General features: G+C 37.3%; 5 protein-coding genes across 7 annotated transcripts; 3 read left to right on the top strand and 2 right to left on the bottom strand.

Moving 5' to 3' along the window:
- Positions 1-3,616: 3,616 nt before the first annotated feature.
- LOC100893416 (filaggrin) lies at positions 3,617-42,127 on the top strand. Its single transcript, XM_030986138.1, has 18 exons — positions 3,617-3,822; positions 10,742-13,141; positions 14,203-15,337; positions 16,406-16,457; positions 26,803-26,916; positions 28,524-28,670; positions 30,047-30,124; positions 31,335-31,434; positions 32,117-32,212; positions 32,802-32,945; positions 33,419-33,485; positions 34,244-34,405; positions 35,067-35,144; positions 35,705-35,783; positions 37,277-37,395; positions 37,949-38,021; positions 38,668-38,949; positions 39,753-42,127. Exons 2-18 carry the CDS (start codon positions 10,810-10,812, stop codon positions 39,957-39,959), a joined length of 5,265 nt encoding a protein of 1,754 aa, XP_030841998.1. The 5' UTR covers positions 3,617-3,822; positions 10,742-10,809; the 3' UTR covers positions 39,960-42,127.
- A 9,791-nt stretch (positions 42,128-51,918) lies between these two features.
- On the bottom strand, positions 51,919-71,506 carry LOC115918656 (PWWP domain-containing protein 2A-like). Of its 3 annotated transcripts, none has more exons than XM_030986141.1 (4): positions 71,259-71,506; positions 67,364-68,876; positions 62,343-62,380; positions 51,919-52,555 (listed from the first exon to the last, which is right to left on the bottom strand). In XM_030986141.1, the coding sequence occupies exons 1-3, from the start codon at positions 71,429-71,431 to the stop codon at positions 62,351-62,353; spliced, it is 1,716 nt and encodes a 571-aa protein (XP_030842001.1). In that variant the 5' UTR covers positions 71,432-71,506; the 3' UTR covers positions 51,919-52,555; positions 62,343-62,350. The 3 variants fall into 3 exon arrangements, with proteins under 3 accessions (XP_030842001.1, XP_030841999.1, XP_030842000.1); XM_030986139.1 differs by having other exon boundaries at positions 67,310-68,876; positions 71,259-71,505; XM_030986140.1 differs by lacking the exons at positions 51,919-52,555; positions 62,343-62,380 and adding an exon at positions 62,390-62,562 and having other exon boundaries at positions 67,310-68,876; positions 71,259-71,505.
- Positions 71,507-76,395: 4,889 nt separating this feature from the next.
- On the top strand, positions 76,396-82,107 carry LOC115924219 (mannosyl-oligosaccharide glucosidase-like). The gene is made up of 2 exons (XM_030986142.1): positions 76,396-76,994; positions 77,932-82,107. The coding sequence occupies exons 1-2, from the start codon at positions 76,398-76,400 to the stop codon at positions 79,822-79,824; spliced, it is 2,490 nt and encodes an 829-aa protein (XP_030842002.1). The 5' UTR covers positions 76,396-76,397; the 3' UTR covers positions 79,825-82,107.
- Positions 82,108-83,293: 1,186 nt separating this feature from the next.
- Positions 83,294-98,257, bottom strand: LOC591819 (alpha-centractin). The gene is made up of 10 exons (XM_791369.5): positions 98,126-98,257; positions 93,295-93,359; positions 92,578-92,692; positions 91,838-91,924; positions 91,251-91,375; positions 90,246-90,462; positions 89,557-89,649; positions 88,620-88,856; positions 88,196-88,236; positions 83,294-87,336 (listed from the first exon to the last, which is right to left on the bottom strand). The coding sequence occupies exons 1-10, from the start codon at positions 98,168-98,170 to the stop codon at positions 87,234-87,236; spliced, it is 1,128 nt and encodes a 375-aa protein (XP_796462.2). The 5' UTR covers positions 98,171-98,257; the 3' UTR covers positions 83,294-87,233.
- Positions 98,258-98,765: 508 nt separating this feature from the next.
- Positions 98,766-107,747, top strand: LOC591802 (suppressor of fused homolog). The gene is made up of 10 exons (XM_791353.5): positions 98,766-99,114; positions 99,863-99,997; positions 100,828-100,967; positions 101,597-101,739; positions 102,380-102,465; positions 102,974-103,170; positions 104,000-104,240; positions 105,021-105,159; positions 105,855-105,923; positions 106,634-107,747. The coding sequence occupies exons 1-10, from the start codon at positions 98,969-98,971 to the stop codon at positions 106,703-106,705; spliced, it is 1,368 nt and encodes a 455-aa protein (XP_796446.2). The 5' UTR covers positions 98,766-98,968; the 3' UTR covers positions 106,706-107,747.
- The last annotated feature ends 29,504 nt before the right edge of the window (positions 107,748-137,251 follow it).

Below are 137,251 nucleotides of genomic sequence, written 5' to 3' on the forward strand. Positions count from 1 at the left end.
GAAAACAAAATATTTATACATCATGATAGTAAGACAATATATATATCTTTTATGATTACCAAATTTAGATCATCCCGACAGCTCGACCCTACTCCAAACTCGTGGGAGACGGTGAGCATGGGAATAAATAATGCCTTTTACAAAACATAAAATGCATTGCGATTAATGATAATGGTAAAAAAAAACAATCAATGATCTATATGCACAATTTTACTCTTGAAATGTGTTATTATCCTGAGCGCGGGATCGCAAGCGATAGCTCACATGTATATTGCTCCTTGGGTGAGATTACAGAGATGGGTTACTCAGTTCCACTAACAACGCTTGCATTGAGTGGTAGCTCATGTAGTAGAGTTGGAAACCATATTACTGTATAAATTACGTAGCGTTACGTCAGACTCAGGAGCTTCTTGTTTTCTCGCAACCAGGGGCGAAGATATATCTTATCATGGCGTGGGAGGGGGGGGGGGGGAGGATCTTTGATTATTTATCAATCAACGCATACATGAGAAAATAATGCATTAGCAGTATAATATGTATGCATCGCTGCATATTGTGTGTATTGTTTTTTTCATATTCTAGGGGACGTCGATTACTTCAAGCTTTTCTGTATACATTATTATGTTCTTATCATAAATCCAGGGGCGGCGATCCCGGGAGGGTGGGGGGGGGGGGCGGGCGGAGCGGGGGACATGTACCCCCCCCTGGAAATTTGAAAAGGTGCAAACAATAATTTTTAGCAAATAGGCCTAGGCCTACTGCATGACTAAAGACTGCAACACTATTCTTGTGAATTTGGATGAATAAAAAGAATTGAATTGAATTCAATAAAAATGCAAAAATCTTCTCGCTCAGTCGCTATACGCTCCAATCCATGCCCAAGCTCCCTACTTACTAAAACTTATCTACAAAATATTTACAACCCTTCGGAATGCACACTAGTTACCTGCAATGTAAAAGTGAAATGTGAAAAAAGAAAGAGCACCGCCCCCCCCCCCCCCCCGAACTTTCTGATCCAGCGATATGTGCTATTGGGAGTTTAGTGTATAAAACTTGTAAAACATAAGCGAATCTCTGGCTATGTAATACATTGTACGTACATTACGGTTAGGAAATCTATTTTGTATTTGTAGTTTTATCATAAGCATATAGTTAAGCATCTGAGTATGTTAGGGAGTGTGGCGACCGAGGCAAAACAAAATTGTTCCCTTCTCATATGAGTCAGGGTGTTGCAACCAGTTTACTCATATGATCGGGAGTGGGGGGGGGGGTGTGTGTTTGCCCCTGGCTTTCCTTCTACAAGTTCCCATTTTCCTTCAGGCAATAAGTGTCCATTTTCCATTCTCATAAGTACCCTTTTTAATCTCTAGTAAGTGCCCCTTTTCAGGTTCGAGAAGTGACCCTTTCATTTTGATAAAGGCCCCCTTCATCTCTGATAATTACCCTATTAAAAACTAGAGGTACCCCTTTTCATTCACATACGTGCCCCTTTTCATCTCTGGTAAATGACTCTTTTCAGGTACGAGAAGTTACTTATTTACATTTCAGATAAGTGCCTCTTTCATTTCCGATTATTGCCCCTTTTCAAATCGGAGAGATTCTCGTTTTAATTTAACCAGTGCCCCTTCCCCTTCTGATAAGTGTTCTTTTCATCTCTAATAACTGCCCCCCTTGATTTTTTTATACACGTTCCCCATCCCTTTCTAATCAATGATCTTTTTCCTTCTTATAAATGCCCCGTCCCTATCTCATCATTACCCCGGTTGAAGAAAAAAAATGCCCCTGTTATTTTAATATGTGCCCCTTTTACTTTCTAATAATTGGACCTATCCCCTTCTCATAAAAGTTCCCTTTCACTTCCGATAATTGCCCCAATTGAAATCTGATCGGCCACCCGCTTTTTTTTTTTTTTACAGCAAATGCACATTTTTCTTTATTGGTGCCTCTTTTTCATTCTCATAAGTGCCCTTTTCATAGCATGGTCAGTGCCCTTTTTCATCTCTGATGATTCCCTTTTTGGCGATGATGCGTGCCCCTTTTCCGTCGGCAAATGACAATTTCCAATTGTCATAATTTCACCCCGTTGAATGCCTGTTTTCAGGTGTAAGAAGTATCATTATCACATCTGACGATCATCCTTTGTATACTTTGACACGTGCTCCATTTCTCTCTAATGAGTATCTTATCCCTTCCGATTAGTGTCCCCTTTTCCTCTCATCATTAAACGTGCCCCTAATTTAAAGCGACTTATATAGGGCAATTTACCCGAAGCTCGCTTCCTACGCTCGATCGCATGTTACTTATCAAAGGTTTTTCAGTCTTCCGTTATGAGAATGTACTTAACCCCCATCAGGATTGGGTATTTTCCTCTTTGAGAAAAATTATTTTATGAGTATGATAAGTATGAGTTAAGCAATATCTTGTATAATAGTTTATGATGTATAAAGAAAAAACAAATGTTGAAATCAACCCTGATAATGAAGGGGTATAAACCAATGTCTAAAAAATTGTATATTTTCGCCTTGAGATTTCCCTTTGTAGGTGCTCCCCCCCCCCAGAAAGGTGCCCTTTTGTATTGATGCCCCTCCCCCACACTTTGGCACTCACTCTACCGCCCCTGGCCTTGCGTATTCAAGGTTATCATTATTTTATCTTGCGTTGCCGGGAAAATGTACTTTTGTTACTTTAAAAAAAAAATTTACATATATTTCTTAGTTTATTTGTTGCACTGCAACTTTTTGGATGAACAAATTCTCCACTCAAAATCATTATAAAAACGTTAAGCCCCCTGGGCCATGCCCCCTCCTTTTGTGAGCAGTATAAATTTCATTTGATTTGCAATAAAACTAATGAGCATACAGTTTTTTTGGAAGGTGTTTCTTGGGGGGGGGGGGGATTACAAATATTTTCAAACTATCCGTACTATAACAGAATATTATAATAAAAACATAAGAATTTCTACTTGCATGTCTCTTTGTAATTTTCAAATCATGCTTTACATATTTGGTTATGAGGGTACTTGACCCAATAGCCTAGGTGTTAATTTGTATATCATTCCTAGGGCTATTATAGAGTCGTGGCTAGTATAGATTTCGAGTCTACTCTTTCTTCTTATAGTGTAGTACGGTATGTCACTGAAACAGCTCCCGTAGGATTTTTGTGCCAAAGTTGATTTTTTTTTTTTGGTTGCATTTTTTTATTCATTGGGGTCCAAGCTATGAGAAATTGATGGGGTTCAAATTTTCCGAAGACACCAAATTTCCCTATATATTGCGCGCTATAAATTAAGGGTCTATGCCTATTTGGCGCCCAATATGGACCCCCCCCCCCCAGGAAATGAAGGAGGGGTCTGAAAATTTGAACCCCATCATTTTTGGCCAATTGGCACCCTTTTAAAGCCAAAACAGCGAGAAAAAAAAATCAACGTTGGAGAAAAAAATCCTACGGAATTACATACCATACCGCACTATTATGTTTTCTTCACTTTGGTCAAATCCACACGTACTACGCTTACTACGAAAGTACGTAGAATCCCTTTGCTCTAAATATAAGCTCTTTGGCGCTGAGCTGTATGTGCAATGCAAAATACGCGTAGAACCTAGCAAGGGCCACTGGCACTGCACTGTGTACGCTAGCTGTATACAAATTATTTGCATGTAAAGCTGAATCAAATCCGAATCGACCACGTCTAAAGCTACAAAAAATAGAGAGGTCGTCTTCCAAGGTCCCTAAAACGGAGTGAGACTTGGGAGGTCTAAATTCTCGAGAGAATAAACGTTCTAATCATAGGCACAGGGAACGAGGGATCTATCTCGTAATTTCGTAAGTAATTCATGTTGACGCGTAACGTTAGATCTAGTCTAGATCTACTTAATTAGGCTCGCACCACCAGCAACACATAAGTAGACATAGTAATTCGTGTAGTGGCCAATGCATGCTAATTAATAATACATAGGCCTAGGCCTAATAAGACTCGACGACAATGTGAATGTATGAACTTCATGTAGACTAGGTCTAGGCCTATAAAGTTGTTAATCATGTTAGTCAGTAGGTCTAGTATGCAAACTTATGATCAAAAGTTAGATAGAATGTTCTTTGAAAGGAAATGAAAATCTATAATCTAGTTCTGTTTAATTCATGTTATTGTTAAGAATAATTGAAGAGACTTAGTCTAGGTCTAGAATCTATGATGTGTTTCTGTTTGGGTGCCACTGCCAGATCATGCTGAATTGAAGCCAGACTCTAGAGCTAGTATTTAGTTGTGATGACAATGTTATTGTTATGTTTCGCTTGAGCTGAAGATGAGCTCGGCCTGGCTAGACGGAAATAAATATTATTATTAGAGTCTAAATGTCTGGTGTGGCCTGTGGGGAACTTTTGAAAGCCAAGGCCAAGATCAAGAAGGGAAAGTCGACCATGATAATTAGTTTGTTGTAAAAATAAAATAGGGTCTAATATCAATAACTAAAACATAAAAGCAGAAAAATGAGAGAAACGATTTGAACGAATGAGTGATAGACTAGTTTGACTTTGAGCAAAAAATGATTAAAAATGAGAAAGTTTAATATGAATTGTTGAAGGTGCTATATAGTATCGGGCAACTCTGTGACGTATCTTGCTCCCCTCCCATTTGCCCTGTATTACCCAGACGTTGCTTGTGTATCCAGACTGTTTAAAACAGCAATTTTATAAGCAATATTTCCTAAATCTTCTAATACAAAGTTACGTTTACCAATATGAAAGGACAAATATTCACGATGTTTCATGCTCTTTGATGAATTTTTTTGTTAAATCTGAAGGAAAAGAGAAGGCTGTTTGTGAGGGTCCGGACACCCAATGACCAATCATACTGAAAAATTAAATTGTAAAAATGACAAAATTGTTAACCATACCGCATACATTCATTTTTTTGGCAAATATGTTTTATTCCATCATCAATAACCGAGGAAATGAAAGTTGATGAATTTGTATGTACCGAACAAATTCAGTAAATGGAGAGAAGCTCGCAAGATACATCAGTGTTGCAAAAGTGGCCCTTAAATATACAGGTTTCATTGTAGTAATCTTAAATGGGATGGAGTTCAAGTAATCTCCTGAAACTGAGTTTTTGCTGTGTGTAGATTGGATTAAATGACATGTGAAGCTTTGGACATAATTCTAGAAAGATTGTAATTGATCACTAGAACATGAATCTTTAAAAAAAGTTTTATCCAAAAAAGGAAATTCAATCCTAAAGGTATTTGATATGTACAGTTGCACACATTGCTCCACATGTTTGAGCACTTAAACAATTTCATATCATATCATTTTAAAAAAGACCAGGGGAGCAGTGTTTCACTAAGACTAAGATCGAATTTAAGTTGCACTTAACTATGGCAGGCCGTTCATGCCACTGTTTTCTCTCACCATTTACTGGCATTGGTCTCTCAAGGGACGTACAAATCGTCTCAAATCTACAGAATGTACATTTATCTGATAATTTATTTTACATGTAGATTGTAGAAGGAAAAAATATTATCTAAAGATCATAATGGTGAGATCAAACAAGTGGCATGAAGTTAAGTCTAACTTAAAGTCGATCTTAGTCTTTGTGAAACACTCCCCAGGCCCAGGTGAGTAACTCATCACGTTAAAGATAAAGGTGAGTTCTGGTCATGGGATTGCATTGTGAAAGAAACGGTGTGGAACCGATCAGAAAAGGTTGATCATCTAGCTTATGAGTATTCGTGTGTATTGCAAGGTTCTGGAATCATCAAAATGATGAAATTTGGCCAAGTCTTGGTAAAGTTACTAACACTGTACACAGAAAGATGTTTATGGGACTACACAAACACGTGGAGTAAAAATCCGTCCCAATTTTTACGATGTTATATGAAGGCATTTGAAGAGCCATGCTTTTCAGGAACATGTTTTATCTGATCTTCTTCCACACTTGCATAATAACAATGATAATGCGTACAAGTTAGTTTTCACCTCTTCCCTGAACTCAACCTTCTTTTTAAAGGTAATGCAAAGTTTTGGTAAATTTTGAAAATTGGATGGATAGTAATTAGGAATAGTAATTCTTAATTTTTTTGATTTGGATGCCCCTGTGGATTGGTTATAAGCACTAGAAAACGTAGCCCCTAAAACACTTCTACTTTCGAGAAATTGAATAATCGAAATTTACTGATGCTCCCGGTAAATTTCAAATATTTCTAATAGTGCCTAAGGCCATTCCATGGTACATGTACATGTACATTGTAGCTGCGACCATGGAAATCTCACAATATGCAGTTCTGATATATAATTTCCAAACGGGAATAGCAAATCGGTCGATTGTAGTCAACAAACAATTTTTTAAAGCTAAAGTACTATATATCAGTCTTGAGAGGGAGCTATACCACAAACCGGGAAAGAGTTTATTATTTACAATTTCATCACTTCAGACTCGGTTTTAACCACGACAACGATCATTGAATATTGTAAAATCATATGGTTCCAATATGTTCATTTGAACCAAATTCATGACCCAATACCAAAACTTTGTATTACCTTTAAAATTAAAATAAGTAATTATGGTTTTGGACTAAAATAGTTGTACTGTACATGTAATATCTCAGTGTAAAACTCCAAATTAAGAGGCCTTGAGGGGTAAAAAACTAAATATTTCTTGGAAAATTGCAGTTTTCAGTTTCAGAGTCTTGATATGAAATTCATAGTGTGCAGTTATTAAAAAAAGAGTTGTCCTAACAAAATTTATTTTGATCACATTTTCATCCAATTTTCCACAACCCATCAGTTTGTATACAGTATCTTATCTACAATTTCAGTAAATGAATTATTATAGATTCTCTAATTATTTTGATATCTTATTTGTGACTCTGGCAGGTCACTAATTGGTGGGCAAGGGGGCTGAGCCCCCCCACCATTACCGCCCCCCTCCCCCCCCCCCCCCCCCTCGGAAGCTCTCAGGGGTTTTAGGCATTTAATTACGGTCAGATGAGCATATTTTGATACCTTATTTGTGACACTGGCAGGGGGCTGAGCCCCATGAAGCTCAGGAGTTTTAGGCATTTGATTACGGTCAGATGAGCAGGGGCCCACCTTACGCGGGGTCCAGAGGGCAGAGGCCCCGTATTGTGACACTGGTATGTCATTTTTCTCTCTTTCTCTTTTTAAACATACCTCAGAAAAAAATTGTGGAAAATCAATTGGAAATGAACCATGTTTGAATTTTATTTAGGGGGACTGCCCCCCAAGCCCCCCCCCCCCCCCATTATTACACCAGTATTTAGGGGCTCATGTCTTTTCACCCCTATGATAAAAAACACACCCTTTCCCATCCTCCCACAATATTTCCACGATATGTGCGTATCGCTATTATCAAATCCTCCATTGATAAATATGGGGGCATGCATAATGTTTAGGAAATTTAATTCCTGTTTACACTCCTTTTCTTTGAATATAATATTATTTTTGTTGTGATTCAATTCAGGTTTTATTATCTTTTTATTTTACTTCTGATTTTTTGTTCTGCCCCCCCCCCCCCACTTCCCTCATTTTGAAGCGCATTTGATTTAGGGCTTCAATATTACACCATATATCACAGACACTGATAACACATCGGGTCATGCATCTCAGATTTGTAAAACTGGAAACATTGTTTACCGATGCCTTTAATGAGTTAAAAAAGAAAGATTGCAAAAAATCCAATCCAATATCTTAATGACAAGAAGTCAAATGCTCACGTCATGCCTGTTTAGTACGTCACGGCTAAGGTGGATCTTACAATATATCTTATCATTTTCTTTCTTTTGTTGATTTATTGTATAAATTTGCAATCGTGTTTGCCTTTTCTACATAGTGAAATGTTCAATAAGGCAATACCTTTGTGAACCATCACACATGCAATAAAAAACCGACATGATAGATGGCCCTCATTTCTTCTTGACTCTTGTGAAACTGGTGATATTCAAGCCTTTCATACAAGCCGTGTTTACATGTCTACAAGAGTGAGCTAGTAACTATGGTAACAGGTTGTTCAGAATGGATGCCTGAGGAGGCTGCGTTGAGGTTGTGTTGCATGATTATGAAAGCATCTTACAAGTAGGCATGAAGCCGACTTGCTAATACAATTTTGTAGTTTGTACATGTACACCAGAAAATGTGTTTACGAGGTAATTCGTTTTTCAAAGACATTTTGCATAATTGTACAAAGTAGTACGAGTACTAGTACAAACACTTTTTTTCACCTTATTTTACACTTTAATATAGTCTTGTGTCATCCCTGTCAAAGTGGGGTAAGCTTTTCCAGTGGAAAAATGTAAAAAATATAAAAATGTATTTTAACAATTTGTGAAAGTCTCTTGCTATAAAAAATCACTCTTGTTTACAATGATATCAATTACAAAACTTTCACCAGATGGCAAAGTATCAGGTTTTACAGTGCATGCAGATTCTCAAAGGAAAATTCACATGAATCTGGATGTATTGTATACTTAGCGAGTATTGAATAACACATACACCTGTAGCAGTTCAGAGTTTGCTAAACGTCAAAATGAATCGGCTTTACTTCTCAAATTGGCAACAATTATTTGTATTTTCCAATGTTTCATATTATGAAAAAAAATGAAAATGTATATAAAAAAAAGAAACAGTATAAATTATGCAAAGTACAAAAGAATCAACAAGTAATTGCAAATTTGCAAATGGAAATAATAATAATAATGAGGTGATAATTTGTGATTAAATCACTTAGTGTACTGCCACTGAAATGGACTTTAAATTTTTCATTGATTTTGGCACTATGTGCTCATGTGCAATTCTTAATTCAGAGCCTCCTGAATCAAAAGATGCAAATAGAATGTCACTAAAAGGTGACACAAAACTGTTTTTGGCTAACTGGATGTACACCTACTGCATTGTGAAAAATTACACTACCGGTATTTGTTATAAATTGTAATATTACACTAATACTTCCCTGTAAAATGTGGTTATTCACCACACTTCCCAATTATTGATTATTCTTTGGAAGAATGGAAAATTCAACAACAAAAGAATGCTCACATGTCAGTTACTTCCTGTACGAGTAAATACCTGATATTACCTGTGTGAAGCAAAATTTATCAAATACATTTTCCAATGTACGTGAACCTGAATATGTCACTTGTGTTTGAGGAAGTGATAGCGATCTTTGTATGGTGTACACTTGCAAAGGGTTCAAGTGTCTGGCGTCGAGTACTTGTATGCATGTAGTTAACATTAACGTGAATTACAGCGAGTTGACAATCAATGGGTTACAGATAAAAAAAAAACATTGTAGAGGACCTGTCTGAAAACAATTTACACAAAGAACCATTTTGTAACGTAATCAAATGTAATACATAACTCTTTGTTACGTGCCACGTTACAAATTATTTCATTCACCTGTGGCAAACAATTGTATTTCAATAGTCAGAATGCATTACCGGTATGTATAAATTCTGTGTTGTAAGGTAGGACAAGCCTTAATGTTTGTGAATGGAATAATTTGTTTTGAGGCACTTCACTGAGACCTATGCACTGAAATTGGTTACATTAGGACAGGTTGAATTGAATATTGAATCGAATAATTGAGTTCAATTGAGAAGATGTGGTCTTGTGTATATGTCACCGGACTGTGGTTCACATGGTTCACATGGTTCATTAATGTCCTTTTGCAAGTCATATTGCCACTCTCTACCTGGGTACCTGGGAGGAAGAAATTCCTTGGAATGCTTTAGGATGCGTTCAAGCGATATTTTGAAGCTAGAATCACAAACATGAATTACAAATCAAAACGCCGTTAAAAAACATGGTTACCGCGGGAGAGCCCAGCCACTGCTCATCACACTGTGCAGTCTGACCCTGGAAGTATAGGTCAACTTTTTTACGACCGACACAAAATCGCTTGAAATTGCTTGAACGCAACCGTGTTTTAAACTAGGGCGAAAAAATGTCGCTTGAACACACCCTTAGTGCTGTGTTATGGCGTCTCAGCGTCATCAAAAAAACTAATTTTAGAGTTTCCAAATTTGAACTTCATTTTCCGAAAGAGCATCAAAAATTATGTCCAAATTTTTAAAACCAATTTAATATGTTAAGTATTGGCTGAGATATGCCCATTCGAATGAATTTATTTCGATAGGTAATAGAGTGGTGAAGTGTGACGTCATCAAAAATCTAATTTTAGAATTTCTCAATTTTTTCTTCATTTTCCGAAAGAGCATCAAAAATAATGTCCAAATGTCGAAAACCAATTGAATATGTTAAGTATTGGCTGAGATATGACCATCTGAATAAATATTTGTCCTATGGGAACTCAGTGTTATATGCTCTGGCTCCTTATGGTTAGGAGCCAGAGCATATAACACTGAGTTCCTATGGGGAGAATATTAATTCAGATAGTCATATCTCAACCAATAGTATTTTAACCACTGTGACATCTAAAATATTGATGACTTTGCACTTCAAACAAAATATATTTCAATCTTTTTAACTGAAAAAAAAATGTGAATGAAAAGCAATTGTTTTTATAAATGTAATGCTTCCTGGGAGAAATTTCAATTGTTTAAACATATTTGTGGCTTACACCCAGTAAATTAGATCGATCTTATTTACTGGGTGTAAGCCACAAATATGTTTAAACAAATCAATCATTTTTATGAATAATAAACCCTGGTCAGCAATAGTAATTATTCTTCTTCTTCTCTTTTTCTCTTCTTATGATTTTTGCTGGTAGGTTAAATCATATAGGATTCAACAGTACCACGTTCATGATGTAGGAAGCTACAGCGCTGGCGACACTCGATGAGCATGGACTCGTCAGGGAGGCAGCCTCCTACAGAGAGGGTTGGAGAGAAGATTCTTCAAGAAACCCACCAGAACAACCGGCTACCCCATGCCTCAAGCAACCCCAAGAGACCATCATCTGCTAGTGGAAGTGATGGCAAGGGAACTCATTTGCCTTACTCTCATGGAGAGCAAAGACAACCTCACCAGAGTTCCATGAGCAAGTCCTCTTTTGGGGCGTGTCTGAATTCTGTTCATGATCGTAGTGCCAGGGGGGTCCAAGGGAGTCCCGTTCAAGGGTTTTCCTTGAAGAGAGCGGTGATGAAGTCGACCACATCACAGGCATGCAGCAGCTCGTCGCCTGTGAAACCATCTATCCCGAGGCTTAAAGGTCAGCCATTAACTAGTCCAGGAAAGCATTATCATTCATCTCCAGCAGAACATGAGACGACGGGTAGGCGAAAGATTGTGAATACTACCCACACGTACAAGCGAGGAGAGATGTCATTAAAAACTCCTCCTAGAGGACAAAATCGAGAATCAAGCAGTACTCCAAAATCTAAAGATCGCAGTTCATCTCAGCCGATTTTATCTAGTGAAAGAGGAAAGAGTATGCACCTAAATTACAGGTCACCTGCGTCAATACATGCAAAGTCTGTGACAGAACAAGGGGAACATTCAAGGTCTCATTCTCAGTCTAGGCATCGTACTGAACCTGGTTCAAGTGTGGATACTGTCAGAGATGGATTTAAATCACGCCACTCGTCCAATCCCAAAGGGAGACATCACAGTGAATCGAGCAGCATCTTCCATAAGGGAGATACTGGCAAAGATAGAGAACAATCACACGTATCTCAGGAAAGATCAAGACATCAAAGTGAATGTAGCGCAAAGCACCATCATGGGCATCCTGTCAAAGACAGAGAGAAGTCACAGGAGCGATCAAGACATCGAAGTGGCACTTCTTCAAAGACCAATGAGGTAGATACTGTGAAAGGAAACAGGAAATCACAATCGGTACCACAACCCAGGTCAAGACATCAAAGCGAATCCAATGTCAGACACGGTAAGGTGGATGCTGTTTCAGACAGGAAGAAAACCCATGAGGCAAAGAGACAAAGATCTCATAGTGAATCTAGTAGAATCATGGATGGCGTGACTCATGAAGAAAAGATCCTGGCCAGCAAAAAGAAACACACCATGCTGTGGGTGTTGAACTCGACTCCTTCAGAAGAAGATGAGCAGTTAACTTCTTCAAAACCTGTGAAGCAAAAGACACATGACCAAACTCTTTCACCAAATACAGATCACGCAAGAGCAAGCTTCATTATTGTCCAAGATAAGGCAGGTTGGGCTAAACGAATCTATAGCGATGGCAGCAGTGGTGTAACATCTGGAATGGAGCCTGTAGGGAGATCGTCCTACAGCTCTGTGGACAGTAGTGGCTGCCAGAAAAGACACGGTGGGGGCAGCAGAGACTTGCACTTGAAGAAAAGAAAAAAGTTGCAAAGGAAAAACAGTAGTCCATCTTCATCACACCAGGGTGTTCCTAGCTACGGGGCACTCTTGAACATGGCACAGCGAAACTTGAGCAATGGACAGCATACCCCAGACGGTAAAATAACTGATAGGGTGCCGGAAAGAATCAGAAGAAATTCTCATCAGAGTGGCAGTGATTCAGAGCAGCATCTTTCACGTCGCAACCTGCAACAAGGATCATTTGAATGTGACTATGATGAAGAAAAAGTAAAACGCTTGTTCAAAGCTTCACTGTCGGCAACACCAAAGAAACAGAAACAGAAACTGAGCAAGCAGTCTTCAGTTGATTCCCATGCAAGTTTGGAATCCTGTGGGAATCCTTCATCTTCAAACAGCATGGATGAGATCTCGCTAGAAAAGGTAGAAAGACTTTTCAATGCTTCTTTAAACACAAAGTCAAAGACTACTGAATCACCCAAAGTGGAGTCCAAAGCGGAGCCCAAAGCAGCAAAGTGCCCCTTAGAGGAAGCACAGTCACCGGAACGACCCCAGTACACATGCACTTTTAAAGGCAGGGAGAGCAGCTCAGAACAGAGTGACAAGCACATAACCTTGTCATTCCGCAAAGTGCACCATTTGTCCAAGAAGTCTCTTGGCAGTCACCATCTCCACAAGTTTCGCGAGAAGTCCGTCAAAGGTCTCCGCCTTGAAGCATCTTCCAGAGCAGTTCATATTCCTCTCAAAAGGCTAAAGTTGAAGTCCGAAAGCATATTTCTCACAGAGGATGTTCTTCGGAGGTTAGGAAGGTCCTCAAGTTTCATCGTCAACACGGCCAGGAAGCACAATTTTCTCCAAGGAAAGAAACAGAAAGGTCAGTAAAGCCATGACATATTTTAAAGGTTATCTTCATTTCTAGTAATGTTGGAAATATATGAAATTTTCACAATACCCATTTAACATTTTGATAACTTAAAATATCTGCCTGGCAACTTTGACAGAAATGTATGATGGCTGGGTAAAAATACAGAGAAGATAAGACCTCCTAAACTAACAAGAGTAATTTATATTTGCTTGTCCAATGTGCATAGTGCATAAGTTCATGTTGATTATTCACCATGCATTCAGTTTATCAGCATTTTTTCATAATACATGGTACATTTTGTTGATTCCAACAACTTCATGAATAATAGTATATCCTTTTCATTACGTAATGTAGTACATGTATGTAGGCAGTTTCCCTTTAACTACAGTACCTCATAACATTAAAGGGATCGTTTAACAATGTTAAATCTGAGATACATGTACACGGCCCTACGTGTTATCAGTGTCTGTCATATGGTGTAATATTGAAGCCCTAAAAAAATTGCGCTTCAAAATGATCAAGAAGTGCCTCAAAAAAGTAAAAATCTTTGAGTGACCGGTTTTACCATACATGTACTCGTTTTCCCCAATAGACTGTAGTGTTATGAAAACCGTCAGGCGAACGGTTTTCAAAATTTGTAATACCAATCATAAATATCTTGATAATCACACAGGCGATCGGCTTGTAAAAGTCATGGGGTTCCTGACTGACCTAAATGTTTATAATTATCATTATTAGCTAAATCCAGAATTTTGTTTCAGAATCTGAGACAAAGTTACCGGATCCCTTTTACCAACACTAGAAGAAATATCTTTGTGATATTATAATGAATCAAGGAGAATTATTTGTCTACAACATCAAGTCACCAAACCTTACATTATAATGCCTTCATGTGTATAAATTATAAAATATTGAGAGCTGATTGTGTGTGCCACTGTGCCCCTATATTTCTTTCATTATTTAAATTGATAGGATGGTTTAATATTTTACCATTACAGATTGTGTTAATTGCACCATCTGTCATATTATGTTTAATTTGAGCTTGGCTTGTTTTTTTTAATTGCCTGCAGCTCATAAGCATAAACCAAGGAGAAGGGCGTTTCCATTGTGCAGCTCATCGGATCCAGAAACAACATCTGTTTCGAACAGTCATGCAGCGCCACTGCAGTATGACATACCCCTCAGGCATGCTATGTCTGACTCTGCTGCTCTAAGTGAATCCAGTGTCTCGTCCGGTGTAGCTTCCGGTGTGGCCAATCTCTTTCAGGAGCTGAGCTCTGATCCCTCAAGAACTGACCAGCCAGGAGATTCCTCTTCACCTCTGGGCCTTCATGGAAGGTCAAAGGTCACAGCATCACCCAAGTTCTCTGGCAGTATTTCCAAGCTGAAGCGGAGGATCGGGAAGAGGCTGCAGGCGGCGGTTCAAGGAGACAGACCAGGATGCTCTAACAACGGGAATGAGAGTGACTCAACACTTTTTGGATCCTCTGCAGGAGAGGGGTATCCATTTGGAGATACAAATTACATTCCTGGAGTGGAGGATGTGATTTTTGAAGAGACAGTGGCCACAGAGGAGTATCCACAAATGGATACCTTAGCTGAATGCATGGTCAGTGAATCATCGGAGGGCTGTCCCTCTCCAGCAAATGCCAAGCACACAGTACTTCTATCCCAACCAGATCCTTGTGACTTGATGCCGGGTCATTCGGAGAACAGTCCTGCTGAAGATGGGTGTGATGGATCAAAGGCAACGGAGACATCGGGAGGTGATGGAAATGTAGCTTCAAATGAAGAGCAATTGTTGGAGAGAGATCTTCCTACAATAAGCGTCATGGGTAACGACCAACCAGGACGTGTCCCCCAAACATGTTTGAAGTCCAACAAGTCAGAGAATACATGTCCTCAGCCAAAAGGTGAGGCACCTGTACTGCGAGATTCAGAACACCCACCATCCTCTCCGTTGCATGAAACCAAAGCGAGGGAGGACCAGCAAAATGGAGAAGTGCTTGAAGACACTCTTGACCCTGCAGGAGAGCCAGAGGAAGGGAGCTCTGATGAAGACCTTGATGACAGTGAGAGTCTGCCTGATGCCTGCATGAATGCAGGGGACTTTAAGGATACCCAGGAGAGCAGCTCAGACAGCACGGATGGTAGTCAGCCTGCAAACACACCAACCACTCTCATGAAGGAAGTCTGTCGGATTGGGTGAGCACTTCTAATACCTTTCAGATATAAACATGATTTGAACGGAGATGTGAAAGAGGATTTTTTTTCTTCATAATAATCACAGTTTTATACTCATATCTTAACCTGGCCCTGTACTTTGATAAATAGAACCGCTTTTTATATTTTAAATTCATTGAAAATACGTTACTACTGTATACTAAGTTTAGACTACTTTTGGTCTCCTTTTCCCCTTTCAAGTACCATAATTATCAAAAATCAAAATTAAAATTCACACATTATTTGGCAAAAGATAAAAAACATCAAAATGAAATCATTACAAATGAAATCATTATAAATACCGGGATTGCTAAAATAAGTTAAAAACTTGTAAACGAGCAACCCCAAACATAAAAACATACAGATACTATACAATACAATACGATCAAATACGATACAATACAATACATTAATAATAATGTTACATGCTAACAAAATATATGAATCAATTATGTATTTCAATATATCAATAAGTGGCAAGTATTGTTCTTTTCAGTTTAAGTTTAAATGCGTTGTGGTTCTTAATACCCTTTAAATAACTTGACATGGAGTCCCATTTGTGAGGACCTTGATATCTAATTGATTTATTTTGCAAAAATGAGTTAGTGAATTTTGTTTCTATGGAAGTCTTTTTTTTTTTCTTGTATTAAAGGAGTGGACATCCGAGTTCAAATGAAAACTGTCATAAAACGTTACTGGTAGCAAATAATTTTGGAGTTTGTACATAAATAATAAAGTCCGTTGAGAAAGAATATCTGGAAGTTTGAGTAAATTTAAGGATTTAAATAATGAAGAGGTATGCGCTCTGAAGGAAGCGTTGCAGCACAACCGAACAGCCTGCTTTTGAAGTATGATAAGGGGCTTTAATAAATTATTAGACGTTCTCGCCCACACTAAATTACAGTACGTTAGGTAATTATATTTACACTGAAGTAATATGTATTGGCACATTTACTACCCATCACCTACCTTTCAGGTTAATCTCCACCTTTAGATTGAATATATTTTCACCATTGTTTTTATTTTTATCTTCTTTTTTTTCTTCTACAGCAACGTACCAGTACCAGGGACACCTTCCAAGCCGTACCCATTTCCATTGAATGTAAGTACTATTTTATTTAGCCTGACTTTTTCCATCTGTGCTGCTACATGTACTTGAAATCTGTAATAAATTGCTATGCATAAGTGTTTTTCAATAGATTTGCATACTTGAGACATGAGTTTCCTATTACAGAATAGCTACATGTATTAACAAATTACTCAACACATCTTCCTTACCATGTGTGTGAATGGATTCGGCAGCATGCCAACCTCCCAGAATGCCCCATGTGTCTGATGATGTTAATTGCAAAATCAAATTGATGAGGTTTTATTAACATCCTACATGTAGAAAAAGATATTGACAATTTCTTTGTGACAAAGATGTAAGCACTTGTTCTGGACTACTTATGTTCATGCAAATTGACCTACATCCTGTGTTCAATGAGAAGAGTCAATCTAGTGAATGTTTTTGCTTTTGACAGTTCTCAAACCAGTTTGTAAATCTTAATATATATATAGAAGGGCAGGGCCCACTCTTACAAAAAGTTGATATCAATCGCAACTCTGTACATAAGAGATAGGAGACTGCAAACTTGCGATTGATTGGAGGACTTACGATTGATTTAGATCAATCGCAAATCATTGTAAGACGGGGCCCAGATCTAAGATATAGTTGGTCTATGTGTGGTCCATATGTACGCGTATCCTTTTGATTGATGTTTGGTTTGGTTCGAGCTACATGTACAGTGAAGGTGAAAACTGTAATTGTACCAATCTCCTGAAGAAAAAAGAAAGAAAATGTATCTAGCTAGAATGTACAAAATCAACCTAAATCCTTTTTTTACCTGGCATCTTATAAATCAGTTCAGGGGTACAAGTACATGTATAACGAAAATACAGGATAACATTAAAACCTTGCGCATATCAGTCCAACACCTGCGTCAACTAATCTACTCGAAAAGAACTCAACAAGTCGTTTTCATTTTTTTTACTGAGATTTTTTTTAAACTGTGATAAAGGACATCTCTAAATAGCAGTAATATTTGAAGTTGAAGCTTGTATTTGAATACAGTACATGTATGTTATTGTTTTTTGTTGTTGGTGTTATCAGCGTTGTAGTATTGGTGTTATTGCAGTATGGTTGCATGGAACCCCTGATATCAAGAGCACAACCTGTTTTGGCAATTGGTGCACTTAGATGCAACCATCAGGTACACTAAAATGTTTATTTGTTTGTGGGATTTTTTTTCTCTCTCGTCTGGGAAAAAAAAATCATAGTAACTGTATATGCCCTCGCAGAGTAGAAGTTTAAGGTCAGGGCAAAAGCTCACAGAGAAGGAGAATACTTTTCATTGGAAGTTACATCTTTGCTCCTTGACTTGACACATCTCTTCATTATTTCTGCTGGGATATCGCATGTCTTTTCCAACAATTCCCGCCCCTCTTCTATCAAGTAATTCTTCTCTTCCGGTGCCTTCACTACTTCCTGCAGAGAATCAACCTTTTTCTTTAGTCTCTGTGATTTGTCGGAAATGTCTTGAGTCGTCTCTTCATGGTGGACAGCTGATCATACGCCTTTTCTGGTTTCCGCTTCCCGCTCTTTGGGCTTTCTTGGATGGAGTTGTACATGTACATTCATGCTGTGCAGGAAATCTCTTTTGAGGAGTTTGGAGAAGTGTTTTCAGCATGGACACACTGATGTCTTCAAGTGGTTTGGCTCTGACCAGTGTTGTGCATTCTTTTCCATTGACACATTATGCTGGCTCCTTACTTGAACACTCTTCAGAGCACAAGATGGAGTCGTCTTCCTGTTGAGGTTCAGTTTGTAGCTGACCAGTGTGAATGGAGCCATTTGACAGTCTACGCTGAGGAGAGAAAGAGAGGGATAGAAAAACAAATCAAATGTTAAATGATAGCAGCTTTAAATGTGAACTGTGTTTTGATAAATTTTGGGGAGCCTCTAATTCATGCCAATTTTCAAATGTTGTGCGTTGTGATCTCAATGCATGTTAAAGCATGTTAAAACTTTTAGAGTAGTTGTCTATTTGGGCTGGATTTCTCTTTGAACTAATCGCACACTACTCGATCTGAATACAATCCGACTTTGAAAGAATTTGCAATTAGCATCCATGATCCTGATGATCAAGGATCTGAATACCGTATTTGCCGGCGTAAAGGCCACAGTATTTTTGGAAGAGAAAATATCAAAAAGTCGGGGTGCGGTCTATGCGGCGAAAGAGTAAAAAAAAAAAAAACTTGCAAGTCAAAACCATGAAACACAGCACGAATTTGTACATATGGGACAACAATGAAAGGTGATGGACATTTCTAGAATAATTGTCTAGAATAACACATGTCTTACCGACCATTACGTGTTATATTTATTAAATGAAGGGCAAAGTTTTGCCAATCTCGTAAATAAAATTCATAACTTACCAACCAAACGCAACTGGTAGATCTAGATTTAGGTTTTTGCCGTAGCTAAAGCCTATCGATTGCGTGAGCAAACCTATGGCGCAATGCATAAGAGAGAGGCTCAATGTATACATGAGAAAAAACTGCAAGCTGTAGTATCAGTGCGGGATGGCCGAGCGGTCTAAGGCGGTGATTTTGGTCACATCAACATTTGTAGGGAAGGGTTGAAATACAACTACGGTACCGACATTTTTTTTTTTTTAATGTCAAAATTGGGGTGCGGCCTATGCGGCGATGCGGCCTTATTGCCGGCAAATACGGTAGTCATAAGATTAAAAATATCGAAATTTCAAGGGATTTCAAGCTTCTTTGAAGTTAGAAGAGCTAAACCTGCTCAGAATCGTAGCGACATCAGACCAATAGTCTGATTGACTACGATTTGAAGCAGATTCAACTTTTATTCTAACATCCAGGTTGTTGGTATTCTAATCATCATTTAGAACCTAAATAGGGAAGATGATGTTTGTCAGATTTTCCATATCTAACGTAATCACCATTTCTTCGAAAATTGGATCGCAGGAGGATTGTGTTGTGTGTACTGGGTATTACAAGCCCTACAGTGTATGATAATAAAGTTTGTGAGTTCATATTTTTTGAATTGTTCAGCAACCGTAAACTGTTTGTCTGAACTCTGAACCACACCTATTGTGCTACATGCACGCACACCGTAAAACTCCGGGGAGACTGTGAGGCTGTTCACACCAGCAGAGATAGCGCGCGCTAGACCGCGCTATCTCTGCGGTTTGGAAGGTACAACGTCGTTTCGGTCCGCCCAACAGCGAGCCACGGCGAGCCAAAACGGCGCGCCACTGGAGCACCTCTTGGGGGTGGTCCACGAGAGATAGCGCGGTCTAGCGCACGCTAAAAAAAAGGGGGTGCTACGATAGACCGCACATCTCATGGCGGTGTGAACAGCCTCTGTATAGACCTATTATAAGTATCATCTCAAAGTCCTTTGTGGTGATGTTGATTTAATACCTAGGACTTCCCAGAAATGGTATCCTCAATTAGGGCAACAATTTATTAGCTTATCCATTTATATATTTTTAACTACTCTTTGGGTTTATCATTTGTCTAGGTATCTAGGCCAAATATCAATTCTATCAACATGTATTTTATAGATATGTTTGCAGTGAAGAAGAAAACCCACTCTGCTTCTTGGTACATCCCTGGTATATTGTGATAAGCAGCACAGTATCATGATACATACATGATTAGGGAAATGAGGACTTTGTATTATTATTATATTTGCTCTCATCTTAAGAATTGCATAGCAGACTATGTATGTCAACAGACTCTCAGGATATTAAATTTGTTTTCAAATATTCCAGCTTAAAATATGACCTTTACACATACAGACTTAATACCATAAAAGAGCTTTCTCAACGATCAGTGTGAACATTGTATTGGTTCTTGAAAATTGAATTTAGTTTCATTTTTAAGCAACATCAACCAATATTTACCACCTCACTCTGAGATATCTTGGAATACATGTGTAGTCAAACCTGCTTGAGTGACCACCTGTCTACAAAGACCACTTTTTGTGCGTTTACCTTGGGCAGTTGCTATGGACGTATTTGATTGTCACTGTACTATAGTTTTTTGGCTGCATTTTATTATTTGCTCTCCTGCCTCGAAAAGTGAAGAGGGGCGGGTGCTCATATAGCATTGAATACTGAATAATATGGTGATTAATGATCCGTACTGCTGTTGAGAAATTTGCATTGTGTGAACGGAATCTGGGGAAGTTGACATCCATGTGTCTGTGAGTTTTGGCATCAATTGGTCCATGAACAAATGAAAATGAATAAGAGTACCAAAGTGTGACGTCGTATTTGCCAAGGTGGCAAGGTTGCTGGTTTAAAAAAATGTTATGCTAAAGAGTGGTGTGGTGACTGATCACACCCAGCGCCAAACATTGAATTTGCCCTGCTGATTGATGCATCTGTTGCAGTGTCGGATTCAACCGCAACTGGTTTTGTGCTAAACAATAGTGTGGTGATCACACGAGGGCCAAACATTGAATTTGCTCTGCTCCAGCCCGTTGCTTGAATGATGTCGCGGTGAACCTCATGTGAGGACTCTGTTGTTTGGAACCAGTAACCTGACGACGAGGGAATATGAGGTTAGCACTTCGGTATTCTATAGGATATGGTATATTCGTATACATGTAAGGTATGATATGAACTATATTTACTTACTATTACTCTTTTCACACTGGTTTTGCTTAACCCCGTACTTTCCTTAGCCCTGTACTATCCTTAACCCCGGACTAACTTTTTTGGCTTTTCACACATGCTGTTTTTTTAGTCCCGTACTAGCGACTATTCCGGAATAAGAAAATTCACGCTGTTCTCACTGCAATTCGTTAGCTCCGGACTAGTGGATTGGACAGTGGGCTCCTAACTTTGCATCTGGCCAGCTGCGATATTTTTTGTTTCTGTTCTCATTCATTTGCTTGGCACTGCAATTGCGGTGTTAGCAGGAGTTTGCACCACAATTGCGGGGTTAGCCCTGCTAATTTGCAGGGCCAGCTAACCCCGTACTATAGGGGGGCTAGCCCACTTTGGTAAAAACGGGTCTGAAAGTGGAATAAGCTTAACCCCGGACTATACAGTGTAGGTGGGGCTAGGACCCCCTCCCCCCCTTAACCCCACCTATAGTACAGGGTTAAGCAAAATTTTGCTAGTGTGAAAACAGTATATAGGTATCTGTATGACTCTGAACCTTGGGGCAATTGAGACTTTGAAAGCATCAATGGAACATGTGTCATGCACAAACTACCTGACAGTATAAGCTGAGCGTCTTTTGACCAAAGAACAGATTATTACATGTACATTCGGAAAAGTGAGAATTCTTCAGGGCATTTTTTTTATATACAATGCTTCTTTCATTGCAGGGGTACATGGGCCCCATGTTTTGAAGAGTTGCAAATGAATGGCTTGCATTGATTGTAATTGATGGAGGAAAGAGAAATAGAGGACTTTTGATTAACCCTTTCAGGACAGCAATAATTAAGTTAAGTTAAAGGTAATACAAAGTTTTGGGAAATTTTGAAAATTTGGTGGATAGTGATTCTTTACAATTTTGATATATTTGGATGCCCCTGTGGATGTATTATAAGCATGAGAACATTTAGCCCCTAAAACACTTCTGCTTTCGAGAAAAATTGAATATGAAAATTTACCGGTGTTCCCAGTAAACTTTGATAAATTTCAAATAGCGCCTACGGCCATACAATGGTAGCTGCTAACATGAAAATCTCAGAATATGTAGTTGTAATATATAATTTCCAAATGGGAATAACTAATCGGTCGATTTCAACGGCGACAACGATCACTGAATGTTGTAGGATAGCACATGCTTCCAATATGTTAATTTGAACCAAATTCATGACCCCATACCAAAACTTTGTATTACCTTTAAGATAAAATTTAATGTCTCTGGAAACTATATACATAGGCAAGAATGTAGTCAAAATTGCCAATTTTGATTGAGAAAAAAAAAAACTATAAATTTGAATTTGTCCACTTGTTGCAAATTTAAGGATTTAGAGCTTATTTTCCTGGCATCAAATTTGATTTGATTTGATTTATTTATTTCTGTTTGATTTTCTTTTCTTTTGCATTTTTACAAATACAGTGCGTCCCAAAAAAAACTATACACTTTTGAAATGGCTGCCAAATAAAAAAATATATGATTCTTGGGGGAAAGTTGTATACGTATGGAAAGCTCATAAACCCAACGTTCATATGACACCAAAAGGTCCGAAAATAATTCATGCTTGGGTGAGCACTGCTCACTTTTGTACAGGGTATGGAAATTAGGTTGCGCAGGAATTAGCCTTCCAATTTGTGAGAGGTAAATCCTTTGGAGCTTACAAAATTGAGGGTGATATGATACATTCATGATTTGCTGAGTGAATTTCATGGTCTATTAAACCAAACTTTTTTGCATGAGTGAACAGGAATTGCATTTTTTATTGTAGCATTGTAAATTTCCCTGGTAGACTCAGTGGTGTGTTCATGGGAGTCAGGATGGAGTGATGGTACATGTTGTAATTTCCATGTTACAAACTGTTATTTCTTTTTTTACATCTGTGACTGTGAATAAAAACCTTCACCAAGATTGTGCATCGAAAGAGGAGGTGGACATATGGGCCATTGTTTCCATTTTCAGATATTTTCTCCCCTTTTTTCTCGTACAAGATGGACGAAACAGTTGTAAAATTGAAAACTGACATGTTCATTTTACAAACTTGTGAATTTGTGTTTAACTGTACCGTATTACTTGTGCGAAACTCAAGTGCTAAAATGACTGGTTGGTTGGTTGATAGATTGAGTGATTGACTGAATGATTAAATTGATTGAAATACTGAATGGTGATTGAATGCTTGATTGATTAATTGATTGACCGATTGACTGATACATTGTTGATTAAGTGATTGATAGCTGAATGTTGATTGTCTAATGAATTGTCAAGATGTGCACAAGCATACCCGGGCAGAGAGAGAGAGAGAGAGAGAAAGAGAGAAGGTGGAGGGGCATACACGTCCTCTTGACCCTTATCCAATCTACCCAACAAAGTCCTACCCTACATTTCACCTCCCCTGTACCATGTACCATCACCCCGTCGTGACTCCCATGAAAACACCACTGAGTCTACCATAGAAAGTTACATTGCTATACGGTAATAACAAATGCAATTCCTGTTCACTCATGCATACAATTTTAATCCCATGAACCACAAATTTCACGTAGCAAACCCAAACTCATCACAATTGATCATAAATTGGTCATATTATTCTCAATTTCATAAGCTCCAAAGGATTTACCTGTCACAAATTGGAAGGCTAATTCCTGCGCAAACTAATTTTCATACCCTTTACAAAAGTGAGCAGTGCTCACCCAAGCATGAATTATTTTCGAACTTTTTGGTGTCATATGAAAGTTGGGTTTATGAGCTTTCCATACATATACAACTTTTCCCCAAAGAATATTATATTTTTTATACGGCAGCCATTTCAAAAGTGTATAGTTTTTTTTGGGACGCACTGTACATAACAAACAAAGATTGCAAATTTACACATGACAAAACAATATACCGGTATGTAGAATAAAGTAAGGCTGGCTGGGACTAATCAAAAACATCAAACAGGAGGGTTGTCAAAGTAAGCAAAGCATGATAGCATGACTACCCTCAAAGGATACATAATAATACAAATGCAATATATCATGGATGCAGTATGTGCAGAAACTTTTGATCTTTTCCCTCACCTATCTGGCATATTTTTTAGGGCTCTTAATCTTAATCTAAAGTTTACTGAGCCAAAACACAAATTGTGGAATAATAATTTAAAAGGTTAATCCAGATCAGTCACAACTCTGTGGCCTGAAATGGTTTTTTAATCTCTCGTTATGAAACTGACTAATTATCTGAGTGAACATTGTCAGTGCCATCATGTCAGTCTATCCCAAAATATGTCATTTTGAGGTAAGTGCTCTTTACAGACTTTACATTACAAAAAAGTTGGAGTATACAATCTGCCAATTGTCACATTTTTTGTTTGAATCTGGATATTACATTTTCACAGATTTTTGGGCAGTTGGTAAGGATTTACTGTATAATTATTAATAATAATAATAATAATAATAATATTGGATTCTTATACAGCGCACGTATCGACCTTGCAAGGTCCTCAAGGCGCTCCAACATTACCCGGCTATGCTAGGCTGCCGATTCGACGCTCACAGCATTTTAAGGAATTTCTTCCTACCAGTACCCATTTAACACCTGGGTGGAGAGTGGCAAATGTAGATCAATATCTTGCCAAAGGACATTACAGTCACTATTATGGTAGTTAGCCTATAGTTAGCGCTTTGAGAGGGCCTCCGGTCCTGAAAAGCGCTATATACATGTAAGAACGAGCTATTATTATTATTATTATTATTATTATATTGCACAGACTTATTTTACTTTAAATAAGCTGTGTTCAAGATTTTTTCTTCTGTTGCTTTTTTTTCTGCTACGCTGCTTGAGTAACATTGTAGTTGTTCTGTTTAATCTGCCCCTCTCTGTCTTTTCTGTATGTGGACGTGTGAAGGTGTTATGGTAAAGTGGTTCACTCACTTGACTCTCAATCCAAGGTTTGGGGGTTCAAACCTCGGTCGGGCACTAACGTCCTTGGTGAGACATTGATCCACATATGCCACTCTCCATCCAGGTGTACATGGGTACCTGGCAATCGCCGTGGTAACAATAATTACAGCCCTGCCCTCGGAAGAACAGCGTTGAAGCTGATGAAGCTTCCCTTGGTAAACAAAATTTCAACAAAATGTTTTGTTACTGTTCCATACTGAGATTTGAGAATATAATAGAAGCTGTCATTCAAAATGCTGATATTTAAGTGGCAATTTCTATGATATTGATTTGGGAATTTCCTAAAAAAATTCTTGTATCCAGATAGTGTTCTTGAAAAATATGGCAGCTGTGGTCTTAAACTGTGGTCTTAAAGTGTACCAATCACCAAAACATTTTTTGCTGTTGATGAAAAAGATCCCATGTGGCTATAGTGTTCATATTCATAATATGAGCTTCAAATATTATTTCTACAGAGATATAATTTGAATACATTCTCTGTAAACAGTCAAACCTCTGGTTGAGTCGACTATTTAGCGCACTCATACTCATCATGTAGAATAAGGCTCGTACGAAACCAAAGTCGGACTCTGGTTCCGTGTGAGCCCTATGCGTGGGGTTTAATGTTATCCTTTATTTTCTTCACAATCCTTAACCGTTTATCCATAGAATGCCAGGTAAAGTTATTTTGAGGTTGATGGTAAATATTCTAGCTATACATGAATTAATTTTTCATGTGATTGGTACGCTTTAATGCTATTGATCACACTATACAATATAGATACTATATCTCATGACAAGAACCTGGGCAATCGATTGGTCCATTGTGCATCATGAAATGAATCTATTATCATCAGGGTTAACAGGTGGTATCACAATCCGTATATAGAAGTACTATACATGACCAGGTCTGTTTATAGCTGAATAAAACAGGAAAACAAAGGTTCTTGTAGCCTTGAGAATGAAGAACATGTGTTTGTAATCATAATACTCTTTTTTTTATCATCCAATTGTTTTGTGCTACCTTATTGATCATTACCTAAATATGATGTTTGACAATTCAAATACATGACATTGATACATTGTCGAACCTGACCACACAGAGAGGATATATGCTTATGCTTGTGTATACGGTATATGCAGACAAGACAGAGACCTTCAGTTTTTGAGTCCTATCAGAAGGACTGGGTGATCAGGGATTGTTGCCTTACAAATATGCTATTGCAGACATGGTTTTTAACCGTGGAATGTATGTTTCTAAGACCACTGCTCTACCCACTGAACCACCATGCTACCTGATCATTTCTTGGTGTGTGTTTTTTAAAATCCACGTATGTGGTCAAGTGGATACGTCACCGGACTGTCAATCACAATGTCCGCGGTTCGAGTCCCGATGCGGCACTAATGTCCTTTGGCAAGACATTGATCTACATTTGCCACTCTCCACCCAGGTGTTACATGGGTACCCGGTAGGATGCGAAAGCCAATGTGGTATGCGTAGCAATTTGAGCCTTGTAGCTCTTTGTTGGAATGCTCCCCAGGTAGTGGAGAAAGTGCATATATTGTGTTCGGAATCCGATGAATCCGATGTGTGCAGAATCCGATGACCGGGATAATAATGTAAAGCGCTTAGAAACTCGGACATTCCCAACGTTTTAAGCGCTATATTAGCAAAAATATTATTATTATTATTTAAGATTTTGTAAACTTATAGCTATAATGATTTCTATTCTCTCTCTCTCTCTCTCTCTCTCTCTCTCTCTCTCTCTCGCACTTTTTTTTTTATTTCATAGGATTCCCTTAGCCCAGGGAGGCTGTCCCAGGAAATGAGCACAGAGGAAACGACAACAAAGAAGAGAAAACTTAGGTTCAGTTTGGCCAAGATGGTGGATATGAAGAAGAAAACGGTGAGTTGTTAAATTGAATTTGATTTAGTTCAATTCAATTCAGTTAAGTTTGATTCTAGTTCAATTCAGTTAACTTTGATTCTATTTCAATTCATTTCAATTCTATTCCATTCTGTCCATTTTGATTCGGAATCCATTCAATTCAATTCAATAATTTCAATTCCATTCCTCTCAATTCAGTTCAATTCAATTCAGTTTGTTTAATTTCAATTCAATTCCATTCCATTCCGATTAATTCAATTCAATTCAATAATTTCAATTCCATTCCTCTCAATTCAGTTCAATTCAATTCAGTTTGTTTAATTTCAATTCAATTCCATTCCATTCCGATCAATTCAATTCAATTCAATAATTTCAATTCCATTCCTCTCAATTCAGTTCAATTCAATTTAGTTTGTTTAATTTCAATTCAATTCCATTCCATTCAGGTCAACTAATTTCAGTTCAGTTCAGTTCTATTCAATTTAATTCCAATCAATTTTATTTACAGTTAATTGCATGGTATAGAAGACAAATGCATTCTTCCAATGAAAATAATCAACATTTGCATATTTGTAGTTTATAACATATAAATGTACAATTCATGATAATCTATATATTCATGGCAATATTTATATGGTATATGAAATAAAATAAAACAGTACAGGTGTAGGATGAAAAAGTTACAGCTCATGCAAAACATTTAAATCCAATATCAACTCTATTAATTCTTTAGGCAACCTTTTAAATCCGAAATGTACAATGTGTGGGTTGCAGTCTTAGAATCACTTAATTACTTCACAATCTGTCCTTGTATTATATCTGGTTCATACTTTCAAAATGCCTGGCAGTGATGGTAGCAAGCTGTTTTGAAGTTTGTGATGATTATCTCCTAATTTTGCGCAAACTTAAAGCATTCATTGTACATTGAAAAATAAAACTGGATATTTTCATAGTGCTCATATCTACCATGTAATGTGCTCAAGGCACTCCAATATTACCCGGACTCTAGCTAAGCTACATGTATGGATTTCGGTGCTCAAAGCATTCAAGGAATCCCCAGTAGCACCTGGGCAGAGAGTGGCAAATGTGGATTAATGTCTCACCTAAGGACACAAGTGCAACATACGAGCTCTAACCCACGACCTTTGCATCTCCAGTCAAGTATTTGTAGAGGCGTTGTGGTCAAGTGGATAAGTCACCCGACTGCAGATCACAAGGTAGGGGGTTCGAGTCCCGCCGCAACTCTGATCCCCTTTGGCAAGACGTTAATCTACATTTGCCACTCTCCACCCAGGTGTTAAATGGGTACCCGGTAGGATGCGAAAGTTTATGTGGGTGGATGAGCAAGTGTGCTCTTGTAAAATGGCGAGTGGCCAGAATGCTCCCCAGGGAGTGGAGAATGTGCACACATTTTGTGCGGGTAAGCCTGAATCCAACCAGGGTAATAATATATCTGTAAAGTGCTTACACACATCGTTGTATCGATGTATTGGGTGCTATATAAAAGCGAAATATTATTATTATTATTTAAACCACTCAACTGCAACATCTCTACATCAGGTAAGAAGTTGAAAAAAAGAATAAACCTAAGTCTTCTATCTTCCATTTTGTCCTCAAAACAAAAGAAATTTGAAGCGACATTCGAACGTCTGAAGCAGGATGTGAGCCAGGGAGGGTTCGCTAGACAGATGGAGGAACAACAGGAGACCGGTGATGGTGACCATGACAACGGATCAGATGAACCAGAGGAAAACCAAGCCATTCTCGAAAGGGTAAGAGCCTGATCTGCTTTGGGTGACTACTGATTTAAATCACCTTAAAGCCCGTCTGCACTAGTTTGGCCAGGGGGGATTAGACCTCCCTACAAGGTCACTGACATGTGGTTATCTCATCAAATCAGCTCTCAATTAACATAAGAAAAAGAGGATCATGGGGGACCAACAGGAACTGATTAGGCATTGTTTGCTATAAAGAGGGCGCAAGTAGCTATACAGTAAGTAGTGCAGTGGGGCTTTAAATCACTGTAGAGATTTTTAAAAATTATTGGAGCTCCTTCACAAATTTGAATCTGCAGATGAACTTATGATTTTACTTGAATATTTTGTTTCCTTTCAGAGCTCTCATTGACTTTCTATTCAATTCTTACAGCGATAAAGGTTATACATATTATTATTGTATGCATGTATTGTTGCATTTGAAGATGGCATTTGTGTAATTCAGCCATGGTGCCAATCCTCACTTTCACTTTGTGGATATTGGTTAGTAGATTCATAGCTAGTTTGGCTGATTCTGAAGAATTAAAAAAGAAAATCACTGTGATATATTTCTCAGGACTCTTCAGGATGTTTCCCATTCCAGTTGTGTTATTTATTTGTTAGTTTGCTTTTGGTTGGTGGGTTGTTGTTTTACCTGGGGGGTGTTTCACAAAATATCCTAAGTTGAACTTATCTCTTAATTGGACTTAAAGGTAAAGACCAGTTATGGTCATGCAATTGCATTGTGAAAGAAACGTTGTGGAATCGATCAGAAAAGGTTGATCATCTAGCATCTAGCATTTGCAAGGTTCTGGAATCATCAAAATGATAAGAAATTTGGCCCATTCTTCGTAAAGTTACAACCACTATACACAGAAAGATGTATATGGGACTACCCTATATCTCTCACAGACCATGAGAGAAACAAATTTACCAAATATATGAATTAGTAGGCGGTTTCTCGGCAAATTTTTTATCATCATGTATTAGTCAAAACATATTCTTTCACATGATTGGTAATAAGAGCTTCCATTTCATTTTTTGAAATTGGGGCGTTTCCAATACTGGTCTTTACCTTTAACAATTATGGAAAGCCGTTAGCATCTATGAAAATGTTTTGTAAAAGTTATTTCATATGGCATAAAATGTTGATTCAAATCCTTCATATTTTCTATTATCAAGGTGATTTCTCGTTCTTGATGTGGAATTAATGAAAAGTCTAGAATACTTGAATTTTTGCTTTTGAATATATCTTATTTTAAGGCTACCAATTGCTCTCCATAATTTTTAAGTCCAACTTAAGAGATAAGTTTGACTTATGATGTTGTGAAACACCTCCCTGGTGATGTACATTTATATGACGTTTTCTCTGTTGTTTTATGATGATTTCACAGTATGGTGTGTCTGAAGAGCAGAAGATACCCAAAGTCCATCCTGGTGAAGATATTTTTGATCAGACAAAACTCAGACAGGTAGGATCAACATAACACTTGTCATCTTAAAGGCATTGTTTTACAATGTTTCCAGTTTATAAATCTGAGATGCATGGCCCTACGTGTTATCAGTGTTTGTAATATGGTGTAATATTGTAGCCCTACAAAAATTCTGCTTCAAAATGATCTTGAAGTGCTACAAACGAGTAAAATTCTTTGAGTGACCGTCTTTTCCATACTCATTTCCATACTCATTTCCCCCAACAGACTGTAGTGTTATAAAAACTGTTCTTGAAATTTCTAATTCCAATCCTAAATATCTTGACAATCAGACAGGTGAAAATTGTAAAAGTCAATGGGATTCCTGACTGACCTATTAAAGGTTTATAATCATGATTGTGCAGCATGGTCTAAATACAGGATTTTGTTTAGAATCTGAGGCAAAGATAACCAATCCCTTCAAGGACAAAATTGTTGAGTTCTGGTAAAACGTTCACATTCTTTCTTTATGAAAGGATCTTACGGTATGTGATACATATCACTGTTTCATGAAACTATGTGAAAATTTAAAGTTCCATAACTTTCTTATTTGTTGTCAGCATGCAGGTTCATGATAGAAGTGTGTCAATTTAAAAAACTTCTGATCTGCCCTTTTGGGCAATTTTTTTCTCTTTCAGAGCTGCCAACCAGTACGATTTTATCATATTTTGTACGATTTTTAGAAGTAAATACAATTTTCACAAACAAAAAAATTGAATCTACTTGTGTATTTTGTGTGTGTGTGCCATTTTCAATGGCAAATTGCCCATTCTCTCCTATAAAGTATCCTACATGCATCTCACATCGGCAATTTGGGGAAGTTTATTGGTTCATCGAACACACCAGTCATGACGGAATCATGCATATCAACCAATGGTCCATAACAAATATATGTACATGCTTCTCTCACTTGATCATTGAACGATAATTCATGACAAACTCTTGCATCTTCAACAAAATGTTTGTAAAATGTACTCATGCATAATTCTTCAACATGTCAAACGAACACAGTCTAACAAAAAGAAATTACTTATCAATCAAAAATAGGATTTTTTAATTTAATTTTTTTTTTTTGGGGGGGGGGGAACAATAGGATTTTTGTTCAGTTGGGGTGGCAGCTCTGTATTTTGTATGATAAGAATCCTGGAGACATCACATCTAGCTTTCATAAAACTCAATACATTATACATTATATTCTGCTTATGAATAGATCTTCAACTACAATGACCACATGGCCTCATTGGCAGGTTGTGGGTTCAAGCCTGATAAACCCAGTGCACTGGAAAGTCTTATGCTGAAAGCAACACCAGGTAAGGTATATCCTTCTGTCCTTTTCCCTATAAATATTGAGACCAAAGAGTTGATATCAATCGCAACTATGTACATAAGAGATAGGGGACTACAAACTTGCAATTGATTGGATCAATCGTAACTCTTTTTAAGACAGGGCCCAGTTCAGGCCTACATTATTTTGATCCAAAATAGGTGATATAGCTACGGTTAAATCTGAAAAGTTTCTATGATTTCTCATATTATTTTATATGTAGAAATGCTATACCTCTTTTTGTTTTGAATAGTAATCATTCAATATACATTTTTATTATCAATTTTGTACAATTCTGTGTTTCCTCTATAAACAGTCAATCTACAAAATTTCTGTTTTAATTATTAAACTGCAGAAAATATTTGAAGGTTGATGAATCATTATGACCCATGCCAAAACTCCTTATTCTTATATAAGAGAGGGAGATTTATTTCATTTAGTCTTAAGTATTCATTAGTATACCAGTACATCACCCTCACAAAACAAAGCTCTATCCTTGAATCGTTTGCTGAGTATCTCAAATATATTAAATTCTGTACCTTTGGATGTAGCGCTTAGAGACTTCAGTGGTAACCGCTTTATAAGCACCGTTATTATTATTATTATTAATATTAATGAGATCCATTCTTCTGATTAAAAATTTACTTTTGTTTTTGTTTGTTTTTCAGATGAAATGGTTGAAATGTTGAGAACCTTTGCTGTAGAGATGGCATATCATTCCAAGCCTTGTCCGCCTGCCTTCATGCTTTGGCTCTTCAGACTCAGTAAGTACAATATTTGTAAATAAACTGTATAAAATGTAAATAGCGCTCGAATGGACTTAAATTGCAGTTAACTCACACACACACATAGTTTGCAAGAATCTTCAGTCAATTGAAGGAGGCAGACTTAATCATCATCATCATCAGAAGAAGAAGTAGAAGAAATGATATTCCTCTTCACTTGAATTGTACAAGAATGGTTTTGAATAATATACAGAGATGTGGGGCTTAAGTAGAAAAGGGATTCGAAGGGAGAAAACAATTAGAATGGGAAATGAAAAGGAAAGATATTTATTCAGACATGTAGGTAATTGAGAATGTAAACAGATCAAACTGTTTATGACCGACTTCTCTTATTATCATGAATACATGTTATTGTTTAGGGACCACTTGATGAATCATCTATCTCGGTATCTGTGCATAGTTATAGAGTACCGGAGTGGTAACGTCATATCCGCTCGTCATCCACATGCCCTTTTTTTTAAATCTTGCAGTTCAGTGTCTTTCCATACAGATTGCAATGGTTGGCATACAGTACACTTATAAAACACTAATTTTTCCTCTCTCTCTCTCTTTTAATCTTGTATTCCAGTGTCTGTGCACACAGATTGTAATGTAGTGAACAAGGCTTACCAGACCATGTGGTCCATTCTCAACTCATGGCCAATACAGCATCCTGCTGTCGTGCCTTGGGCGCCATCTGTGGCTGAAATCACTCAGATTCTAGTCAACTATGGTAAGTTTTTATTTTTTTCCTTTACACTCTTCTAATTTCTGATCTGTTTATGTTCTGCATATTTATCGTTTTCTATTAGTTCATTATTTGACTCGTTTTTTTCATGAAAAATTGAAATTAGTTCATAATTTGTCTTTTTTTAAATTCCAACTTCCTTTGCTATCATAATTAGTGTTCATGGCATCATATTTGATCATCTTTTCATTTTTTATTTTGTCCTGCTGCATTTCACTTTTATTGAGAAGTTTAAAAATATGTTCATATTTCTACCTGTGTGTATAAAATCATCTGTCATTGTTATTATCATGACACTAATTTAGATGTTGTTTTCTGATTGGTATGACAGACTAAGTTTTGTATCGTTGACATAAATGTTCCCACAAATGTAGACATTTCTGCTTGTTCAATGCATGTCATTGTATTCAAATGTACCAATCATTTTCAATTTTTTTAATTCCTGTGATTTTCTATAGGTGCATCATTCAATGACCTGCTACCACCTGGCCTTGTAAATCCAGAATTTGATGAAAATTCCATCAGGTATTTAAGCATCATTTCCGCTCTTACCAATCTTATTTCATTTTTAAGGAGGATTACTAACAAAACTAAACTCAATAATACCATCCTTTGAAATTTCACTTTAATTAACTTTTATCATGATGAATTGTTGATATTGATTTGCCCACATCTATGCGATTTAATTCAAATGGTAGTATTGAGTTATTGAAATCATCGGCTGAATTGGAATCCTTATTTCGCCACTAATTGAAGCTCACTTTAGAGGAACAAGTGTCTCCACATTAACTCGAAGTACCAAGACATTTTCATAGTTGCATGGATTGATCTAACAATTCTGTAATGTTGAATTCAACGTAAAGGCTGTCTATTCTCAGCATTATTAAGGCACTTTGGGAATAGAAAAAGGGCGGTTCAAACCCCCCCCCCCCCCAAAAAAAAAGGGGGGCCATACGATGCAAGTATCATACATGTATATTTCCAGATCATTTAAGGACCTTATTTGAAGTAATGGTATACATACTGATGTGAATATGACAGTTAATAAATATGCAAATGAGCAGTAATATTGATTTTTGTTGTTGAAATAATGATAAAGTGTTTTCAATATTGTTGCATAGCTAGAGTATACATCTAGAGGAATTATTCTATCAAGGTAGTTGCACATACTTTAATCAATCCTAATGAGATTGTGAATCCATTTGGTACACTGTAGACATTCTCCATATTTTTTTGGTGATTTTTTTTAAATTTTGACTTTTTGATATTTGACTATTTGACAGACCACCAATGGGAGAAGACAAGTCCGGCCAACAAAAGGAGAGAGTTCAACCCTCTGCAGCTGATCTTACAGATCCGGTGAAGGCACGTTACCATGGTAACAACCTTATGAAGGTCATCAAGATCTTGACTCTGGCCCTCATCACCAGGAAAACCGTTGACAGGTAAAACTATTCTCCAAGGAACTAATAATCATAATAATATGACCAGGCGCGATAGCTCAGTCGGTAGAGCGGGGGTCTTGTAATCCGGCGACCCGGGTTCGAAACCAAGGTGATGCGCTAGTGCCCTTTGGTAAGGCATTAATCCTCATACCAGGTCTCTCAGGGAGGACCTAAAGCCATCGGTCCTCTGGTTGCTTACTAACAAGCATTTATGCTTTCTTAACAGTCAGGTAAAATAACCACCACCACCATATATTGATGCTACTATGCAAATATACTCTACTGCGCTTAATGCAAAGTATTATATTATTACCCTGGATTTAGCTGAGCCCCCACGATAAGGCACTGAAGTATTCAAGAAATCACTTCTTACCGGGTACCCAATTTACTTCACCTGGGTGGAGAGTGGCAAATGTAGATTGATAACTTTTACAGTCGTCAGAAATTCATTATCTTGTGGAAAGCCACCTTCAACAAACAGACAAACAAATATTTATTTGATTTTTCCTACAATATGCCTTAGTTGAAATGTAGACATCTAAATGTGAAGGAAAAAAAATTGTTTTTACATGCACTGTGGATGTTAGATACCCATTTTAGAGATTGCTGATAACCATGACTTGTGTTCTCATACACCACTGTTATCTTTTGATTACTATAGGTTTCCTTATACGGAAGAAGAGGTTTCCTGCCTAGCCGTTCTCGTTTGCAAGGCATCTCTCGAGAAATACTTCATCATGTAAGAGCACAACTATTATCCGACTCTCCCTTCATAAAATATTGTATTAAGATGAAGATGAAGTTTACCAATCACCTGAAAAAAATAATGTGTGTATAATACTACAGGTAGAATATTTAAAATCAACCTTTAAAACAATACCTTGCATTCTGCAGGTTAACTGTTAAGGAGTATGAAGAAAATAAACAATAACATCAATTCCCCCGGCTTGGAACCAAACTTCAACTTGGGTTCTGCGTGGGCCCTATTCTATGCGAGCTACTACGTGTGTGCCCATTAGTCTACAAAACAAGTTCTTATGTATATTGAGAGTGTATTTACACTGCTATACAACTAATTGTAGAAGTGAATTTTGAAGCTCTTATTTTGAATACGGTACAGTGAACTTATCTCCACTCAGGCACGGATGAAGCCTGATGAACATGGAGGGTGATAATAATGTCACTATTCTCTACATTTCCTGTCAATGCACAACGATGTGCACAAAGTTCAACATGTGCCTGCATTATGAATGTTCGAGACTGATCTAATACAGACTCCTTTCTTTGTTCTCTTTGCAGGAAGGCTGTAGAGAATGATTTCACTCTATGTCTGCTAGCCCTGTTTGAATGTGTACCTGAACCTTCATGGGAGGCTCAGGTGAGTTTAACAGTTTAGCACTCAAGTTACTATGCCATTTATATGTAGGGCTACTCTATCATACCTGCCAACCCTTCCAAATTAGCCGGAATATTCAGATTTGTCAAAATTCTGAAATTTCATTTAAAATTTTTTAAAAGCTAAATTCAGTTTGTTTATCATATGCCGCGATTTGAGAGTTTGTGTATCGCGTGCGTTGACTGGCTGCACGATTGAGCAGCGAATTTGTAAGGCCGGCATACCCTGCTTGAAATTCTTAATTCTTATTTTCAAATGTTGGCAGGTATGCTCTATTCCTATATTTTTTCTTCTCTTTCAAAAAAAAAGTTTTATATCTGTCGATCGTAACACATGTTTAGCGAGATAATGTGTTAGGTTTTGCTTCTTTCATTAATTATTTAGTATTTAAAATGTTTAGTATGTTTGTTTTGTAACACTAGGAGAATATATGTTAATTGAATGGTATAGGTGAGGCAATGTCTCTATAGCTGCCAACTGTTACAACAAAAAAATTGTAATTGTTACGAATTTCCCACCCTCCTTACAAAATTACAAATACCCTTCTATTGTTATGAATTAAAAAAAATAAAATAAAAAAAAATTAATATTTTTTTTCAATTTTGTGTGAAACATTTTCAACGGCAAAATGCCCATTCTGTTCTGTAAAGTATCCTACAAGCATCTCACATTAGAAATTTAGGGATGTTCATCGAACACACCAGTCGTAACGAAATCATCCATATTTAACCAATGATCCATAAAAAAAATCTTCCTGTATGTAGGAACTGGAAGAGGCATTGATCTGTGTTTTTTTAAAAAAAAATTATACAATTTTTGTCAGTAAAATACAACTTATGGGATTAAAGAATCCAGTTTTTGAACTCCAGAGGTTGGCAGGTCAGACATGATGTGCGCTTTGTGCACACATGATATTCAGTTTTACTTAAATGTTACTAATTGAAAATTCGAAATGTTGGCAGCTATGCATCTCAAACCAGTCCTCTCACTTCTTAGGTAATATAATTAGTTTAAAAGTTCTAGCTTTAGACGGTCTTATTTAAAATAGCAACAACAATAGACGTACAAGAACTTTTATCTCACTCCTAAAAGTGCAAGACAAGAAGCTTTAGGATATCTCTATAGTCTTATTTATATATGTAAAAAAATGTATTCATTCAATTTGGGGGAGAGGGTGGACTTGGAGGTGACAGGTATGATAACGAGCCTAATTGTTTATCACCTGGAGCACAAATCTTGTAGGTACATTCCTTTGTATTTTACTGAGATAAATCATTTCTTCATAGAAGGTAAAACTATTGTTTTGGGGGGTTTTGTAATGGAGGGGGGGGGGGGGGAGAATAAATCAGAAGCATTTTTTTCCTAATGTTTAAATTTGTGAAATATCCTTTCTGTGTAGAAGGTATATTTATTGATGCATGCTTTTTAAATGCTTTACATTACCATTACGGCGTGATGTATTGTCTTCGTTACAGGCTGAACGTCTGTGCCATGTCTTACCTCATGTTGCTGCTCACCATCACAACCTAGTATACATCACACATCTCATACCTGGCTGTACTGAGAGAGGGAGATACATGTCAAGACAGCTAGCGTAAGTTACTCTGCCTTCCCTTCTGGAACCTGTGATATAAAAAGTTACAATTAATTGTATCTTCCCATCATTATTATCGTGTTATTGGTTGTATAATCATGTTGCATTATAAATTTAATTGTGATTCAGTCACACAATTAAAAAAAAAAAAATTGTATCTTCCCAAAGTTAGTCAGCTCTTCTTCAATCAATCGTAAATTTACAATGCATAGTAACTTACAATTAACTTCTCGAGTGAATTTGATGTATATTTTTAATTACTGATTAGAGTTAGAAACCAGGACTAATGATGGATCCCGTGTATTGTATCTTCTACATACATTATGTATTCTGATGCCTTTTATATAAAACTATTGAATTTATGACAATTTTTTTATATGATTGAAATATGCAGGTCCAAATGATAAAAATTAGCACTGTATAAATTCAGAATTGTGTTCAGGATGTGCCGTCAGTGGTATTTACGTGCAATATTTTAAGTTTTACGGTAAGATAGGGCCACCCAAGACTAGAATCATAGGGTATGATATGAATTTTCTTCTAATATTTACAGGTACATGTGTTTGAAGAAGCTTTCACCTACTGAACCAGAGCAGAATAACAATGGATTCCACCCTGAACTCAAGGTATGAATTACTCTATCAATCTGTCGAAGAACGCTTGATTCAAGAAGAAAGTGCCGTAAATCTCTGTGTATAAGACACAAACAAAAAAACTCCCTCCCCTTCAAATAAGGAACGTAGGGTAGCTTCAAATAATAGATCCTTTTGTTTATTCGCATTATTTTATTTATGTTGAGACATAGATATTTTCAAAAACCACTAAAAAGTAGCATTTTGAGTACTCAAAATATCCTGTACCTGTGTATAAGACGGACCCCCGACTTTTGAATTTAACCGGCGGAAAAAGTGTGTCTTATACACAGAGATTTACGGTATTACATATGAGGGCGGAATGATAGTAGAACTGTCTTGGTGGTGTTTGAGATTATGTCAGTTTTTATATTTTAATGGTTGGACACTTTTTTTTAATGTTAAACATTCCCTTTAATATCCTTCTGAAGTTTATCTTTATGGTAGGCACATATCACTCTAGTTTTGTTTTCACTGGGTCAGTGTGTCACAAAGTTATTGAATTTCAGCAAGTGGCATAATTTAAGTGTTATTTGATTCTATCAAGATAGATTTCAATATGTGTCCTTGATTTAGTGCCTATCTTAATAGAGACAAAGCCTGCAAGACTAAGCCTAAGTGCTATCCCATTTGATCGTAGGTGCAATACATTCTGGACGTAGTCCCTGCCACCAGACCTTCTAAAGACACAGACTACTACAAGCTCCACAGCAGGATCCAGATCCTGGACCTGGCCATCGGGAACGAGCGCCTGGACAAGTCTGAGAAGGAATCCCTCCAGTCACTGAACAACAAACTCAACGTGTTTGTCAAAAACATCAGGGAGAAGGTCTCCAACATCAGCAGGTCGCAGGTCAAAGATCTCATCGGCAGGATGACCCTCAGGTTGACCCTCATGGATCAGTCAATAGTCTCTGACCAGGTAAATAAAAAAGAGGTATGATGTTGTTTAAGGTTTTTTTAAGATCATCAGGTCAAAGGTCAAAGATCTTATCGGCAGGATGACCCTTCGGTTGACACTCATGGATCAGTCTATAGTCTCCGACCAGGTAAACAAAAAAAGACTTTACTAAAGATATGATGATGTTAAAGCTTATCAGAGGGTAGGGTTTTTTAGACCAGCAGGTCAACGGTCAAAGATCTCATCGGCAGAATGACCCTCGTGTTGACATTCATGGATCAGTTTATTGTCTCTGACTAGGTAAAGAAAAAAGACTTTACTGAAGACATGATGTTGTTGAAGGTTTTCTTTAAGATCAGCAAGTCAAAGGTCAAAGATCTTATCGACAGGATGACCCTTAGATTGACCCTCATGGATCAGTCTATAGTCTCTGACCAGGTGAAGAAAAAAGACTTTACCAAAGAGATGATGCTAAAGCTTATCAGACAGTAGATTTTTTTAAGATTAGCAGGTCAAAGGTCAAAGATCTCATCGGCGGGATGACCCTTGGGTTGACACTTATGGATCAGTGTATAGTCTCTGATCAGGTAAAGAAAAAAGACTTAATTAAAGATAAGATGAGAGTAGGTTTTTTTTAGATCACAGGTCAAAGATCAAAGATCTCATTGGTTGACACTCACGGATCAGTGTATAGTCTCTGATCAGGTGAAGAAAAAAGACTTTAGACTAAAGACATGATGTTAAAATGTTTTTATGAATTGGGAAGTTTCATGATAAAATTGATATATTATTTGTACCCCCACACCCACACCACAACCCTCCAGGTCAATATATTCAATCGCATGCTGCCTCTGACGGGGATCAAGGAGGAGAATATAGAGGAACACTTCCCCCAGTCCCAGGAGGATGCGGTCTCTACCAGCTCAGAGGAGGAAGGGGAAGACAAGTCAGATGACATGGATGAAGATGACGAGGAGGAGGGGGAAGATCACGCCCCGGCGGATGTAGGACATTCACCCGAGAAGACGTGAAAGATGGGGATGAAATAGAGAGCTTCGGTGCTCGAGGAGGGAGGACCTGCTCGTAAGAACACTTTGTGAGATATTTTGTAGAGCAAGCGCTGTTACTTATCATGCAGCACTGGCCCATGCTAGTGCTGTATAGAAAGGACCTACTCGTAAGAAACTTTTGTGAGATATTTCGTAGAGCAAGCGCCGTTATCATCATGCAGCACTGGCCCATGCTAGTGCTGTATTGGAAGGCACCGTCGACAACATTAGGGAGAAGTTGAAGGAAATGAGATGTACATGTTCCTATGTACCTTTGTTTCATTACGAAGATTTGTCCCGGAGTTTTTAGGAAGATTTTGACAACTTTATAGAAGTTGGTTTACTCATAGATACAGTCAAACCTGTCTATAGCGACCACCCAAGGGAAACACAAAAAGTGGTCTTCGTAGACAGATTCCTTTAGAACATGTTTCAATGAGAAACCATTTTCGAGGGAAAGAAAAATATGGTCTTTGTAGACAGGTGGTCACTAAGCAGGTTTGATTGTACAACTGAGTATTCAATAGCATGTAACAGCTACAAGTTTGAATTTTGAAAAGACAGGTTTGAAAATCATGGACAGTTCAAAATTCTTACTCAACCATAATTATTTCTGAACTATTGGTCAACATTTTTGATTAAAATTGCTCCGAATAATGACTCAGATTGCACCAAAGAGCATCTAGAGATACCAGTGCTTCCCGGGCCCTAGCAAGCTGGCTCTGGAACCTATCAAGGGAATGTTTGTTTGGGGACTGTCTTGCAATAGTAAGAATGAGATGGATGTGTATGGAAATCTTGAAGTGCTAAAAAACGCAGAAAAGCTACATGTAGTTCACAAGAAAGAAAACTCAAGTCTATTGTAAGTGATAGTGAAGTTGACATTGTACATATACTTTGAATGAAATAAGTATAGAGAAATTATTTTTATCATAATTTATTTATGATAAAAACTTAATACTTTTTCACAAGTGCAATTATTGATTTGTAGCTATACTAGTTTGTATTGTACATACAAGAAAAGTTGTAAAGTCCTTGCATAAATGAAACTTTGGGGAAACGTGTGTGTCTTTTGGAGGAAAATATAAACTGTCAATTTGCATGCAAGATACTGTACATGAGTATCAATATTGCATTGTAAATATTTTCATTTCTGCTCCCTTCAGAATGATAAAGATGTACTATGTAGTTACTCAAATTCAGACTTTAAATTTTGTTTCATGCATTACAGTAACAGGCAAAGTGAAACCAATACATACATCATATCAAATGCTTGGAGTCAGAAGGGACATACTTTGACAAAGAGTTAATGCCCTTCTGGCTCTAATCACACTATGTAGAGGTGTAGGGGTCGAGTGGATACGTTCGCCGGACTGTTCGCGGTTCAATTCCCGCCGCGGCACTAATGTCCTTTGGCAAGACATTGATCTACATTTGCCACACTCGACCCAGATGATGTTAATGGGTACCTGGTAGGAATTCATTCCTTTAAATGCTAGAACACCTTAATGGCAGTCATGCTAAAGCCAGGGTAATGATTGTGGAGTGCCAGGAGTGTCAAGTCCGACAGGTTTAAGCGCTATAAAAAACCCGCTATTATTAGGTCATTTTGACGACTTTGCCGATGAGAATATTGACCGTGCCACTACCTTCTAAAAAAGTATTAGAAATGCTGATGGAGCGGTTAATTCATCACAGCGCTTTCTGCAACACCAATGGTATTTTCTACAAAATTATGGAGAGAAACACAAAAAAGCTTAGAAATCTAATAAAAGATTTCCTTAGCTGTTTTAATAATGTCTTTTGGAATGGCATGATTATTCATGTAGCAAAGAAGAAACAAACGTCTCATTTCTTTTGATGTGTAATGAACACCATCTTGTAAAAACTCTGTAAATATGTTCATATACAAATGTATCAAAAGAGCTGAAATATCAAATCATATATAACAGGTGCCTATACTGTGTATATACATGTAGACAAGCAATGCTTTACATTATTTTTTCAATCAAATGCATGTGGTGTTTTGTTCTTTTTAATTACCAATGTCAAACTCACAAAACGACTGATCTATCCAATATGGAAAGTGTCAGATAAATAATGAAGATGAAAAAGGGCCATGTTTCATAAAACTTGTTATCAATAAAAAATGGCAGTAACTGTTATAAGCTACTGAAATCCTTGCATTTGATTGGCTGAGAGCATATCTGTTACAGAAATGTGTCACTTGTCCATGATAACAAGTCTTATGAAAAGAGGGCCCTGTTAACCAGTAGTTTACGAGCATGCCATTTCATTATTTATACTTGTAAACTCGCCAGTTGCATTTAGTTGATGTCACATGTAGTCCTGATACATGTATTGAAGACTGTACATTGTTGATGCATCGTCATCTCGCACCTAAAAGGGCGTTATAGAATGGTGAAGTGTGACGTCATCAAAATCTATTTTAAAAATCTCTCAATTTTTTCTTTATTTTCCAAAAGAGCATTAAAAATAATGTCTGAATGTTGAAAACCAAATTGAATGTGTTAAGCATTGGCTGAGATATGACCATCTGAATAAATAGACATCCTATGGGAACACAGTGTTATAGTGCTCTGGTTCATAACATTCGGAAGACAAAAATTGAGAAATTCTAAAAATAGATTTGTATGATGTCACAGCTTAGGTACTCTATAGCCATTGACAACACATGGTGGTAGTGTTTTTTTGTTGCAGTAAGCCGACCGTATGCAGACTACATCATTTTGTAGTGCATGGTATGCTCGTGTAGCAATTGTGTAGCAATCGTGTAGAGCAGGAGGCGGTACTATTCACAGGTTGCTGACTTCATTTTTAGTCCACTTGGCCTCACGGATGATGCAGCATTTGCTCCGGTGACAATTGCTCCAGGCTTTGTTACATCTATGTCAAAGGTGTATGGGAAGAGTAAGGATTGTAGCTGGGTTTTATGTCGGGATTAGGATTAAGATTAGGATTAGGGTATGGTATAGTATAGTGGTTGGGCCAGTGTTGACGTTAGGAATTTGGTTGGTGAAGGAAATTACTGTGAAGCATTCGTTGCAGGAGCACGTGCCGTACATCCAAAGAAAAAGTTTGGTTGTGTTTAGTACAGTACAGAGCCAGTGGACCTAGAATTAAACTTGGCAACCTAAAAATAATTTAGCACTCGGTAGCATATATCTGCCTCTTATTGCGCAAAGTAATCCACAGTGTTACGGAAAAGTCTAACATGTGAGAAAAAAAAGTTATTTCTTGCTCACACCTGTACGGTAGAACTCAGCCACGTATTAGTTAACGTTAGAACACTTATTTTGTAGAGAAAGCACACATTCAGTGTTATATTCTTGTATCACAACTGGTATGCTTGATAATGTTTTCTTATTGTATAGTTGTAACCAGAAAAAGTCAACTTCATTGATTACCTTGATTAAAGTTCTTAGTTTTAGAAATCATTAAAAAAAGGATTCTCGTAGTGAAGTGGAAATTGTTCAAGATATCACTGGTACTTGTAGTGTTAAAGTGATATCGTGTTGCACTTCATTCTGTTTCATTGTGCAGCTGTATCGTAGTCAACATAAACAATCATCTTTGCTAGTGTCTTATCACTATTTTTTCTTTCTTTTTCCTCCTTTGTCACTAACTTATCTCTGTCTTGCCTCAATTTTGTGACAATGATTTCTTGGGTAACATTGTTTGGTGATTTTTTTTTTTTTTCATGCGAGGGAATGTTGCTTTCTTCGCAATTACTGTACATTTGTGATGAAATTAAACTTGTTTTCAATAAACTATATATTTCAAATTTATATTTTCTGTCATGTCTTTCTTTTGTTTTTTTTGCTGTTGACCCCTACAAGCAGTTTTGTTAGGAGTTCTTGTCATGTATGTTCGTTTGATTGTGCTGGCCAGTTCGGTCTGTATTCTGCTTATTTAGTTAAATCTGGGTCATGTTTAACAAAAGGACCTTAGACTTAAACCCCAGCATCAGGGTTAAATTTTAGTAAGAATACAGGTCTATGGGTTCCTGAAAAGTATGATATTCTGTTCCAAAGATGTCAGCTGGTATGCACAAAGCAATAGCAAAGATTGGAATCCTTAATGCATTGAGTCCTCTCATTTATTGAGCATTAAATGTTTACCTCTTAATCTCTTAAGAACGTACTATAGATTTTTTGTCACGGTAAATGTCGCAAGAATGAACAGAAAGCTGAAATCAGACAATTTAAGTGGAAGACAATTGAGATTTAAATTACCTGTATTTAGGCTTTTCATCTTTTTTTAAATGGCACTCGGAACAAATAAGAACCTTTCCGCCACTCACGTATACAAGTATTTTTCAGCCACAAGCCCAATTTACCACAGAAACTAACAAACACATCCGTTTGTTTCCTTTGCAAACATGAACTATTATCGGCAGTATATGTATATGCCATTCATGTTTAATACAGGAAACACATTATGGGCATGTGCAAAGAGAGTTTGCAGTTTTTACTTGTGCGGTCTGTTGCTAATATTGAGTGTCAATGGAATAAGCCAGACTTCTTTCTGTAATACCACAACCTACATGTCATATAAATACATGTATCAATGTCTGAATTGCACAAAACTGTAGATTCTTAACAATGTGTGCTGGGATTTCAAGAGGAAATGTATTACAGAACAAATGAAGTAGAATCTCAATTTAGTTGAGAGGACATTAGAAAGTTGTGGTAAAGACCACAACATGCAGAGATGCAGCCATTAAATAAACAATTATTTTAGACTGAACAAGGAGAAGGATCTTATCAGTCTTTCATATAAAGGAAATACATATAAATCCCCCCCCCCCACAACAATGTACGATTCATTCAAGGAAACAAAAAGACTCTTCTGTTAGTTTGAAACATATATATGGCGCCATACAAAGGCTGTGAATCATCATCATATTTCAGGAGCTTGGTCTGATGAATTAGACTAGTTTGGCCAGGGGGATTAGACCTCCCTGCAAGGTCACTGACAGGTGGTTATCTCATCAAATCAGCTCTTAATTAACATAAGAGAAGAGGATCATGGGGGACCAACAGGCAACGATTAGGCATTGTTTGCTATATAGAGGGCGCAAGTAGCTATAAGTAGTGCAGTGGGGCTTAAGGCTCGTTCAGATATGACAAATGACAAATTAAAGTGTAAGATGTTTCACATTTCAGTATCTTATAAACAAAAGCTTGGTGAATATACGCGCAAATCCTTTGTTGAGATCAGTTGCCATTCATTTACAGGTACACGTTTTTGTTTAAAGATAAAGACCAGTTATGGTCATGCGATTGCATTGTGAAAGAAATGTTGTGGAATCGATCAGAAAAGGTTGATCATCTAGCATATAAGTATTTGTGTGTACTGCAAGGTTCTGGAATCATCAAAATGATAAGAAATTTGGCCCAGCTAGTCTTGATAAAGTTACAAGCACTGTACACAGAAAGATATATATGGGACTACCCCCACACGTGCGCAACACATGCGTTATATCTATCAGGTCCAAATAGATATAATAATTTAACGAATATATCAATTAGTAGGCGGTTTCTCTGCAAAATTTGAATGATCACATATTAGTCGAAACATATTCTTTCACATGATTGGTAATAAGAGCTTCCATTTCATTTTTTGAGAGGGGAGTGTTTCCAAAACTGGTCTTTACCTTTAAGGGAGTGCTCTTTGTTTACCAATAACAGGCTAGCCTTTTCAAGGGGCATAATAATCAAAACTGTGTACACAAAAACTATTTTTTCTGGGATTTTATTAGCAAGGTTGATAAAATAAATATATGAATACACAAAACATGGTACACGAATGAAAGAATAAAAGAGTCAAAACATCACATGTTACATAGTAACTGCAGATAATACTGCAACTTATTTTATTTTTACCGCCAAGAACTACATTACATGACTGAGATGAACAGAGGAAAACATAACAAAATGTTTTCATATTTTAGTCTCTGCATTTAATACACACATGGAATGAATCTTTATCTTTTTTTTTCTTTACAGTTTTATGTTTTTTGTACAAAAGTGTCTAGAAATAATACTTCTACTTGGTATCTGTTTCTCCATCTGTTCGTCTACTATACATCATCGTACATATTCACAGGAGGTTTTGGTAAATCTAAACACAGAGGAACAGTTATCTTTACAAAATGTACATGATATGAACAGAGTACTGCAAGAAGGTTTTCTACCATAGGATTAAACCTGAGACAAAAAGGAGAGAAAGAGAAGCAGAGAAAAGGAATAAGTTATACAGCACCACTACAATATATATAATTCTCACTGTTGTTGCATACACAAAGCCAAGCATGTCGTGCCATGCAAGTTTGTGCTGCATTCAAGCACAGAGACAGGGAAACGGAGAGAGAGAGAGACGGAGGCAGCAGCAGTATGTAAATGAGCACTGTGCACAGTCAGGGATCGTCTCAACAGTTCTTGAAAGCAAACACTGCATGGCACTCTTGTGATGCAGAGTTTGGAACTGACAAAGAGAATTCCAGAACTTTTCTTTGCTGCAATAGTTTTTAGTTTTACAGTATCTCATGAATACATAGTGAATGGCAAAAGAGAATGTTCTTAGAAATAAGAAGCATAAAAAATACTTCAGTCACATTTCAATATGATCTCTTTTTTATACCCTTCTTTCATACAAGATAGGGGGGGGGAATAGAGATACACAATAGGATAGATACATAATAGTAGACATGAAATAACTTAAAACACAGATTGACAAGAATTTGAATTACTTTAGCACAGGTTATTTACCTTATTAAAATAAAAAAAGAGCTATACAACTGGAGCTGCAAAAGGAAATACAAAAAATTGTCCCTTCGGATCTCGATATTTACATATAAACATGTACATTTGCATGAGAGTTGAATTGGCTCCTCAAGTGATGATACTTCTTATGTACAAACTTCATGGCCAGAATTCACAAAGGAGGTTTGTTTGAAGAACCTCCTTTGTGAATTTGGGCCCTTGAGTTTTCCATTTAATCATGGTAGTCATGATTTATAGCAACAAACATAAACATGTTTCCCTGATTGTTTTTGTCAAGCATATACCTAAAGTGCATAACTGAACCCCAAGCAAAACGACTTGTTAATAAATTAAATTATATTCTTTGAATTTTATCCATGATCTTAATTGGCTATAGAGGCTGATAATGAAATTAAACTGTACAATCTTAAAAAGGTATCAAAATAAGGTACCACTCAACGACATATGTGATCTATCATTAAAGAAAATAAACATAAAAAGTAATACATGAATTGTATTGGTAGAGAAAAAGAGGTTAAAAACTATTCCAAGAGATAGAAAAACAATTTTGATAAGATGTACTGGGCAATAAAACACACCCTTTATTAGCTCAATTGAGAGAGTTTCATTTTCATGTGTTTCCCATAGGTTTAATAACAGAAATCAATTTTTTGTTGTGGTGAACAGCTTTGTAATAATCAACTAACAGAGGCGGGCATGCATTCATCATGACAGTGAATACCACATATCTTGTGCTAAATGCAACAAAAATAAGAAAGAAAACAATAAACCATTCAACAGTCTTGCGTTCACTGGCCAATAACGGCAGTATTGCTACAGAAACATCAGGATATTTTTACCCTGAATTTGGCACAAACAAATGTGACTAAAGAATTCCTTTAGCAACCAACAAAATATAGCGATGAAAAATAAAGTACTATCATTTCGACAACTGCATAATTACGGATCTATTGCTCTATTTTGTAAAATCTTTCCCATGTCTCAAAGAAATGTGTAGTACATTCTTTGCCTCATCCACCTACAACAAAATACATTTTACACAAAACTTAACCAGAGACAGGTGTACTACCAAAGTTTTACTCCTGTTTTTCTTTTTTTTAATTTTCCATTAGGATCTTGTTATTGTTCAGATTGACAGGAAACCAATACACTGTCAGCAAAATGAATTAGTTACCTTCATCAGAATGTGTATGTTTTTCTTAAATGCACATATAAACCTTCTTGGGCTAGAGTAATTGCTACAAAGTATTTGATAACAGTATTCCCACCCCCCCCCCCTCTTTTTCTTCCTTTCTTTAAAAAAAAAAGGTCAACATATATGGAATTGTACTTCCTCCGACAGATCTGTTACCCACAGTTCACTTTTATGCAAGGAGGTCACATATAGGGTTGTAACAAATTGGACTGGGACTTTCCAAGTACATGTACTAACTAATGGAAAGGAAATCAGGCTACATGATTTACATGAAGTCCTAAACACAGATTTTTTTTGTTGGGTAGTAACATACTGGGTTATACCAAATTTGGCTGGGGCTTTTTTTTCCCAAGCAATAGCTAATGGATAGGAAACCAGGCTACATGATTTACTTGAAATTCTTAACACAGACTTTTATGTTGGGTAGTATAAACATGGTGGGTTATAACAAATTTGACTGGGGCTTTTTTTTTCCAGGTACTAGCTAAGCAATAGGTTATCGAGCTACATGTACAAGATTTGCATGAATCTAACATGTTGACTTTAATGCTGGGTTATATATTAGACCATCACATGTACATGTAGCAGAGATCCAGTCAATGTTTCAGATCTACCTGGATCACGACACAGGAAGTCTCACCTATACCTCATAGCGCCTATCTCATGACCGTCACCGAGTACTCGAGAAGGAAATATATATTACCTTATCTCATCGTGGCCTTCCCTTATGCATGGATAATAGAGTGGTGAAGTGTGACGTCATCAAAAATCTATTTTTGGAATTTCTCAATTTTTTCTTCATTTTCCGAAAGAGCATCCATAATACTGTCTGAATGTCGAAAACCAATTGAAAATGTTAAGTATTAGTTGAGATATGACCATCTGAATAAATAGATTTCCTATAAGAACTCAGTGTTACATTGCTCTTGTTCATAACATTACGAGCCAGAGCAATATAACACTGAGTTCTTATATAGGACATCTATTTATTCAGATGGTCCTATCTCAGCCAATACTTAACATACTCAATTGATTTTCGACATTCAGACATTATTATTGATGCTCTTTCGAAAAATGAAGAAAAAATTGGGGAAATTCCAAAAATAGATTTTTATGATGTCACAGCTTCGGTACTCTATACTATCCAGGTAACCACATTGCTCTTCTATTCTGTAGTTGGGTGATTCATGCAAGAATCATGTCCCGTGTGACTTATGTCTGGTTTTTCCCCCATTTATTTAATCTTAAAGATGAATATGATCTTTATATGACCACCTAGTAATTTGGGCACCATTTATTAAACCGTTTAGTAAATTATTAATGTAGGCTCAAGGGCTGAAATTACTTAGGGAGTATTACGCATACGGTAATCCTTGCATACCGGTATGTATCTCATTACACACAGATACGCAAGTATGCCTAGGACCATTGTTGTGTAACAGCTACTTTTTTAAATCTCCATTTGCTATTCATTTAGTACACAAAACACCTGCTGTTGTTCTTGACCATGAAATGTGTGAACAAACCTCAAGGTTAGAGTTTGCAACAGGCCCGTCTTCATCAGCTAGAGATTGCCAAATCACCTGCCATTTTAACAATCCAGAACGCAAATTATCCAGCTAATTTGCGTCCTCATCAGCCCGCAGTTGCAATTAGCGGGATATTTGGTAGAGATAATCATCCAAAGATATCTTGGGCTATAGTTTGCAAAATATCACGCTATTCATCCGGTGCATCTACACCAGCCCGAAGACTCGCACTATGCGCAAACGCTGAGCAAAATATCTCAAGCTAATTTCTTGAGGTCGAGTTTCGAGTTTCGAGATCGAGTCTCGAGCTGATGAAGACACGATTTGTAACTTCAGGCTATTTCCTGAATCAGAAATAGCGGGCTATTTGGCAATCTTGAGCTGATGAAGACATACCTAATGTGGTATCTGACATGTGATAAACCTTCTGTGACCCTGTAGGAATTGCAGTTTGGATTGATTTATACTCTACAGCAGGTTTCATTTTAGCGTGGGGTTGGTCAAAAGACCAGTTCTTAATTAGGGCATGGTTCAAAAGAACACCTCCATCTGTGTTCCTTAGAATGTACTGTTAGTGCATTACATGGATAATGATTACACAACTTTCATGAGCACGCATCAGGTACGGTGTTTGTCTAGGTAGATTTTACAATTTTAGTTCAAATGACCTTCATCTGCCAATGCACAGATTGTATCTACATTCAGTCAACCTACCTTACTTTTGAAGGTCACTTTCACAGGGATTATGATCATACAGATACAAGGGTTATCGCTATATCATGCAGGATCTCGACTTCCCCATCAAGTCCTGCTCTGGAGAGAGAACCTCCTGAGGTTTTCTACCTTACCTTTGAAGGTCACTTTCACCGATATTCTAATGAGTTATGCCTCAGTCACACCTTTGTGTATTTGGCTTGCGTATTGCGGCGTATTTATGGCAAGCCGTTTAACATTTATTCCTATTTCTTGATATCAAGAAATTATTTTCAAGTGTAAAGCAATGGTAATTCTTGATACCAAGAAATAGGAATAAATGTTAAAACGGCTTGCCATAAATACGCAGCAACACGCAAGCCAAATACTGAGGCATTATCGCTATATCTTGAAGGATCTTGACTCTCCCCTTCAAGCCCAGCTCTGGATGAGTTGGTCAATATACACAGAGAACCTCTGGAGGTTACTACAGGGCGAGTCATTGCTGGTTTCTTTCTTAAAATAGAAGGGAGAAAGAGAAAGAGAAAGGCAATTGCGAAGCTTTCCCTCACCACCTCTGAAGTATAAAGCGAAACCCTCTGAGTGAATACATCTTGGATATAATGCCCAAATACAGATACAGAAAATTATTTCAATAAACTATTCCCACCAACTGCAAAAATAAAAACATTTAAAAAACAGTGTATTACTCATCTTCACATACTGATATAGCTAACAACTAAATTATTCATACCCTTACTAAGTTTTGTAATAATATGAAGAATGTATTTATGTTTCTTGAGAGTGTGGCATATTAAAGCTCACATCTAAATGTATTTAACTTATTCACCTTTCGTTCTTGAGTTACAGAAAGCACAAAACATCAAACTTACAAGGGGCATGAATAATTCAATTGTTAACTACATGTACAAGTTGATCATCGATTACAGGCAGATAGATGTATAGACTATTATTTCTAGTAAAAGTAAATTGAGGACTGTTGGGCAAAATAAAATAAGAGACAGTCAAAGCCGGATTTGCATTCAGGAACTTAATGGTACAGCCTACAGCATGCCAACAAAATAGAGAAGAGTTAAAAAAAAGAATGTTGAAGAAAAAAGTTTCATGACAGGACCCGTTATAGACACAATTATTTTAAAGATTGCAAAGGTACCACCTCAACTAGACAATAATATTCTAGAGATAGACAAAAATACCTGAAAAAATAATCAAAATAAAGTTAAATTGATCTCATTTCCTTACATAAGAACTGATAATGATATCTTCATCAAATATTTTTCTTCCCTCTCGAAATCTTTTTGCTTGAAATCCAGAAGAAAAAAACAATTGACCAATCTAATCCCTCCCTGGCAGTTATAGATCATTATAATAATATCTGCAGACATATTGTGAAAACGATGTTACTCGTCATGGCAGACTAAAATTGCTCGAAACCAACACCATTGGTGCTTGCGCAGATGTCTCTTTGAAATTTACGTAAACGCAGCCAGTTTTACACAGACATTAACCAATGAGTTGTCCTAATTTTGGTTTGTTGTGACAACTAACATCGTTCATATAACATAAAAGATAACATCGATTTCAGAATACTACCCCAGGTTTTCTTACAACATGATGTCCGTGATCCAGCACAGCAAATATCTCTCTGATTCTAAATGGTTGCATCAACCTAGGAGTTGCACTAATCAATTTTATTTTCACCTCTCTTCACAAACCACAATCAGCCTTGCTTCCTGGAACTAGTAAACTCCTTCAAGACCTGCAGACATCCTGCAGACTTCTGCAGACATCTCCTGCCCTGGCCAAGGATCTCTCGACTCGACCTCAGTTGTTCAATCTGCTCTCAATCCCCTCGATCTGGATGATTCCATGCAATATGTCCTGTACGACATATGAAATTTATTGATTTGTTTTCATTCAAAATATTTAAACCTCTCGATACGACCACTGACTATTTTTCTTTCTTCTCATATCAAGATTTCTTTCTTCTTCTTTTTAGATGAAGTACATGTATATAGAAAAAAGATGGATGTCGAATAGGGCACATCATACAGAATCACCCCTCTGTATTTCCTCTGTGGTGAAATTCCTCAGCCCTTAGTGACAGTTGACTTCTCCTGCAGTTTCTTCTCATGGGGGAATCCTTCTGCAGTTTTGTGACAGTGGAATTCCTTGTATTCTTGAGGCTTGGTCGAAGGCACAAGGTCCGGAGACAGTTCTGTTCTGTGGTTTGCAGGAGTGGTCCACTTGACGTATCCGGCTCCTCGGCAAGGTGATAAGCATTGTTCCTCTGTTTGGCTTTGGGATGATTTGATTATGCTGTCAAAGCATCTGGAAGATATAAATCAAATTTGTTTCAAGTGTTATTCAAACTGAAGAAAAGTATACAGCAAAATAAAAAATCTCAATGCATATGTCTGAAATGGATATTGTATCTTATTACATTGAATGTTGAGGAAGTTAAACACACATATAGGCATAACATACACAGTTCAGACCTAGAGTCTTTTCTTATAAACTTACATGTACCTTTGCAGGTTTAGTGAGAGCATGATTGCTTTAATTTTCAAAAATCAGAGTAAACATTTAAGAAAGTTTATTCATACAGAACTAGTTTTTGTAGTGATACATGGACTTGCTACATGTACACATGGATAACCGACAGGCATACAATTAAAAAGACATTACAAACTCTTTTGTTTGTATGACCCGAGTTAAATCAATAATTCACTGTTTGACGCTGATCAAAGGTGTTGTCAATCTTGTCCACTAGCTATCCAACATTCTTTTTAGGTGACTGTCATTAATGATACAAATTTATAATGATTTACATGTAGGCCTTCAAATTCACAGGGTATGTTTATAGAAATCTTGTGAGCTGTGGCAAAACAGCTTAGTAACAAGCAGGAACATGTTTACGAACTTGCACATTAATTTCAAAAGCTGATAGAACATTTCAAATGCAGGCAAAAATAGAAGTAAAGTAGATCTGGTACATTTATAACTTTCGTCCAATTTCACATGTTTTCTTGATTTTGGTGCCGATCAAGTTTCTTGCCGCGAAATAAATGAATTACAACTATGCTTTCTGCAATTTAAAGACATAATTTCCTCGCCATGAAAATAGCTGTCGTTAATAAATATACAAAGTAACAAAACAAAGATGTTCTTTGATTTTTTGTTGGTGTATGTTGTTATTTTGGTTGCAGTAAATAAAAACATAAATATAAATGAATAAAAAAAAAGGTACTTTGTGCATATGGGTCACAAGAGACTGGTATTAGGGTTATAAAGCCGGGTTATAAAGCCAGGGTATAAAGAAAATGCATGCCTCTCATGTAGGTTGACACAATACTACACATACAGAAAAAGCAAAGTACAAGTGCCTGTAAATACAAGTGCCTGTAAATGCGAGGACTGGTCAATTTAATGATGTCAGTCGTTTCACATGCCTCAATGGCTGAGTAATATTAATAATCGCTGACATATAACACATCATGTAGCATTAATAACCTGAACTCCTTACATATTGCAGCATATTCTCAGAAAGAATGTGATTATAACACTCTATCTGGAAGTGCCATGATAATCCCCTTCTTCATTGTGGGCATCAACACAAAGACAAGACAGTTAAGACACAATAAAAACATGTGATTCATAGGCAAGGGAGACCACAGAAACAGAAAAAATGCCATGCACTGTTCTCTCTTTCAATCCATTCTAGACTTTCTGGTACTACATGTAGTACAAGGCCTTATGGAAACCTAATCTATCCCTTTAATCTTAGCCTACAGGGTATGGCTGCATGTACTACATGTAGTATGGTCAAGACGCAGGACGCCCACTTTATGGGTCAAGGAAAGGCCATTGATGAAGGACTAAGGATGAAAGAGGACGAAGAACAAGTTTGACTGCAGAGATGTGTGAAAACTAAAGGTCCATCATGCAAGTGTAAGTGGTAGTGAAATAAACCAACGTTTTTCCCACATTGGTTTTTCTGCAATGTACTGTAAATGTACCTCATGTGTAATGTTTCTACCGCATGTATGTTCAAAATGATGAAAGGTCATTTCTCATAGTCATACACACATGCAACCAATACCTGTGCACATGCACTGTAACATACACTGCATGGTAACCTGCTCATGCAGGCCGGCCCACTATCACAACCAGCAGGTACACTTGACCTTTGACCTCAACTCCGAACATACACTCCATGTAATGTTCACTCGCTACTGCTGTACAATGAATCAGACAGGAATTAAGATGGAGCTGACAAAGTACACAGGACAAGATAAATATTACAAACTGGTACATTGTATACAATATGTATGGTATATAGATTTCCTGATTTTCCCACGCTTGAGTGACATCGCACTTTTGTCGATTGTAAATCAGTCATGATGCACGATAGAAATGTAAATAGAGCTTGATCTTCTCACGCCAAATATGTGAATTAATATATTTATTAACAATAATTCCTCTGCAACTAGCCAAGGGGTAGAATTTCAAAACAAATACATTCTAGAAACTACGATTTGCATATTATCAATCAACTATGAATCTAACCTTGTAGGTCCTACACCCCTTTAAAGGGGAAAGGATTTATAGTTTTCAATCTCAAAGCAAAGATATTGGTATAATGGCCTGCAGTTCAAATCTTCATGAAGTACAGAAAACTGAAAAGTGAAACAAAAAATTTTCCAAGAGCAATTGACGACTGTGTCATATTGATAACTTCAGTCAAAACCTTGTTAAAAATAATAACACTTTAAAACATGTATCATCTCCTGACAAACATGCAGGTACATGTATGTATACAACAAGCAATTCAAGATGGCGACCAGGAGCTAGGGATGAAATCACTGCATTCATATTCAATGACTCATCTTGAATTCCCTGAACAAGCCAGGCTAGGCAAGCAAAGTGGCCTCCATTATTACGCATACAGTCAGCATCGAGTTTCCTCACAATGCACACACTGCTGGCTTACAGCTAAGCACTGCATGGAGTGACCCACCCTACTTTATAGTGTGTGTTGTGGTTTTACATGTCTTGTTGTACAGCTTGGTACTCAAGGTTGCATTTTCTCACTCCCTGCCCAGTGGGCTAATCTCAGAGTCTGGCAGCCATATTGGATTTCTCCATCTGTTCTTTCTCCACTTGGTAAATGTAGTTCCCTTGAATATGGTGTACATGTAGCTCCTCCATTACTTTACTTAATATTAGCTCAATGGTACTAGACTCACAGAGGTGTATTCCAACAATATACCATGGCTTGATAATATTGAGTTATATCATGAAAGCAATTAAGACACGTACAGCAAGAAAAATAAAACCCATATCGATCTACGTGTCATACAAAATGATACAACTCAATGTTCAATTACCACAAGTATATTGTATGCTGCATGCCTTTGCACCAAACCTTTTATCTTAGTATCTCTAACTAATTTCAAAGCAGAAACAATTACGGTATATTTTAGTGAAGCTCGAAATAGATGTAGGCCTAAACAATACTGTATCTGTTTTGGGTATTTATACGTTGTATTACTCAACCTATAACTAAGTCTCCAGCATGTAACTATCACTTTGAGCCGTACTGGTTTTACTAATGAAGAAAGCTTGAATTCAGTCTTGAGCAGATGCAGGCTTTGATGACTGCTTCGCTATCAAGATTTGAATGAAGTTTTGCTAATTGGGAAGCACAAAGAGAAATCTGAACAAAATTAAGATATCAGAGGACAACTTGCAACATTTGTATGCCAGAAGTTTAGATATTACATTAGTTACTGTACTAGCATATCAAACATTGTTCTACTTGATAGAGATTTATACAGGTTAAAATATCTGTCTTTTGATGAAATTTGCTTGCCCTTGCTCCGGCCTCCATCAATTATATGTCCAACTTACGTACCTTAATTAAATCTACAGAGTATCTCCATGTGCATGTGCTGTTGTACAGGCATTATTTATGTAAATACTTTGACCAGGGACGATCGAGGCATGCATTTTATGAGCTGCATTGATGTGACTATACTTTAGTATTCATAAATCTTGTCTGCCCTTTAGTGACATTTATTATACAAATGGGGATAAACCATGGTTACTTTGAATGATCTCACAAAGTGAATGATTGATGAAAGAGAGCTCTATTGCTATTTCGGCTCCATTTTCACTGCAATGCCTATAAAGGCAGAGTCCATACTTGAGCACTGATTTATACATTGAGCATGATTTATACTCACTAGCAATGTTTCCTGTAAACATATGAAAATGAATGCATGTCCTACAAGCGAGCTACACGTATTTGCGCTGTGCTTATGCCATTTCCTGATGTACTATTCCAACTGGAAAAAATATTGCAAAGAACATGCCATATCTGACGAATGCATCTTTAAATATTTTACTAAACAAGAAATAGTATAAACCTACAAAAACGGGTTCATGTAGGTCCATAGTTTCTTTTACATGTCTGTGTTTACTTTGCAGAATAAAATCTCATTTTGATGGACTGGTCAACAAGAATTGTAACCGCAGGAAGACAATTAAGATACAGCATTTTTGTGACTTTAGACTTGAAAAACCCATAAACCGTTTCCAAAATTACCCTGTAAGAGCTTGCTCAGAAAATTGTAAATGGCTGTTGATGAGATGTTTCAATAAACTTGTGTCAAATAGATTAATCTATTAAAGTGTATCTCATTGGAATCTTTTGTACTATGGATTTTAAGTACCAATGTATGTATAACTGATTAGAAATTGTTGACGTTTATTTATTAGATATTGTCTAGGTACTTCCTCATTAATGTGACGTTGCCTACATGTAGATTTATACTTTATTACAAATAAGCTTCCATGTGTTAATGCCCTTGGTAGTTATAGATGATCTTATGTTGTCTAATTGGCTCATATAGACTTAAAAGTTAAACACACAATATTAAAGTGTCAAGAGTATAGCAGTATGTGTAAGCTCAACGGAGCATCTTCAATAGGCCGCACGGTCTATGGGTCTCTTTGTTCTCTCTGACTGCATTCATTGGGCGAGGACTACTACGCTTACACAAAGAATAAAGACAACTTGGCTGCAGACAAAGAAACAAGCCCCAAAGAATGTAGTGCATTGTCCCTCAATCAATGCAATTCACCTTTATGTAGGTGCATGACTCCTCATTCAGTAGAATTTGATAGTGCCAAATATCTCTGATAAATCACATATTGTACTGGTCAGTAAACTAAGCAGATTTGATAGTGTTCGAGTACAATAACTGTACACTTCCTACATTTACGTATATTGAGTTTTACCGACAGTCTGCCACAAGAGCAGGGAGAGACAGAGTCAGAGAAAGAGAGAATTTTCCTCAAACATGCACAAATTACATATACATGTACTAGGCCCTTGTCAGTGTCATGGGGACTAGGAAAGGATGAACTGAAAACTACTTATGTCAGGATGTTAATTCCAGCTTCTGTCATCTCGTCCTTTCCCATAACATTAGCAAGCCAGAATAAAGTTCTCTGTTGGCCTGTCTTCATCAGCTCGAGTTTGCCAAATAACCCACTATTTTCAGACTCAGAAAATTATCCCAAAGCTCGAAAATGCGTCTTCACCAGACCGATACGCTCATCACAAACTAGCTTGGACGGGCGCAAATTAGCCTGTTATTTCCCATATAGCAGGATATTTTGGAAACAAGACCAACATTTCTCGGGATATTTTCTCGACCAAATATCCCGCTAATTGCAACTGCTGGCTGATGAAAACGGAAATTAGCTGTATAATTTGAGATCGAGATAGTTAAAATAGCGGGTTATTTGGCAAACTCGAGCTGATGAAGACATGCCTTATGACTGTAATCTTGATAGTTGACACAGCTGTCATTCTATTTCTCTCTCTCCCTTTCTTGCTTGACCTCTTCATCACTTGCCCTCTCTCATCATCTATCGGTCTGTCGGTCGAATCTTTTTGTATTTCTTTCAGCCTCCTCGTCCCTAGCCTGTAAGAAATTCATACTTCTATTTTTGTCATCTTTTCTATCACTACACCGGTTTACTAACATATTCAAATTTATGGATGTTTCTTTCCTGGGGACCTAATGACAGGTTATTCCACTAACCCGTTATTAATGAATGAACTACAATACATGGAATCCAGTCTGCAAACATTACTTGTTATGGCAAGCTTTTAGATTGTCAAGAACAACCTTTGTTTAAAAAGTAAGCATATTATTTGATATGCTAGTAAATTGGTCTATTTTGAGAACATTGCTACCACTTTCTACACGTAACTTGTTCTACATCTAAAATGGCTTTCCTTTTTCTTATTCCTTCCTTCCCTCCCGCCTTTGATCTGTACGTATCAATCATTATCACATGTCTCTCTTACTTCCTCTATTCCTCACATTGATCTTCCTCTGATACTTGAATGTTCAAGAAGAATTTGACAAATGCTTGACGGTACTTTCATACTGACAACATCCTTCATCCCGTGGTATAAAAGTTGCAGCTGCAAAGCTAGTGAATATATTTAGACAGTCTACCAATATTTGAGTCCTACACGAGATACACGGCCTCAATCCAGTATTTTACTGTGTGAATTGCAGCAAAATGTATTACTTATGCAAGAAGTTTCTAGTATTTCAGAATCAGGAGGTGGAAGACTGAGATAGGGGGATGGAATGAAGATATTCAATTTACTATAACGTTTTTACAGAGCCGTTTTGATTTCGAAAAAGAAATCAGAAATCTAAAAATCAGAGTAGAAATTCCTTTTTCAGAGTATCCTCTGATATTGATGCAAATAAGTTAGGATCATTCAAACACTATGTAAAAGAATAATGAAAAGTATCTCACACCCATCATTACTAAATAAAAACTACTAGTAATAATAAAAAAAAATCTTTACATAATACATGAGTCATCCCTGAAATCTGAGGGATAAAAATGACCAAAACAGTATCCAGTTCGTAAGCAGAGAGATGACATTTCTTAGGCCGGGGATGAATTACTGACTTTCATATCCCTCAAAGGGCAATTAAGGTTTGCAAATTAAATGTATTCAGAAGCTATGCTGGCTTTAAATGCCAAGGGTAAGCCCAATGAAAAGGCAGAAATATCCACACACAAAAATAAAATGTTACATGAAGATTTGAAGAACATAAACCCTTTCAGTCAAGCTCTTGACATTCAGAACACTATCAAATTATCAAACCAATTAATGGTAAACAATGATTTCAAAAATCATTGTATGCAATGATTCTGGCAATTTTCCAACTATTTCATGACCATCTCTTTATTCTCTCAACTAATGTTTGTTTTTCCTTCATGTATCCAGCTCTTAGCAGCAGCAACAACAATGCAGCATGTTACTTTTCCGAGACTTAATTCCAGCCTTTTCTCAGGACACACTAAAAAAGAGACAAGGGACATCACTGAGAGAGCAAATATACTTAGGGTCTGCGGAGAATACTCCTTGTAGCGCTCTTTGTGTTGTACTATCAAGATAATCTGCCATTCCAAGTGCACGCCTATGCTTTGGGTGGCAATGGGGTCATTGGCACTGGGGTTAAAGTTCAAAGTGGAGACTGGGTTGGGAAAGGAGTGTATGTTCTTGGTGTTTGGCACACTGCCAAATCTACAAGGCATTCCTCTGTAGGAGAAAATCTACCAAACATCTTCATGTTGTCATAATTATCCCTTTGTGTCTCTCTCTCTCTCTCTCTCTCTCTCTCTCTCTTTCTCTTGCTCTTTGTCTCTCCATCTCGTCTCTGATCTCTCTCCCTCTCTCTAACTCTCTCCCCTCCCTCTCTCCCCTCCCTCTATCTCTCTCTCTCTCTCTCTCTCTCTTTCTCTCTCTCTCTCTCTCTCTCTCTCTCTATCTCTCTCTCTCACATCAATGTACACATCCATTAGTGTTGCAATGCAATACTTCTTGGAGTACATGTTCATATTTTCTCTTGTATGAAGTATGACGTTCCTCCACCCTAGAAGCATTTTTTTTCCTTCTTCATCCAAGGTAGCTGAAGAATTCTGAAAGCACTACTTGATTCTTGGTAGCAACAGTAGAGGTCAAAGGTGAAAGTAGCTCTTCCAATTAGTCATCACCCTCCTTATGGAATTGACCTACATTCTCTCTCACACAAAGGATGTGTGTGGGACTGTGGGTGTGGCTGTGGGGGAAGGAGGAGGCCAACCCTTCAGTCTAATACCGGTAGGCAAATATGAACTATTCAAGTATTCATATGGTGGGTTTGTGGGTGGGTAGCTACAACACCCTTCCAGTGACTCCCACCAGCAAAAATCATATTCCGTATTCATATTTAAGGCAATAGTGGGTTTTGGTGTGGATGGCTGCAACACACTTCGGTTCCACTGACAAAGTTATACTGGTAAATACCAGTAATACAATTTAGAGGATTTCCAGGTTTGTGGCAGAAACAAGCGGCTTCAAATGACGTATTCAAATTAATAGATATTTAATGTTCATATTATATCCTAAGATATATGTGGTCTGCAGAGTGCACACAAGACATCTATCAAAATATGACCTTTGACCCAATAAAAGACGGAACACTGGAGGCAGGATCATCAAAATCTATAGGCTTGTAGAGTATATCAAGATACACCTCCATACAAAATTTGAAAGAAATCCGTAAAGGAATGTGGCAGTTAGAGCGCACACAAGAATATGATGCAGCGGCGTTACAGCTGCCGGATCCAAAGTATCATCCGGCATACTGCCAAGGGATACAATTGGGCAATATGTCAAATCACTCCATTCTCTACACACTGGCAAATAAACGCATGAGGATATCTCGATCCCGTCAGCTGAAATTGCAGATCCAAAGCCGCACTTTACTCTACAGACTACATCTCTCTTTGGTCTACCAGTCAAATCTCACGACTGGAATCTCATTTGCTGTCTATACGGCGTGAGATATTTTGGTGTGTTACGAATCTAGGTATGGAATATCTCACTCCATAGATGGACTACACAGAGAGAAAATTAGTTTAAACTTAAAGAATCATAAAGTATAATAAACATTTAAGCTTGGGCAATGGGCATGATCAGAAGCTCATCTACAGGACACTTCCTCACTGCAATCAATTACTGACTGCCTCAGTACCAATAGGCACACCTGTACCTGGTCACAAATTCATCTTTTATCTTCAAAGAGACCCCTCAATTAAACCCCTATTTAACTACACCATGTATACAACAAACTAGTTTCTTGTTCCATTGCTTGAGAAGTGTTTTTATTCAAGATTGACTTAACCTGAGACACTTTTTGTTACGACTGATACATATATATATATATTACAGTGGAGGGCACAAGCAACATAAAACAAAGCAACAAAAGGCATAATGCTGATGCCAACTGAACAAATATGGGGCCATATCCTGAAAGCTTTGTTATCGTTTGTTGGTAAAAGATATATCAATTTGGTCTCGCAAATGATATAAAAAGGATAAATGTGTTTTACTGGTGCATACACAAATGTGTTTTACTGGTGCATACACAAATGTCTAGACCTCTTAACTGATGAATAACTCTAACCAATGAATTGCCCTAATTTAGATGTACAGTGAAACCCGTCGGTAAAGACCACCCAAGGGAGACAAGAAAATTGGTCTTTATAGGCAGGTGGTCTTTATGTACAGGTTCCTTTAGAACATGTTTCAATTACCGGTAGAAAGGTTTTCAACAGAACCATAACTTGTGGTCTCTGTAGACAGGTTGGGGCTAAAGCAGGTTTGACTTTATTTAATTTAACATACTTTCACTAACTTAAAAGATAATATAAATTCCAGAATACGGCCCCTGTACCTTTAAAATCTAGGTCTATACTACTTAAAAATTAAACCGGATGCTGGGTTTACGCAAAATTTAAGTCATGTCTGACAAAGCAACTTTAACAAATTGATCTTATAGAATTATAATAATATTTCTGCTTTATTAGGTGCTACGTACATCTATGATGTCTCTCAAAGCACTTTACAAAAATATTGAACAAACTAGACATGTCGACCTTGACTTAAATCAAGCTCAAAACCAGCATCGAGTTTAATTGGTTCAGTAGAATATAGACCTTGTAATTGAAAGACTGTATCACTCACCTGTGAATCTAAGCCGATTTCCCTTGAGCTGTTGCCAACTTGACGAGTCAATCAGAAGGGAGAGGAAGACGAGAGAAGATAGTGAGTACAGACAGGCATGGATCATGATATGAATCATCTATAGACGATCTTCGGCAACGTGTTTGTTCCTCACAAGCAAAGAAGACCTGTTTTTGTTATCAACACTTGGTCTGTGACATGAACTGCTAAACAAAGAATGCTTCAGACAAAATAGACATATTAGTAGTTGAAATCTAGATGGTAGATTGACATAAATTGCAAAATGATGGTTGATAAGTGGGCTAGATCAAAAATATAACTATTTAATTTTTCCTATCCCCCCCCCCTCCCCTCTGAAAAAAATAATGGAATTGAACAAGAATATCATACATTTCAATTCTTACATGTACTGTATATGCCTGGACATCAAGAACAATATGTTCATAGAGTTAGTCTTGATGATCTTCAATTTACACTCTCCATCAAAATCAATCAATATCTAATTGTTTTGTTATTTAGCTCAGAACATGAAGAGTACATTTAAGAATAAAATATTATTTGAGATTGAAACAATTTTTTGTTGTTATCAATGAATAAGAGTACCGTATGTAAAGGAGCAACTTATAAGTTAGCAAAGTTCAAATTATGAGCAGATTAGTTGAGCTTCAAAGCTTTGGTATATTTTTCATCAGATCTTTAGCATTGTGCATATAGCGAAGCCTGCTACTGAAATGTGTTTAGAAATAATGTAAGAAAATAAAAAATGTGGAAAAAAATCCTTTTCTGTTAAATGCGAACACAATTGAATGGTTAAATGCTATCATGTAAATTATGTGAGTTATATGAACTCTATATGAATAGAACATTTTCATAATGTAACCATATTCAATGCAAACATCTTTGTGAAGTGCCTAAATACAGATATTTCATTCACTTATAGTGAATAATTGTATTTAAATAAACAGAATACAAAATGCAAAATGAAATAGTTAGTATTGAGGCACTTCACAAAGACTAATTGGTGTTATTACGAAAATTTGAATTTCAATCAGCTGTAATGATATATTACAAAGCAGAAAGGAAATAAATATCAGAATATACATATAATGTGAATATTAGTGAATATAATAATGAAGGAGAGAGTATAGTCGATGAATGTAAATATAAGTATTACGTTTCAGGAACCCACAAAATTATGACAGTTTTAAGAAAATCAACTCTATTTTAAGGGACTGGGTGGAGAATTAGATCTATCTCATACTTTGGCAGAACAACAAAACAAACTCAGAAAATCAAAATTACATGTACTTTAATGACTTTCAAATGACAGTATTATCAAAGTAACTGCTCTACGAGAGAGCAAAAATACATCTCTATAGCCTTGCTTACAAACCGGTATGACATACCAAACCGCCTCAAAAAAACCTACCATGGCATAAAACAATGATCTAAGCAGTTAAGCGCAGTGCTCTTCACTTTTCTTTGAATTACGACACACAGATATTTCAATGCACCTATATGTAGGAGCATTGCTGGCTTGCTGCACACATTTTTTCCCTAACCCACCTCCCATTCCTTCATACATGTATGTCAAATGAATGTTACCTCAATTGTATTTTGACGGAGAGGATTATGAAAAGGGTTTACTAGGGTATGAGTGAAAGAACCACATTGCATCTTTTTCTGCCAAGCCGTATGGAATTCTGCTGAGCCATTTACGGTCCTCAGCAAGCCACATCCTCATATTAAAAGGAAAGGATGCAGGAGAGAGTACCTCGGATTTGACGCCCTAGAAATAATTGGGTCCTATGGTGTTTGCCATGATTTCATAACCATCTGCCAAGAACTCTCCAAGGATGCTACTATGATACTAGTGTTACTGGATTCCACTAAACCTCAATGTCACTAAATAATAAACAGAATAGCACATATTTCAAGGAGGCCAAATGCAAAATATATTTTGTCAGTGGCATGAACTTTCCATCCCTCCCATTCATGAAACACTGTTTATAGACCCCCCCCCCCTACTCCTGCAATCATAAATTGTCTATGGTACCTCCCCCCCCCCCCTCCAAACCACCATGACATATGGTCTATAGAACCCCTCCCCATCATTCATCATGAAACATTGTCTACTGTACCACTACCCTACCCCCTATTATGAGATATGAATCGTCTGTAGTATCCCCTCCCACATTATAAGTTATGAATTGTCCGTAATACCCCCCCCCCCCTTTCCTCTCCCAACTGCCATCATTGTATAGAGAAGTTAGAGAACCCCTCCCCATCATTCATAATGAAACATTTGTCTACAGTCAAACTACCCCACCCCCTATTATGAGATATGAATTGTCTGTATTACATACCCCCCCCCCCCCCATCATGAGTTATGAGTTGTCTAATGTGCCCCGCCCCTTTCCCTCCCAACCACCATCATGTACTCAATTGTAGTAAGCCTTCCTTTCCTCCCCACTACATAGCAGGGTTGATCACTGCCATGCCACGCTTCATGCTGTTCATACAGTACTTACAGCCAGACTGCAGGCACTTCCTGTTAACAAACATGAGCACAGCGTCTATATATGTGCATGTACTTGCAGCTGTGCATATCTGTTCTTCTGTGCCATATTACTATCCCAACATGTAACAATACAAGAACTATGTCTAATGCATTTGATACTGAATGATTTCAGAACCAAATTCATGGGTACATTGCCAACTGTTGAGAGAGACTCACATATTTTACTCATTGTACGGTTGTGCTTCAAAATATGCTCATGGTCCCCTTTTCTACGAGGGGATTTTTTTTCCTTCTCATTATGAGAATGTCAATACAAAGACTTGAAGCATGTGTCCTTGGGTTTTCCATGGAGTTTGATACATCCTCCATTGACTGTGAGGGTTCACAAACAATTCAAATACACTGGCACATTCTTCGAATGCAAACGATGTGTATACATTACACTACACTGTTCATCCACAATGTACAGCACAGCTTGTAAACTCTCAGAAGAACAGACTACCTGTACTAAAGATACTTGAACATGATCAATATGACAAGGAATGACCTTTGACCTCAGACTCTTTATGTGTCCCACCTACAGTCCATGGTATCTACTGAATTTTGCAGTATTGCTGGCTTTCAACAAGTCCTATACTAAAACCTGTATACAAATGTACAGGTAACATCAGTAAAGGGTTCCATGAGTAAGACTGTACGAGGAGGAACATGTAGTCAAACCTCTCTATAAAGGTGACTCAAAGGAAACAGAAAAAGTGGCCACTGTAGACAGGTGGTCTTTATAAAGAGGTGGCCACTAAGACAGGTTTCATCGTACAATTGTTTCATATCCATGTAAATCAGATGAATCAGGATGATGATATTAAACTGATTCTATATCTGACACAGGATATGAGTCAGACATAAGGTCCAAGACTGAATAAATTTAGCAAGAGCTCTGGCATCTGTTGAGAGACACTTGGTCATTATGATTTGTGTGACTGTGTACGCATGTATCTGAAGAAATTGGTTTTAAATGCATACAATACACACCTAATTGACTGTTTTCATGAATGTAAACGGTATGTGTAGGCTACATTGTATGTCAAATCCTGATGTTAAGATGATCTTTTGAGATTTTGGCCCCAAACCTACCTACCGGTAGTCGAGATGAAGTGTTTTTTCTTTAAAGAAACAAAGATAATTGGTGTAAAGCCTTTGACTAAATACCTTAAATTCCTTCATTGTTTTGATACCGTAAGCTATTAATGTAATTTCTAGGGAGGATTCAGTCCTATATGTACAGAGCCTGCCATACTTTTTTTGCTGTTACTCATATGTTTCACTCTGGAAAAAAATGTGTGTGTGTGTGTTTATTAGGGTTTTAACAGACGTGTATCAATCAGATATGATTATTCACATCTGAGACTGGCCATCCAAAAGACATGACCCAGTTTTGAACCTGGGCCGATCAGAGTCACGAGTACGCGAAGAGAGAGAACTGATAATACCACGGAATGGCGCGGATATTACCGCTAAACCAACTCATATTGCTTTACTAGACCAACTACAGGGCCTGGACAAAATAGGTAGGACAATTTTTTGATAATTATATTAAGTTAAAAAGTTGTTATTATTTATTCAATGTGAGAGTTCCCATTTGTTAGTATGGGGTTGTCAAGTTTAAACATGGTCAGACATGGAGAAGGGGGACTATTAACACAAAGACAGGAAAACCCAAATTATGTGGCCATGTCGGTACAGGGCCAGTCAACTCCACAAAGGACAGGAACAGATTTGCAGGCACAATGCAAACAAAAGTCGATGGAGGCCAAAAAGCATAACGGTAGTGCTAAGTTTTATCTATGCAATGATTGAAATAACGTATTCCTATCTTGAATTTTCTTTATAACCATCAGCTGCCAATTTTTCTGGAATAACATACCATACCTTACCTCACTTTATTATAGGACCACTGCTGCTACGACTTCATTATTACAATGAAGAAGACTTGATAATCATAAAGATGCCTAACAAACTGTTTTTTACACATGAAGATGAAATACTATCTGGGTTGTTGAACTTCAAGTGTCTGAGCAACAAGCTCAGGTGATAGCTCTGGAGACCTGTAGCTAACAGCTCTCTGCCTATTGATAAAATGTTAACAAAGACATCTCCTGCAAAAGAAACTACAAAAGAAAAGAATACCAAATATGACGAAATATACCTATAAATGTACATTTGCAACCGTTTATGTACAAACCAATAGCCTGAAAATGGAAGAAAATTTATTTGATCTTTTTCTCTTTTTAATGGAGGAATATCAAGGTATTTCCGCCTCCGAATGAAACAGTAAATGGTTTCTGTATCTGGGTAAAGGAAACTGTCATAATAGCGTGGGTTCCCCAGGAAGAGAGAGAGAGAGAGCGATGATGCAGGATTAGTAGATGAATCTACAGTGACTCACCTTGGGTTAGGATTTGTTAAGTGGAGTTTCAAACATAGTATGGAGTTCTCGTACTTCACTGGACAGTGCCTCTGCAGCCTTGGTTGCCTGCGAGATGGCCTCTTTGTACAGCCCCTTCCTCTTCTTGTCGTAGTGCTTCTTGAACTCCCCCAGGAACGGTGGAAGCTTGGTGAGCGGCATGAAGGAGATGGAGCGCGACGCGAACCAGGTGATCTGGGCCTCCTGCAGAGTGATGCCGCCCTCGTTGCTTCGGGTCACGATGATCTGGACGATGCGTCCCGGCCACCAAGGGAACCCTGTGATCTTCCCCCAGATGATGTCACCTACACAGACTGTCCGACCTCCGGGCAAAATGCTCTTGGTCACATTCTTCTTGTGGTTGCTGGGTTTCACTTCCTCTTCTTTCTTCTTAGGGGCTACCGTCGACGATGCGTCAGAATCAAACTCATATTCTGAATTGTTGTTGTTGATGGAACCATTCTGCTTGCCCTTCTTACCACCTTTCCTTGATCCTCTACTAGTATAAGATGAACAATCACTGGCTGTGTCACTGATCTCAAATGGCGGCAAGATATTAGGGGTGCATGGCAGTTTTTTCTGCATGATGCTTAGTGGCCGATACCCATTAAGTAATGTTATTGGCTTGACAGTGACATTTCCTACTAGTTTTTTTCCATTCACTATCTTCGGTGACCCAGGTAGAGGGCCATAAGTTCTCATTGATAATGTTTCTGAAGGTATTGAATAAGTTCCTTTGGTCTTTACAATCCTGATCTTATCATGCTGGGTATTCACTGGTGCCTTATGCAGACCATTCATCTTCTTTAAAGAGTCAATTGTATGCTTACCAAGTGAAGATAACGGTGACAATGGAACGGTTAGTACTCTGTTCTTATTCTTGGAACCGATCCCTGTAGAAGGAGAACCTTGCTTAAAATTGTTTGTGCGAGGTGGTATCCTCACAATCAACCTCTGTCCTTTCCCAGGCGTTGCATATGATATCTTGATGGCAGGGCTAGTTTTCTTGAGAGACTTGTTTACTGACTTTGCTGGAGTACTCAATGGACGGGAACCTGACGCCCCTGCATTTGGTTTAGCCATATTTGTTCCACCATTTGTAATCACACGAGGGTCGGGTCTGGGCTTTTTGCGGACAACATCACCTGATGAGTCTGCTTTCCTCTTCTTCAGACCGTTCTTATCAGGTCTGTTACTTGCAGCAGTCTTTGCTTTAGCTGAATGACAAGCCCCTTTGCACTTGCTACAAAGCAACTGTCGAGGCCGCAGCCGAAACTGTCTAGACCTTACATGGCTAATTGTCTTTGGTTTGATTTCTGGTGTCTTCTCCTTCTTGCCGAAGAGAAGTGGTCTTGCAGGGGGCAGTGGCATATTTTGGAAGTAGGACTGTCTGAAGCTCAAGGCAGAGTCCTCTACTTTTGTAGCAGTGTCCCCTGTGCCCGGATCCTGTTCGTGCTTGATGAAAGCGGTGTCTATGACTGGCACGCCAAACTCCTTGTTAAGCCGTGAGCCGAGGTTTGAAGGGTCTGGTACACCTACAGGACATGCTCTAAGAGAGCACCATAAACACACAAAGAATCTCAATTAGACATTTGGGCATAGTTATCTGACTAATATATGTACTGGCTACATGTAAGGTATAAAATTAACCTAACCTGGTTTCATAATTGGAAATGGGGAGCATAATAAAAGATTTGGTTTTCATCCATTTCTTGAGATGAAAATCAGTAGGGTCAGGAGAACCAGTTCTTTTTCAAATTTCAATAAAATAAAAGCTCTACATCAGCAGCATCCTAATGCTCTTGCTTATCAGTCTCTATAATAAGAGACACCTTGTGTTTTTTTATAGTAATTATAACAAATCTGTTCAACAATCTGGCTGTTGGAAGAGTTTAATACCCTCCAATTCCCTCTTTTTTCATGTGGCCAACTCAATATTAGGGTTGATATTTTTAAACATGTTCAGTTGACAAATTTGCTTGCTTTGAGCTATTGGGCAACTCTAACAGTACCCTTTATTCACTGTCAAACAGCTGATACTATCGGAAATCCCAGAACTAACTCAGGATGTAAAAGGAGTAGTGAGGGTTCAGGGATACCAGGACGTGTACAGCGGATAAATTTGTATGCATCTGTTCCTATTATTAACCTGTTGTATACCATTTCATTTGCTTAACACATGCTTTCTATAGATCCCAGTCTGAGAGTTCTAGGAAGATGCTGTTGTCAATAGATTATTTGCATAGAATTGGAAAATGAAAGACATTCCATGGTAATTATCATTTTATAAAAAGTTATATATCTCTTATTTGTAGGATGTGTCTCATAAACCTAGATTCTGGGGAACAAATGTACTGGTATCCAACTGTGGAGAGCAGCGCAGAATATGAACATATTTTATTATTGACAAAGATATATTGATCCATGACATCTTGAATCGTTTGGTTTTTCTGGAGTCACTTTTGGTAGCAACTAGAGAACAGGATTCACACTTTCCAAGTAATTAGTAAAGCTACACTGTAAGGCTGAAATCTGAGGGGAAATATAAAATGCATTGTGGTATCAGATTAGACACAACATCGGGAGTTAAGGAGTTAAGGAGTAGGTCAAGCTTCAGCAAATTCTCCCACCAGGCTCTTGGAATCCTGTCTAAATCTGAGCATAAGAAAGAATAAAATAAAAATGTAAAATTCAAGAGAATGTTAGCGCTACAAGAGGGGAGATAAAAGACGACTTGTGACTTTCATTAAATGATACATCTATCTTTTGTCTCCTGATCAGATGAAAAATTTCAAGATGACAAAATCAACTTTTCGAATTCCTTGAATAATATTGCAACTTTTCTTTTTTAATTCGTTGAATAATATTGCAACTTCAAACCACATTGCAGCTGAACAGAATTTGTGGTAGACTCCTTTTTTCCACTAGCACTAGCACTAGTCTATGTTCCTACAATAACTATAATAACTACACAGCTAACAAACGGGCAACATTAATGTCCATATAGATAGTCAGACACAGAAGGAAAAAAATGCTGTGACTCTCCTAGTCTCTTGCAGGATATTCATGACTGAAAAACGTCATATCTTACCAACAAGAAGTCATATTTTAAAACATGACAGAACAGAAGTTATAGAGACATCTTGACTTTGGGTAGTTCCATCAAATGGTTACAGAGGGCTTAAACTATAGTCATGATTTTTGTTTGATTATAACCAAACCTGGCTCTAGAATTTAAATTGGACAGAATCTGATGACTTGCTGAAAGAACATGCTGAAAGAAAACGTTAGTCATTGAGGAAAAGTACAATGTTAGCTAGGGCATACATTATTATTAATATAGAAAGAATTACTTCTGATCACCTGTGGTCTTAAGGTGTCATTTACCCAACACAGTGAAAGCTGTTCACCTCCACTCTTTCGACCTCAGATTTTACCCTTTCATTTTTTTAACAACTTCTTTTGCATGAATTAAGTTGAACAGCGGCAGACTACAAAATAATGGAATCGGTTACACCATATGTATCTCATTATCAATTTGTTTATCGTCATTACGGCTACTTTAGGAAATTGTTATCTTTAATGTGTTTCTCAGAGGCAAAGATGTTTCAAAAGCATTAATGCAAAATGACAAGTTGGGCGATTGGAATGGGTAGCAATTGTGTCAGCGACATAAACAGCAAGTCAGCAACATAATTTTAACTTAAATCAAGAATATCATATATTTTTGATTTCTTTCACCTTTCCAATATTGTACAGATATAATTTCATCTTACTTTTATTAAATAAACCTGTTATTATAACTTTTGGCATCATCCTTAATTTTGACAGCACCCTCCCAACAAAATCCTATCATCATAATCGACAGCCAGGCCCACTCCTATATTTTTCGAGATTTCATGGTCACTTTTTACACGTATTTTTCACTTACCCTGAGTTTGAGTCGATCAGAACACCACGAAAAACTTTACCCCCGGACTTCAGTGATACCATTAGCAGGTCTGGAAGAGCTTGTTCAACTTCAACTGGTAAGACAGATCCGATTTTCGGACTGTCTTCTACGATTTGCGAAGCCATTTTTGGCTCCAGTAATACAGCTGACATAGCCAGCTTTTTTCATGGGTCGGGTCTGGCTATTTGTGTACTACGTGAATGGACAATTTAAGTCCCCATTCGATTTCACACGCCGCATACAAACACAAACGCATCAACGAGAACAAGGGAAAAGCTGTGTGTATCCCGCGCAAGGACACACAGCGCATGCGTAAATGTATTGCTTTCAGCGAAGTATATATAATTCGTACAAAGCTGTCAAACTAAACCGTATTTCAGTAGAGATTTACATCGGTGTAGTATAGAATTCTCTATTAAAAAATGACATAGATATACAATTTCCCTTATAAGTTTCATATTTGTATACGTTTCAATTGAAAAATTGTTTTAAAAGGCGGGGAAATTTGTATTTAAATCATTGATGTAGTTTGCGATTATAATGTTTACACCCGCATATGCGACATACCTCGTAGTAGTTGTAGTAGTATTGTGTCAAGGGATCGTCTTGAAAGTTCAGAGTTTGCGCAGAAACTTACTAGATACAGTTATTCATAATTTGAGTGCCTCGCCTCCTCCCAACGAAAAAGTTGGGGGGGGGGGGGGGGCAAAACGCATTTTGCCCTCCCCCCCCCCCGAAAAATAAGCAGCAGTAAAGGAGTATAAAAAAATATTACAAAATTAAACTAAAAAAAAAATAAAAAAGATAAAACCAGACTAGAGGTCTAATTGAATGACATAAAAATAATCAGGAATTAAAATTTCTAATCATTCTGTATGCCCTATATTTATCAATCGATGAATTTGTATTAGCAATACGCGTATATCGTTGAAATATTGTGAGAGGATGGGAAAGATATATATATATATATATATTTTTTTTAAATATATTATAGGGGTGAGAAGACATGAGCCCCTGAAGTCGTGGGTACTGATGGGGGTTTATTTCTAATTCGATACCGGTGATTTACAATTGTTGAGGAAATAACATGATTTTCTGAGATTTTTCTCAATTTTTTTTGTAAATTACCTATATTGTATTGTATGGTATGCGTTTGTTGGAAATTACAAATTCCCAAATTTACAGTCAGGCAAAAGATATGCTTATTTAGAAGCCTTCAAGCCAGGGCCTGCAGAACGGCGGGGCTCGGGGGCTCGAGCCCCTCTCAATTTTGACAAAGGATGTTTAGGAGAAAAAGAAGGAAAGAATGAGTGACCTGAAAGTGAGCTTTCAAAATATGAGCTTCCTTTGCCCCCTGGACTCTGTCCACCATGAGGGCCCTAAGGAGAGCTCCTGGATGCTCATCTAACCATAATTAAATACATAAAACCCCTGAGCCGGTGCATGCTCTGCCCCCTGTACCCCACCAAGGGCCCTATATGCTAGGCGGGCCCCTGCATGGATGCTCATCTGAACTAAATGCCTAAAACCCCTGAGCTTCATGGGGTACAACCCCCTGGACCCCCCCCCCCCCGCCAATTAGTGACCTGCCACCTGCCACTCCAGTGTCACAAATGAGGTATCTAGATCTGCTTATCTGACCGTAATTCAATGCCTAAAAACCCTGAGGTTCCGTGGGCTCCGCCCTTGGCCCCCGCCGGGGCAAAGCCCCTGGACCCCACTGGACCTTACGCTCCACTCACTTCGCTCGCTACGCTCTTCCTGATCAATACTCCACTTTGAAAAACGTTCCCCGGGGCCTATGTAACAAGTTAAAGTGGTGGCATGATGCAGATTTTTCTTCCCCCCAAACTACGTTTTTGCTCATTACGCCACGGACTGCCCCTGGAAGGTGATCGAGCCCCCTGGAATGTTTGCCTCCCCCCCTCCCCATCCCAAACTGCTTCCGTCGCGTCTGTCTGTCATAATTTAAAACAAAAGAAAACAGAGAGAGAGAGAGAGAGAGAGAGAGAGAGAGAGAGAGAGAGAGAATGCAGAGGGGGTGAGGAAATGAGAGCGAAAAATGAAAAGGAGATGACAGGGGAGAAAACAGGATTCATTATGACCGCATGCCGCACGTGCCCATGCTCCGCCAATATAGCCAGTATACATAATGGGCAGAGGTACATCAACATTCTCAAGTTTATTTAGAGTCATATAGGGATATTTTACTTATCTTTTTAATTTGAAACCAAGCAATACTAAACAGTTCACTACAGGTATATGGGGTGGGAGCAAGGCATGACGAAGGGAATACCGAACGAGGGCCCTTTTTCTTACTCCAAATTCTCGATCAACGGGACAAAATAATAATAAAGCACCCCCCCCCCCCCCCATCATGTCATGCATCCCCTTCCGATCATTCCAACGGGCCGTGGTCCCCTCTTCCACGTCTGTAGCCAGAAAGCCACGATGTCCGGTCTTCCGAATTCCATCGATACAAATAATTAAGATGTCAGTCCGATGTCAGTCGCTTGGTAACTGCGATGTTTTACTAATTTTCAAATATTTATTCATTCATTAAAATTTATTTAGCACTTGTGGGATGAATCCTAGCTGATCATCACGAATGTTGTTTATCATAGAGGTGTATTCAAAATGAAACAGTCCAATCACAAATAACCGAATCAAACAATAAAAAAAAATCAATGAATTTACATAATACGAATATAAAAATCAAAAAATCAAATGAAATACACATCAAATTTCTGTATCATTTTCTAGTTTTACCTTTTTAGTTTTAAAGAAGGAAAGATCAATACCCGACAGGTTAGGGATACTAATAGATCCAGATCGGGTTCATATACTTTGCTTAATTTAAAATTAATTCTCATGCACCACTAAGTCAACATGGAGCCCCCCCCCCCCCCCGCCGCCCCACCCCCCCCCCCCCCCTCCGGGCAACTGTAATGCTGCCGTGATTTATATTTGAACTTGATCCGTTCCTCAATTTATTACAGAAGGCCTATCAACTGCCAACTTACCTTTTCTTTCCTTTCAGTCTCGCTTGTAGCTAGCTTTCAGCTTACAGCGATAGTTTGTCCATTTTTTCTTTCTCCCCCTTCTCTCTCTCTCTCTCTCTCTCTCTCTCTCTCTCCCGCCCCTCTCTCCATTTCTATATCCCACGTTATTATCACTCTTATCGCCCTATTATAGTCTCTTCTCCTCATCACCCTTTATGGTTATAGTTATTAATTTGTACTTAAGCGCCTTTAACGAACATAATTATCTTGTATTAATCTATTATTATATATCCAGGCTGTTTTTTGGTCTATATGATATTGGTCTGAGGGACCTGACCTCAACAAGCTAAGCTTTTCTTAAGGTCTCCTCATCTTCTTTTTTTTCTCACTTAAATGCTACTCTACATGTTACAAATTTGTTAAATTGTATTACACTCATGCTAGAAGAAAGACAAATAAACTTGAACTTGAACTATCACTGTGATGATCTTTCCGATCAATCTTATAGGAGGGCGGGGCCAAAACGACTTTGCTGCAAAAGTACTGTTCAATACAATGAACGTGTCTGAACGCAGAGAGGGAAATGGCGCCATCTAACACGCTAAATAAAGTTTTATAGTCAAAAGAAGGAAACACGAAAGATTATGTATTTTATTTATTTATTGCAGATGCGAAATAATCCAAGTTTTATACATACGACTTGTTGATTCCTCGAAACAGACGCTTATGTTTTTATATGTGCCACGTCTTTTATTGCTGTGTTATATCTTTCTAAATGTACTGTTCTGTTTTACCTTTTTGTGTAAAATGTTCATGTTTATTCAGGGCCCCAAAGCATGGAAGACCACTATGTATATTGGTGAATGGGTTACCCTGACAAAAGATTATAAATAATTAAATCAATCAAATTCATCATCATTGATTTCACATCTATAGCCGACGGAGAAACCGAGAGGACATGCGCAGGTTTTTTTTAATTTTTTATATATATATATATATATATATATATATACTGAGAATTATAACAACATCAGTACAAATACGGTCAAACATAACTTATTATGTTGTTCATTGAAATGGAAAGTTATATCGTTTACAAAAAAATGATTTATGCAATAATCTATACATATAGCATTCTAGATGTAATCAAAGTTTGGACCGGGGAACAAATGTGATTTTGTTTTTCTTCAAACATGTTGCGTGTGACATGACATACGCCCGAATTTGAGACTACACAAATACACGTGGCCAAAGCTGCGCTTGGCTACAAGACTAGTCTCTAGCTCTCTCTACAACGGCGTCGTCACCTTGATTGACCTTAAAGTTAAACTAGACTAGTATCACTAGGGCCAGGCCTATCAGTTTTGAATTGGCTTGCTTGGTTGATCAGCCTTGCCCTTGGCCTTGGAGCTGCAAAATGTTATGTTAGAGTGGGCACGAATTGTTGATCCACATCGTTCCAAGATTTGAAATTTGTTGATGAAACCTGGCGAACCAGGCCGGTCACCAGCGGCAGATGCCGAAGCAACGTAAACAAGCGGGTACGGGTATGAGCATAGCCTTTAAACAAGGCCACTTGTCTGATAGACGCCGAGCGACTAAAACGAGACTAATCGCGCAAACCCAAGTGAACGCGAGAGCGAGGAGCCCATCCTAGTGGCCTTTATCAATCTGATTTGGATTTCTTATGTTAACCATTGTTTCCGACTAGAATTCGCTCCAGAAAATGGAGCGTTCATTCAGCGAACGTATCCTCGCACGACGTCAGCATAGTAGTATCCATCACACACACACACACACACACACACAGTAAACTCTACGTAGTGCGAACATGGACCTACATGCTATGAACTATTACGTACGTGCTAAGACCACTGACCTCTACATGGAACGAATCACGAACGAAGCCAACTGGGAGATCGCCGTTCTGATTGGTCAATAAATCCAAAGTAGGCGTATTGGCATGTTATCTATGAATAATTCATGCGCAGCAGTGAAACCCACTTTTCAAAAGGCCTCGTGACGTTCCGTCACTCGGTCGCGCGTTCACTCCGGGTATCTAGACTCATCTCAGCCGCTTAGAGTCACGAGGCCTTGTCAAAAGGCTAGTATGAGCATGGCTGCCCGAACTCGGATAGCAGATTCAGGGGGAGGGGCTCGCAGCCGGGAAACTAAGCATGCTAAGTCTGGAAACGGGGCGCAGTCTCGCAATAATGAGACGCAATCAACTTCTAAGAATTTCTTGGTGTTTCTTTTGACCTCTCTAATCGTTAGTGTACCACTCATGCTTTTGTGGTATCAGCACGTCCTCAGATCTGCAGTGAAGACTCCTCTTAGTGCTCCTCTCACCATCGCTAACGATGCCAGTTCCGCCGCCAACAGTCCCGGGCGATTTTGGGGCACCTACCGCCCCGGCGTCTACTTTGGCTTAAAAACACGCTCTCCGAAATCACCTGTTGCGGGACTAATGTGGTTCCAACAACCTACCTCGCCTAGTCAAAATCCAGATCTCAAATTCAGGCATACATGTGAACAAGGGGATGGGTTGGACAAGTATGGCTGGCTTGAACATGATGGAGTCAATTTTGGAATTCAAGATATTTTCGATGGTCCACTTCAAATCAAAACTGCATTTGCCAAAAGTGGAGGTGGTGCCCATGGAGGAGACTGGTCAGCTTCTATTTCTGCCCGATACAAAGATGGAGTAGATGCTGTAAGTAGTTGGTTAAACCTAGCTGCCTCTTACCTAGTAGTACAAGTCAATGATCTTGTTTGTGCTGAGTTTATTATTGAAATGAGTAATGTCTGTAATTGTAAGATTATATCTGCACAAGAGTAAAGTTAGATACAACTGTCAATATTACGTCCTACTGCACCTATTCAAAACAAGACGAAAGTTAAGATTAAACAAATTACACTTCATGATCAGGAGCTAAACTAGACAAAGTCTAAAGACAGTTGAACAAGAATTTTCAGTTTGTAGCTTTTTAAAATATTAACTCATTAATTGATGATCATGTTTGTATTAAATAATTTTCATTGCCTAGATATATATATATATGTTGTGATGTTGCAACGAGCATACTGTTCGGCTTTGTACTAATCCTGTAGTCCTTTAAATCAGATGGACATTTCAAAATTACTATGTAAACACAGAAAAGAATTACTAGTACTGAAATCAGGGTTCTGCATGGTCATTGAAAATGACCAAAAATCTCTCCAAGTCAGGGAAAGTACCAGAAATTGTGAGAGGAAGGCAGAGACCATCACAAACATGCAATAATATCACTGCATGGTATTCTAGGCCGCTTTGATGCCGCAACCCATCTGGTCATGGAAAAGGTCAAAAACGAGTCATAGAAAATCGTGGATAGTCTTGGAATATTGTACTCGAATGTCTGGGGGAACCCTGTGAAATATTTAATAATGATATTCATTTTATTTAAACATATTTGTGGCTAAACCCAGTAAATAAGATGGATTGACCGATCTGTAATCGAAAATTGATCTGTAATTGTTTTTCAATTATAGATTGATCAATCAATCTTATTTACTGGGTGTAAGCCACAAATATGTTTAAATAATTGAAATTTCTCCCAGGAAGCATTACATTTATAAAAGATGTTCTTTTTGTATCATTGATCCTGCAGGCAAAGGAGAAGAGTGCGCTGAGTCTCCTGTTCTACTTTGCTCTGGATGGTCAGGGATCCATTGAGCCAATCTTGAATGGAAACCAACTGCAGGGCATCAAGGGTACCACTGAAGAACTTGGGAAGTTTGTTCTTCGCTTCCCGCAATCAACCAAGGTCAAGATGAACAACTACCTGGTGTCCTACACACCGGGGCTCCACGCCATCAAGGACCTCGTTACGCGTCGGTTCAAGTATCACAAGAAGAAGACCCAGCTTCTTGGTCTGGTTGGGAATGATCAGCAAACGATTGAAGCGTCACCTGACAAGACAGCCAACATCATCGTGTATCAGGTGACTGTGGCACCTCCATACATCATGGATGTTGTGTTCGAGTCTGGAAGCAAAATGAACAGGGGGAAGGAGCTTGCCGGTTCAGAGTTGACAAGTCTCGTGCAGAGTTACAGCGACGATTTCAACAAGCTGTTTGAAGAGAAGTTTAGTTTGACTGGGAAAGGGTACGGACCTTCTGAAGTTGCCTTTGCCAAAGCAACAATGAGTAACATGATAGGAGGTATCGGATATTTCTATGGGAGTTCAATTGTGAAATCAAAGCATAATACAGAACCTGTGGCTTACTGGGAAGCTCCTCTCTACACTGCAGTGCCTTCCAGGTCTTTCTTTCCTCGAGGTTTTCTCTGGGATGAAGGGTTTCACAATCTCTTGATTAGCAAGTGGAATCCATACATCAGCATTGACATCATAGGCCACTGGCTTGATTTGATGAATGCAGATGGTTGGATACCTAGAGAGCAGATTCTGGACTCTGAGGCCAGGAGTAAAGTGCCTGCCGAGTTTGTAGTGCAGCAAGATACAAATGCTAACCCTCCTACATTTTTCCTTCCCCTCCAGTCATTATTAAGAGATGGATCATCCGTCATCCCGAAAAAAGAGTTCGTCTCATTCCTGAAGCATATCTACCCCAGGCTAGATAAATGGTACCAATGGTTCAACACAACCCAGTATGGTCCTGTCCCAACATCCTATCGTTGGAGGGGTCGTGAAAGCAAGACAAATCGTGAGTTAAATCCCAAGACACTGACCTCCGGATTTGACGATTACCCTCGAGCCTCGCACCCTTCAAATGAAGAACGGCACATTGACCTGCGTTGCTGGATGGCATTGGCTTCAAGCGTGATGGTTGAGATTGGCAAGACCATTGGTTTACCCTATGCTCACTACGAGCATACCTTGCAGCTCCTTACTAACAATGCTCTCCTAGATAAGCTCCATTGGTCCCCAAAGGCGAAGATGTTCAGTGACTTTGGGAACCATACGACCCGAGTCGTCTTAGAGCGCCCCCATCCACCACCCCGTCAGCCAGGTCAACCACCGGCCCAGCAGATGGAGATGGTTCGTGTCGTCAAATCCAAAGTCGGACCCACCAACAAGTACGTCAATTCGTTTGGTTACGTCAGCCTCTTCCCATTCCTTCTTCAGATCCTGGACCCCAACTCTGACAGACTCGGGAAGACTCTCACCGACATGAAAAACCCAGATATACTGTGGACCAATTACGGTCTTCGATCCTTATCAAAGAGCGATCCCTTGTACATGAAACACAACACAGAACACGATGCACCATACTGGCGCGGAGCTGTGTGGATCAACGTCAATTACCTAGCTGTGCGTGCCTTGCATCATTATGCCAATGTACCCGGCCCTTATGCCGCTACAGCTAAAGAGATGTACAGCGAACTCAGGGCAAACATCATCAATAATATCATAAAGCAATATAATAGGTCAGGATATGTGTGGGAGAATTACAATGATATATCTGGGAGAGGGCAAGGGTGTCACCCATTCACTGGTTGGTCAGCTCTTGTTGTTTTAATGATGTCCGAATCATATTAGACAATTGGTAATAATATTGTTGCAAAATTTGCTTTCTAAATTTCTGAAATGATCATTTCCAGATATTTATTTGTGTCTTGATTTTATCCATTTCTAAATCAAAATTATGTTATAGAATTTGAATTCATCATGTGATGTGATCTTTTTAATCATGAAACTTGCCCAAACTGTTCTCTGCATGGTGATAAGAAATGACTGATGACTGATGAGAGCCAGAACGGCATTAACTATATGAGTTAACGCTTTTCTTGCTCCAAACAGACAATACCGGTATGTGTGTTGTATTAGTGGGTTGTACTAGTACATCTTAGGTCCAGTTTGAAGATAGCATTGTTTTCTCTTTTGTTTGGAATTTAATATATCGAAGCTTACTTTTTCAATGTGTAAGATAAATTCTGGATACATGCACTAGTTACTTGTTACTAGTAGCTCATCAAAGTAGACACAGTCATAGACCACTGGAAGTGTTTGGTCTGTACTATTGATGTTTTTGTTTGTTTTGTGGAATTAATTACTGTGGAAGGAGCCTGCCCGTTGAAATTTGATAAATTTAATTTTCAGACCCATTATAGCTATAAGGAGCAAGATGTGTATATATTTTGGTCAAATTTTAAAATTCAGATTTCATTGTGATAGTACTTGTTTAGAGCTGTGCAGTGTTGGTTAATTTCTATGTCTAAATCAGTTTGTTGATAGCTGTATTAGAAGCACGTTACTACGTCCCTTCACATGTAGTTTGCATATGAAGTATGTTATCCCTCGACCCTCATTCTGCATAAATGTAGTTTACACCATACTTGTGCAATTCTAATTGCTTTTCTTTTCCTTTGCATTGGGTTAGTGTTGAAAATTAAGTGGTGTCATGGAAAAGTGAAGTGGTCCGTTCACTTGGTTTTTAATCATGATGTCGAGGATTTGAAACCCAGCCCAGCACCAACGTCCTTTGGCAAGACATTTCTTTGCATTTGGCACTCTCCAGGTGTAAACGGGTACCTGATATATGCTTGAACCCTATTAAAAGTGTATTAAGAGTGAATAAGCCAATTTTCAGCATTCTTGAAACCCCCAGTATGTGATGTAATTTATATGATTAATTTTATAGTCTGCATTATTGTGGTATTGTCTGTGAAATTTCACTCTCCATAATTTCATTCTGTAATTGCATTTCAGCTGACTCTATGCCAGATTTTATCTGGCATTTCTGCCTTGCCATTCTCATTATTGCATTGTCACAGCTAATTACAGCAGTATTTGATTCATCATTTCTTAAGAGAAGTACATTAAGACAAACAAAATGTCCTACTTCAAGCTTAGACTGTGTAGCTGGGGTATTAAGATGCTACTTTCAGTTTCACAATGACATTCAAGCCAAAAGTAAGATCTTTACATCTCCTTGAACATGTTCTTACAACGCCCAAACATAAGTCATTTACATAAGCCATTTACATAAGCCATTTACATATTAAAGCTTAAATTTAAACATGAGATCCAAAGCCCACTGCACACTACACTATAAATGCACAAGTTACAATTCTGCTCCTTAATATTTTTATCATTATTTAGAAGCTACATCAGGAAACCTTATTTGTTTATAGTTCTATTGTCATTTCTTTGAAAATTGGATCACATGAAGATGATTATATAGTGTGCGGTGGGCTTAAGACATATAGTAGATTATGTTACTTTTCATTTCCTGGTTTTAGGTATAACATTCTCTTCTAAATGTAAATATTTTACTAATTCAGTTAAACCTGACCTGGGGTTCTAAGATCATGTTTGACCAAAAAAAAATTAAAATAAGAGCTCAGATAACTTCCTTTGATAAACCCAATTTTGGACAAAAGCTTGAAACCAGAGTCAGGTTTTAATGTTCACGTTACGAGTATGTGCCTTAGTGTTTAAAGTGTGTATAGAAATCATATTTGTTTCGAGCCTAGAAGGGCATTGACCTTACATTGTATGTTAAAGAGAAATTCTAACTTGATAGCAAACTATTCTAAAGAAGCATACTGGTGAAAATTTGAATGAAATTGGATTTGTTTGAATTGATGAATTTTTGAAAGTTGCGATCACTGTAGGTATGGGCTCTTCCAATAGGCTGAATGATCCTAAATTGGTATCGTCTTTGTGATGTTGTGGTGATCAACTTTTCCATCTGTTCCAACAAAAAAGTCACTAAAATGTCAATTTTTCAAAAATGTATGACTCTGGATGGTATTTTCATATTAGAGGACTTGTAATAATGTACTCTCCATAATTTATTTTGAGTAGTGGCCGAAGTGTGGAGGTACTACATAGAAAAACATGAATTAGTGATATTTTTGTACACAACAGGTAGAGTTATCCATAACTATATCACAATGAACTGACAAAATTGCCCAAATTGTAGTGATCTCATATTTCAAGCATTTATAACTCATACTGTAGGTCTGATTTATATCAAATTTTCACCATTTGGTTTTTCTGATTTTTCTGCTTCTATTGTAGTGAACTCATTACAAGGGCTGGATTGTCCATCAAACAATACGAGTTTAATGCATTATTAGCTCTCACCGGACATTCTGTAAGTTTTGTTTTGTTTGCTTGTTTGTTTGTTATTTGTTTTGGGTGTTCTATTTTGTTTTCATTTCAATTATGATGTGGAGTGTACTGTACATGTTAATCGTTTTGGTAATTGTACATGTATTTGAATATTCTGTTCGTTTTAGCTCTATTGTGCAGTGAAGGTGCTTCAAAGAAGCTATATTCTTGTAAAAGATCACAATAATGTCACAATTAAAGATTTTTTTGAAACACAAATGATTGTCTCTGTATTTCTTAATTGGGCAATGTGACTATCATACCTCATATCCTAGTAAAGCCACATTCAGATATGAGGTGATGAATAGTGTTTTTTAAATGTTTTTTATAATGATGTTATACATTTAGGACCTTTGTGGCAGTTTTAAAACAAGAATTTATTTTAGGGGTGGGGGTGCGAGTTTACCATGTCATATCAGAATGAGCCCCAAGACATTTACCATGAAAGTACTGATCCCATACAACTGAATGTACTGCCACTGCCCCATTCTAAATAATATACAATGTATCTCCCTACTGTCAGTAGGTGTCTGGGGGTAGGGAATCGTGGTCAAAGGGGTTCATTTTAAATGAATCATTACGTAAAAGCTTGTTCAGATAGTGTGGGATAAACTACCACAAAAAAGTTGCCACAAGTGTACGGTATTACACGTAGCGTCATTAAAAAAAAAAGTCATATCTGATCGAGCCTAAAATGTAGTCTTGAACTTTTATAATATCTGACTATCTTTTTTTGCCAGATAACAGACATATACTGTAACTCCTAATTTATGTGGTGATTTACATAAAATATGTCCAATTTTAACTGACTCATCATTGCCTTACTTCTTGATAAAATGACATTAGACTTATATTACACACATGAAACAACAAAAATATAAGACCATTGTTTAGAGTCACAATTACTTCTTTATTTACACTACATAGAATTGCAGAAGTATCAGTAATATTTTTCTTTTCAGCAGAGATGCATTTTCTACAAGGGGATCTATGCTAAACATGCCATCTATGTATATCAAGTGGAAATAACTATGTTTAAACAGCCACATACATGTATCTCCAAGATCCTAAAATAAGGTATCTGTCAAAGAGGATATCTTACTAAAAACGGAGGTAAAACCAGGAAGGCGAGACTATCCTAAACACCCATCAACATATGCTCGATAGGTAATTGGTTGTAATACATTTGAAAAACAGAGGGATTCTTTTCATGGGTGCTCTTAAGAGGTAAAGTGGAGAAGAGTTGGTAATATATTTCCTCTACCAAGTGGTGATAAGACGAAAACTGAGCATGTTTTTTCAAATATATTTTTACGATACACTCCCTTAAAAAGGTATACGCTTTTCTTAACAATTGCACAAACTGATAGATAAATGATGGTCACTGGACAGAATGCATCTTCATATTTATGTGGTTACTGACCGATTTCCTTTGCATGATACAATATCCAACTAAACAATCAATTACCGGTAATTTGTTGAGATACATTAACTAAATTGTTCATACCCCTTGTAAATTAAATGTTTTTTGTTTTTGTTTTCATAACTCAAGAATTATGGATTGGTTGAATTAGGGTATTTATTGAATACTTTCAGATGCCAGGTTTAATATGTAACGTAATCAAGAAACATATATCAAGATAAATTAAAAATCTAGGTAAGGGTATGAATAATTCAGTTAACTGTGTTTGATTCCTAGCATGAAACACACAAACAAAAATGCAAAACTCATGAAATAAGACAGTGATATTATTTATAATCACAAATCCAATAATCATACCTTGATTCCCCAAAACAGAAGAAAAACAAAACATTAAAAAAAGAACTGACCTTAAAAAGAGATTTTGGTTACTCCTGTACATCTATGAAATTATCAGTGGCATGTTCATTCTTCAAATGAAATATAATTCAAAAATCAAATAATTTATGATTTGATATATAAAAAATATCAAAGCAAAAAAACAGTAATAAGTTTAAAGAATATTTACAATAAGTAATAAATTAAAAGTAAATAATGTTGAATATAACATGCGGACTAGCCATAAATATTGACTACATTCAGATTTTCAAATAAAAAACACCTGTTCTAGATTTGAATTATGCAACAAAGGCTATACGTGTGGAAAAAAACATTTCAAGATATCACTTCCTCATAAATATACCCCATACATGCCAGAACATAGATGTGTCGGAGCATAAGGATCTTCATCAATCACTGTTGTGCCAATACAAATAATATTGTCACTTGCTGATGTGCTATTATTTGTAGCTATGTGCTATTTTTTTTCTCAATCTAATACTAATTAATGTTGGGATATGGCTGGAAGCCAAATGCACATACAAACATATAAATTTAGAAAAAGCAAAGAAGGAAACATGTATTGCATCATACTGCAAATAGACACATTATGTTTCGAACTAGAGTGTATTATGGTAATCATTAGGAGAGAGTTGACAAATCCTATTCTTTATGCTAAATTGAGAAGCTTGTTCTACCAATCCATCTACTTTTTTTGCCATAAATCGTGGCTCATAAGTTATGCTTGAATTCATGTTGGTCGTCCCAATAATTTCAATATGAGCTCTGCAATATTGAAAGCGAAACTACATGTACATGTATGCAGCATAGGGTCTTCAACTAAATAGAGAAACACAAAAAAGACTTTTGTTTCCAGCGTTTACACTTGAATGCATGCTAGCAATATTTTGTAAAGGTTTTGTGTTTAAAAAAGAATGAAATCGTATGATGGTGCAAAAGTGGAACTAATTGCATATTGTATCAATTTTTGCACAATTAGGAATGGCTTGTCACATCATGTTCCTAATCTTTCGTATCAAACAAAAAGGAGACATGCTGAGAGAGTTATATACCAGTCTGTAGGGGTTAATGCATTCAACCCTTCCATCTTGCTAGCTTTACACATACAATTGTAACAAAATGAATGTGTAAGATTCATATTACCATTTTAATTCTTTGTTTTTAAGGTAAAATTGGGGGTTAAATCTATTACTTGAATAACTTTCACCGTAGACATGCCTAAACAAAAATGTATATATTCATGAGTATATATCGTCCAATTGCGAATAATAGCCGCTTTTTGTAAAAATAGGTAATTGTTGACAGCTGGTAAAACAGGCAGTCCCACACAGGCCAATCAAATTGTTTCACTGCAGCTCAAATGATGGCATGTTTCAAAGGGAGAATATACCTGGTATTTGATATTCTAAAGTGAAAGTAAAACAATAACACGCTCGTGCAGGAATTATACCCCACATTAGTGAAGGGATTAAGATGAACATGTTGAGTAATTTAGCAATGAAACCACATGATCGGTGACATATATAATCTTCCATGAAAATAAAAGATTGTGTCATTGCAGAATAATGTGATTACATCATGACAGACAAAGATATATTCATATCTTCCAATGGTATCTACGGAACACCATTGATAATTGGTGAGATGGAGATTTAATTTCATACAGACGAGAACACTGCACAACGCACACGTTACAGCACTACATACAAGGGTAGCAGGTATACAACTACTGGGGTACTTACTGTACATACAGAGGAAAATATGCTCCTGGCTTTTTTGTAAAAGGTCGTCAAAATTTAAGAACAGGGCAAGAAGTTTATAGCACATTTTTCTCTTTAGCATTTTAATTGTTTTTTATTTATTAGAGAGCAGTTTAACATAAAACTCTGAAGTAAAGCATGCTCGTCTACAAGCTTTTTGCTTGGCTTATCAGTGCAGCAGATCTGCTAGTTTGATCACAATATTCATTAACAGTCTTCCTATTCATAATTTACATCTCTGATAAAGTATGGAATGTTTTGCATACTTGATTTCTATACTAAAATTGCATCATTACAGAATGGTTTATTTTACATTTCTGCCAGCCAAAGCGTCGATGGCACCACTGAAGAATTTCCTTCATTGTTTCGTAAAGCATATCAAATGAACAAATAAATCATCAAAGACAGCATGAACTTTGTAAGATTATTTGCCCTTAGAATATATCGAGACATTTCTAAACCAAATCTTGTAATATGATTTAGTATCTGCTCTACATAATGAACTGCTTAACAGCCATTTTATTTTTCCCAACCAAAACCTAAAAGATCATTAAGTTGTGGATGGTTTTGGTCTGACCCTTCTTGCCTGGAGCACATTTTCCCTCTGCAAGTCTAGGAGAAGTGGACAAAGAGATTCACATCGAATAGAAAGCTCTGTATAACTGTATACCGGTAGGCTAATTATCATAGGCATCCAAGCGCAGGGCGTGACAAACTACCGCCCCGGAAACTAGACTAGCTTGGAACTACATGTACTACTCAGAGGCAAATCTACAAGAACTAATTTGTGAAATGACTTTCTATACAGCAATATTCAAAATTGTGTATTCCTTGGAATGCTGATCAAGAGAGAATGAACAAACGCCTGATGTATTCCCCGTTAATCACTCACTGTTCATTTTTGCATTTCTTAAATTTGAGACAGGGACTTAACAAACTCTTTATGAACAAGTAAGCCTCTTTTGTAAATGTCTTCCTGATAGTAGTGAGTAGCTTCAGTAATGAAGTTGTCTCTTGTTCAAAATATCTAGCGCAGAATGCTACGGTCTGACTGCAGACACATTGTCTACACAAATAATGGATCTTACAGCCTTTATCTACAACAATAGCCATAGTTTGTCACACCCTGCATTCATATACAATGGTTTTCATAATTAATAATCAAGAACTGTACAGCTGATTAATTAAGTATCTTATTTTTTACTGTTTAAAGTTACTCGGTAATAATATTACACAATTGGAGCTCTCCGCTAGAATGTTTTCCGATGGATGGCTCGCACTCCTTCATCGTCGTACTCTTTCTTAGAGACCCACATCTTCTTGAACGTATCCAGGGAAGCTAAGATGGAGCCTCTGTAATATACATGAGAAGTGGATGCAACGGGAGAAAAATTAAATGTGATGAATTTAAAGAGGGATTTGCCTTATTGGAGATACTTAGTTGATTTCTAGTTTTATATGCTTTTAACAAAATTAAATGTGATGAATTTAAAAAGAGCTGGCCTTATTGTGGAGATACTTGGTTGATTTCTGATTTTATCTCTACTTGCTTCTAACTAATACATGATGTTTGAAAAGACAATGACAATTAAAAGGGATTCATTAAAATAAAAGAGACCATTCAGTTTAATAATACATTCAACAATGATGTGTCATTGTCCATGACCTAGCATTGTTTATCCATCCATGAAAGAACCTGCATTCAATTAGCAGATGTATTGGATTTATTGTATTATTACCAACGCTCCTTCTCTCCCCTTTCTTCTTCTTCTCTGCAAATCAAATCAAATCAAATAATAACAGAAAGTGCTTATGTAGCGCATAATAATTCATAATGCTCTATGGGCTTTACATTCTTTTATCAACTATTAAATGGATTTTTATAAACAAAGATATAAACTCTACTTTCCTCTCAATAATCATGTGAACAAAAAGTTAAAACAAAAAACAGAATCGAAACTAAACTAGAGAAGAAGTATTTTATTATAGAATACATATTTTTTTCAATTTTTATGTTAAAATCAGAGGGCTAATTAATAGTTGACCACGTCCCCATCTTATAAAGAGTTGTGATTTTTTTAAATCAATCGCAAGCCCTCCAATCAATGGGAAGTTTGCATTCTCCTATCTCTTATTGCTGCAATTGCATATATAAAGTTGGGATTGATATCAACTCTTTATAAGACGGGGCCCAGAAATAACATATACTCACCCTATCCATGTTGAGTATAACCTCTCTTGGGGAGCTGAAATCTGTTAAAATTAAAACCAGAAACACATTTTTAAAATGTTAAAATAACTAACACTAAAACAATATATGCGTACTGATTATCTAACCATGTGAGATAATTCATCACAGATATAAATCATACATTTTCAATTGTCATCTTATAACTGCTCATTGTCAAAATACGTTTCATTAAATCTGTGTTAAGTAAATGGTTAAATGGCGTTCTAGCTCCAAACAGATGGTCCCTCGTTGCAAGTAGATTTTTCTTCTTCTCCTATTCCTAAGCTGAAATATTTATTTTGTACTGATGAGGATTCCAAACAAACATAACACTCAAATTGATAGCAAACTGATATGTACACTGTTTAGCATTGGCACATCTCCAAGGGAAACATCAAACACTCACCCTAATTTTGACATCCTTGGGGGCAAGGTTTTTGACCTCGCTGAGTAGCCGATCACCAAACCCTTTGAAGAGCGTTGATCCACCAGACAGGACAATGTTTGAGAAGAGCGTTCTCCTGAGATCCATGTCGGACTTGTCGATGGCAAAGGTCAAGACCTCGTGTAGACCTTCACATTCTTCACCTATCAGGTCGGGTCGGAAGAGAAGCTCGGGTGCTCGGAACTTGGCTTGACCAACCTGATAACGAGACCAAAATTATTTCTTGACCCACTGCTCAGTATACTGTTAAACCAGAAATTTGTTGTGACATGAAACTTTCACAAAATTGTGAAGGACGTTAATTTTCACTGCAAAAAATTTTTGCGAATACCGGATAGCCAAAAATTGGTGTTGAGTTAATTGTGACTCAGTCATTTTGTGAAACATTTGCAAATCTGCACCACTATAGATATCTGTACATTTCCTAGCGTACTAGTCTAGTTTGACAGTAAATCATTCACAATTTTCTTATTTATTCTATAATTTTGCCTTTTATAGAGAGTATACATGTATACTTCAAAATCTAAATAATTTTAAATTCTTGGCAATATTGAACTTTCCTGACTGGAAATCCACTCCCATCTCTATAAATGCTCAGTTTTGGAATACCATGAACAACCATAGGTGGAGTTGATGGGACATAAACAGAGTCTGTTTTTATTAATTTTTCTTTCTTCCAATGAAAAGTCAAATTAGAAATGTCATGACCTTTGTATGGTTCTCCTTTCTTTTCTCTCTCCATCGTAGCAAAACAGCAATATGAATTAGTGGGGACCAATTGGCGATAGCATCATTGGCTACTGTCCCACTCATACAGATAATTGAAATTCAAATGTGATGCTCACTCTGAACTTTGAACTTTCTGCAAAATAATTGTTACTGAAAACCATATTCTAACCTCTAAGTGGCTGCCATCTGGTAGGGTATATGTAGTCTTCTCTGCTTCTGACGTCTCATCCTTCTGAGGATTTATTGATAGGTAACACGATTGCTACAAGAGAAACATTAATATTAAAGTTTTCAATGATATTGTCGGTAATGCCTCTTCATCTTTGCCAACAATCATCTTATCTTAGTTTACACTTTGTAAACTAAAGCCCATTGCACACTATACATTCTTTCTTTAGCTTTTCCTCTTCCAAGGAAGCATGAAATTCCTTGAAATTTATATTCTCTTAATCATATAACTATACAGATCAAAACATCACAGCTCGAATGCCCCCATATTCTTTGCTCTTAAAGCCCTTGTACAGATTTAGGGAGCCCTCTCGAATGTAAACCTTTTAAATCTTAGTTGATGAAGAGCAAAACATTAACAGTTAAAAGCTCCTGAAAACCATATTTCTTGGAAACAAATAAGGAGGTAAAATAACTTAGATCATTGATCTTGATCTAATAAGATTATGTTTTCTTTCTACTTATGCCTTCCATTTCTCATTCTACACAGCTCATGACAAGTAAACAGCTTTTGAGAATTTGTATTTAAATCCGTAATATGTACAAAATCAGAGTACTTTCTCATCATCATTATGCATGCCATGTAAGCAGTCAATATCTTTTGATAACAAATGATGCTTTAATTCCTACCTCTTTGATGAACTTGACTATTTCTAGCTCAGCTGATGTATGGAAGTCAAAGCCCTCCTTCCTGAGTAGTAGTCGTAGATAGCGCGTCACATCCCTACCAGCTAGGTCTACTCTCATGATGGAGTGCGGAAGCGTGAAACCTTCGTAGATCGGGACGGCGTGCGTCACACCGTCTCCTGAATCTAAGACTACTCCTGTGGTTCTACCTGTAGCATATCTGGAAACAATAACAAGAAATTTACATTCATTTTCAATTTAATGAACATTGTCATCTCATCTCTATTGAAAATATTTCTCATTGAAGATTAGAAATATCACCCTTTTTTTCTTCTTCGGAGATATGCAAAATGAAGCACCTTATAAAATACAATGTCAGTGTAAGAAACAGAAAGAAAATAAATGTTTGTGTAGCATGGTGAGCCAGTAATGGAGCAGGTACAAATGGTGCTGAAATATCTGCAAATAACTTTTTCATTTACTACTTACAAGAAAAAACACAACAATAAACATACCAAATGTGAAGCAATTATATTTAATCAGGCAAGTGAGCATCACATGAGAAAATTCTTGTCTTTTCTTCCACACTTTTATCGTAGAAGGTGAAGCTTTCCTCTCTGATTAAAATATTATGTGCAGTATAGCTTATTCCATTTGTTGTTTGATAGTGCCCACCTTATATTTCTCGTAGGTAAAAAGTGGTCTGCAATAAACCCATTGCAAAATGATATGCATTTGATATTATCAATGTTTCCTTGACTTGGTTTATAGAAGTCATTACACATTCAAAGCAAATAAATGCAATAAACAATAGGGATAGGGAATGAATAATCAAAATGTAATTTGCTGCAAATTTACTGGTACTATCTATACTTGGAATACCCCTCACATGCAATTCATATATTGGAACCATTAACAGAACAACCTTGTTCAGTGTTAATACCATAAAATTCCTTTCAGACGGTTGTAAATATTGATGTAATGTACAAGAATCATTATGATACTTACAAACTAAGAATGGCTTGCATTGAGATGTAAAGAGCTGGTACATTGAATGTTTCAAAGAAGACTTCCGCTGCTTTCTCTCGATTCTTTCTGGGATTTAGAGGCGCCTCCGTCAATAATACTGGATGCTATATTACAGGAGACAACAGAGAAAAATTACATGCTATAAGATAAAGAATAAGTAGAAAAAAAAGAAGTAAATAGTGAAAAAAAAGACATGGAACAGGGGAAGAGGATCGATGAGAGAGAAACATATACGACATAAAATCTAGAGTGATCTCTTTTTCGACTCTCTAAAGACAATCACTAAAGTAACAAAACATTTCTTACACATGTAACATGAGAAATTTGTGGAGCATACAATGTAAGAATGAGTAAAAGTTCCCTTGTATCTGAGAAAGGCCACATTGCATGACAAAAACTAGATCGAGCAAGCATGGCCCTACCAGAAGAAAAACAATTAAGAAAAAACAGTATCAGGTGTTACTGCACTGTTGCTGGGGGGGGGGGGGGGGGGGGGGGGGGTACTCAGGGTGAATGAGATGAGGATAGATGAAGACAGAAATAGGAAATGAGATAAAGCCTCTTACCTCTTCTGAGAATGTTTGTAGTTGATCTTTTGAATAAATGTAGGACCATATCCTCTCCATATCATTCCAATCTTTTACTATACCATGCTGTGGAGAAGAAATGTGAGGAAAAAGACAGTAAAAGGAGATTCACTTTCAGAAAAAATCATACTGTGATTGTGGGAGCTTTTTTTATATGGACAGTACATGTAGAAGTATGCTTCTACATGAGTGAATCATTCTCCTGACCTACACTATCATGGATTATTCTGGAAAATGTTAGAATATAAGCTGTTAAATCTAGTGGCAATTTGTTTTAATTTTCATAAAAATATGCATATCATATAAATCAAATGCCTGTGATTTTCATCAATCCATGTCAGTAGGCCTACATGTCAGCAAGATTGTGCAATTTTATTACAATGACCTAATACTGAATAATCCACAATACATGATGATTCACAGCATAATCTCTGCTTACGAAAAATAACTACTTCAAAACTTCACTAACAATGTACATAATATATTTCAAGTAATGAACATTAAAGTACCTTTCACTTATTTCAATTACTTGCAAAAAAAACCACAACAAAACAACAACACTTGACAAAAGATTATCATGATTGTTCTTAGACGTTTGGACAATCCAACTTCTGAGAGTTTTACATCAAGCTGGTTGATGCAAAGAGTGAATGGTTTTGCAGTCTGCAAATCTGAACGAATATTTGTTCATCAATGTTCAAATTTTGTAAGCTACCTACCTCCATGGGGTATTTGATACTAAGAAGCCCTCGGTGTTCCTCGGCCTTTGGACCTATGAATATGTCTCCCTCTAGGGCACCAGCCATGACACGTACATGCTTTGGTCGACCAACACTATCAGAACAAATGTCATCAAATCATCGGCTTTAGTACTTTATTTATTTATTTGCATGCGCCTTGAGAATCTCTAGGGATGGATAGATATGTTGTGCTTTATAAATATTGTTATTATTATTATTATTGTATGTTTACAATAGCATCTTATGTTTATTAACTTTTCAATGTCTATGGACAACAAAGTACACAAAATAACTGACAGGTTAAACGGAGTAGAATTGTCACCTGATGATGATACCATTATGAACATTTCAAATGGGTGATCAGACATTTGCTCCATGACCTATTTGAACAAAACTGAAGTCCTTGCTTTTGTTTTGACTGTAGAATTAGTAGAATACATTCCATATGGTTTAATGTGGATTTCCTTTCCCATGGGTTACATGTAGGTTTAGGGTCAGGGTTATGGCTAGGTATAGTCTTTGGTCCATAACTGAAGTAGGAAATTGGTTATTGATAGAATGCCGAGCGATTATTACTGGAGCAATTGTTATTTCTGTGAGTAATTATGAAAAAGAATAGAATCTCTTTTAAAAAAAAAAGGTATTTCTAGGGGAGATATTAAACTATACAACTTGAAGGAAATCATAAATACTTACAAGTTTGGAAAGTGATACTTTGGAATTTGGTCACCAGCAAATCCTGCCTTGATAACACCAGAGCCCTGCAATTAAAAGAAAATGATGAGAATAAGTATTATGCATTCATATGGGTTGTTTTACAATCAGGGTACACAATAGAAAAAGTCACTTCGATGACCGTTTAAAAAAAAAAGATGAACAGTCAAGGAAAATCTTCCTTAGTCAACTATTTGTCACCATTAGATCAACCTACAACAGCGAAGAAATTGTTTGAATCAAGCAACTACTTTTTAAAATATAATTATATGCCATTTTTTTTGCATTTTCGCTGGACATCTCATATCATTTTTTGCAAAGTTTGAACATACTGTGCATATATCTGACATACGTACCCAAAAAACATTATCAACTATCAGAATTAACTCAAGCCAACGGGTCTATGTAACATCTAAATCGGGTGTAATATTTTGGCAAATCTACAAATTTTGACTTTGCACCAAAAATGAGGTGCAAAATGGGTTAAAAAATGTCTTCTCCGAAAGCAGTGTAATCATTTGAAGTAAGAATGCACTGAATGAATAATTTTTTCCTGCTTGAAAAGAGTAAGCAAATAACTACTGTTGGTGAAGGAGATGGAACAAACTATCACTTCCGAAGCGATCTGGATGTAGCTATCTTTCCGAAGCGAAGCTGAGGAAAGGTAGCGTATACATTCATCGCCTGAAACCAAAAGGTGATTATTTGCTTTATATTCCACATCGGAAACATTTCACTTCTTCCGTCATTTTAGAGCAACAAGTCAACATTTAACAGCTAGCAAACGGTGTACCATACGTACAGTGTATGCAGTAAATGGTGATGTAACCATATAGTTTGCGCGTTGCCATGAACTACACCTGCTTCCTTCAAGATGAAGTACAATCATACCACTGGTCTCCGCCACAAGTCACTATCCACCCCTGCTATTAATGTATATCCGACAAAGTATCAAAGCCAACACATCAGATCTCAAGCACGATGCATATGCGTTTACTCTGATCGTGCATGATAGTAAGTTTTAGTACGTTCTTTGTTTTTTGTTCTGTTCTTTTGTTCTTGTTTTCCTGTATGTGTGGTTTTATGGGTAGGCTTTCATATAAGGAATCCTTCCTTTCTGCCTATCCCAAATGCTCTTATAAATTGCCATTGTATTTGTTATCACTTTCTTGTTTTTGTTATAACTCCATCTGTATTTGTATGTTTTAAATGTTTTTATGAAGAGTGTCGACAGTGGAAAGCTCTCCCTCTTGAGGTTGTCCTGGCTCCATCAGTGGAAGCCTTCCAGCGACAACTAAAGACCGGGGGAAAGTAAATTCCGGCAATTTTTTTACTGGCACTATGTGCAGTCTCACCTGCACACCTGGACATCCCCATGTCGCCACACACATGCACTCGCACACATCTGCAAGAATCTTCAGCAGTGAAGGAGGCAGATTATTTTGAAGAATAAGAAGAAGAAGAAACTTTGAATTGAATTGAAGTTTCAAATTTCTGAAACTGTGCAGTGATCATCTCAAACAGGCATATCCAGGAATTAACCCCATATTGCAATTTAGTGACTGTGCAGCTTCCCAGTACAGATGCAGCACAAGATTTGCAGACATCTCCTTCAGCCAGAAAGATCTTGGCCTTGACGTACAACGACACTACTTTGAGAGTTCACATGGAAAGTCACCAGCATATGGACAAGGTGCAGTCATTATTAGAGGGAGGCCACCACTGCTGTGACCCATCGTGTACCACAGATAAGGTCAGCTGAGGAGTTTTATGAGTTCTGTCAGGAAAAGCTTAACGAAGTTGGTCAGGGAGTGTACCAATCACGACAGAGGGAGTACCAAGATGCCAAGAGAACATTCAAGTTTGTCAAATCTGATGAAATCAGACGTGATCGCCAAGAAAGAAGAGTCAAACCAGTAGTCGACACAATGTTGATCCATTGCGTGAAGTCAACACACGAGGAGTATAATATCCAAAAGTGCAGCTTAAGCGGCTTTTGCAGCTTTTGCATGTACAAACAAGAATAGAGAACAATGGCATGCTCAACCAGCTGGCTCAGTGCGGGCCAGCTGGACGGGGAGTGTCATGACGGTGTATCGTATGCATCCAAAATTCGGGGATATCAATCCCGTTGTCTCTGTTGAAATTATTGGGATCAGATCAGATACCACCCTAGGTCAACAACTAACACGCCCCAAGGATCCTATTCCTCAACACAGACGAGATGGCATTGTGTACAACATCCCTTGTAAAGGATGTGATAGATTAATGTTTTCATTCAGGACATGTTATATGCTTGAAGAGGAAAAAAAATTGACACTTGTAGCCCTGAAATTTTACAGACTTTACCAGTAACTTGTATACAACACACAAACAAAAATTCAGTAGAATCAAACGAACTTTTTTTCCACCCCAAGTGAGACAAAGTGTGTACCCTGATTGTAAAACAACCCATATTTCACACGGGATACATCATACAAGCGCCTATTGCATAACACACTTTTTATGCTCAGATTATGCTGTAAGGGACAGTAAATGAAATAATTTATGAGGTCAATTAAGAGAAAAGAAGAAATAATTTATATCATTAAATTCAGTACAGTAAGGCCTAAAAAAAAAAAATTGATGACTTGGCGTAACGGGTCACTGAAAATTAGGGTAGGTAGGGCGATTTTTTTTGTTTTTGTTTTTTGTTTTTTTTGTTTTTTTGTTGCTTATATTTGCATACATGAAATTAGCCATTCATACACATACCGTCATACATACAGTGGCGTAGATAGGTCCTCAGACCTTGGGGATGATCTGATGAGAGGGGTAGACCACAATATGTTCAAATAACTCCACGCACACACACACACATATATGGACACACACACTGTGTGAGCAAAGTGAGCACCAAATTTACCCGTGAACTGAACGCCATAGGACGCCATGTTGGGGATACAATCGCCTAGCGGTACTATGGCGTACCTGCCCGCTGCACTCGGCGCGTGAGCTGGCCCAAACACGGCGCGGCAAAGCCCAGAACGAAAGCAACAAACATCTGGGTTTTCCCCACTGCGATATCGATATTTACGCAATCGCAATCTGATCAAAAAAAATAAAAAAGCGTAGGGTCGGCGATAAAAATTGGGTCGGGCGGGTTACGCCAAGTCATCAATTTTTTTTTTTAGGCCTAAGTGTATCTTCTTATACAACTCTGCATCAAACAATGGGTCCATAATGTCTAACATCTGACAGCTTCAAGCACCCTCTCTCACTTTCCTGGCTCTATCAGTCCATTTAGTGATGACACTGTTTAGAATTCCTAACAAATTTTTACAACTTCCATTTAGATATTTAAATACTCTATGGTCTTTATTATTACTATTTCTTGTCCTTGTTTTTTTTTGTGTGTGCTTTTCATTTTTTTTCTTCCCTTCTCTTGCTATGAATGGAGCTTTGACCCCACTTTGCATAATGACATAATGAAGTGGGGAAAAACATGGCGGAGATGTCCGCAGCCCTCCTAGATGAGCAGTGCTCCCCTAAGTGTTTGGAAAGAGTTTTATATGTTTTCTTCAGCAGGTGGGTGAAAGCGTGATGGAAAATTATTTATTTTCATTTGAAAGCGTGAATTAGAAAATAATACTGTTTACATTTGCATCACCAACCATTGATCACTCTTCTTTTTTTTTTACAAGTTGCAATAAGTCCTATAAATACACATCATTAGTCTTGGTATCAATTGGACATGTATTTTTAGATTCACTTTGTGTTGTCTGTGAATGTAAGATGGTAAAAGAGAAGGAAACACATAACCAAGATTGGGAAAATCTACAATGACAGAACTAAACATGAAATGGAAAATTTGTCACTATAGAATCTACTATCTAGTACCCACGTACACTTGAAAAAATAAAAAGACCATCTATAATTAAAGTACAATTACCAATTTTGAACTGGACATGTACCGGTAACTAATTATATTATCAGATCACTCAAAGACATTGTAAGACTAAAAGGAGACATTGTAAGACTAAAAGGAGAATTTAGTTACATGTACAAAATTGGCAATTGTATTCATAGCTCATCTTTTCATTTTTCACTTCGCAGAGATTGGCGATTCTCCGGATTATGCCTAGATTCTAAAGTAAAAAAAAAAAGAGCCTGGAAAGAAAGAGAAGAGTTACGCACTTGTGATACCTAAAAACGCCTAAAATTCAACCAACCCTAATTCCTTATAAAGTATGGCGGCCATGAAGGTATCGTTAGTGCGGAACTATTCTCTTTCCAGGCTATTTTTCAACTCCGGGCAGAATCCGGAGAATAAAAAAATAAAGATCGTCCGCATTTTTGTGAACGTTCTTTGGTGATCTGCCGGTGTAGGGTTCCCGATCTGCGCGCTTGCAATGCAAAAATCGCATTCCTCATTAGACTATAAATAAAATACCCCCAGCTCATGGTCTACTTTTTACTGGTTCTCCGTCTTCCCGAAGATTTATCGTTCATAACGTGAAAGCCTTTGTACAACTACAAAGTGTGAAAGGAATCCGTTTTTCGCATCGCCACACACCACAAATACAATCAAAACTCAAAAGCCCCCACTCGGAGTCAGACACAGCTCTTCACAGACACAGCTCTTCACAGACACAGCTCAGCTCTTCACACAGTAACACAAGTGACAGTGCAGTCACACTGCAGTGTCGGCTCAGCTAATTTAGCGAGCAAAGGCCAAAGCCGCAAATATTTTACAATATTAGCATTTTGGCCTCTTAATGGACCATTTTAGTAGCTTACTCTTATAATTTTTATCTCCATGAATAAAACTTACATTATCAATGACGACTGGTTGGTTCGCAATCACATCATAAGACATATTTAGGGATATTTCTTTACACGCCCAACTCAGGAAAACGATCAATTAACCATCACAGATGGTGTATACGTCAATTCTTATTCAAAGTTATCGGCTATTTTTTATTTCGTATAACATTGTATTCTGCCTGAAGAGAGACTGAAACTAGCCATTAAATATTTATATCTTTTTAGCTGAAGTTGCTAATATGTACTCATTGTTTCAATGGATAAATTCTAAAATATATCATAAAATTAATATTTGTATATTTTTCGCTATAAAATAATCATGTTCATTTAAATAGAATATTTTAAAAAAATATAATTTTATCAAAAATTATATATGATTTTTATGATTTTTTCTTTGATTGTAAGTTAGTCTAATGTAAAGTCTACCAACCCATTGGGCTGTTACATTGATGTTTTTACAAAAATATCTCACGAATTGTTTTACATTTTATATGATTACAAAAATTTCAAATTCTACTACCTCTTCTATATTTTCCATTAAAAACTTATTAAAAAAATAATAAGCCTCTTTAGATACCGCGAAGAAATGTTAAAAGTAGAAATAACGTTTAATTTGTTATATTTCAAGGGGAAGAGTGGGCGTACAATTCAACAGCCAAATACCTGAACTGTGACTCTGTCATTCCCACGCTCAAAAGTGTATTAAAATCACACAAAAGTATAATTTCAGTCCAATAATTGGGCTTTAAATTTACACTACTCATGTCAGGAGAAAGTTGGTAAACTTTTAGATGCTGTGCCTGGAGTTTCTGATATTTCATTGACGTTGTAACAGTGTATCCAAACTTCAATGGAGCAGCAGCAGCGCGAAGCGGAACATGGAACAGCACCTGTGCCTGCACTACCGGGCGGGCTTGACGCTGTGTATACGGCATGTCGGCGCCTTTATGTTGATCAGCCAAATCCATTACAAGTGACCGCCGTACTGAAATACTGGTAAAATCAGCATGACTTAATCGGATTATTCTTCATTCAAGCATTATAATTAATGAGAAATATGATTTTATAATTGTTATCTTGGACATAACTGATAAGCATGAATGAAAAGAATATTATGAATGCTCATCATGATGATGAACTCGATTGTTGATGATGCTGATATGATTGTGAATCGAGATAGGAAACTAAATAAAAGATAACATTTGCTGTTATAATGATGATAATGATGCATGGATCACTTTTGACTTCATGATCATACTGGGTAGGGAAATCTAAAGTTTAAATATGCACACCCTTCAGATGACCTACTTTACAAATTGTCACATTTTTCTAACAACAGTGGAAGACAATGTTATCTTAGAACTTAGAAGGGAAGTTTAGGGAACTGTAATAATCTGTAATTTCCTGGTGTGTCATTCAGATGCAGACCTGATTATTTGTATGTACAGCCTACATCTACAGGGCAAAATACAAAAATGACACCTGCTGGGGGACAAAATAGTGTCATTTACATTGCTCAACATGAAGATGGGTCTCTAAAGTAAAGGGAATTAATTTTTTTGATCAGAAATTACCCCCATTGCTTATGGGAACCAAGTGTCCCGGTTTTATAGCCTACAGCATTAGCTGAGAAAATTCAGTATTCAAAGGGTACTTTGATATTTAAAGGTGATTGAGGCTGACATAAGGTTTGTATTTAAAAAGATACATGTATGTAAAAGACCCTTTTTTATTGACTTGACAGGTTGAATGGACCAGATCCATTAGACTTCATCAGCATGTACAGTAATCCAGGAGAGCCTGGTCATGGGATCCCGCCCCATTGGCACTACGTCAGTTTTGGTCTCTCGGATCTGTTCGGTGATGGACGAGTTCATGAGTAAGTTGATCAAGGCGATGAAAAATTGTAATTAGTGGTTAAAAAGGTAAGAATTGACACACAAAATCTGGATTCCTGCAGCTATTTAGAATAGAAAATAAAGTTAGCTTGACCCTTTGTGGTGCCCCAAGTTTACCAAGATGTATCCAGCTATGATCCTGTAAACCACTTTTTACTCATTGTCCAAATTGATATAAACGTTGCACAATTATTTCTAACTTGACAATTCATGAATTTTGAGAAAAAAGGAAAAAACTTTTCTTTGTCCAAAGGTACTGGTTACAATATCAAATTTGCCACCTATGGTCTTAAAAGGTATCAGTATTGTTGTTTAAAGTACTACATAATGCTTGATTAATGCCTGTGTCAAATATAATCACATGGAACATGGCATTTTAATTCCTTTCAACAACAATCCAAGTCATTTCCAAGACTGGAAAGAAGAAAAGATGTGCAAACTATCATAAAGAGTTTGGAGTTACTTAATCCATGCTCATACAGTTAGTAAGTTACCTGTATTAAAATTAATGCATGATTTGAATGTTTACAACTCTTTTAGGCAAATGTTTGATGTAGTTCTACCCTAATGGACCCTTTTGAGATGATGTGTACAATAAATCCTTTCATTTTTCCCCTCATCAAACTGTTTTGCAAAAGAGTTGAAACACACACCTCAGACTGGTCCCCAATTGACAACTGAGCCATTGATCACAGTTGCATGAACATGAATTTCACTTTCTAAATTAAGATAAAACATGTATTCTTGTTGGACAGGACAAGTGTGCCTGATATTAATAATTTGTCCTCCTTGTTATATTTATTCTATCTAGAATTCCTACTGGTCCTAATGGGCCCAGTGGCTTTGGTTTTGAGCTCACGTTCAGACTGAAGAAAGAGCCCACCGAAACAGCGCCCCCTACTTGGCCAGCAGAGCTCATGCAGGGGCTGGCAAGATACGTCTTCCAATCTGGTGAGAAGCAATTCATTGTGCAGGCAGTCTCTTTTTATCCTTCTTCTTCACTACTACTTCATTTTTCTTAGTTCATCTGCTTGTTTTTATAACATTTTCAACATTCTCTTACCCTTTGAAGAAGAAAACAAATCTTACATTGTCTTACTTTTATTTATCTTCATCCGATCTTTTACCACACTTGTAATTCTACAAGCATTTTAAAACTGTCAATTGTATATTTTTTTACGAGACGGTATTGTTTATCATAGAGATTACATCTATTATTTAACTGACTGTTAATGAACAAAAGGACTTATCAAATTATTCCCTGAATCTTTGATAAAAAACTAAGAGGAAAACGTCACAAATATCGAACCTAATGACAGGGCTAGACACTAACATTTTTGGAAGCGGATCCAGATTCAACTTTGCCAAAGTCTATGCATGAGCCCAATGAATATATTTTGGAACTTTGGGGGTCCGGACCTAGATTATAGGCACTCATTTGTCCCAAGCGCTTGTTAGTGTCCTGCTTATGACCTCTTCTTGATGAAACAAAGCCATGTCTCAAGTCAGTTCTCAATCTTACTCAAAACTGCTGCCTATTTGACAACTTTCTGACTTTTTTCTTTTTTTCTTTTCAACAGGTAATACCCTATGTAATGGAGACCATGTGTCTTGGCACAGTCCATTAGATAACAGTGAGTCTCGTATTCAGCATATGCTAATGGCAGATGATTCCCAGCTACCTACCATCACCACACCACATGGAACAGTCAGTTTTGTTCAGGTAAATTACACGATTATCTCTGTTTAAAATGATTACTCATAAGTAGTTTAGATTAGTCTTAGTGTTCTTAAACAGTGGCTTAAATTTATTAAAGTAATTAAAGAGTGCTATAATTTTATTGAAATTTCTTTCCAGAATAAATGTTAAACCCTTACTTTATGGTATGTGGGGGGGGGGGGGGGATTTGCCCCTAGGTTCTGAAAAATGTTAAATGGAAAAAAAATCCTTTAAAGGTAGAGTCCAGTTTTTAAAACGCCCCCTCTCAAAAAATGAAATGGAAGCACTTATAACCAATCATGTGAAAGAATATGTTTTGACTAATACGTGATGATACAGATTTTGCCGGGAAACTGCCTACTAATTGATATATTTGGTAAATTATTATATCTATCCGGACTGGATAGATATAGGATAGTCCCATATACATCTTTCTGTTTACAGTGCTTGTAACTTTACCAAGACTGGGCCAAATTTCTTATCATTTTGATGATTCCAGAACCTTGCAGTACACACCAATACTTATATGCCAGATGATCAACTTTTTCTGATCGATTCCACACCGTTTCTTTCACAATACAATCGCATGACCAGAACCGGTGTATACCTTTAAATCTTGGCTTATTTCCATTCATCCATGCAGATTGTAGGAGTATGTTCTGAAGAACTTCAAGCCTCACAGAGGTGGAATGGTCTTGGCATGCTGGACCTACTCAAATCAATGGAAGTGTAAGTGGAACCTTTAACACATTGACAAATCCTATATATTTAATAAACCCTATGCATTTTATACTAGATAATGTTACAGTATACTTATCAGCTTTCGTAATATTAAGTTTTGATTCCCCCTCTGTGTTATCACATGAAATTAATTATTTCAACGAATGAGGGAAAATTGATTAATTAATAAGAATGCATATAGTTTTCATTTATCCCCCTAGTTTATATCAAGTAATCACTTAATGGTCCCATTTCAGTACTACTGTACTTGTAATCAACATTGACACTCACTTTATCTAACTGCTACAAAAGAAGAAAATAATATTTTAAACAGATGAGCAAAAAAAGGAACCGATGCCTTGAAGTCTATCTGGGAGACTTGATAATTAAGAATTACTGCCCTGCAAAGGGCACAGGGGCATTGATTTGGTCTTGAACCTGCAACCCCCTGATTCCAAGCCCACTGCTCTACCCACTGAACCGTCATCCCTCTTTGTTTGTGTCTTTCCTTTCTCAGTGCTGGTGGATCGTGGCTTGTCACAGACATGAGAAGAGGTGAAACTATCTTTGAGGTCAACCCCTTACTCATGGAGGAAGTGGAGAGAGGGATCGACACGGAGGGGTCAAACCTTAGCGGTGTTTGCGCAAGGTGTTCCTGGGACCCCGTTGGTGACTGGACGGACGAGACGGACACACCTAGGATATCACAAATAGGTAATGATGATTATTAATAATAATATGGATATTTATATAGTGCCGGTATCTGCCAGGCTCTGACGCTAGTGGCGCTTTACACATATTACCCTGGTTATAGCCGAGCTGCCAAAGTAAATAACGGTCATGCATAACCGGTACCCATTTACACCTGGGTGGAGAATGGCAAATGTAGATTAACGTCTTGCCAAAGGACATTAGTGCCGCGGTGGGACTCGAACCTCGTACCGTGTGATCTGCAGTCGGGTGACTATCCACTAGGCCACAAAACCTCTACCCAATTCTATTTTTGAATGATTTCCAGGCATAACATATGATATTGGTTGATTGGATCTTGTTTACCTGACTGCTAAGAAACAAATACATGCTACCTTTAACTTTAAATTCACTTTGAGGGGCCAGGGGTTGAGATTTAACTCATTCGCGACAATGGACCACATTGTGTGGTTTGCAGTATTTACAAGAAATCTAGAATGCTGTTGACGTTCTTCAGGCTCTGCAGGAGAGCGTCGAACACAATCCTTTATGAGAAAATGTTGTCACGAATGAGTTGATGATTTATGAAAGGGCACTAGGACATAGGTTTTGAACCCAGAACCCACCTGCTTATGGGACCACTGCTTTACCACTGATCATCACATCACTTCAGAATAATTCTTTTTGGGGGAGAGGACAAGTGGTTTAGTGGATAACACATTTCTAAGGATGTTGCATTGGCATTGTGAATCAGTGATAGTTGACAAATTTACAAGCAGAATTTGCATTCCTTTACTTTTACCTTCTAGTCATCAATTTGATAGTGTACTTTTCTTTCTCACCGTGTTCCCAGAAACCGAACAGATCAGACAAGCTTTGACCAGAGGCCTATCCAACGACAAGCCTATCCTGCCACCTATCTCTGGCAAACAGGGGGAGGAGGACACCAGCCAAGGCTTGAACCGCCGACCTTCCACCGAGAGTGAGACTGACACGCGGAGCTCCATCTTTGAGCTGGGTAACTCAAGGTACCTGGATGGTGTGAGCATCAAGCTCAATCTGGAAGCTGCTGCTCTCCTATCATTAGCAGTTAGGTGAGTACCATTAATAGTCACTTCTGGGGGCTGTTTCACAAAGACTAAGATCGACATAAGTTGGACTTGAACTATGGCGATTTTTTCCCCTAAAAAGTCTTGAACCAGATGTAAAATAAGAGGAAAAAACCTTAGAAATTGTGATCTTTTTTTCCTTCAATAATAAACTATTAAAAAATGAGAATTCTGTAGATTTGTGATGTTACTTGAGAGACCAATAGGGAGAGCAGAAAGTGGGATGAATGGCCTGCCATAGTCCAATTTAAGTCGATCTTAGTCTTTGTGAAACACTCCCTTGGCTTTGTGAATGGATTTATGAATATTGTACTTCCTCAAGTACACTTTGACTATTAACAATGTATTGAACAAGAGAACGGGCAAAACGTTGCAGAGAAATTGTAAGTAGCATTGTAAAACTTCTTACAGTATAGACCTCTATATCTTCAGTAATATGTTGTAAAAGATAATATTAAGGAGCAATCGTGCTCATTCTTTGCTGATTTGCTGAAGCGTGGTAAACTTGATAATAATAATAGTAAAACTTGATATTTTCATAGTGCACATATCCTCCTGTAAGGTGCTCCCATTTACTCTGTATCTGCTAGGCTACTAATTTTGGCGCTCGTAGCATTCAAGGAATTGTTTAGTTAGCCAACTGAGGCAGGTTACTTTACGCAGAAAAATCTGTGAAATGAATCCAGGCAGTACTATCATTATTACTGCTGTCGCATTTACTTAAAGTCTTTATTCAACATGACATTCTCCCTTTATGTCCAACAGAGGGCGTCTTACCCATGGCCGTCACTTCACCTTTAAGAACGTAGCCAATGACTGTGCAATCACTCTGGTCTCACCCAGCGTCGAGGGTTCCTTTGTCGAAGAGAATCATCCTTTTGTAGCCAAGGGACCATGGCTGCAGGTACGTCTAAAGCCCACTGCATACTAAGCTATCAAACTGCGATCACATTTTGAAGAAACTGCAATGATATCAGACTTTTTATAACTTAAAAATAATTAAAACATTTTTTTATTGAGATTCATGATAGTCATAAAAATGGTAAAATCAAAGTTGTGTTTAATTATAAGCATTCCGAACAGAGAAAATGCCAATCTCGCTTCAAACTGAGAATAGTTTTGCGTCTGACTTCATTACAATGCTCATCAAACCTTTCCTTCAACTGGAAAAGCCAGAATAATCTACAATGTTAATTAAACAATTCCTCTGTCGAGTTAGAACATCAGTCTGGAAGATTTTGCTTCTTTAAATTTGAAAAACAAATAAATGATTTCTGCCAAACATGATTCATTAAAAATGTTATTGTTAACGTGTAGTCAAATACAGCAGATGGAGACTTTAGGATATGTCTACAGTAAGTGTCCTTTTAGTGCACATCTGTGTTAATGTTATTAACTGTTTATGGGAAGAAGTAAAGGGAGTTTTCAAATATGTTTTAAATGATTTTACACATCTTCTTTTCCAGAATTTAAGACACTCTTCAGAGAGGTATACAAAAATGTCAAGATGGTTGCTGTAAATATCGAAAGAATTTTGGCAATCTTTCTCTCACTTACATTTTTTTCAGTCTGTAAATCTATAAATCTTTCCTCTTTCAGCTCCTCATCAGATCAGACTTTGCAGAGACCATGGCCAATGATCTAGAGTTCTTACAATCAACAGAAAATGTAAGTTATTCCATTCCACCCCCACCCCCACCCCTTGCCCCCATCCCCACCCTTGCCCCCCATTCCTGCCCCCCCCCCCCATCCCCACATATGCACCGCAACATGTTCCAGGATTATTCCATGGGGCGTGAGCTGTACGACTTTATAGCCTAGAGCCTTGCACATCTGTTGGCTGTATTAAATCCTGGGCAGCAATTGTGGAGTGCCAGTTATGTGATGCTTGATGTACTTGAGCGCTGTACAAGAATCCACTAGTATCATTATTATTATCAACACACGGTTACACAAAATGTGAATTCCTTTGTCTCTATACTAATGCTCATGGGAGTAAGATTTGAATTACTTTCAACAGATACACTTCAGGGCCCCGTCTGGTAAAGAGATGAGATTGACCCAAATCAATCAATCGCAAGTTTGCAGTCCCTTATCTCATATGTACATAGTTGCGATTAATATCAACTCTTTATAGCACGGGCCCAGAATACCAATATGTTCTTCTCTGGTGCTCACCGCTTTATTTCATTAAAGACATAGGGATAGGTTTAGAGATGCAACTGGGTTTAGGGTTAGGGACTTAGGATCCTTTTTTCGTACAAGGCGTAAGGTAAGGCGTCGAGGTAAAGTATAGTGTTTAGTCCAAGGTCAAAGCACTTGTCCTACAACAGTTTTTGTGTGTGAATAAAATGTACTTATGTTCTTTTCCCACACAGTTGGAACTTCCCAAGGTTATCGACTGGAGGGACAACAAACTAACCTTGACCATCACACCAGACGAGACGTAGTGACCGGTGTGGAGTGACCAGTCAACTGGTCAAAGCCTTCCGTTGTGTGCTCCATAAATCCTGAATTGAAATTCTGTCGCAGGAGAAGATATATATATATATATATATATATCATCATGTAAGATTCCTTGTCTGTGAATACATAGCTTTAAATATAGATTTCTAATAGAGTAGTCTGTGAGAATATGAAGATTCAATGTAATTTTCTTTGTCTTTTCTTATTGTTGTATTCATTCTAGAATATATTGCCTTTTAGTATCATTGTATGTAAACCCCAAAAATGACATTTTGTAATGAAATTTCATATTTCCATTAAGATGTTTGTTTTCAATCATGTAAATTTGAAGAGTACCTTAATAGAATCTAGAAACATGATTTTGTTTTCATATATACAGCAGGCATGATCCTGTTCTATAATGGAGAATCAATTATAATGTCCCCAATCGTCTACCTATTTATACCTATAGAATAGCAGGTAGAGGTTGATTTTATTCATTCTAACTACATGTACAGGTTTGTATACCATACACATGTTATTTTTTTCAGGAGATTGGTACACTTTGATATTTGTTTGTGACATGTAAAAATCGAATCAAATTCTTGCTCTTCATCATAATTAATGTACTAAGTTATTAGTATTTTATGTTTTCACAAGTGTAGTATTTTATCTGCAATTTGGATGCACATTGCACATGTTTGTTATCATCCCTTTTCACTCTTTTTATGAAATAATTAAATTTGAAATATAGTGCTTCCACGTTCCGTCACCTTGATTTTAACGTATTTGCCGTTTTTCAATCTTTTTCACTTATGGATTTTTATGAAACTGTGAGAACAATCATGGATTGAGATTATGTTTTAGATATGTATGCTATGCCTATGGGTTATTGATTGTAGCATTTAAAACCTGGTATTACCAAACATATTCATTATTTATGCACCTTTAATTTGGGACTATATTTTATTCAGACTTCCAATCAAGTAGAGGTTAATAATATTGATATCCCTTGATGTATATAAATATGTAAAGAATAGCAAATGATATGGTTATGGTTTTGCTCCATTTTGTTTTCACTCATCAAATATTATTCAACTTCTGATTATTTGTGATTGCAGTTATTAATATTTTGTAGGTAGCAATGTGCATGTTATACACAAATTTAAACTAGTTTAGCCTAACATAACTAGGGCAGGAGTCTTTGGGAACTGCATGTTATACCAAAATGTAGAGGTTTTGTAGTCGAGTGGATACGTCAACGGACTGTGGATCACAAGGTCAGCGGTTCAAGTCCCGCCGAGGCACTAATGTCCTTTGGCAAGACATTGATCTACATTTGCCACACTCAACCGGGAAGATGTAAATGGGTACCTGGCAGGAATTAAATCCTAGAAATGCTAGAGTGCCGTACTGGCAGCCATGCTAAAGCCAGGATAATAATCTTCCTCTGCGCCTCAGAACAGTTTACTAGATTGATGGTGTATATAAATGGTTTAGTAGAATTATTACAAAAACCAAAGTGTATCCAGCAGGCTGAAGTGTATTCATGATGAAACACTCATTCAGCTCTCAACAGTTGGTACAGTGAAACCTCGTTATAATGAAGTCCTTTGGACCATGGAAATTACCTTGTTTTATCAGGAAACTAGAATATAAAGAGCTGGGAATGGCTAAATTATTATTATTATTTAATATTTGGCGTCACCTGTGCCTGGCAGGCGAAAAGTGAATTACTGTAACCCTCAGGTCTCTCCTTCCGGTAAAACTGATTGGGGGTGTGCAGGTGAACCACTACACCAGGGTTTCCCCCTACTCTTATGCGCATAGTACAGTGGGTTCTTAATGTGCAAAGGTAGTGGCTCTCCTCTACACAGGGCCTCCACTTAACGTCCTATCTGAGGGACAGAGTGTTTTCTACTTAATATAGCCTGCATCTATGAAACGGGAGGGGCTCGTTAACACACAATGCAGGCTTCAGTCATCCGCCTGGGTTGGATTCAAACCCACGCTCTTTGGTTTGATAAGCAGACCCTTTACCGACTGAGCCAACTCAAATTATTATAACAGATACCTCCTTCTTATATCAGACCTTTTTATACTGTAATGAGGTTCTACCATATTATTAATACGACGAACAACAAAAATAATATATCGCATTTGAAGATTGCCACAAAATGTGTTATTTTGAAGAAAGAAAGACAAAGAAGATGATGGTATTGGGATCGTGTCAAAAGTGTGTTGAATGCATAAGATTTTAAATGAATGTAATGACTATGTTAGCTCTCAGCTGAACATTGAACAAAAGAAATGCAGCTATAAAGAGCAAGCAACGATTGAAAAGTTGGCATAATTAGGAGGTTGTTTTGAACAAATAGGAGTGATTGTTATAATGCTGCAAGCAAGGACAGTGCCTTTGAAGATGCTGAAAGTTGAAAGTCCAAAGAAAACTACTGCAATTGTTTGGCTTGCTGTGTATGTCTCTGTTAAAGTAAAAACACTGTTTTTTTTTGTTTGTTGGTTTTATTCGTTGAGAGTAAAATTTCAAGTAATTTTTCTTTTAAACAGTAATGAAAAGTATCTTTCTTAAAATGGGAGGTACCCACAAAAATGTTGAAGAATATGTTTGATGGTTTATCATGATTTTATTGTTATGAATGAAATGATTGATTCTGTTTCTGTATTTGTCACATACTTAATGTATTGAATATAACAACAGACAGCATGTAAAATGAAACATTAAAGACCCTGCTACTGCCTGAATAAACAAATTGTAAAATGTAAAAATCTGTATGAAGTATTCACAGACTACTCAGTATATCTGATGCAAATTCAAACATGTAGATTATAGAGTAAGAATTATTAAGGAATTATAATTCTGTACCAATATGGAAGTATGAATTCACTCTATAGGGGTTACCTGATTATATCTATTCAATTCACTCAAATGCATATTGATTTGCTTCAGTCATGTACGGGTTAATTTCTGTGAATGATTTTCAAAACTAAGCTGCATTCTAAATTTGATGTGGTAAATAAGAAAGTTTTTTAACCAATAGCGAGAGGTTCATTGTAAAGATGTCAATGCATAACAATTTGTAATTTTGTGGACATGTTCCACATAAGATATTCTTTTATAACTGGAAAATGTGTTCAATCTTTAACAAACAATGATTGTTGTGTTACTTGATAAAGAATTGCTTGTGTGAAAAGAGAGAAGATTTTTGTAGTATTCATAATATGTTTGCACCTATATATATGTACCTTACAAAGTGCTTATAAGATGCATTGATCTGGAGAAGGAATTTTGATATTGATGATACTTGTGGTATTGATTTATTCTAATAATTGTGGTATAATGAAAATTTTCTTGTGTTTCAGGTATATACTTTGTAGGCAGTAATTTATTGTGATATATATCGTTATACATAGTTAGATGTGTTAGGTTTATGTGTAGATATTTTTCTTTAATACTGGCCCATAATTGAGAAACCTTTCTTTATACTTTCTGATACTGTTTTCATGCATTGGTGTACAGCCTCATAACCACCCATAAGATAAGTGGCTTCTGACTGCACATGCATATCCTTTCAAGCCGGGGTGTCGTCGCTAGAGGGGATTTTTACACCCTTCATTCAAAACATTCGATCTTGATCAGCAAATGCGTAATTCTTTGACCTCTTGAAGTTTGAAAATATGAGTACCAGCTTTTTCAAAATCCTCTGCTGAGTCTGAGGGCCATTTCTTGCTTTTGCATGTCAACAATTTGTCTGCAAATCTATCTACTTATATCATTCTAGTAATGAGCCCCGACTCTTTGAACATTTGATGTTCAGTGTAAGGCAAATCAACTTGAATATTGTGCTCATTGTGAAGGCAAACAAGCCTTGGTAGACCATTATTTTTGGAGCACGTTTCTAATTGAAATTGTGATTAGGATCTAAGCTCGTTTCTGTATGTGTACGTCTAAAACCTTCATTCAGCATGAGCAGATCGTCACACAAGGCTGCTCTTTTAATTAAAATATGTTTGGAAACTGTACCTATCTTTAGATACATCTTATCCTGTTTCACAGTAATAATAATTTGTAATTTTGTTTAGAAAATGTTATTATATATAGTATATGTGCCCTCTGTACATCTGTAAATATTTGATACTATGTCTGTCTTGTATTATCATAATCTAACCTTTTTTTTTTAATCGCAGATCTTATGATAGTATTACTGCCAAGTTACTGAATTATTAACTGTTTTCGGAAAATGATCTAGTAGAATATTTTTCTTATATTTCTGCTCCAAACAAGTATTATCCTGATATTGTGTATGATATGAAATGATGGAAGTGGTTTGTTTTTATATAACTTTAATTGTTTTCCTGTCTTTTGGCTGATTAGCTTTAGTTGGTAATGTGATTTAACAAACAATCATTTGTAAACTGTAGTTTTTATACTTGCTACCAGCACGGTGCTATTATATTTGTATGAACAATAATTTTAGATAAAAAAATGATTTCCTCATACTATGATGGGAAAACGTAATTTGTAATATATACAAAGACTCTATTTTGTCGATAATAATGTTTACTATTTAAGGATACCGTAAGAGATATGAATTGTACCCAGACGAAACAAATAAATTTCTTAGTACTGCAGAAAACAAATTCATTTCACCTTTTGTCTCTGTTTATTCTGTATTTTGCCATTTCAAAAATCGAGGTGTTACTTTAAGTAGACGTTCTGTACAGCCATGGATTAAAACTCAAATCTTTAAAGACATATCTAACGGATTTGTTCTTTAATTGCACGTGTAAATGATATTAATATTGCTTTGTCTTGAATAGTTTTGTCGATTTTCTTCAATTTTAATTCTCAAATTGAACTTCTGAATTTGAAGGGGTTTTGTTGCTCTTTGACAAATTAAGCCCACATCATTTGTGTATAGTTTTGTGTATATTATTTGATCAGTATACACGCATTTGTTATTGGGCAATACCGTTTGCATTTCACAAAGCCAGATACGATCGTGAGTTTTCTGTAACGGCTTTAGTGATACACAAACGGTATTGTTCTCTGATTGACTAATGGTATGCGTTAAAATAATGATGGTCTTGATTCCCCCTAAATAAAATCATAATATCGAAACTTTATTTTAGGAATAATAAATAATGCGGTATGAAAACGTATCCGAGAACTAACTCCGATAAATTTAAACCTTCCAACTTCACACAGGGAACAAGGTTAATAAGAGTTGTCTGTTTTGTAGATATCATTATCAATCAAAAGTATCAAATGTTTTGGAGACGTTCATTGTTTGTTGTTTCTTCCGCCAAAAGAAGTCATTTAAATCAATTTTCAAAAGTTATCAATATAGTTCGGACACATTCAGTGCCTCGTCATAAATTAATCACTGACCTGAAATTACAAAATATCAACGAACTAGCTGAGTAGACGCGAATGTCATGTTATTTGCGATTTACAATGATTTGGTCCCTTTTTTTGGGGGGGGGGTGCTTGTTTTGTTTCTGTTGTTCATTTTTGTTTTCATTCCAAGAGTTGCATTGAGGTGTACTGAAGTAAATGCGTGAAGGACTTTGACATAGATCCACGGTTATTTTTTTCAGTAATAATATTAGCATGGAAATATAATTTATGTTATGCACACGTTTATATACACGACCAGAGTATAGCTCAGTGCTTGTACTTTCATTAAGAGGTTCACCTCCCATCAAAGCTAATAAAACACATTGCGGAGTATCAACCTTTTCTTTCAAATAAGCAAGAAAGGTTGATGTTATTTGTTGGGGCTGGTTAACAAATTAATTTCAGTAGGTTGCTCGATCATTAAAGGTATTTTTTAATTAATGCATCATTCTCATAATTCTGTAGGTTCATTTATAAGATGAATTTAACTACCAAAGCTCTTTCTATATCGCCGACAAATCTTTGAATACAATTTTTAATTACGTTTATTCCAAGGAGACGTGGTGTTGTAACCAATACACATTTATATACAACAACATGAAAAATCTCAGTCATATCTGAACGCAGTGCGTTTTATTATCATCATAGTTTCGGCACAGCTGGTTTTATTTCCGCAGACAACAACGTCCAATTTTGATATCGATACGTCGCCCCTAGCAACCGATATATGATTCGTGATCTGCCCGCTGACGATTCCAACGCCTGGGATAAACACCATAACCAAGTATGTCATATCTACCATACTACAATACCCCACGAAAGAATGTCATTTGGCGGGAGTTGTCAATTTTTAGTCGTTTGGACAAAGAGAAAAGAGTGGATGAGATGCATGAATAGACTGTTTATCTACTTTGCCCGAGGAGAGTTGTTGAGAGGTTTTCGGATTGTTGTCGGGTTTGTGCGAACCGGTTGAGCACCCAAGAGTGTATGAGCAACACCATTATGCATTGTCTCGGTTCAGAACTATTAATTCCATAGACGACAATAACCCCAAGCCGGCTTTTGAATCGCCGAGATTTCACAAAAGGCATGTTTATGGAGGTTGTATAGAGTACAGAGTAAGTATGAATGAATTACACAGCCCACATAGTTACGGACTACATCAAAACCAGTCGTAAAGTGCAATCATTTGATTTGCAACGCGCTGACGAATTAACTCTAGAGAAAGTGACCTCAAGCTTGAGTTACTGCCAATGAAGAATGGTTCTCTCATGGAAGAAAAAAAAAATATTATGCCGTCAGATTTCAAGTGTGTCGTATTTCGTTAAAACATCAGGTAGACTACATTGAAAGTAGCAGACTTTATTTGTTGCGTGGATGTTGACGGAGAGAACACATTTCTGGAAACATTCGGCGGATTTTAGCCAGTTTGTCACGGTTTTGTGGAACATAAAATGTCATGAAATGATTTGATGTACACGTTGCTAGGGTGTATAATCTTGATTTCAAGTTTGGATATCCAATGCAGAAAAGTTTCAGATGAGATTTAGAAGTTTGCATTAGTATCCACTGGACTCTGATGTGTGGAATATTAAGTGACAACATTATTTTGACAAACGCTCTACGGTTTCTGCCAATGGTAAATAGAAAAGTGCTCTATTATCGGTACAGTGAAAATAATTGGTCATGATTTGGGACATAAGTTATATATATTGGAGCATTTAAATGAATGTACAGCTGACGTTCAAAATGTTAAACTACGAAGAGGGTCGTATTTCATCTTTGTGAAAGAAACCTCTAGATGTCCAACCTTATAATTCGATGTCATGTTAACTGTGATGTGATGAGATTGAAGACTGTCAAGCTCGGTTTGTGGCGAATTAATATTGGTGTTGTTTTCTCATGACTTTAGTTAATCATATTTATTGCTCACAATTTTTAACAATCAGATAACTAACTTTGTTTTCATGCATTGAATAACGGACACTGACTGATGTCATCGTTAACGTGACACCAGTCTTGGATTTGTCGATGTTCTCTTTCAAAGCGGGCCATCTATACTGCAAATAGATTTGATTTAATTATGTGAGATTTGACTACTGAAATCAAATGGCTACCATGATGGGACCACTGGACGATTCACCTGCCATTTCTGTCCCGAGACGGTTAAATTACTTCCCTCCCATTTCATCTCAAGCGACCATGTTTAAGAGGAGAAAGAAACCATCTGCAAGAGAGCTCTACCAACTCTCTCCTCAAAACCACGATTTCATCCTCAGAAACCCACCGGTGACTCCGTGGGATGACCCACCCGAGTTTTTCCGAGCGTTCATCGAAACACCCGATGACGCGAAACGCGATGGAAAGTCAACATGGCCGTTCCTGCGTCAGATCGGCCCCAAGTGCGCGTTTAAAGGGATGCGCAAGAAGACGAAAGACGACGAAGACGCGTTCGACATCTACAATATGCCGAACACGAGAAATTCCTCCAGAGAACGTTTTCTAGAGCCGGAGTGTGTCGGCATCGCCCGCGAATATGAGAGTCATCGGTTGCAATTCTACTCGCCGCGCTACGCAGATTTGCGAAAGGTAAACCCTGAAAGGTATGCAAGTTCTGCTCAATTTACAGACGCAGCAGCTAGTCATCGACACAGTTCGTCAACTCGAAAAGTGAAAGCCCCGCCACCAAGTGAAACGCGGAGCACGAAATCGAACGAAAGCCCACGCGACAACGAAATGGATCAGTATCACATCTCCTCGCCTTTCGGCAATGGCAAGCAGTCACTCTGCCAGTCGTACCCTCAGCGTCCGATCCGCGTCAACGATCCGAAAGTGAGCTTCGAAGCTTTCAAGAAGAAGCAGAGGGGATTTGCAGATGGAGGAAGAGTCGTTCGGTTTGAAGACTCACCACTCCCAGAGAAACTTCAGTATTCGAACATTCCGAACCCCGAATCGTTGGAGAGCGCGCAGATGAGTAAACTTACATGGCACGATATCGTACAAGCCCCGGTTGTTGGAACGTTAATATCTGTTGATGGTAACAAGCGCGTCTCCAGCGTTGGCTCAAATCGCGTTGAGGCCGTCAACGAGGCTGGTTTTGTACCATGGCGACTACCAAAATCAAAGAGAAGAATCATGGCCCATGTCGACCCGCCGGTCGATCACGAAAAGCGAGTCGGAGTGAAAGCAAGCGAACGCGACATTACCACGTGGATTGATAATGTTAGGAGGGCACAGCCATGCAGTGTAGAAATGATGTAGTGATTATTATTATTCACTTTATTTGTTACTTCAAGATTCTGAAGAATTATTGTAATGACAATGAAAAAGATACTGAAATACGTTATAATATACATTTAAGGCCATCATCAACTCATTATTGACTATTCTGAGAGCATCAGATGACCTAAAATCCTTTAAATATGTATGCAAAAACTGCATTAACTCAACGTCAATTTGACATTGAAATTAGTGTTAACATAAATTAGTATTTCACTGATCTTACTTAAGTCACCGATTTTACTTAAGTCATGTCGTTTTGCGTCAATAAACATGCCGAGCCACTATCGCAGTCCTACGTCAGACAAATGACTCCTTATGTGCAACGGGCGTCAGAACCTTATAATAACCTTATAAAATACAGTATATAAACAGTATGAACTACCTCCTATACCGGAATATTATGACCTCGATTTTTTTTTCTTGTGAATGTCTTCCTTTTTTCGATTTGTCATACTTTATCCCTGGTTTTCAGGAAAAAAATCCTACTCGAAGAGACAGTATGTCAAAATTTGTCTTCCCAAGTGTCAGGCAACGCTGGACGTAAATTGATAACTTTACTACATATCGCAAATTTTGAAAACACTTTATTACTCAAAAGCAAGCAAATCCCATCTCAGACTTGTATAATATATTGCATAAATGTTTTAACATTCCTTTGTAGAAAATGGATTTTAATACAACCATGCTATTTTAATTGTGTATGTTTTCTAATGGAATTAATCTCAAATCTCAAATCTTAAATATTCGAGGTGAATATAAACTGTGATGCAAATTGTTGTCTCCTGACTTGTGCTTCGTTTGGGTTGTACAATTTGCAATAAAAACTCCATGTAGTTCTTTTTCTTCATTTTGTTAAAGTAATATTGCACGTTTCTTGTCATATTGCGAAATTACTTGTCTTTGCATTGTTTGCTCTGATGGTTGTTCTAAATTCAACGGTATTAGAGTTAGGTGTGCTTCACTGCTTTGTATTTTATTGTTTGGCTGTTGGACATAATTTTGCAATAACAAATATTGATACTAACAGTTTGACAGTTTCACTTTTAGGCAACATATATATTGTTGTAAGAGTTGTGAATTATACGAGTGCATGTATAAGATTCTTTATCAGTAAATTCGTCACCGTTTCCATATTGTGACTTGATAGCAATAACACACACAGCAAGTAAAATTTGTTTTGTCATGATTGTTCTTTCATTGTGTTTGATGTTATTTTGTTGTTGATTACTGTCCCTAACGCTGTCATTTCTAGAAACAGTGTATGATAAACGGAGATTGATATCTGGTAGAAAATATATTGTGAAGAGGATGAGGGGGTGGAAAAGGACAATGTGGTAGGAATTTGAAAAGAAGAGGTGAAGGAGAGAGAGAGAGAGAGAGAGAGAGAGAAAGAGAGAGAGAGAGAGAGAGAGAAAGAGGGAGAGAGAGAGAGAGAGAGAGGGAGGGAGGAGGAGGGGAAATAAAAGAATGGATTAAACTAGGCAGATAAGCGAAAGGACATAATGAATGGAAGAAAGAAACCACATACCATGGTAATCATAAATAAGATAAATATAATAAGTATAAATTGGAGAAGATCAGATGTTTATGCAGATAGTGTATGTGATGATGGTGATGATGATGATGGTGCTGCTGCTGCTGCTGATGATGATTGTGCTGGTGGTGATGATGAACGTGGTGGTGATGATGAGTGATGATGGTAGTGAAGATGATGATGGTGGTGGTGGTGATGGTGGTGGCATTATAATGATGATGATGATTATAATGATGATGACGGTGCATGATATTATGATGATTATAATGATGAAAATGATGATCATAGGAATGATGATGATGACGATGATGATGATGATGATGATGATTGATGAATTGATTAAAGGCAGATAAGCGAAAGGACATAATGAATGAAAGAAAGAAACCACATACCATGGTAATCATAAATAAGATAAATATAATAAGTATAAATTGGAGAAGATCAGATGTTTATGCAGATAGTGTATGTGATGATGGTGATGATGATGATGGTGCTGCTGCTGCTGCTGATGATGATTGTGCTGGTGGTGATGATGAACGTGGTGGTGATGATGAGTGATGATGGTAGTGAAGATGATGATGGTGGTGGTGGTGGTGGTGATGATGATGGTGGTGGTGGTGATGGTGGTGGTATTATAATGATGATGATGATGATTATAATGATGATTACGGTGCATGATATTATGATGATTATAATGATGAAAATGATGATCATAGGAATGATGATGATGACGATGATGATGACGATGATGATTATGATGATGGTGATGATGATGACTGAGATGATGATATAGACTGACCCGTTGAATACCGTGGGTCAAGCCTTCGAGGGGCATGAGGGGCGCCACCGATCTTACACGGTGAATGAAATGGGAATTCATCTACCGATTAGGGGAAGATGTCCTATCATCTTTTTGGCACATTGTTTTCCCCTCTTCCCTCCCCTATCCGCTTTCTCTCTCTTTCATTCTTTCTTTCAATGCCATTCTCTTAATTTACATATCGTTTCGCTATTATTTTTACATATCTTTTTTCTATTCTATGATGGGGACGCCCCGGGTGCAAGACTTAGTATGGAATAATAATTGTGCCCCGGCCCCCACCCCGCTCCTGCCCATCGGCTATCATACTATATGAAAAATAGAAAGAAGAAGGGCTGCATCCAAAACCAATCTAGGTAGAACGTCACCGTTGTGCTTCATCCTGCCCGGGTAGAATCCAATACCGAATCGCTCCTGACGGGGGTAACACTTTGACCCCCTGACTAGTTACCTCTAAGAACCCGGCTCTGCGTGGGGTAACATTCAAAATACGGGATACCACCGGTTGCTATGACTACCAACTATGCTACGTGATTCGAGTCATGTCACGCTTTTTTGTTTTCGCATTTGCATTCTTCTGATTGAAAATCGTCGGCTGTTCGCATGCAAGAAGGCCGTAGGAGCAGTGTATTATCAATGACAGCAGCGGCCTTCTTGCAGGCAGCCGACGAAATTTTCTATGTTATGGTCTATTTTGAGCAAGAGGGAGGGGGGGGGCGATTGAAGAATGAAATCAAATCAATATACCCCGGTCACACCGACCGATACAGACTCCTGACTGGAAGCGGACCGAATAAAAATTTGCATTACCCAGAATGGCTAAAGTAATTAATTCGATTTACGTTCGGTGTGGAGGTAATTTTGCAGTGTGACCCCCCCCCCCCTTCTCTCTCTCTCTCTCTCTCTATCTCTATCTCTCCCTACCCCTCTCTCTTCTTCTTCTTCTTCTTCTTCAAGAAAATTTGCATTACCCAGAATGGCTAAAGTAATTAATTCGATTTACGTTCGGTGTGGAGGTAATTTTGCAGTGTGACCCCCCCCCCCTTCTCTCTCTCTCTCTCTCTCTCTCTCTATCTCTCCCTACCCCTCTCTCTTCTTCTTCTTCTTCTTCTTCTTCAAGATAATCTGCCTCCTTCAATACTGAAGATTCTTGCAGATGCCGTATACTCGGCCTGATTGGGGTGTGCAGGTGGACTATTACACCGGGGTTTCCCCCTACTCTTATACGAATAGTGCAATGGGTTCTTAACGTGCAAGGGTGGTGACTCTCCTGTACACGGGGCCTCCATTTAACGTCATATCCGAGGGACGGAGTGTTTTCCACTTGACATAACCTGCGTCTAGCACGTTAACACACAACGCAGACTTCAGTCATCCGCCTAGGTGCGAGTCGAACCCGGGGTCTTTGGTTCGACAGGCAGACGCTTTACCGACTGAGCCAACTCGCCTCCTCTCTCTCTCTCTCTCTCTCTCTCTCTCTCTCTCTCTCTCTCAATCACTTACTCATTATCTCTTTTTCTCTCCCTCTCCCTCTCCCTCCCATCTCCCTCTCCCTCCCATCTCCCTCTCCCTCCAGTCCCTATCTCCCCCTCTTCTTCTCACCCTTTCCCCTTTCTACATCTCCCTACCGCCCCTGATTTCAGTCTTCCTTCATAATGCTAGCTCTGCTATGATGTGTATATCATATTTTGTCAGTAGGGGGCAGTATACAGAATTCAAAATCGTCTTCGCATTGCTGCATGACTCCCCATTTATCAAGATCAGCCTGATTTGTTTGGCGATATTTGCACGAGTCATCATTTTCATCTAGCGTTATTAAACAGAATGTTTAAATTTATCACATCATAGTCAAGATGAATAGGATAACAATGAGACAATCGTCTATTAACCTTAGAATAAGATAACAATGAAGGTTGTCTATTAAATTTTACTTGAACTTTTAGGGCAAACCCGTATATTTTTTTAAATATTGTTTTTGTTTCACCATTGTTTGTGAAGTGGGCTCCGTTTGCATGAAATAATTTTGTTTTTATTTTTTTGTTTATTGTAAAAAAAAATAATAAAGAAGCACAACCCCCCCCCCTAACAAAAACCAAAAAAACATGCCCCATTGTTACACAGACGGACAGACTTTGATCTGGGTAACTTTCAAGTGACACATCCTTGATAACAAAAGAAGATGTTACACAAAACAAACTAAAGTCTCCTTATCGGTTTCTATTTACAAATCATCCTTGAGTACATGTTCTTGTTGTTTGTTTGAAAACAAATTTACCTTCTCTTCGATCATAATGAGCTGTAAGATGTATTCATTGGACCATTAGCCTTCTGTAAATAGGAGAGTCTGTAAAAGTCAAACAAAAAGGATACAATACGTAGAATAGGATCGAAAGACTGGGGGGGGGGGGGGTAGTCAGAGGCAGCAATATCCCGAACTCAGATTATAAGGTATATAGGACACAGGTAAGTGAGAGATGTAGGGATGCACAGAAAACCAGGGGGGTAGTGTGGGGTCGCATTTTGATAAAGGTCAGTATCTGATCGTGTCCCGCCCCTGCAGTTACAATGATATCGATCCCATGATATGTACAACATATTATATTTTGAAATGGCATTTGACATTTTGTAGCCCATATCTTTGAAAGAAATGTGATTATTTTTCTCGCTCACCAACTGATTTTAACCACAATTTTTTTTTAGAAAGATGATGTTCCATCAAGACAAAACAAGATAAAGTTGTGTGTCCCTGTGTTTATAGTCAAATTAGGAATTGAATTATAATATGTTACAAAAATAAAATCGGTTAATACTATTTGATATCCCGGTCACAAAATTTACCAGTGATGAGAACGACGAATCCATTTTTAGAGCTATCAATTTCGTTTCTGAGTTTTCGATCCTATATAATTATACGCAAAGCCTGACTCACATATAGAAAGTTTAAATCATGCTCCTAACACTCTATAGTTCCTTGTTTAGAGTTTCTTCTTTCAAAATGAAGTTTAAACTTTTCGTAAACTGGAGAATATGTCATCCGAGAAGAAGTTAATTTGGCTTATAAATATGTCATAAAGATCTGTTATATATTTGTTTTTACTTAAAGCTTGAATTGAAATACTTGTAGCTTACATTTGTGTTTTGTCACCGAAATTCTTCTCTCTCCTTTGTTTCAAAAATATTCTCTTCCATATTCGTTTTGAAATTTTCATTTTTAAACGATATTAAAAAAACAACTTCAATAAATTACCTAAATAAATGCCGATATTTTCCGTAGACGAAGCGATGCTGTTCATTACAGCGCATAAAATTATTAACCCATATGGCACCACGTCGATATAGTTTAGTGGCCTAAAAACGTAACCGTTACATGAAACCACGAGTCTCCTCAAATTCATATAAATGAAATTAGCTGATAGGAAATAATTATTAAAAATGTAATAAACAAATAATAATCGGTGATTCCGTTATCCTTGATTAAACAAACAACAGGGAACATATTTAATTTTTTAATTTTTTTAAATGTTTATCATTGACTTCCTTCATAATCAATGAGTGTTGGATAACTACATGTATTTCCTACATCGAAGTCAAGAGTTTTCAAAGAGCATTAAAACTACGAGATTATGGACAAGCAGTAGAGAGTCGTATATTATAGGCCCTTATTATCAACACACAGTCTAACACGATTACATTAAGTATATAATTGCTTCCACAATGCGTCAACATAGTATGTGTTGAATGTTGATTCAAGACTGGATGGGGGTTAATGTTCAGAGAGAATACTACATTAAATGATAACATGAAACATCAGAGGCCAAAGTTCCACACTTTTTGTATTTGCAAGGTTAGTGTATCACCCGATACGTTCATCGTAGAACCAATAGATCATCAATATTTTGTTAAAACAAACGGCAAGAGACAATAAAACAAAGGAATAATCTAATCAGTCTGTGCCTTTGGTCTGTAATCGGTTGTTGTACTTTATTCTAGGGTCATCATAACTATGTTCGTGTAGCCCGGGGATATCGATCTGAGTACTCATGCAGGATTACACGATTGAAATGCCCTATATAATGATGAACATGCATCACTGGTGGATTTCGAGTGGGGTGTCCCCTTTTGAAAACCGCGAAGTAAGATAGTAAATTCACCCGAAAAAATGTTCCCATAAATGTGTTTTTTGTCCCTGTTAATTTTGTTGTCCTAAAAAGCATATGAAAATCCGATAACCTTTTTTTTCGGGGGGGGGGGGGCTTGGTTTGTCAGAAAATTGACCGGACCCCCCCCCCCCTTTTTTTTTAAATATTTTTTCTTTATTTTACAAAACCATGAGGAAAACCCACTTTATGCAGCTATTCGTAATTGTTGTTTCCACACTTCGAATTAATGTATTAAGATGGATTTGAAAAGGCAATGAAGGGTAAAGAAAAGCGTATTGAGTGAAAGAGAGCGGGAAATGACCTAGCACAGTAAAACATGGACATTAACTGCTTATGAGAAAATGAGAAGACGAGAGAAATCAATGAGATTAATAATCAGAATCATAAATATAATTATGAACAAAAGGAAAGGACAAATTGGAATTTTAAACTGTGATTGAAGAAGGGAAATTGTGAGCCTTGTGATGAAAATGGAAATAGGGAAAAGCGAATGAGATATTGAAGAAATATGACTTAACTTAGGTAATAACAGGTAAATGATAACATGCAAAGACACTAAAAAATATATAAAAATCCATTTATTTAAATTGACAAAATAATTTGTTAAATGATAGTGAAGAACTGGAATGAAGGGGGTAACAAATTATGATGTTTCAAAATCGTCACAATAATTATAGAACTTAGTCCCTCTTTGCAGGTCAGTGGCGGATCTACGGGGAGGGGGGGGGGGGTTAGGGCCCCCTAAACCACTGTAACCACCCCCTTTCTCCCCCCCCCCCCCCCCTTGGGCTGCTAAGGGAAAATGTGATGTGCATATAGAAAAACGCCATCAAGTGTGATTTAAAAAGACGTTATTATCATGCACTGCTTTTATGGTCTCCATTGTGTTAGTAGATGCCAGGAAAACATTACTTACGGGGGTTAAAAATAGCAACAAAAAAAAAATCGCCTCGTCGCAATGCGGCTCGTGGACGATGCTCCGCATCGTCATTAGGTCACCCCTCATTAGGTCACCCCCCCCCCCATTAGCAAAAAGCTAGATCCGCCCCTGCAGGTGTATCAATGGGGCACCTGACAACGCCGCCGATGATTGCAGGGCCCTCAGAGAGAGAGAGAAAGGGAGGGAGGGAGGGAGAGAGAGAGAGAGAGAGAGAGAGAGAGAGAGAGAGAGAGAGAGAGAGAGAGAGAGAGAGAGAAGGGTTTACACGGATGAGACAACCCCGGTAATTATTATTCATTATTTAAGGATACCATAGAAAAGTAACCTGTGAAATGAATCAAATATCATTGTCTATTTATATCTTGTTTTGTTTTCTACAATACTCATTTATCAATTCGCACTATGGAGGCTACCACTTTCTTCCACGTTGGTGATAATTGAATGAGTATTTACAGAACCCCTTCGCCTTACTTACTAAATAAACATGGCGTCCTAACTTAATGACCATTGTTTGCTCAGAACTCTTCTTCCCGTATTGATACTTTTAAATGACACGCCAATATTGAAGGCGGACAAGATTTGATATTCAAACATAAAGAAGGACGGGTTCGCTTTCTCCCAAATGCGAAGATAATACCCCGGGAAGGTGTGAGAATTTGGATGTTGGCTGAAAAGGCGCGTTCTTGATGGTTATGTAACTACATCGTCTGCGCCATATTTTGATGTAGAGTCTCCACCAGGTTACTATACCACTCATGGATGCGGGAAAGTATGTTTGGTAACTAAGATCTTGGAGATCGGATGACTGAAACCTTGAACGATTTTCATTTTGTTATAAAGATTGGTCTCATCGAAGACAAAGACGACGACGGAGTAAGCGCAGATGAGGCTTAATTCTCGTTAAGCACTCACCGGAGCTCAGTGTTCAACAGTTAATTAATCCAGTTAATATCTTGTCGTGCTTTGGAAGACGACGTCTTGGCGGTTTTGATGGAAAGCTTGGAATTAGAACATCACCTTTAAAGGTTAGAGGATGGACTATTCATGTATAATTCACGAAGAACATGGTCAAGAAATTAAAAACTGGCTTCATCATTCGAGCTGATCATGGGTAGCGTGTAATGAGATCATTAGGAAGACAACGCAGAAGCGTGAGGAATTTGACAGCCTGAGATGTGCAATGTTATTTACGGAATAACCCTACTACATGGAAGCTCAAGAGTTGAACATTAAACAACAGTGATAGTCAAATATTCCATCTAGATCTGGTATATGCGGTCAAAGCTACAGATGGATTCACAAAAGAAAATAACGGTCTCATTTCACAGATGAAAAAATTACAAAAATTACAACAACAAAAAAGACAAAAGAATGATATCTCTTTCTATCGGATATCGGATCTTCTAAAGACGGCATAACAACAACTCACATTGAGCAATCGACATTATTCATGATGAAATTTGAACCTCGCTGAACAAATAAGTTTGAAATTGATTCTATATCGATTGGAGCTGACATCATATGCAACGTGGGAAAAAAAATTAAGTGGCAAGTTGACAGTTTGGAGAAATATTCCCCAGTCTCAACGCAGACGATCGGAAAATATAATGTGAGTGGATGTGCGATCGATATTGTACCGATAATATAGCAATCACAATTTCTCATCATCATCATTATCATTATTGTTTTATGCGCAAGTTTGTTTTGGAGTGCAACTGACCACTCTGTCTAGAGGGTTATTAGCATGACAAAAGGGAACGATTCTTGGTTCATTTATTTATATCTGTATTTACATTTTCCGCGTAATCGCCGGAGAGTCACGGATACTTTTTTATTTGCTCTTCCTGATTTGTTTCAGACTTATCTTGGGGATTATTGAATAAACAAAATAACGGATAACCAAAGTTCAATAGATCGAGAAGGACGCGCTTTCTTAGCAACCACCGGTGAATTAGAGTCTCAATGATCATACTAGTATTCTTCTAGATCACATTCAGGCAAGTTAACGTTTATGAGCTCAATTGGATAAACAGAAATTTCTATTAACAGACATTGCTACTCAAAAAACTGTTGTGGCGATTTCATACATTCTTTTTGGTGTTGACAAGTCGTCTGTTTTGTAAGCGCAGGTGATTATTTGTTTTCTCTCTTGAACCAATTCTCGACTTGTGTTCGCGATACTTGATTGTGGGAGGTTTAACAGTGACTGCATTATTGAGTGTAAAAACGAACGGAGGTTTTCGTTTGTTTTACCAATTAGAGACCTAGCCTATATGTTAGCGAGTGAATTTCATCCCTGCTGTTTTTCAACCTGGTATTGACTCACCTTGGCAGGGATTATGGAAGAAGATGGAGAAACTTTGGATATTATAATTTTTTTTGAGGCAGCAAGATTTAACTGACTGGTAAAGTTCTCATTGCTAATTGGAACAACACTATTCCACCATACCTCAATTGGATGTATTGATCTATTTAAAAGGATCAAAGGGGACCGGAGAGTCAAAAGTATGTTAAAACACAAAATTGTTGTTTTCGGCATGTTATCCATACACAATTACTAGCAAAGGTGTTACCAATGATGTTTACCACGCTGTATTACTCGATTAAGCCATTGAAAGCAAGCGGATCAATACTGCAGAATGACGGGAGCTATTGACAAGATCGATTCGCGATGGCTGTTTCATTAATTCGGTCCTCATCAATCTCGGAAATACGACTTGAAAAGACGAGCTTTGATCTGTCCGTGATTGCGCTAAGCCCTTCATTTCTCACTCGGCGGAAAAGCGCCATTTCCTCCTCACCTTCTACACGCTCCCTGCCTCCCATCGCTATGGCAACGGATGAAGGTGGAAGCGCGCGAACGTCAAGGCGTGTTTCGATCGTCTGTGGAACGAATGTCTTGAGCCAGAAATATCAGAATTATCGGCATTTATCGATGTCGGAAGATGAGAACAATGGCGGCTACAAGGTGATGAGCGATGACGGTGTCGAACCAGCTGCTGTGACGGGTAATGAAATCAACAATAACGGCATTATTACTGTCGATGGACAAATACCATCACAATCTGCCGGAGATATTAAACGTTATGCCAGTTTTGATAATACAGAGGCTACTTTTAATCGCCACTTTCGACAGGACCCTAAATCGAACCTACGTCAGCAGCGCCGCGGGTCGTTACCGGTGAGCACTCGTGCAGCTACCCGCAGGAGATCGACATTAAGCACGGAGATCAGGGAAGAAGTGGACATTGATTTAGCGAACGGGATGGCGACGCGATCGAACGCCGTTTCCCGCCGACGACAGACACCTATCATGTTGGATGTTAATACGAGCAAGAATTCTGTCGTAGCGGTTCGGAGGCAGTCGATCACGGGGCTACAGCCGGCTGCAAACTTGTTGACAACCAGTCAGAATAATACGAACGTACCACGGGAAAGAGACAATTTTTGTAAGTCTGCCCCGCCTTTGATAAATCTACCCCGTCAAGAGCCAGAAAACATTCGACCTACGCACAAGACTTTCAACTTCATTTACAATGACGATCAACAGTGTAGCGAGATGATAGACCAACCCATCATCGGTGGCATCCCGACTGGCGACGACGAGGAGGCTGAAGGGGGGATTGAGGTCATCGATGGTTTATCGGATTCGTTCCCCGTGTTCAGCGATGCCGGGGACGATGTCCCCGACGAGGGGAGCTTCCTGGCTCCGATCACGGAGCGGGCGTTGAGCACGACAGGGGAAGAGTCCCCGCAGGATCGTGGGCTCCGAATCCTGAGGTGGATCATGGAAGAACGGGATCAACCTCGGTCTCCGACGGACGATGACAACAAGAACAGAGGTGCTAAAGAGATTCACGTCCGACGGTCGACTGGGCAGGGAAAGACTGAAGCAGAGCATCGCGAGCCCTTGTCAACGGCGAAAAGTCGAGAAATAAAACGATCGTCTTCGCGAAGCAAACTTATAGGAAAGACCTGAACGACTCCCAATGTTTCCTGTTGTGACAGAGTATTCCTACCTTAAGATCTCTGAACTGAGGATCAAGATGAATTAAGTTTCGGGCACGATGAGCGATGGTTTTGAGGAGACGTTTTTAACTTAATTGACTCTCGAATGTTGACTTTGAATCTCGACTCGATGACACTTCGAATCAATATAGGAGGGAAGCTTTCGTGCAAATAGTTGAACTAATTTCTCAATATTTAGCTCTCTTCTATACAGGAAGCATGTATACGATATAAAGCAGTTTACATCGTTTATATCTAGTGATGTTTCAACATTGAAACACAAGAATTTGAATATAGCATCTCTTGAAATCCCATCCCCTTATTTTTTTCATTTCTTTCATAGTTCAAGAATTCAACGTAGAACATATATTACAGTTAAAATTGTGAAGCACGATCTCCAATATTTTATTGAAATATTTAAGTTTTGTGGTTTTCCTTCATCGTTATAATCGTGAAACGGTTGCACTTTGTATCCCTTTTCACTCTGATGATATACTTAAAAAAAAAAAATTATTTGCAAAATTGATTTCGAAAATCCATGTTACCACAATCCTATCTTATGATTTTATTAAACACCTTGACGTACGGTTGTAATTACAGTTTATGAGCAAATTGTAATTTTCTTGTGAAAAAACCCTCTTATTTGACACTTTCAGATAAACAAGATGATCGTGCAATGACAAACAAAATGATAGATTTTCAAGCGTATTTTACAAGTATTTATTTTCACAATAGCAAGTGTATGGAAAGTATATTACTTTTTAGTACACTTATTGTGCGTTTTTTTCCTTCCTATTTTCTCATTTACTGAAATCATGGTAATTAGGTTTTTTTAATCTGTTAAACATCTTTTCTTTTATGTTTGTAGTAACGATACATTTATTTGTGAGAGCACGCAAATATGCAGGTCAGTGTCGGTGTACGTGCATTGGTTAGAGTGATTTGGTAACATTGCCTCAGATTCTGAAACACAATCCTGGATTTAGCTCATGCTGCGATCATAGTATAAACCTTTAGGTCAGTCAGGAACCCCATGACTTTTACAGGCCGATCGCCTGTCTGATTATCAAGATATTTATGATTGGATATCGAAATCAAATTTTGCGTTTGCCAAATGGTTTTCATAACACTACAGTTTATTGGGGGAAAACGAGTATGGTACAACCGGTCAGTCAAAGGTTTGTACTTTTTTGAGGCACTTTTTGATCATTTTGAGGCGCAATTTTTGAACATTGTTAAACGATGCCTTTAAGTTGAAACAATGAAAACAACTTTAAAGATTTGTTTTATATATACTCATTTATTACATAAAACGAGGTTTATTGGAAATTAGGTTTAGAATGACTTTAAATAAACATCACATTTTTTATTGATTATTCAATGATGTTTTCATTGTACTTCATAATTACGAAGATAAATTGGCAATTTTCTCATTAAATTATGTTGATTTGTATTTTACTCATCTCATCTCCTCTCTCCAAATTATGGTGAAAACTGAAAACTCACTCTCTTTGTAACATTTTATTGACATGAGAACAATAACTATGATAACAACTACGTTGAGTTGACGGTGGTAAATGTAATATAATAAAGTTATGTCACTTTTGTGATATTTTTTGATTTACTAACGAATGGAGAAGACAAGGAATCTAATATAGATTATAGTGCACCTTTTTAAAATTCAAATTCAAATAGACTACTGTCGATGATCGTGTGCAGCGTAGTTAACATTAACATTAATACTTTGTGATTTATCTTTCACGTTATTTGTTACACAAAAGTGATCATCACCTGGCAATAACGTTTATTTGATGGAAAATGTATTCATTTCAAAATATTTATAAAGAAAAATGAGCAATGATTTATGATTGATTTCCTGTGAAAGAATTGCACATTGCACATTTATCTTGTTTTTTGAAAAACAGATTTAATTATCAAAAGTGCCCCTTATCCAAATTACCTCGATGGCTTAAAAGAGCTTGACTGTTGTTCTTTCCATTTTTTCAATCGATGTGATGATGCGTAGAAATATAATATATAAAAGATAGAAGTATTTTCGAACAGCAATAAATGAAAAGAAAGTTTAATAGTGAATTGTAAATCGTGTCATTTTATTGATCACATATACGTTGATACTCCGTATTGATTGCTGGTTGCTTTGTCAGTGCATATCTGCAATGATTTTATGTCATGTATATTGTAATGATGATAATGATGATATTGGTTGTGACGGTGGTGATGATGCCGATGGTGATGGTGGTGATGATCATGGTGATGATCATGGTGGTGGTGATGAGATGGTGGTGGTGGTGGTTGTGGTGGTGATGATGCTGATGATGGCAATGATGATGATGAGGAGGAGGAGTAAAATGATTGTGGTGATGATGAAATTGTCGGTAGTGATGATGCTGATGATAATGATGGAGGTCGAGGTGATGATGGTAATGATGATGATAGAAATGAGGATGATGGTGATGATGATGAAGATGATTGTGATGACGATGACGATGACATTAATGATAATGATGGTGATGTTGATGGTGATGATGATGAAAACGGTAATGGTAAAGATAACGATGCTTCTGCTGGTAACGATGATGGCGGTGATAATGATAGTGAGGATGATGTTGATCATAGAAGTATTCAATTTGCATTGTTATCGCCAAGGAATGATGAAGATGATAGTGATGGTAATGATGATGATGATGATGATGATGACGATGATGATGATGATAGCGACAATAAAACCATTGCGTGGTCACAACGAAATAACATTCAATATTGTTACAATAGATAACGCATTTTATATCATCTTGGCAATCTTTTTCTTTTAATCAAGTTAGTACAAACTCTGGCGCAAAGAGAACACACCTTAAAGGGGACCACAAAATATATTCGCTGAGCTAAACAGTTTTCATGTATTTATGTCGACTATGGAATTTACCTTACAAGCTAACAAGCGGGGGAAAATATAAGTAATTCATACGTCCTATAAGAGTTGCAGATGATCCGGATTATTAAACCAGAAGTCCTTGATACAATCATGAGTCAATTAATTTGCAATTGACTTCGGATCAAACCAACCTCTTGATAAGACGGGGCCCATGATCTCATTTTTAACACAATTTTGTATTAATTATCTACCTGTCTCTCCATTTTCAAGATTGTTAAAAGTATAACTTCTGTCAAGCAGTAGATTCAAATTGAATTAATTTTCAAATAAAAAATCTCAAAATTCATATAATAACATTACTATACTGTCTCGTCCTATAACCTTTGAACATTATCATTGGTATGTTGTTTTTACTTGATTCATTGTGTTAACTGATTTGTGCTTGTTCGATAAACGGTCAATGTGGTCAGCGACCGGAGGGATGACCTCACACTCACGGCTATTGCACTATTTACAGCAGTAATGACTTGTACTCATGAATAATTCATGAAGCAATTCTTTGGAAATTCAATGAAAATGAGCACAAAGTATAATGGCATGTTTTCATAAATACATTGCACAAATTAAGGTTCTTCTCCTTTGTGGGATAAAGTTGAAGTTTCTTCTATATAATAATTTGGTTCGCCTTTACTTATCAACCGCCTTCTGTAAAATGGAAGTAATTTTTTGTATTTAAAGAAGTTTTAGTAATGGCATAAGCGAAGCCATAAGTTCTTCTGCTCATCATCCTTCTCTCTCTCTCTCTCTCTCTCTCTCTCTCTCTCTCTCTCTCTCTATATATATATATATATATATCCCTGCCCTCCTTGCCCTCCATCCATCTCTCCTGGCTCCCTCTTTTATCATTAATTATCTTCTAAATATATCCCCATTTTCTATATCTCCTCGGGGCCACGTTGCATAACACTGACTATACTGATGGTAACTTTGTCATCAATATGAACTTCCCTGGCAGCACCACTCAACAGCCAGTTAAACCTAGGTTCTAATGGAAATTACCATTCAGGGCAAATTTATCATCACTGATAAGTTGTATGCAACGGGGCCCCGATTCAAGTTACTTAATTTCAGTCGTTATATTACAATAAACTGATAATATGCATATTCGCTTGAAAATACATACAAATTCTGACACAGACATCGTGCTTTTAATTTGTGGCGTTTAGTAGCTTGTAGTAAACATTTAAGTAACAACTTGGCACAACTGATATGTTTGGACCCTTGAGGACAACTATTTTTCTACCTATGATAAATGGCCGCCGCTCCCCTTTCAGCTGGCCTTATGTATAACGCTTTGACCAACTCATGAAGATATTAATGCTGTGTCGCAACTTGCAAACTCCCGCCGTCATCTGAGTGAATATTTGATGTTTTTTGTGCGGACCTTTTGAATTCGCCTTCTACGGTGCTACTTTTTTCTACAGTATCCTTGAACTGAATAGGTAATACATGCATTAAAATAATATGTTTGGCCGAAGACCAAAATCACCTTTGCTGCTATCTGGGTGATGGTAAATTGATTATTCCATGTTGCAGATGCATTGGAACGAGTTTGGAAGCAAGGTGCTCAAATTTAGCAAAAGTTTCCGACAGTGTGGGATCCATGCATATGTGATATTGCTTGTTAATGTGTGCTGTTGAATAGTGGCAGTGCTCTAGACCCCATGCCCCCCCCCCCAAAAAAAAAATCCCCGGGCCACGTGGTGCATTGATTAAATTACAACAATTATCTTCGCTTCGTAGAGTATATCGTATACATGTATGATAGCAATGCACTCAAAATATACAGTTTCAAACTAAGGATATATTTGTTACATTCTTTATTTCAAAATCGACATTTTGTTCTCTCTCTCTCTAAGTGCCATATCGTTTGACTTTGGCGATCATGCTGTTCCACAACCCTCGGCTCCTAGCCTCCTGTATTAGTACCACTCCCAGTTCTTTCACTCCTCTCTCTTCCAACAATTTCTGCAGACTGTCCATCCAAAGTATCCTCCCTCTTCCCCTACTCCTTCTACCAACAATTTTCCCTGTCAAAGCAAGATTCTCTAGGCCCTCTTTACGTGTAATGTGACCCATGAACTTCAACTGCGTAATCAGCGTCTCACGTATCATTTTCCTTTGCAAACCAGCTCGTGTAAGAACTTCCTCATTACTTACTTTGTCAGTCCAGGGGATTATCATCATTCTTCTTAAAAACCACATTTCGCAACTTTCCAAGCGCTTTTTAGTACACTGTGAAAAATTTGGGCAATATTATTTCAACACTTTGCCCAACGTTGTGCCAATAGTCAACCCAACCATCTATTGGGCAATATTTTGCCCAGTGGTATTGGTAAACGTAAGTACCCTACTTCACACGTGCATAATTCTTTCGTATTTTGACCAAAATTTGGGCAAATATAATGACCCTTCAACTGCCCGACTAAGGTAGCCCACTTGTTGGGAAAATCTTGACCAGCTGTTGGGAAAAATACGAAAATATTGCCCAATAGATGGTTGGGTTGACTATTGGCACAACGTTGGGCAAAGTGTTGAAAATATTGCCCATTTTTTTCACAGTGTATCAGAGGCTAAAGTCCATGTTTCATTACCATACATAAGTACTGTCTGGGTAGATGTAACAATTCAGTACTCTTATTCTGGTACTCATACTCATTGTTCGATTTGTCAGAATTTTGCCTAACATTTTGTTCATAATGATAAATCATCACTCCTTACAAAATGCTGGCGTTAACCCTTTGTTAAATCGTGGGTTTATACGCGTTTAACGCCCTTCTGGCTTTAAGTTCAACACATCATTTTAATTAAATCTGCACTTTTTGCATATAATCATAATTCATCATAACACATAATCTGCTGACCGAGAGCATCGACTTTTAACCTAATTATATGATATATTCGAACGGTATACATGACATGCATATAGATTATTTTTTCACGCTGCAAGCGACTGATCAAACAGAGCCCAATCCGAGACAAAAGGAATCAATTAAATTATTGACATTTGTATGTGCAAGTACATGCAGCTTTGCAGAATGTGACTTTTTTAAATGCATTAAATTCATCGCACATTCCAGCTGAATGACTAAGAAATCGCAAATGTACGTCAGATATGGAAATTAAAACAGAGACGAATTTCTTCACTGAGGTATTGAATTATGACATGAATGCTAACAATTGTCAATTTTGGTGCATTTGTAAGTCTTCTAGTCGGAGTGGGGGCTACATCGACTTCAAATCGTAGACAACTCTTCAGACACCATTAAGATTCAAAGCCGAGTTTGCTCTCCTATAAGGAGACTTACATGTGCTTTTACGATTCATATACCACTTGGAAACCTCGGTCATTAAAATGTTAAAATCATAGACAATCAAAGATTACTCGCCCAGACACCAATAAGATTCAAAACCGAGTTGGCTCTCGTACAAGGAGACTTACATTTACTCCGTTATGTGGTTGTACGATTCATATATCACTTGACAACCCTGGTCATTAAGATTTTACATAATTCAATGTTCATATAAAATGCGGTCTGAAAATTATTCCGAAATCGGATCGTAGTCATTGTGTGCGGTGGGCTGCAATCATCGCGATATTAATGCGAGATGATCGATAGCCATTAAACCCACTTTCAATGGCGGTAATGCCACTTGAATGACGTAAATGCGTTTCAGTTCACGCAGTCAAAATATAATTTGTTCCACTAATGACAAACGTATAAAACCCCAGTTACACCAGCGAGATCGACTCCACATCGACTCAGGGGTTTAAGAAATTGCTTAAACACTTTCATATGATTGATGTGTGGAGGAAAATGTTTCCTTTCAAAAAACAATACACTTGGCGACAATTGTCATTAAATATATTTTCTCGACTTGACTATTGGCTATTAACAGATTCAATGTGGTGTTGTGTGCAGACGACTGAAATTAAGCCTGCTCCAAAATGCGATCATTGTGCAATTACTCTAAAATTGGCAACTAATAGTCCCCGAAAGGGGTGTGGTTTATGGAAAATGAATAATTCATTGTTAAAAGATGATGACTATACAGTAAACATAAAACATTTGATTAGAAAATTTAAAATGGAAAACGCTTATATGAACCCGCAAATGAAATGGGACATGTGCAAAATAAAGATTAAAGAATACACAATCAGGTATTCGAAACAAAAGCATAAAGAAAAGAACGAAGCTTTTAACAAATTACAAACTGAATTTATGTCAATGAGCTGTAAGACTGATGAAAATCCGTCTAAAGAAAATAAGGAAGAACTAGAACGAACAAAAATTAAATTAGACCAATGGTTAACATATAAATGTAAAGGAGCTTTTGTCAGGTCCAGACAAAAGTGGATAGAACATGGTGAAAAATCAACGAAATATTTTTTTCAATGCGAAAAAAGAAACGGAAAAAGAAAAGAAATAAATTGTATTAAAAAGAATGGAAGGGTTGTTACAAACCAGGAAACTATTCTTAGTGAAATTGTTGAATATTATAAATGTTTGTACTCTAAAACAATCAATGGAGTTGAATCGTCTGATATTGATAATTATTTAGCTTCAACTATGCTTCCTGCATTAACGGAAGAAGAAGCAATGTCGTGTGAAGGAATACTTACCGAGGAAGAATGTCGAAATGCTATATTTTCTATGAAAAACAACAAGTCACCAGGTAGTGACGGTTTATCTGCTGAATTTTTAAAATGTTTTTGGGAGGATGTTAAATCCCTTGTAATAAATAGTATAAATGAAGGTTTTAATCAAAAACAGTTGTCCGAAACTCAAAAGTTAGCTATACTAACTTTGCTGTACAAGAAAGGGGATAAACAATGCCTAGATAATTGGAGACCTATATCATTGCTTAACACAGATTATAAGATTGTAGCAAAGGTGTTATGTAAAAGATTAAAAAATGTCATAGATAAATTGATTTCTTTTGATCAATCAGGTTATTTAAAACAGCGGTCCGCTATGCAAAATCTACGTTTAGTTAAAGATATAATTGAATACTGTGAATCAAATAATTACTCAGGTATCCTTCTTTTTCTTGATTTTAGAAAAGCTTTTGATACGGTTACTCATGAGTTCTTATTTCAACTATTATATAAGTTAAAGTTCAAAGAATCCTTTATTACATGGATCAAAGTCATTTATGCAAATGCTGTAGGGAGTGTCATAAATAATGGTTGGGTCTCGCAAAAATTTGAAATAAAAAGGGGCATTAGGCAGGGCTGTCCGCTTTCTGCTCTATTATTTATTCTAGTTGTTGAAATTATGGCATTAAAAATAAAGCAAAATAATAATATAGATGGTATCACAGTCGTAACTACTGACACTGGTATTTCAAAAGAATTTAAGATATCCCAACTGGCAGATGACACTGTTCTCTTTTTAAACAACATTCAATCTGCCAACATATCTCTCGAAGAAGTAAAACATTTCGGACACTTCGCTGGGCCGAGCTTAAATGTGATGAAAACAAATGCTGTTACTATACAACAGCAACAAGCATTTATCGAAGGTATTAAATGGAACGATGAACCTGTCAAGTATTTGGGAATGTATCTAACAAGGGATAAAAAGGAGTCTGATCGATTGAACTGGTTTGTGAAACTAGAAAAAGTAAAATCAATCTTTACTTTTTGGAAAATGAGAAACTTAACTTACTATGGTAAAGTTGTAATTCTTAAATCACTTGTAATCTCACAATTTGTGTATGTTGCTTCGGTATTACCTATCCCTCAGAAACTAGTTGTTGATTTGAATAAACTGATGTATAATTTTCTATGGAATTCAAAAAGAGAAAAAGTCAAGAGAACAGTCTTAATTAATGATATTGAAAAGGGAGGATTGGGCATGGTCGACTTAAACTCTAAATTTCAATCGCTACATTTATCATGGTTTAACAATTTCTTTGAAAATAATTATGATATACCGTGGAAGTTTATGTTTAGATACTGGATTGAAAAAATATGTCCGTTGTTAGTAATTTTGAAAACAAATTGTTCCAGTAAAGACATGTTAAAGTTATGCTTAAAACAAAAAATACCTAATTTTTATGTTAACTGTCTCGTAACTTGGAGCGAACTTAAATATATTCAATTTCCACAAGTTATGAATGTTGAAAATCAAGTATTGTGGTACAATAGTAATATTAAATTATTTTCAAGGTAAACCATACAACAGCTTTTTCATATGGCATGTTTTTAAATACGAGTTACTCTTGGATAACATCTCGGATGTTGTTTCAGGGGCTCTCGGGACATAGTATTTTTTTTTGGAGAGTTTTTGAGAGCTTTTGAAATAGCATCTGGGAACTAAGGAAAATCTTCGGGGATATTTTATATCACTGAAGATTTTCTCTTAATAGTTTAAGAAAATACTTAAAGTGAATGTAAAATTTTGTTATGATGTAATGATTTGTGTGTTGGTTATTTTTGTAAATGAATAAAGTACCTCTGACAAGAGGAAAAAAAAAAAAAAAAAAAAGACTCCACATCGACTGAAAGGTTACATTACCCCGAATAGAACAGTTTAGAAGAATTTGGACGCGGATGGCTCTTTGACTGAATACATCAGTCAAACCACCACCAGGCCGACGCACAACCGACTCTTGATACCGACCGATTCTTGATTAACGTAGGCGGAGTGTCATGATACAGTGGTTTCTTCCCTCGACTCTCAGTCTAAGGGTTGAGGGTTCGAAATCCAGCCCGACATTCACGCCCTTGGCAAGACATTCATCCACAATTGCCACATTCTACCTAATTAAGTGTTACATGGTTACCCGGTAGAATGCGAAAGTCATCGTGAGTGTCTGTAACATGGTGACCGGCTGAAATGCTCCCCAGGGAGTGAAGAATGCGCATACATTGCGTGCAGGCAAGCCTGAATCCGATGACCGGGGTAATGATATCATTATCTCCAAGCGCTTAAACACATCGTCTGCGATTGTGATACTATCAAGCGCTATCAAAACCCAGAATATTATTTGATACGCTTAATGTACTTTTTGTTCAGTAGCCTGGGGGTGTTTCACAAAGATCCTAAGTTTAACTTAAATCTCTAAGTTGGACTTAACAATCATGGAAAGCCATTAGCATCTTTGAAAATATTTTGTATAAGTTATTTTAAAAGGCATCAACATTAATGTTGATTCAAATCGTTCATATTTTCTATTTTCAAGGAGATTTCATGTTCTTGATGTGGACTTTATGAAAAGTCCAAAATACTTAAAGTTTTGTTTTTTTAATATATTTTATTTTAAGGTTACAAATGGCTCTCCAAAATTGTTAAGTCCAATTTAGAGTTAAGTTCGACTTAGAATCTTTGTGAAACGACCCCCTGGTGTCAGTCTAGTATCGGTCTAGCATCGGTCTCCTGGTGTGACCGGGGTATTCTATAAGCTGTAGTGGCGCAATTTTTCATTT

Source organism: Strongylocentrotus purpuratus, unplaced genomic scaffold, assembly GCF_000002235.5.
Source record: "Strongylocentrotus purpuratus isolate Spur 01 unplaced genomic scaffold, Spur_5.0 spur5_scaffold_15, whole genome shotgun sequence".
In the NCBI taxonomy this organism is placed as follows: domain Eukaryota; kingdom Metazoa; phylum Echinodermata; class Echinoidea; order Camarodonta; family Strongylocentrotidae; genus Strongylocentrotus; species Strongylocentrotus purpuratus.

Coding starts and splice junctions, on each gene's coding strand:
- LOC115918656 (XM_030986139.1), bottom strand. CDS start 71,431: ATGTCAGCTGTATTACTGGAGCCAAAAATGGCTTCGCAAATCGTAGAA. Junction 68,877..71,258: donor CTGATCGACTCAAACTCAGG/GTAAGTGAAAAA, acceptor GTGCTCTCTTAG/AGCATGTCCTGTAGGTGTAC.
- LOC115924219 (XM_030986142.1), top strand. CDS start 76,398: ATGGCTGCCCGAACTCGGATAGCAGATTCAGGGGGAGGGGCTCGCAGC. Junction 76,995..77,931: donor ACAAAGATGGAGTAGATGCT/GTAAGTAGTTGG, acceptor TTGATCCTGCAG/GCAAAGGAGAAGAGTGCGCT.
- LOC100893416 (XM_030986138.1), top strand. CDS start 10,810: ATGAGCATGGACTCGTCAGGGAGGCAGCCTCCTACAGAGAGGGTTGGA. Junction 32,946..33,418: donor TCAGATTCTAGTCAACTATG/GTAAGTTTTTAT, acceptor GATTTTCTATAG/GTGCATCATTCAATGACCTG. Junction 37,396..37,948: donor TACATGTCAAGACAGCTAGC/GTAAGTTACTCT, acceptor TAATATTTACAG/GTACATGTGTTTGAAGAAGC.
- LOC591819 (XM_791369.5), bottom strand. CDS start 98,170: ATGTCTTATGATGTGATTGCGAACCAACCAGTCGTCATTGATAAT. Junction 91,925..92,577: donor GTATCAAATACCCCATGGAG/GTAGGTAGCTTA, acceptor TCTTCTCCACAG/CATGGTATAGTAAAAGATTG. Junction 88,857..89,556: donor CAGATGGCAGCCACTTAGAG/GTTAGAATATGG, acceptor TCTCGTTATCAG/GTTGGTCAAGCCAAGTTCCG.
- LOC591802 (XM_791353.5), top strand. CDS start 98,969: ATGGAGCAGCAGCAGCGCGAAGCGGAACATGGAACAGCACCTGTGCCT. Junction 100,968..101,596: donor AAGATACGTCTTCCAATCTG/GTGAGAAGCAAT, acceptor TCTTTTCAACAG/GTAATACCCTATGTAATGGA. Junction 102,466..102,973: donor CTACTCAAATCAATGGAAGT/GTAAGTGGAACC, acceptor TTCCTTTCTCAG/TGCTGGTGGATCGTGGCTTG.